General features: G+C 38.7%; 1 non-coding gene across 1 annotated transcript; it reads right to left on the reverse strand.

Annotated features, from left to right (window-relative positions):
• Nucleotides 1-131,861: 131,861 nt before the first annotated feature.
• Nucleotides 131,862-131,969, reverse strand: LOC112799022 (small nucleolar RNA R71). The gene has a single exon (XR_003200612.1). It is a non-coding gene; the product is annotated as a small nucleolar RNA R71 (small nucleolar RNA).
• Nucleotides 131,970-144,179: the final 12,210 nt, after the last annotated feature.

The raw sequence follows: 144,179 nt of genomic DNA on the forward strand, positions 1-144,179 counted from the left end.
CATTTTCTACTATGGGCTTACAGAAAAAGCTCAGATGTCTTTAGACCACTCAGCTGGTGGATCTATACACATGAGAAAGACAATCGAAGAAGCTCAAGAGCTTATAGACACTGTTGCTAGAAACCAATATTTGTACTCTGGCAATGAGTTCTCTCCAAAAAAGGAAGTCATGGCTGTAGTTACTGACCCTAGTCCTCAAGAACAGATAATTGAGCTTAATCAACAATTGCTCTTGATGACAGAACAGTTAGCAGACTTTAAAGAGATGCTCTATGAAACTAAAGTTGCTAACAAGAGCATAGAACTGCAGTTGAATCAAGTAAAACAGCAAATATCTAAACAGATAACAGAGGAATGTCAAGCAGTTCAATTGAGGAGTGGGAAGACCCTGAATAACACTGCTCAAAAAGTAAAAAGCCAAACAAGGAACAATTGACAGAGGACAACCAAACTACTGTTCAAAATCCCTCTGAGGACAGTAAAAGCCCAGAGAGGAATGTTGTTGGCGTTCAAACGCCAGAAAGGGAAGGAAAGCTGGCGTTAAACGCCCATTCCTTGCTCAGTTCTGGCGTTCAAACGCCAGAAAAGGGAGAAAAGTTGGCGTTAAACGCCCAATTTCCTCCCAATCCTGGAGTTCAGACGCCTAGGGAGAATCAGACACCTGAGAGTGCTGACAGTAATCCCTCTAACAAGGCTTCTTCAACCACTTCTGTAAGGAATAAACCTGCAGCATCTAAGGTTGAAGAATATAAAGCCAAGATGCCTTATCCTCAAAAACTCCGCCAAGCGGAACAGGATAAGCAATTTGCCCGCTTTGCAGACTATCTAAGGACTCTTGAAATAAAGATTCCGTTTGCAGAGGCACTTGAGCAAATACCTTCTTATGCTAAGTTCATGAAAGAAATCTTAAGTCATAAGAAGGATTGGAGAGAAACTAAAAAAGTGTTTCTCACTGAAGAATGCAGTGCAGTCATATTAAAGAGCTTACCAGAAAAGCTTCAAGATCCAGGGAGCTTTATGATACCATGCACATTAGAAGGTGCTTGCACCAAGACAGCTCTATGTGATCTTGGAGCAAGCATCAATCTAATACCTGCATCCACTATCGGAAAGCTTGGGTTGACTGGAGAAGTCAAACCAACCCGGATATGCCTCCAACTTGCTGATGGTTCCATTAAATACCCATCAGGCATAATTGAGGACATGATTGTCAAGGTTGGGCCATTTGCCTTCCCAACTGACTTTGTGGTGCTGGAAATGGAGGAGCACAAGAGTGCAACTCTCATTCTAGGAAGACCCTTCCTAGCAACTGGACGAACTCTCATTGATGTACAAAAGGGGAAGTAACCTTGAGAGTCAATGAGGATGAGTTCAAGTTGAATGCTGTAAAAGCCATGCAGCATCCAGACACACCAAATGACTGCATGGGCGCTGACATTATTGACTCTCTGGTAGAAGAGATCAATATGGCTGAGAGCCTAGAATCAGAGCTTGAGGACATCTTCAAAGATGCTCAACCTGATCAAGAAGAACTAGAGGAGGCAAAGGAATTTTCGAAAATTCCTCAGGAGGAGGATAAGCCTCCCAAGCCTGAACTCAAACCACTACCACCATCCCTGAAATATGCATTTTTGGGAGAGGGTGACACTTTTCCAGTGATTATAAGCTCTGCTCTAAATTCACAGGAAGAGGAAGCACTGATTCAAGTGCTAAGGACACACAAGACAGCTCTTGGGTGGTCCATAAGTGATATTAAGGGTATTAGCCCAGCTAGATGCATGCACAAGATCCTATTGGAGGATAATGCCAAACCAGTGGTCCAACCACAGAGGAGGCTAAATCCTGCCATGAAGGAGGTGGTGCAGAAAGAGGTCACTAAATTACTAGAGGCTGGGATTATTTATCCTATTTCTGATAGCCCCTCGGTGAGCCCTGTCCAAGTTGTTCCCAAAAAGGGGGGCATGACAGTGGTTCATAATGAAAAAAATGAACTGGTTCCTACAAGGACAGTCACAGGGTGGCGCATGTGTATTGACTACAGAAGGCTCAATACAGCCACCAGAAAGGATCATTTTCCTTTACCATTCATAGACCAAATGCTAGAAAGACTAGCTGGTCATGACTATTACTGCTTTTTGGATGGCTATTCAGGCTACAACCAAATTGCAGTAGATCCTCAGGACCAAGAGAAAACAGCATTCACCTGCCCTTCTGGCGTGTTTGCCTACAGGAGAATGCCTTTTGGTCTGTGCAATGCACCTGCAACCTTTCAGAGGTGCATGCTCTCTATCTTTTCAGATATGGTAGAGAAATTTCTGGAAGTCTTCATGGATGACTTTTCAGTATATGGAGACTCATTTAGCTCTTGTCTTAATCACCTAGCACTTGTTCTGAAAAGGTGCCAAGAGACTAACCTGGTTTTAAACTGGGAGAAATGTCACTTTATGGTGACTGAAGGAATTGTCCTTGGACACAAAATTTCAAGCAAGGGAATAGAGGTGGATAAGGCAAAGGTAGAGGTAATTGAAAAATTACCACCACCTGCCAATGTTAAGGCAATCAGAAGCTTTCTGGGGCATGCAGGATTCTACAGAAGGTTTATAAAGGATTTTTCGAAAATTGCAAAACCTCTGAGTAACCTGTTAGCTGCTGACACACCATTTGTGTTTGACACACAGTGTCTGCAGGCATTTGAGACCCTGAAAGCTAAGCTGGTCACAGCACTAGTCATCTCTGCACCAGATTGGACATTGCCATTTGAACTAATGTGTGATGCCAGTGACCATGTCATTGGTGCAGTGTTGGGACAGAGGCATAACAAGCTTCTGCACGTCATTTACTATGCCAGCCGTGTTCTAAATGACGCACAGAAGAACTACACAACCACAGAAAAAGAGTTACTTGCAGTGGTCTATGCCATTGACAAGTTTAGATCCTATCTAGTGGGATCCAAAGTGGTTGTGTACACTGACCATGCTGCTCTTAAATATCTACTCACAAAGCAGGATTCAAAACCCAGGCTCATCAGATGAGTGTTGCTTCTGCAAGAGTTTGATATAGAAATAAGAGACAGAAAAGGGACAGAGAACCAAGTAGCTGATCATCTGTCCCGAATAGAACCAGTAGCTGGGGCGTCCCTCCCTTCTACTGAGATTTCTGAGACTTTCCCAGATGAGCAACTATTTGCCATTCAGGAAGCTCCATGGTTTGCAGATATTGCAAATTTTAAAGCTGTGAGGTTCATACCCAAGGAGTACAGTAGCGTGCAGAGAAAGAAATTAATTTCAGATGCCAAGTACTACCTCTGGGATGAACCATATCTCTTTAAGAGATGTGCTGACGGAGTGATCCGCAGGTGTGTACCCAGAGAAGAAGCACAAAGGATCCTATGGCACTGCCATGGATCACAGTATGGAGGACATTTTGGAAGTGAGCGAACAGCCACTAAAGTCCTCCAATGTGGCTTCTACTGGCCTACTCTCTATAAAGATTCCCGAGAGTTTGTGCGTAACTGTGACAGTTGCCAAAGAGCTGGTAACCTGCCTCATGGATATGCCATGCCTCAACAAGGGATATTAGAGATAGAATTGTTTGATGTATGGGGAATTGACTTCATGGGGCCATTCCCACCATCATACTCAAACACTTACATTCTGGTGGCAGTGGACTATGTATCTAAGTGGGTAGAAGCAATTGCTACACCCACTAATGATACCAAGACCGTACTGAAATTCCTCCAGAAAAACATTTTCAGCAGGTTTGGCGTTCCCAGAGTGCTAATCAGTGACGGGGGCACTCATTTCTGCAATAAACAGCTACACCTTGCTATGGTTAGATATGGAATTAGCCACAAAGTGGCAACTCCGTATCATCCACAGACAAATGGGCAAGCTGAAGTCTCTAACAGAGAACTAAAGAGAATCCTGGAAAGGACTGTGATAGCCCGAAGAAAGGATTGGGCAAGGAGCTTGGATGATGCTCTGTGGGCATACAAAACAGCATTCAAGACTCCTATAGGAACCTCTCCATACCAACTGGTGTATGGGAAGGCCTGTCATTTGCCTGTGGAACTGGAACATAAAGCCTACTGGGCAACCAGATTCCTAAACATGGATGCACAGTTAGCTGGTGAAAAAAGATTGCTCCAGTTAAATGAGCTAGAGGAGTTCAGACTCAATGCCTTTGAAAATGCAAAAATTTATAAGGAAAAGGCAAAGAAATGGCATGACAAGAAGTTGTCAACCAGAGTCTTTGAGCCAGGACAAAAAGTTCTGCTCTTCAACTCTAGGCTCAGACTGTTTCCAGGAAAACTCAAATCCCGTTGGAGGGGTCCGTATGTGATTACAGGAGTGTCACCATATGGATATGTTGAGCTTCAGGATATTGATTCTGACAAAAAGTTCATTGTTAATGGACAGAGAATCAAACATTATCTTGAAGGGAATTTTGAGCAGGAATGCTCAAAACTGAGACTTGAGTGATTCTCAGTGAAGGTCCAGCTAAAGACAGTAAAGAAGCGCTTGCTGGGAGGCAACCCAGTCATTAGGAAGTTGTATGAATTGTTCTTACAGAGGCAAGTATCAAAAATGAAGGAATTCACAGAGTTACAGAAGGATTCAGCTCAAAAAGCAGAGAAAAAGGGCTTACTGGCGAAAAAACGCCAGTAAGGGGCATTTTGGGCGTTAAACGCCAGAATGGGTACCATTCTGGGCGTTTAACGCCAGGAATGGTGCCATTTTGGGCGTTAAACGCCAGAATGGGCACCATTCTGGGCGTTTAACGCCAGGTGTGCAGCATCGTGGGCGTTCAGAAAAACGCCCAGTGCTAAAGGATTTCTGGCATTTAACGCCAGCCAGGGCACCTGGCTGGGCGTTAAACGCCCAAAAGGGGTGCCAATTGGGCGTTAAACGCCAGAATGGGTACCATTCTGGGCGTTTAACGCCAGAAAGGTGGGGGGACCACAATTTTGTTTTCAAATTAGATTTTTTCAAACTTTCCTTTTCTCACCCATATTTTTCTACAAAAATACATTTCAATCTCTCATTATTCACTTTCAAATTTTCAAAAATTTAAAATCATTCTTCAAATCATTCCCAAATTTTGTTCAAAAACTCACCCTTCTTTCAATTTCTTTCCATATCTCCTCAAATCCCCTTTCAAATTTTTCTTTTTTTTCGAAAATCTCTCCCCCACTCTATAAATAAACGTTTGCCACCCCTCATTCCCACACCATTCGAATTTCCTCTTCCTCTCTCTCTCTCTTCTCTTCTTTCTTTTCTTTTTGCTTGAGGACAAGCAAACCTCTAAGTTTGGTGTGCTTTTCCGTGATCACTAAGCCAAGATTCATCAAGATCATGGCTCCCAAGGGAAAACAAACCAATTTAAGAGGAAAGAAAGAGACTAATCCAAAGAATCTTTGGAATCAAGAGAAGTTCTTAACCAAAGAACATGAAGACCATTATCACAAAATAATGGGTCTGAGGTCAGTGATCCCGGAAGTTAAATTTGATCTGAAAGAAGATGAATATCCGGGGATCCAAGAGCAAATTCGAAACAGAGGATGGGAAGTTCTGACCAATCCTGAAATAAAGGTTGGAAGGAACATGGTTCAGGAATTCTACTCTAATCTGTGGCTAACAGATAAGCAAAGAATGACTGGAACTGCTTACCATACCTACAGAACCATGGTCAGAGGGAAAGTTATGTACTTCCATCTGGACAAAATAAGAGAAATCTTCAAACTACCTCAACTGCAAGACGATCCTGATTCCTTCAATAGGAGGATGGTGAGAGTAGATAAAGGGTTGGATCAAGTTCTAGAGGACATATGCCTCCCTGGGACTAAGTGGATAACCAATTCAAAAGGTGTCCCAAACCAACTCAAGAGGGGAGACCTCAAACCAATTGCAAGAGGTTGGCTAGACTTTGTTGGGCGTTCCATATTGCCCACTAGCAACCGTTCTGAGGTCACCATCAAGAGAGCAGTGATGATTCATTGCATTATGCTTGGAAAAGAAGTGGAGGTCCATCATGTGATTGCTTGTGAGATCTACACAATTGCAAATAAGAATTCCACTGAAGCCAAATTGGCTTACCCAAGCCTGATCTCCTTGCTCTGTAAAGAGGCTGGGGTGAAGATGGGAGTAGATGAGTTCATACCCATTGAACACCCAATCACCAAGAAGTCAATGGAAGGCCAAATGCAAGACAACTCTATCAAGAGGAGGGCGCAGGAATTCCTCCCTGAATTCCCAAGAATTGACTACTGGACCAGCCTAGAAGCATCTATCACCAAGTTGCAAGAGACTATGGAGCAACTGAAGGAAGAACAGCAGAATCAGAACTGCATGCTCTGCAAATTGCTGAAGGAACAAGAGAAGCAGGGGCGTGAACTCCAAGAGTTGAAACGCCAAAAGCTCTCCTCTCAAGCTGAGGGAGCATCCACTTCTCAAAATCAAGGTTGTTGAGTCCTAACTCTGTGAAAACCTCTATCATTAGGAGCCTATGTTTTTGCGTTTTCTTTTTCTTTTGTTTTGTTTTCTATTTTTATTTTTTTTAGTCTTATATCTATCTTTGAGTCTTTTTCTTAATTCATAGTTAATAAAATTGAAATTTTATGCCTTAAAGCTATGAATGTCCTATGAATCCATCACCTCTCTTAAATGAAAAATGCTTTAATCACAAAAGAACAAGAAGTACAGGATTTCGAAATTTATCATTGAAACTAGTTGAATTAGTTTGATGTGGTGACAATACTTTTTGCTCTCTGAATGAATGCTTGAACAGTGCATATGTCTCTTGAATTTGTTGTTTTGAGAATGTTAAAAAAATTTGTTGGCTCTTGAAAGAAGGAAGAAAAAGAGAACTGTTATTGAGGATCTAAAAATCATTAGATTGATTCTTGAAGCAAGAAAAAGCAGTGAAAAAAAAATTTTCGAAAAAAAAAAAGAAAAGAGAAGAAGAAAAGAAAAAAAAAAGAGAAAGAAAGAAATAAAAGTTGTGATCCAAGGCAACAAGAGTGTGCTTAAGAACCCTGGACACCTCTAATTGGGGACTTTAGCAAAGCTGAGTCACAATCTGAAAAGGTTCACCCAATTATGTGTCTGTGGCATGTATGTATCCGGTGGTAATACTGGAAGACAGAGTGCTTTGGGCCACAGCCAAGACTCATACACTAGCTATGTTCAAGAATCATTATGCTCAACTAAGAGAATCAATAACACTATCTGAGTTCTGAGTTCTTATAGATGCCAATCATTCTGAACTTCAAGGGATAGAGTGAGATGCCAAAACTGTTCGGAGGCAAAAAGCTAATAGTCCCGCTCATCTAATTGGGGCTATGTTTCCTTGGTATTTTGGAGTCTATAGTATGTTCTCTTCTTTTTATCCTATTTTGATTTTCAGTTGCTTGGGGACAAGCAACAATTTAAGTTTGGTGTTGTGATGAGCGGATAATTTGTATGCTTTTTGGCATTGTTTTTAGTATGTTTTTAGTGTAATCTAGTTAGTTTTTAGTATATTTTTATTAGTTTTTAGCTAAAATTCACTTTTCTGGACTTTACTATGAGTTTGTGTGTTTTTCTGTGATTTCAGGTATTTTCTGGCTGAAATTGAGGGTCCTGAGCAAAAATCTGATTCAGAGACTGAAAAGGACTGCAAATGCTGTTGGATTCTGACCTCCCTGCACTCGAAGTGGATTTTCTGGAGCTACAGAAGCTCAAATGGCGCGCTCTCAACGGCATTGGAAAGTAGACATCCTGGGCTTTCCAGCAATATATGATAGTTCATACGTTGCCCAAGATTTGATGGCCCAAACCGGCGTGGCAAATCAGCTTCACAAATTCCAGCGTTAAACGCCGGAACTGGCATAAAACTTGGAGTTAAACGCCCAAACTGGCATGAAAGCTGGCGTTTAACTCCAGAAAAGGTCTCTACACGAAAATGCTTCAATGCTCAGCCCAAGCACACACCAAGTGGACCCAGAAGTGGATTTTTACGTCATTTACTCATTTCTGTACACCCTAGGCTACTAGTTTACTATTAATAGGATCTTTTGACATTGTATCAGTACCTTATGACCTGATGACATTTTTACACGTTTCTCATTGTATCTTCCACGGCATGAGTCTCTAAACCCCATGGTTGGGGGTGAGGAGCTCTGCTGTGTCCTGATGGATTAATGCAATTACTACTGTTTCTCATTCAATCATGCTTGCTTCCATTCTAAGATAATACTTGTTCTTAATCCGGATGAATGTGATGATCCGTGACAATCATCATCATTCTCAACTATGAACGTGTGCCTGACAACCACCTCCGTTCTACCTTCGATTAAGTAGTTATCTCTTGGGTTCTTTAACCGGAATCTTCGTGGTATAAGCTAGAATTGATGGCGGCATTCAAGAGAATCCGGAAGGTCTAAACCTTGTCTGTGGTATTCTGAGTAGGATTCAATGATTGAATGACTGTGACATGCTTCAAACTCCTGAAGGCGGGGCGTTAGTGACAGACGCAAAAGAATCACTGGATTCTATTCCGGCCTGATTGAGAACCGACAGATGAATTCCGCTATGCTGTGACAGAGCATATGCAATCGCTTTCACTGAGAGGATGGGAGGTAGCCATTGACAACGGTGAAACCCTACATATAGTTTGCCATGGAAGGAGACTTGCGTGTTTGAAGAAGAAGACAGTAGGAAAGCAGAGATTCAGAAGATGGAGCATCTCCAAACCTCAACCTATTCTCCATTACTGCAAAACAAGTAATCATTTCATGTTCTTTTGCTTTTCACAATCAATCCTGATAATTTCTGATATCCTGACTAAGATTTACAAGATAACCATAGCTTGCTTCAAGCCGACAATCTCTGTGGGATCGACCCTTGCTCACGCAAGGTATTACTTGGACGACCCAGTACACTTGCTGGTTAGTTGTGCGGGATTGCAAAAGTGTGATTGCAATTTCGTGCACCACTCCCAACAAGCGCTTTTTTAATGTCTTTAGCTAGACTTCACTGTACTTAACTTAGTAACAGTGTTGAGCCTTCTAGCTCTATATCTCCTTCAAGGTAATGTTTGACCCTCTATCCGTTGATAGTGAACCTTTTTTCTTTTCCTTGAAGCTCTATGTGCCCGTAAGGTGATACACTAGTAATCACAAACGGTTCTGTCCAATGGGATTTGAGTTTTCCAGGGAACAGTTTGAGTCTTGAGTTGAAGAGCAGGACTTTCTGTCTTTGTTCAAAGACTCTAGAAGCTAACTTCCTGTCATGCCACCTTTTTGCTTTTTCATTATAGATTTTTGCATTTTCAAATGCATTTAAACGGAATTCGTCCAACTCATTCAGTTGGAGAAGCTGTTTCTCTCCTGCTGCCTTAGCATCAAGGTTGAGGAGTGATGAGCGGATAATTTGTATACTTTTTGGCATTGTTTTTAGTATGTTTTTGATATGATCTAGTTAGTTTTTAGTATATTTTTATTAGTTTTTAGTTAAAATTCACTTTTCTGGACTTTACTATGAGTTTGTGTGTTTTTCTGTGATTTCAGGTATTTTCTGGCTGAAATTGAGGGACCTGAGCAAAAATCTGATTCAGAGACTGAAAAGGACTGCAGATGCTGTTGGATTCTGACCTCCCTGCACTCGAAGTGGATTTTCTGGAGCTACAGAAGCCCAATTGGCGCGCTCTTAACGGCGTTGGAAAGTAGACATCTTGGGCTTTCCATCAATATATGATAGTCCATACTTTGCCCAAGATTTGATGGCCCAAACCGGCGTTCAAAGTCACCTCAAGAAATCCCAGCGTTAAACGCTGGAACTGGCACCCAAATGGGAGTTAAACGCCCAAACTGGCATGAAAGCTAGCGTTTAACTCCAAGAAGAGTCTCTGCACGAAAAATGCTTCAATGCTCAGCCCAAGCACACACCAAGTGGGCCCGGAAGTGGATTTTTATGTCATTTACTCATTTCTGTACACCTTAGGCTACTAGTTCTTATAAGTAGGACCTTTTGCTATTGTATTAGAGGACTTTGGTAGCTATCTTCATTTTTATGCTATCTTAGATCATTGGGAGGCTGGCCATTCGGCCATGCCTAGACCTTATGCTTATGTATTTTCAACGGTGGAGCTCTGCTGTACCTCGAGTATTAATGCAATAACTATTGTTCTTCCATTCAATTCCGCTTGTTCTTGTTCTAAGATATCACTTGTTCTTCAACTTGATGAATGTGATGATCTGTGACACTCATCATCATTCTCACCCATGAACAAAGTGACTGACAACCACTCTTGTTCTACAAGCAACTAAGGCCATAGTGAATGTCTCTTGGATTCCTGATTGCACGATGCATGGTTGATCGCCTGACAACCGAGTGCTCGCCTGACAAACGAGCCAACCATTCCGTGAGATCAGAGTCTTCGTGGTATAGGCGAGAACTGATGGCAGCATTCAAGAGAATCCGGAAGGTCTAACCTTGTCTGTGGTATTCTGAGTAGGATTCAATGACTGAATGACTGTGACGTGCTTCAAACTCCTGAGGGCGGGGCGTTAGTGACAGACGCAAAAGAATCACTGGATTCTATTCCGGCCTGATTGAGAACCGACAGATGAATTCCGCTATGCTGTGACAGAGCATATGCAATCGCTTTCACTGAGAGGATGGGAGGTAGCCACTGACAACGGTGAAACCCTTGCTTAAGCTTGCCATGGAAAGGAGTAAGAAGGATTGGATGAAGGCAGTAGGAAAGCAGAGAGACGGAAGGGAAGGCATCTTCATACGCTTATCTGAAGTTCCTACCAATGAATTACATAAGTATCACTATCTTTATCTTTTATGTTATTTTCGTTCATCACCATATACATTTGAGTTTGCCTGACTAAGATTTACAAGATGACCATAGCTTGCTTCAATACTAACAATCTCCGTGGGATCGACCCTTACTCACGTAAGGTTTATTACTTGGACGACCCAGTGCACTTGCTGGTTAGTTGTGCGAAGTTGTGTAATGCCATGGTATTGAGCTACTACGTTTTTGGAGCCATTACCGGGGATTATGAGAGTTGTGAAAAAGTATTGTTCACAATTTCGCGCACCAAGGAGTCTAGTAGCCCAATAGGCTTTGTGTTCTAGTTCCACTGGCAAATGACAGGACTTTCCATATACTAAGTGATAAGGTGAAGTTCCAATGGTGGTTTTGAAAGCTGTTCTATATGCCCACAGAGCATCATCAAGCTTTCTAGCACAATTCTTTCTAAAGGAACTTACTGTCCTCTCTAGTATTCACTTTAGTTATCTGTTTGAGACTTCAGCTTACCCATTCATTTGCGGATGATACGGTGTTGCTACTTTATGGCAAATTCCGTATTAGCTTAAGACAAAATCCAGCTGTTTGTTGCAAAAATGTGTTCCTCCATCACTAATTAGTGTCCTAGGGACACCAAATCTGCTGAAGATGTTCTTTTGGAGGAACTTCATTACTACACTGGTGTCATTATTGGGTGTTGCTATTGCTTCAACCCATTTAGATATATAATCTACTGCCACAAGGATGCAAATGTTTGAGTATGAATGCGAGAATGGTTCCTTGAAATCTATGCCCCAAACGTCAGTGCCAAGATCCGGCAACAACACCAAGTTTTTGGCGTTATTGCCAGGGATTGTTCAGGCTGGACAACTGACGGTTCATCTTGTTGCTTAGATTAGGTATTTATTTTTTTCGAAATTCTTGAAGATGAATTCTAGAGTTTCATGATGATTTGTTGAAATCTGGCTGGCTGAGAAGCCATGTCTAATTTCATTGGACCGAGGTTTCAACTTATCATCACAAGAGCTTGTTGATTTCTTATCAATCTTGCTTTTGGAGTAGTGATCTGCTAAGGCTTGGCTGGCCTTTGGCCATGTCTAGTGTTTTGGACCGAAGCTTCCTCTGAAAGCTTGGCTGGCTGTGAAGCCATGTCTAATTCCTGGACCGGAGTCTTAGACTAACATTGCACTGATTCCTGGAATTCTCATTAAGAATTTTGATATCTTTTTCCATTTAATTTTCGAAAAAACACAAAAAAATTTTACAAAATCATAAAAACCAAAAATATTGTTGTTTCTTATTGAGACACTAGTCTCATCATAAGTTTGGTGTCAATTGCATGCATTCATATGTCTTAGTGATCTTCAAGATGTTCTTGATGATTTACTTGCTCTGATCTTTAAATTCTATTGACTTGAGTGTTTTGAGTGTCTCATATGCATTTTCATTTTGTTAGTGTCAGTAGTATACAAACTGCTAAGTTTGGTGTCTTGCATGCATTGTTATTTGATTCTTGTTGCATTTTGGTTTGTCCTTATTATTAAAAATCCAAAAATATTTTTAATTTGTGTCTTTTCAAGTCAATAATACAGAGAATTGAAGGTTCAGAACATACAGCAGAGGAATTGCACAGAAAAAGCTGGGCGTTCAAAACGCCCAGTGAAGAAGGACAGACTGGCGTTTAAATTCCAGCCAAGGTACCTGGTTGGGCGTTTAACGCCTAAAAGGGTAGCATTTTGGGCGTTAAACGCCAGAATGTGCACCATTCTGGGCGTTTAACGCCAGGATGGCTAAAGGGGGAAGATTTTGTTTTCAAATCAATTTTTTTTTAAGTTTTCAACATCTTTTCAAAATCAAATCTTTTTCAAATCAATTTTTCAATCAAATCTTTTTCAAAATTAACTTCTTCCCTTTTTCAAGGATACTTACTATCAATTAATGATCTGATTCAACATTTCAAGTATGTTGCCTTTTCTGTTGAGAAAGGTTTAATGATTGAATCATATCTTTTCTTGTTAGTCAAGTTTTTAATTTTCAAATCAAATCTTTTTAAAATGTTTTCAAATCATATCTTTTAAAATTGTTTTCAAATCATATCTTCTTAACCACATCTTCTTCAAAATAGTTTTCAATCAAATCTTTCTAATTTCTAATTTCAAAATCTTTTTCAAAAATCATTTGATTTCTTTTCCCTTTTCATTTTCGAAAATTAATTAGTGTTTTTCAAAATGTTTTCAAAATTTTTCACTTAATTTTCGAAAATGACTTCCCTCCTTCTCACATCCTTCTATTTATGGACTAACACTATCCCTTAATGCAAAATTCGAACTCCATTCTCTCTGATAAGTTCGAATTTTCCACTTCTGTCTTCTACTCTTCTTTTCCTCTGAAACCTAAAGGAATCTCTATACTGTGACATAGAGGATTCCACATTTTCTTGTTCTCTTCTCTTTCTTATGAGCAGGAGCAAAGACAAAGGCATTCTTGTTGAGGCTGATCCTGAACCTGAAAGGACCTTGAAGAGAAAGCTCAGAGAAGCCAAAGCACAACTCTCTTTAGAGCACCTAACCGAATTCTTCAAAGAAGAAGAACACATGGCAGCCGAAAACAACAACAATGCCAACAATGCAAGGAAGGTGCTGGGTGACTTTACTGCACCTACTCCCGACTTCTATGGGAGAAGCATCTCTATCCCTGCCATTGGAGCAAACAACTTTGAGCTTAAGCCTCAATTAGTTTCTCTAATGCAACAGAATTGCAAGTTCCATGGACTTCCATTGGAAGATCCTCATCAGTTCTTAACTGAGTTCTTGCAAATCTGTGACACTGTCAAGACTAATGGGGTTGACCCTGAGGTCTACAGACTTATGCTATTCCCTTTTGCTGTAAGAGACAGAGCTAGGACATGGTTGGACTCTCAACCTAAAGAAAGCCTGGACTCTTGGGAAAAGCTAGTCAATGCCTTCTTGGCAAAGTTCTTTCCACCTCAAAAATTGAGTAAGCCTAGAGTGGAAGTCCAAACCTTCAGACAGAAGGAAGGAGAATCCCTCTATGAAGCTTGGGAAAGATACAAACAATTGATCAGAAAATGTCCCACTGACATGCTTTCTGAATAGAGCATCATAGGTATTTTCTATGATGGTCTCTCTGAACTGTCCAAGATGTCCTTGGATAGCTCTTCTGGAGGATCTCTTCATTTGAAGAAGACGCCTACTGAGGCTCAAGAGCTGATTGAAATGGTTGCAAATAACCAATTCATGTATACTTCTGAAAGAAATCCTGTGAGCAATGGGACTAGTCAGAAGAAAGGAGTTCTTGAGATTGACACTCTGAATGCCATTTTGGCTTAGAACAAAATATTGACTCAACAAGTCAATATGATTTCTCAAAGTCTGTCTGGAATGCAGAATGCACCAAGCAGTACTAAGGAAGCTTCATCTGAGGAAGAAGCTTATGATCCTGAGAACCCTTCAATAGAAGAGGTGAATTACATGGGAGAACCCTATGGAAACACCTACAATCCTTCATGGAGGAATCATCCAAATCTTTCATGAAAGGATCAACAGAGACCTCAACAAGGTTTCAATAATAATAATGGTGGAAGAAACAGGTTTAGCAATAGCAAGCCTTTTCCATCATCATCTCAGCAACAGACAGAGAGTCCTAAGCAGAATACCTCTGACTTAGCAACTATGGTCTCTGATCTGATCAAAACCACTCAAAGTTTCATGACTGAAACAAGGTCCTCCATCAGAAATTTGGAAGGACAAGTGGGTCAGCTGAGCAAGAAAATTCTTGAACTCCCTCCAAGTACTCTCCCAAGCAATACTGAGGAAAATCCAAAAGGAGAGTGCAAGGCCATCAACATGGCCAAATTCTGGGAGGAAGAAGAGGCAGTGAACGCCACTGAGGAAGACCTCACTGGACGTCCACTAGCCTCCAATGAGTTCCCCAATGAGGAACCATGGAAATCTGAGGCTCAAAATGAGACCATAGAGATTCCACTAGACTTACTTCTGCCATTCATGAGCTCTGATGAGTATTCTTCCTCTGAAGAGGATGAGTATGTCACTGAAGAGCAAGTTGCTAAATACCTTGGAGCAATCATGAAGTTAAATGACAAGTTATTTGGAAATGAGACTTTGGAGGATGAATCCACTTTGCTCACCAAAGAACTGGATGACTTGTCTAGGCAGAAACTGCCTCAAAAGAGACAGGATCCTGGGAAGTTTTCAATACCTTGTACCATAGGCACCATGACCTTCAAGAAGGCCTTGTGTGACTTAGGGTCAAGTGTAAACCTCATGCCCCTCTCTGTAATGGAGAAGTTAGGGATCTTTGAGGTGCAAGCTGCAAAAATCTCACTAGAGATGGCAGACAACTCAAGAAAACAAGCCTATGGACTTGTAGAGGACGTTCTGGTAAAGGTTGAAAACCATTACATCCCTACTGATTTCATAGTCCTAGAGACTGGGAAGTGCATGGATGAATCCATCATCCTTGGCAGACCCTTCCTAGCCACAGCAAGGGCTGTGATTGATGTTGATAGAGGAGAGTTGATCATTCAAGTGAATGAAGAATCCTTGGTGTTTAAGGCCCAAGGATATCCCTCTGTCATCATGGAGAGGAAGCATGAAGAGCTTCTCTCAAAACAGAGCCAAACTGAGCCCCCACAGTCAAACTCTAAGTTTGGTGTTGGGAGGCCACAACCAAACTCTAAGTTTGGTGTTGAACCCCCACATTCAAACTCTAAGTTTGGTGTTGGGAGGTTCCAACACGGTTCTGAGTATTTCTGAGGCTCCATGAGAAGCCCTCTGTCAAGCTAATGACATTAAAGAAGCGCTTGTTGGGAGGCAACCCAATGTTTTATACTTAATTATTTTCTTTTGTTATTTTATCTTTTTTGTAGGTTGATGATCATAAGAAGTCACAAAAACAATGAAAAAAGCAAAAACAGAATGAAAAACAGGAAGAAAAATAGCACACCCTGGAGGAAGATGCTGCTGGCGTTCAAACGCCAGTAAGCCTAGCAGTTGGGCGTTTAACGCCCAGTCTGGCACCATTCTGGGCGTTTAACGCCAGAAAGGGGCACCAGACTGGCGTTAAACGCCAGAAAAGAGCAAGAACCTGGCGTTAAACGCCAGGAATGGGCACCAGCCCGGCGTTTAACGCCAGAAATGGCTCAAAACGTGAATTTTGATGCCATTTGGTGCAGGGATGACTTTTCCTTGACACCACAGGATCTGTGGACCCCACAGGATCCCCACCTACCCTACCATCACTCTCTCTCTTCTTCCCCCATTCACCAATCACCTCAACACCTCTTCCCCAAAACCCCTTCACCTATCAAATCCCATCTTTCTCTTCACCACTCACATCCATCCTTCATAAATCCCCACCAACCTCACCCTTCAAATTCAAACCACTTTCCCTCCCAAACCCACCCATAATGGCCGAACCTTTACCCCCCTCTCTCCTATATATACCCTTCTTCAACCCTTCATTTTCACACAACCTAAACACCACCATCTCCCTCTTCCTCATTTCTTCTTCTTCTACTCTCTTCTTTCTTCTTTTGCTCGAGGACAAGCAAACATTTTAAGTTTGGTGTGGTAAAAGCGTTGCTTTTTTCGTTTTTCCATAACCATTATGGCATCCAAGGCCGGAGAAACCTCTAGAAAGAGGAAAGGGAAGGCAAAAGCTTCCACCTCCGAGTCATGGGAGATGGATAGATTCCTCTCAAGGGTGCATCAAGACCACTTCTATGAAGTTGTGGCCTTGAAGAAGGTGATCCCCGAGGTCCCCTTTTCACTCAAAAAGGGGTGAATATCCGGAGATCCGACATGAGATCCGAAGAAGAGGTTGGGAAGTTCTTACCAACCCCATTCAACAAGTCGGAATCTTGATGGTTCAAGAGTTCTATGCCAATGCATGGATCACCAAGAACCATGACCAAAGTGTGAACCCGAATCCAAAGAACTATCTCACTATGGTTCGGGGGAAATACTTGGATTTTAGTCCGGAGAGTGTGAGGGTGGCGTTCAACTTGCCTATGATGCAAGGAGATGAGCATCCTTACACTAGAAGGGTCAACTTTGATCAAAGGTTGGACCAAGTCCTCACAGTCATATGTGAAGAGGGCGCACAATGGAAGCAAGATTCAAGGGGAAAGCCGGTCCAATTGAGAAGGCATGACCTCAAGCCCGTGGCTAGAGGATGGTTAGAGTTCATACAACGCTCAATCATTCCCACTAGCAACCGGTCCGAAGTTACCATAGATCGGGCTATCATGATCCATAGCATCATGATTGGAGAAGAAATAGAGGTTCATGAGGTTATAGCCCAAGAACTCTATAAGGTGGCGGACAAGACCTCCACCTTGGCAAGGTTAGCCTTTCCTCATCTCATTTGTCACCTCTGTTATTCAGTTGGAGTTGACATAGATGGAGACATTCCCATTGAGGACAAACCCATCACCAAGAAAAGGATGGAGTACACAAGAGACCCCACTCATCATGAGATCCCTGAGATTCCTCAAGGGATGCACTTTCCTCCACAAGACTATTGGGAGCAACTAAATACCTCCCTAGGAGAGTTGAGTTCCAACATGGGACAACTAAGGGTGGAGCATCAAGAACACTCCATCATCCTTCATGAAATTAGAGAAGATCAAAGAATCATGAGGGAGGAGCGACAAAGACAAGGAAGAGACATTGAGGAGCTCAAGCACTCCATAGGATCTTCAAGAGCAAGAAAGAGCCGCCATCACTAAGGTGGACCTGTTCTTTGATTTCCTTGTTATTTGTTCTTCTGATTTTCGAATTTTTAGTGCTTATGTTTATCCATGTTTGTGTCTTGTGATCATTAGTGTCTTAGTGTCTATGCCTTAAAGTTATGAATGTCCTATGAATCCATCACCTTTCTTAAATAAAAATGTGCTTAATTTATAAAAGAAAGAATTGCATGAATTTTGAATTTTATAACAGTTTAATTATTTTGATGTGGTGGTAATATTTTTGTTCTCTGAATGTATGCTTAAACAGTGCATATGTATCTTGAATTTGTGGTTTATGAATGTTGGCTCTTGAAAGAATGATGAAAAAGGAGACATGTTACTGAGGATATGAAAAATCATTAAAATGATTCTTGAAGCAAGAAAAAGCATTTCTATTCAAAAAAAAACCGAAAAAAAAAGAGAGAAAAATCGAAAAAAAAAAGAGAGAAATAAGAGTTGTGATCCAAGGCAAATAAGAGTGTGCTTATGAACTCTGGACACCTCTAATTGGGGACTTTAGCAAAGCTGAGTCACAATCTGAAAAGGTTCACCCAATTATGTGTCTGTGGCATGTATGTATCCGGTGGTAATACTGGAAGACAGAGTGCTTTGGGCCACAGCCAAGACTCAATAAGTAGCTTTGTTCAAAGAATCATCATACTTTACTAGGAGAATCATTAACACTATCTGGACTCTGAGTTCCTAAAGAAGCCAACCATTCTGAATTTCAAAGGATAGAGTGAGATGCCAAAACTATTCAGAGGCAAAAAGTAAAAGCCCCGCTCATCTAATTAATACTGATCCTCACAGATGTTTTTGGAATTCATTGCATATTCTCTTCTTTTTATCTTGTTTGATTTTCAGTTGCTTGGGGACAAGCAACAATTTAAGTTTGGTGTTGTGATGAGCGGATAATTTGTATACTTTTTGGCATTGTTTTTAGTATGTTTTTGATATGATCTAGTTAGTTTTTAGTATATTTTTATTAGTTTTTAGTTAAAATTCACTTTTCTGGACTTTACTATGAATTTGTGTGTTTTTCTGTGATTTCAGGTATTTTCTGGCTGAAATTGAGGGACCTGAGCAAAAATCTGATTCAGAGACTGAAAAGGACTGCAGATGCTGTTGGATTCTGACCTCCCTGCACTCGAAGTGGATTTTCTGGAGCTACAGAAGCCCAATTGGCGCGCTCTTAACGGCGTTGGAAAGTAGACATCTTGGGCTTTCCATCAATATATGATAGTCCATACTTTGCCCAAGATTTGATGGCCCAAACCGGCGTTCAAAGTCACCTCAAGAAATCCCAGCGTTAAACGCTGGAACTGGCACCCAAATGGGAGTTAAACGCCCAAACTGGCATGAAAGCTAGCGTTTAACTCCAAGAAGAGTCTCTGCACGAAAAATGCTTCAATGCTCAGCCCAAGCACACACCAAGTGGGCCCGGAAGTGGATTTTTATGTCATTTACTCATTTCTGTACACCTTAGGCTACTAGTTCTTATAAGTAGGACCTTTTGCTATTGTATTAGAGGACTTTGGTAGCTATCTTCATTTTTATGCTATCTTAGATCATTGGGAGGGTGGCCATTCGGCCATGCCTAGACCTTATGCTTATGTATTTTCAACGGTGGAGCTCTGCTGTACCTCGAGTATTAATGCAATAACTATTGTTCTTCCATTCAATTCCGCTTGTTCTTGTTCTAAGATATCACTTGTTCTTCAACTTGATGAATGTGATGATCTGTGACACTCATCATCATTCTCACCCATGAACAAAGTGACTGACAACCACTCTTGTTCTACAAGCAACTAAGGCCATAGTGAATGTCTCTTGGATTCCTGATTGCACGATGCATGGTTGATCGCCTGACAACCGAGTGCTCGCCTGACAAACGAGCCAACCATTCCGTGAGATCAGAGTCTTCGTGGTATAGGCGAGAACTGATGGCAGCATTCAAGAGAATCCGGAAGGTCTAACCTTGTCTGTGGTATTCTGAGTAGGATTCATTGACTGAATGACTGTGACATGCTTCAAACTCCTGAGGGCGGGGCGTTAGTGACAGATGCAAAAGAATCACTGGATTCTATTCCGGCCTGATTGAGAACCGACAGATGAATTCCGCTATGCTGTGACAGAGCATATGCAATCGCTTTCACTGAGAGGATGGGAGGTAGCCACTGACAACGGTGAAACCCTTGCTTAAGCTTGCCATGGAAAGGAGTAAGAAGGATTGGATGAAGGTAGTAGGAAAGCAGAGAGACGGAAGGGAAGGCATCTTCATACGCTTATCTGAAGTTCCTACCAATGAATTACATAAGTATCACTATCTTTATCTTTTATGTTATTTTCGTTCATCACCATATACATTTGAGTTTGCCTGACTAAGATTTACAAGATGACCATAGCTTGCTTCAATACTAACAATCTCCGTGGGATCGACCCTTACTCACGTAAGGTTTATTACTTGGACGACCCAGTGCACTTGCTGGTTAGTTGTGCGAAGTTGTGTAATGCCATGGTATTGAGCTACTACGTTTTTGGAGCCATTACCGGGGATTATGAGAGTTGTGAAAAAGTATTGTTCACAATTTCGCGCACCAAGGAGTCTAGTAGCCCAATAGGCTTTGTGTTCTAGTTCCACTGGCAAATGACAGGACTTTCCATATACTAAGTGATAAGGTGAAGTTCCAATGGTGGTTTTGAAAGCTGTTCTATATGCCCACAGAGCATCATCAAGCTTTCTAGCACAATTCTTTCTAAAGGAACTTACTGTCCTCTCTAGTATTCACTTTAGTTATCTGTTTGAGACTTCAGCTTACCCATTCATTTGCGGATGATACGGTGTTGCTACTTTATGGCAAATTCCGTATTAGCTTAAGACAAAATCCAGCTGTTTGTTGCAAAAATGTGTTCCTCCATCACTAATTAGTGTCCTAGGGACACCAAATCTGCTGAAGATGTTCTTTTGGAGGAACTTCATTACTACACTGGTGTCATTATTGGGTGTTGCTATTGCTTCAACCCATTTAGATATATAATCTACTGCCACAAGGATGCAAATGTTTGAGTATGAATGCGAGAATGGTTCCTTGAAATCTATGCCCCAAACGTCAAACAACTCAATCTCTAGGATTCCTTCCTGAGGAATGCTGTGACCATGAGGAAGATTGCCAACTCTTTTGCAACTATCACAGTTATGGACGAACTTTCTACAATCCTTAAATAGAGTAGGCCAGTAAAAGCCACTTTGGAGTACCTTAGTGGCTGTCCGCTGGTGTGCGTGTACACAAAACTCCCACACCTTTTCGTACAACAGGAGTACCAGTAAGTGCACTGGGTCATCCAAGTAACACCTGAGCAAGTCAGGCTCGATCCCACAAGGATTGTGGGTTGAAGCAAGCTATGGTTGTCTTGCAGGTCTTAGTCAGGCGGAATCAGAAGGAGTTGGAATATTATGTAAACCTTGGATGATTATATGTCATAAATGCTTGGATAAAAACAATTCGATTAAATAATAGGAATTATATGATGGGAAAACTTTCTGAAAGTTCTCTTTCGGAGTGTTGTGCTTTAGCTTGTTGTAAACGCCTCCTCAGAGTCTTTTTAGGTTCAGGATTAGGAGTCAAAAGGAGTTCTTTTCTCGTGTTTCTGGTCAAAAACAAGAGGAAATGAAAGAAAGAATAAGAGACCACGCCAATAGGCAAGAAGCTCCTTAAAGTCAGAAGTAAAGGAAGAAGAAGAAGAAGATAAAAATAAAAATAGAAATAATTAAAAGAAGTAGAAGAAGATTACCTTGAAAAGAAAAGATAGAAGTAAATAAAGAAATGAAATCACATGAAAGCTTTCTGTGCCAATTGGCAAGAAGCACCAAGTGAGATGTTAAGAAGAAAGGAAAGAAGACAAAGAATTGTAGGTAAAGAGTCGAAGGAAGTATAGTTGAATGAACAGAGATGAGAAGAGAAGAAGTATAAATAGAAAAAGTAAATAAAAATTAAAATATTTTTATTTTTATTTTATTTATTATTTAGTTTTCAAAAATTAAATTAATTAATAATTTGAATTTTAATTATTAAATTTTTGAAAATATAAGAGGGAAGAGAAGAAGAAGTTTTTGAAAATTAAGAGAAAAGAAAGTTAGTTAGATGGTTTTGAAAAAGAAGAGATAGAAGAAGAGAGATGATTTTCGTAAATTAAGAAGAGAAGAGAGTTAGTTAGGTGGTTTTAAAAAAGAAGAGAGAGAGGAGAAGATATTATTTTTGAAAATTAAGGAAGAGAAAAGTTAGTTATGAAGTTTTGAAAAATAAGAGAGAGAAGATGGAGAGATATTTTCAAAAATTTGAGAGGGAAAAATTAGTTAGGAGGTTTTGAAAAATAAGAGAAAGAAGATAAGATATTAATTAAGAAATATTTTTAATTTAAAAAAATAAAATAGAAGATAAGGTAAGAAAAGATTTGAAATTGAAATTTGAAATTAGAAAAAGATATGATAATATTTTAAAAAGTTTTGAAAAAGATATGATTTAAAAATTAGAAGTTAGAAAAGATAAGATAAGAAACAAAAAAGATAAGATTAGAAAATTGATTTTAAAAATATTTAATTTTAAAAATTTAAAATTTGTAAAAGATAAGATAAGATTTTTGAATTTTGAAAAAGATAGGATATTTGAAAAAGATATGATTTTTATTTTTGAAAAATTTTAATTTTTGAAAACTTGACAACTAAGACATGATAAGATAAAAATTTAAAATTGAAAATCTGAATTTTATTTAAAAAAAATTCGAAAATTATGCAAAAGTAAAGTCAAAAAAGATATTTTTTTTTAATTTATGATGAAAGAGAAGAGCACAAGAACAAAATTTAAAGACTCAAAGAACTCAAGAACATAAAAAAAAGAACACCAAATTTAAAAAATTTTAGAAAACCAAAAGTAAATTTTCGAAAAACTCCAAGAAAAATAACAAGAAAACACTAAACTTAGAAATTGAAACAATATTTAAACAAAGAAAATTTATTTTTGAAAAGTTTTTTGGAAAAAGGACTTAAAGACAATTCTGAAGATGCCAAAAATAAACTATACGAAAAAGGTTTTTGAAAAGTTTTAAAATTTTTGTAATTGAAGAGCATGAACATGCAAGACTCAAACCAGGAACATGAATTAAACAAAGAAACTATTTTTCAAAATTTTAGAAAATAGGACTCAAGAAAAACATGTAACTCAACAGGAACAAACATAAAAAACTCAAACCAACAACAAAAATTAAACAAAGAAAAGAAAAATATTTTTGAAAAAGCCTTTGAAATTTTCGAAAGTTTGAGGAAGAAGAAAATAAAAATAAAACACTTTAATCAAAGTTATACTCTTGAAAAAATCAAAGACCCAACAAGAACATGAGTTGAACAAAGAAAAGAAAAATATTTTTGAAAAGGTTTTTGTTTTTTTCGAAAAAAATAAGAAGAAAAAACGAAAAAATTAAAGGACTCAAACAAAAAATAAAATTACCTGATCTAGGGAGCAAGACAATCCGGCAGTTTGTCCAAACTCAACAATCTCCGGCAACGGCGCCAAAAACTTAGTGCGCTTGTACGCAAAACCCCCACACCTTTTCGTACAGCAGCAGTACCAGCAAGTGCACTGGGTAGTCCAAGTAATACCTGAGCGAGTCAGGGTCGATCCCACGAGGATTGTGGCTTGAAGCAAGCTATGGTTGTCTTACAGGTCTTAGTCAGGCAGAATCAGAAGGAGTTGGAATATTATGTAAACCTTGAATAATTATATGTCATAAATGCTTGGATAAAAACAATTGGATTAAATAATAGGAATTATATGATGGGAATAGAGTTGAGAGTCAGAGTTGCTTTGTCTTTCTGAATTAACTCTGGTACTACTGTCTTCCTTGCTTGTGAGTGATTTTTTCAATGGCAGACTGTATGTGATTGACACTGATTTGAACAGCTGCCAATACTCCTCCGGATTTGAACCCCAGGGTTAGTGTGGATCCATTTCTACTTGAGGGTGAAGTTCCTGCAGGCTATTCTCCTTAATGATCCTACTCAAAACGCCATAGACAAGGTCAGATCTTCCGGATCAGAGAATGCTGCATCTTTGGGTTCTAGCCTCTACCACAGAGACCCTAATCTTGTCGGAAATTTGCTGGACTGATGTCTCGAGAAGTCCCCAATGAAGTTGTGGATTAGCTGTTTGAGAGATGTATATTCAAACTGTTGGTCGTCCTTGTCCGGTGAAAGACGCATTCTGACCTAAATAGATGCGGGTGTTTGTCAGGAACGTTCGTCTGAATGTGATGAACAGAGCTAATTGGTTAGATCATCCTATTCACCACGATGAAAAACGAATATACATCTTAGAATTGATCAAACATGAATCGAAGAAGAAACAATAGTAATTTTATTAATTCATGGGACTCAGCAGGGCTCCTCCCATCAACCTAGGAGGTTTAGAAACCCATACTAAAAGTAAAAACACAATGTAAATGAAAATATGGCATATCTCTCTCTCCAGGATTCCGGTAAAATGTGTAAAAAGTCTGTAAATACTAAACAGATGACTAGTAAGGGTAAAATAGTCTATTTAGTGCTAAAATTAACTTCTGGGGCCAACTTGGTGAGTGTGGGCTGAGCTTTGATGAGATACATGTGCTATGAGACTCCTTGGGCATGGAACGCCAGCTAGGGGGTCCTCTCTGGGCCTTTCGACGCTGGGCTCTGCTCTTTGGGCACTGGACGCCTAGAAGGGGGCAAGAAGCTGGCGTTGGACGCCAGTTATGGGCCTTTTAATCTAAAGCAAAGTATGGACTATTATATATTTCTGGAAAGCTCTAGACATCGGCTTTCCGTAGCAGTTGAGAGCGCTCCATTTGGACTTCTGTAGCTCAAGAAAAGCTCTTCCGAATGCAGGCAGGTTAGATCCGGATAGCATTTGCAGTGCTTTCTCTATCTCTAAATCAGACTTCTGCTTCAACTCCTCAATTTCAGCCAGAAAATATCTGAAATTGTAAAAAAACACAAAAACTCATAGTAGAATCCAAAAATGTGATTTTAACACTAAAACCTATAAAAAATCAATAAAACTAAATAAAAATTACTAAAAACTATATGAAAGTGATGTCAAAAAGCGTATAAAATATCCACTCATCATCCGCTCACCTCCAAAGTGTCCTCCATAGTCAGAGCTATGGCAATGCCATAGAATTCTCTATTCATCTTCTTCAGACACACAGCGTCGGATTATTCTATCTGAGCATCTCTTAAAGAGATATGGCTCATCCCATAGGTAATATTTTGCATCATGCATGTGTTTTCGGGCTTGCTGCCTTGTAAACTCCTTGGGAATGAACCTTATAGCCTTGTAATTTGGAATGTCTTCAAACCAAGGTACTGCCCGGATGGCATAGAGTTGCTCATCTGGAAAAGATTCGGATATGTCAGTGGAGGGAGAAGAAGTCCCTGCTTCTGGCTCAATCTGGGACAAGTGATCAGCCACCTGATTTTCTGTCCCTTTTTTGTCTCTAATTTCTATATCAAACTCTTGTAGTGTAATACCCATCTTATAAGTCTGGGTTCGAAATCCTGCTTAGTGAGTACATACTTTAGAGCATCATGGTCAGTATAAATAATGACCTTAGATCCTACTAGGTAGAATCTGAACTTGTCAATGGCATAAACCATTGCAAGTAGCTCCTTTTCTGTAGTAGTGTAGTTTTTCTACACATCATTTAATACATGACTAGCGTAATAAATGACATACAGAAGCTTGTCATGTCTCTGTCCTAGGACTGCGCCAATTGCATGATCACTTCCATCACACATAAGCTCAAATGGTAAGTCCCGGTTGGGTGCAAAGATGATAGGAGCAGTGACAAGCTTGGCTTTCAGGATTTCAAAGGCATGCATGCATTCTTGGTCAAAGAGGAATGGAACGTCAATGGCCAAGAGATTGCACAGGGGATTTTGCGATTTTAGAAAAATCTTTTATGAACCGCTTGTAAAATTCTGCATGTCCTAGGAAACTTCTGATTTCCTTGACTTTAGTAGGAGGGGGCAAGCGTTCGATCACTTCCACCTTGGCTTGATCCACTTCTATCCCCTTATTTGAGATCCGATGTCCAAGAACAATGCCTTTAGTTACCATGAAGTGGCATTTCTCCTAGTTTAGAACTAGGTTTGTCTCTTGGCATCTTTTCAGGACCAGGGTCAGATGATCAAAACAAGAGTCAAATTAGTCTCGATAAACAGAGATGTCATCCATGAATACTTCAAGGAACTTCTCTGCCATATCAGAGAAGATGGATAATATGCATCTCTAAAAGGTGGCAGGCACATTGCACAGGCCAAATGGCATTCGTCTATAGGCGAACACGCTACATGGACATGTGAATGCTGTCTTCTCTTTATGGTTGTACCTGGAATATCCATCTAGGAAATAATAAAAAGCATGACATGCTAGTCTTTCTAGCATTTGGTCAATGATAGGTAAAGGAAAGTGATCTTTCCTAGTGGCGTCATTGAGTCTTCTGTAGTCAATACACATACGCCACCCTGTAACTATCCTTTTAGGGATCATCTCATTCTTTTCATTGTGAACCAATGTCATGCCTCCCTTCTTAGGAACTACTTGGACAGGGCTCACCCAAAAGCTATCAGAAATGGGATAAATGATCCCATCCTCATAGAGTTTAGTGACTTCTGATGAGCAGATATTTTATACGCTTTTTGGGGGTAATTTCATGTAGTTTTTAGTATGTTTTAGTTAGTTTTTAGTATATTTTTATTAGTTTTTAGGCAAAATTCATATTTCTGGACTTTACTATGACTTTGTATATTTTTCTATGATTTCAGGTATTTTCTGGCTGAAATTGAGGGAGCTGAGCAAAAATCTTATTCAGGCTGAAAAAGAACTGCTGATGTTATTGGATTCTGACCTCCCTGCACTCGGAATGGATTTTTTGGAGCTACAAGAGTCCAATTGGCGCGCTCTTAATTGGGTTGGAAAGTAGACATCCAGGGCTTTCCTGCAATATATAATAGTCCATTCTGGCGTTAAACACCAGAAACAGGTTGCAAATTGGAGTTAAACGCCCAAAACAGGTTACAACCTGACGTTTAACTCCAGAAACAGCCCAGGAAAACGTGAAAAGCTCAAGTCTCAGCCCCAGCACACACCAAGTGGGCCCCAGAAGTGGATTTCTGCACTATCTATCTTAGTTTACTCATTTTCTGTAAACCTAGGTTACTAGTTTAGTATTTAAATAAATTTTAGAGATTTATTCTGTATCTCTTGACATTTTAGATCTAAACTTTGTACTTTTTGACGGCATGAGTCTCTAAACTCCATTGTTGGGGGTGAGGAGCTCTGCAGCGTCTCGATGAATTAATGCAATTATTTCTGTTTTCTATTCAAACATGCTTGTTTCTATCTAAGATGTTCATTCTCACTTCAATATGATGAATGTGATGATCCATGACACTCATCACCATTCTCAATCTATGAATGCGTGCGTGACAACCACCTCCGTTCTACCTTCAATTGAATGAGTATCTCTTGGATTCCTTAATCAGAATCTTCGTGGTATAAGCTAGAATCCATTGGCAGCATTCTTGAGAATCCGGAAGGTCTAAACCTTGTCTGTGGTATTCCGAGTAGGATTTAAGGATTGAATGACTGTGACAAGCTTCAAACTCACAAAGGTTGGGCGTAATGACAGACGCAAAAGGATCAATGGATCCTATTCCAGCATGAGTGAGAACCAACAAATGATTAGTCATGCGGTGACAGCGCACCTGGACCATTTTCACTGAGAGGATGGATGGTAGCCATTGACAACGGTGATCCACCAACCCACAGCTTGCCATAGGAGGAACCTTGCGTGCGTGAAGAAGAAGACAGGGGGAAAGCAGAGATTCAGAAGACAAAGCGTCTCCAAAATTCCAACATATTCTCCATTACTGCATAACAAGTATTATTTAATCCATGCTCTCTTGTTCATTTGCAAGTCAATTGATAATTATTATTGATATCCTGACTAAGAATTACAAGATAACCATAGCTTGCTTCAAGCCAACAATCTCTGTGGGATCGACCCTCACTCACGTAAGGTATTACTTGGACGACCCAGTGCACTTGCTGGTTAGTGGTACGAATTGTGAAAAGTGTGATTTACAATTTCGTGCACTAACTTCCTTCTGTAGTAATTCCTTCATAGCTGGATTTAATCGCCTCTGTGGTTGTACCACTGGTTTGGCATTATCCTCCAACAGGATTTTATGCATGCATTGGGCTGGGCTAATGCCCTTAAGGTCACCTATAGTCCACCCATGGGCAGTCCTATGTGTTTTAAGCACTTGAATTAGTGCTTCTTCTTCCTGTGGCTCTAAGGCAGAGCTTATGATCACAGGATAAGTATCTCCCTCTCTCAGAAACGCATATTTCAGAGAGGAAGGTAATGGCTTAAACTCAAGCTTTGGAGGGTTCTCCTTTTCCTCAGAGGTTTCTAGAGGTTCCTTTTTATCGGGCTGAGTATCATCAAGGATATCATCTAGTCCTTCCTTGAGGCTTTTGGCCATGTTGATCTCTTCCACCAGGGAATCAATGAGGTCAATGCTCATGCATTCCTTAGGACTATCTGGATGTTCCATAGCCTTGACAGCATTCAGTACGAACTTTGGCTCCTTGACTCTCAGGGTTACTTTCCCTTTTTCAACATCAATGAGGGTTCATCCAGTAACTAGGAAGGGTCTCCCTAGAATAAGGGATGCACTCTTGTGCCCTTCCATGTCCAACACCACAAAGTCAATGGAAAAGGCAAAGGATCCCACCCTGACAATCATGTCTTCGATTACTCCTGATGGTATCTTAATAGACCCATCAGCAAGTTGAAGGCATATGCAGGTTGGTTTGACTTTATCAGTCAAACAGAGCCTCTTTATTAAAGAACTAGGTATTATGTTCTCTGGTAAGCTGTTTTGAATGATTGCACTGCACTCTTCAGTGAAAAGGACTGTTTGTGTCTCTCTCCAATCCTTCTTATAACTTAGAATGTCCTTCATGAACTTTGCATAAGAGGGTATCTGTTCAAGGGCCTCTGCAAAAAGGATCTTTATCTCTAATGTTCTAAGATACTCCGCAAATCGAGCAAACAATTTATCCATTTCCTATTGACAGAGTTTCTGAAAAAATGGCATCTTAGTCTTATAATCATCAACCTTGGTTGATGGAGGCCGAATGCCATGTATGCTGGGATGGGGGTTACTAGCTTGCTTAGGAGGATTGTTATCAGTGAGTGGCTGACCTCCCTTGCTTGGGCGTTCAACGCCCATGCTGCTGCCCCCTTGGGCGTTTGAACGCCCAATCTCTGCCCTTTCCTGGTGTTCAACGCCAAGAAGGGTACCTTTCCTGGCATTCAACACCAAGAGGGGTACCTTTCTGGGCGTTTGAACGCCCAATCTCTGCCCTTTCCTAGTGTTCAACGCCAGGCGTGATACCTTTCTGGGCGTTTGAATGCCCAGTCTCTGCCCTTTCCTGGCGTTCAATGCCAAGAGTGATACCTCTCTGGGCATTTGAATGCCCAGAATTATATTGTGCAGAGACCTGGTTATCCTCTATGGGCTTTTCGTTCTTATTGTACTGATGTTGGGTGCTTAAGGTTTTCCCACTCCTCAGTTGAATAGCCTGACATTCATCTGTTATCTGCTTAGATAACTGCTGCCTTGTTTGACTCAACTGGGCTTCTACATTTTTGTTAGAGGCCTGAGTTTCTCGCAAAGCCTCTTGTAATTCCAGTATTTGCTGAGCAAGGGTGTATAGTTGCTGAGTCAGTGGACTATCTTGCTTTGGAGGGTTAGCTTCAGTAGATACTGCCTTAACCTCTCCTTCTATGGAGGTCTCAATGGCTGAGTACAGATTTTGATTAGTGGCAACTATCTCTATAAGCTCTTGAGCCTCTCCAATGGTCTTTCTCATGTGTATAGAACAACCAGCAAAGTGGTTCGAAGACATTTTAGCCATGTCTGAAAGTCCATACTAGAAGATGTCGAATTGTACCCATTCTGAAAATATTTCAGTGGGATATTTCTTTAGCATCCTCTTATACCTTCCCCAAGCATCATAAAGAGATTCACTATCTCTTTGTTTGAAGCCTTGGATGTCTAGTCTCAACTGGGTCATCTTCCTTAGGGGAAAATAATGATTTAAAAACTTGTCTAATAACTGTGTCCATATTTTCAAACTAGATCTGAGCTGGTTATCCAACCACCTCTTTGCTTGATCCTTTACAGCAAAAGAAAAGAACAATAATCTATAGACATCTTGGTCTATTCCCTCATGGTGTATAGTGTCAGCAATTTTTAAGAAATCTGCTAAGAATTCTGTAGGCTCTTCCTGTAGAAGTCCAGAAAACTAACAGTTTTGCTGTACTATGGTAATGATTTGAGGTTTAATTCAAAGCTACTTGCTCTAATTTGAGGCATGCTAATACTTCTTCCATAGAAGTCAGCATGGGATTTGTATAGGATCCCAGAGTTCATCTGAACTCTTCACTCCTACTTAGGTTCATAATGAGGAAAGGTAGAAGAAAAGGAAGAAGAGATAGGGATAGGAGAGATGAATAAGAATTAAAATATTTTTATTTTTATTTTATTAATTAATTAATTTTTGAAAATTAAGCTAATTAATTTAAAAAGATTTTAATTTTAATTATTATTTTTCGAAAAAGAGGGAAGAGAGATAAAAGGGAATTTTCGAAAATTGAGAGAGAAAAAAGTTAGTTAGGTAGTTTTGAAGAAGAGAGAGAAGAAGGAGAGAGTTTTTGAAAATTAAGAAAGAGAAGAGTTAGTTAGGAAGATTTGAAAAAGAAGGGAGAGAAGATAGTCAATTAATTAAGAAAATATTTGAATAAGATAAAAGATAAGATAAGAAAAGATTTAAAATTAGAAAAGAGAAAAGAAAAGATAAAATAAGAAATTAAAAAGATTTGATTTTAAAAATTGAAATTTAAAAAGATAAGATTTTTAGTTTTGAAATTTGAAATTTGAATTCTTAAATTTTGAAAATTGAAAAAGATAATATAAGATTTTTGAAAAAATAAGATTTTTTAAAAAGATATGATTTTTATTTTTGAAAAGATTTGATTTTTAAAAACTTGACAACTAAGATATGATAAGATAAAAATTTAAAATTGAAATCTGAATTTTTATTTAAAAATTTCGAAAATATATTGAAAATGAAAATAGAAAAGATAATTTTTTTATTTTTGAATTTTATGATGAAAGAGGAAAACAAGTAAAAGACACAAGACTTAAAATTTTTAGATCTAGCACCCTTGATTTTCGAAAATTTTTGGAGGAAAACACAAAGGGACACCAAACTTAAAAATTTTAAGATCAAACATAAGAAAGACTCAAGAACACTTTGAAGACTAACAAGAACACAAAGAACAAAACTCAAAGAACACAAGAACATAAAGAGAACACCAAACTAAAAATTTTTAGAAAACCAAAAAGGAATATTCGAAAACTTAAAGAAAAACAACAAGAAAATGCCAAATTTAAAAATTGAAACAAGCTTCAAACAAAAAGACACTAAATTTAAAAATTAAAAAAAGACTCAGAATTTTCAAAAATTTTAACCAAGAACATAAACACAAGACTCTAACCAAGAATAAAGATTGAACAAAAAAAAGAAAAATATTTTTGAAAAAGATTTTTGATTTTTTTGAAAATTGAAGAAGAAGAAAACAAAATTAAAAGACTCAAATAAAATAAAATAAAATAAATTACCTGATCTATGGAGCAAGATAATCCGTCAGTTTGTCCAAACTCAACAATCTCCAGCAACGGCGCTAAAAACCTGGTAGCACGAATCCCCACACCTTCGTACTGTTGTACCAGCAAGTGCACTGGGTTGTCCAAGTAATACCTGAGCGAGTCAGGGTCGATCCCACGAGGATTGTGGTTTGAAGCAAGCTATGGTTATCTTGCAGGTCTTAGTCAGGCAGATCAGAAGGTTGTTGATTTTAAGTCATATATGGAGTTGTAAGAGTAATGTATGAAAGGAATAAAGCAAATGGGGTAGAAAATACTAATAGGAATAGGGTTAATGATTGGAGTTGCTTTGTCTTTCTGAATTAACTCTGGTACTACTGTCTTCTTTGCTTGTGAATGATTTTCTTCTATGGAAGGCTGTATGTGATCAACGCCATGGTATGTGGTCATTGATCTCCTCTGCTACAGATTGAACACCTTTGGCCGTGGTCATCTAATCTGACAAAGGGTGAAGCGCTTAGCAGTTCATTCTCTTGGCGATCCTACTTAAAATGACACAGACAAGGTCGAATCTTCCGGATCATAGGATGCTACTTTTTAGGATTATAGCCTATACCACGGAGACCCTAATCTCCCCAAAAATTGGCTGAACTGGTGTCTCGAGAAGTCTCCAACGAAGTCGTGGATTGACCGTCTGAGAGATGTATAAGCATAGCTATTGGCTCATGCTTTCCAGTCACGTATTCACATGAACCCAAGTAGACACGGGTGTTTGTATGACACGTTCGTCATAGTGTGCTGAATAGAGCTGATTGTTCGAGCATCCTATTCACCACGTTGAAGAGTGGATATACATCTTAGAAATAGATCAAACACGGATCGAAGAAGAATCAGTAATGCTTATATTAATTCAGAGGACTCAGCAAGGCTCCTTCCCCCAACCTAGGAGGTTTAGAAACTCATGCTGAAGTAAAATATAATGATGAATTTGAATATGGTGTGTAAAGTGTTAAAAAAATCTCTGAATAACATAAATAAGATCCTTAAATACTAAACTAATGACTAGTAAAGGTAAAATAGTCTTTTAGTGCTAAAATCCACTTCTGGGGCCCACTTAGTGAGTGTTTGGGCTGAACTTTGATGAGATCCACGTACTATGAGGTCTCTTGGGCATGGAATGCCAGCTAGGGGGTCTTCTCTGGGCGTTTGGATGCCGGTCTCTACTCTTTGGGCGCTGGACGCCTGGAAAGGGGCAGGATGCTGGTGTTGGACACCAGTTTTGGGCCATTTAATCCGAAGCAAAGTATGAGCTATTATATATTAATAGAAAGCTCTAGAAGTCCGCTTTCTATAGCCATTGGGAATGCTCCATTTGGACTTCTGTAGCTCCAGAAAATCTCTTCCAAGTGCAAGGAGGTCAGTTCTGGACAGCATTTGCAGTGCTTTCTCTGTCTCTGAATTAGACTTTTACTCCAGCTCCTTAATTTCAGCCAGAAAATACCTGGAATGTTACAAAAATGTGCACACTCAAAGTAGAATCCAAAAACTGTGAATTTAATACTAAAACCTATAAAAACTTAATAAAAACTAAATAAAACATATTAAAACTACATGAAAACTATGCCAAAAAGCGTATAAAACATCTGCTCATCAACCACCTACTCATACTCGTTCATATCACCTTGTCAGTCATCATTAACTCATCACTTAGAATCCTATTTTCATCATAAACAATAATCACCAAACAAATAATCAATGCACATCAACAATTATCATCAAAGCTGTTACTCATTAACCTTCTTACCATATTAACTATATTCATACCACCAAAAAGAATAAATTTATCATGCCTCATCAAATCACACACATACATGGTCAACTAACTATCAATCAAATTCATGAACACTCCATCACCTATACATATTCATTATTATCATTTTGACAATTAAACCGTTATTTAGCATTCAATTTCCATTGCCAACACAAATCACCAAGCCAATACTCAACATATTTCAACAATTATCAATTATCATCTAGGGTACTAAGCACCTAACATCTTCATGCATTCACACCAAACCTATGGTCATCTAGCCTAAGCTTTCATAAGACATTATATGTTAAATATAAGAAACCAAAACCATACCTTGGTTGATTTCCTCGTATAACCCAAAGAAAACTCAATAAGGCAAGGTCCAAGTCTCCACCACCTAAAGGCACAAAACTCAATAAGGCGAGTGTCCCTGGCTAAAGTACCATGGCTTGCCACCACATGTTCCAGGTTAAGACTTGATACTCTGTTGACCCTACGTCATAAGGGTGACCAGGTACGTATAAATTCCCGGGAAGGATACCCCCAAAGAGCAAATTTTAAATGAGAAAAAACTATACATAGACTCTTCGGGATGCGCAATTGGGGGACAGTCCAGGGTTTAGCAGCCGGACTTGTCGAGTTGGCTTGATAACCGACAGTTGAGACTCATTAATCATAGGACAGGTGATAGGCAAAATTGTGATTTACACTTTTTATAACTCGAATAATCCTTAGTAATGGCTCTAGAGACTTGGTGCACACTACTATGGTTCACTCACATTCCTCACAACTTCGCACAACTAACCAACAAGTGCACTAGGTCGTCCAAGTAATAAACCTTACGTGAATAAGGGTCGATCCCACGGAGATTGTTGGTATGAAGCAAGCTATGGTCATCTTATAAATCTCAGTTAGGCTGATTCAAATGATTATAATGGTTTCGAAAATAATAATAAATAAAGCATAAAATAAAGATAGAGATACTTATGTAAATCATAGGTGGGAATTTCAGATAAGTGTATGGAGATGCTTTGTTCCTGTTGAATCTCTGCTTTCCTACTGCTTTTATCCAATCCTTCTTATTCCTTTCCTTGGCAAGCTGTATGTAGGGCATCACCGTTGTCAATGGCTACTTTCCATTCTCTCAGTGAAAATGGTCCAAATGCTCTTGTCACAGCACGGCTAATCATCTGTCGGTTCTCGATCATGTCGGAATAGAATCCATTGATTCTTTTGCGTCTGTCACTACGCCCAACAATCGCAAGTTTGAAGCTCGTCACAGTCATTCAATCCTTGAATCCTACTCGGAATACCACAGACAAGGTTTAGACTTTCCGGATTCTCAAGAATGGCTGTCAGTAATTCTAGCTTATACCACGAAGACTCTGATTAAGGAATCCAAGAGATACTCGCTCGTTCTAAGGTAGAACGGAAGTGGTTGTCAGTGACGCGTTCATAGCTGAGAATAATGATGAGTGTCAGGATCATCACATTCATCATGTTGAAGTGTAACGAATATCTTAGAACAAGAATAAGCTGAATTTAATAGAAAATAGTAGTAATTGCATTAAAACTCGAGGTACGGCAGAGCTCCACACCTTTAATCTATGGTGTGTAGAAACTCCACCGTTGAAAATACATAAGTGATGGTGGTCCGAGCATGGCCGAATGGGCAGCCCTCCTGGTCTAAGAACTAAACATCTAGAGATATCCAAATACAATAGTAAAAAGTCCTATTTATATTAGACTAGCTACTAGGGTTTACAGAAATAAGTAATTGATGCAGAAATCCACTTCCGGGGCCCACTTTGGTGTGTTCTTGGGCTGAGCTTGAGCTTGACACATGCAGAGGCTTTCTTTAGAGTTAAACGCCAAGTTGTAACGTGTTTTTGGCGTTTAACTCTGGTTTGTGACGTGTTTCTGGCGTTTTACTCCAGAATGCAGCATGGAACTGGCATTGAACGCCAGTTTGCGTCATCTAATCTCGAACAAAGTATGAACTATTATATATTGATGGAAAGCTCTGGATGTCTACTTTCCAACGCCATTAAGAGCGCGCCATTTGGAGTTCTGTAGCTCCAGAAAGTCTATTTCGAGTACAGGGAGGTCAGAATCCAACAGCATCAGCAGTCCTTTTTCAGCCAGAAAATACCTAAAATCACAGAAAAACACACAAACTCATAGTAAAGTCCAGAAATGTGAATTTTGCATAAAACTAATGAAAACATCCCTAAAAGTAGCTAGATCTTACTAAAAACTACCTAAAAACAATGCCAAAAAGCGTATAAATTATCCGGTCATCACAACACCAAACTTAAATTGTTGCTTGTCCCCAAGCAACTGAAAATCAAATAAGATAAAAAGAAGAGAATATACTATAAATCTCAAAATATCAATGAATATTAGTTCTAACTAGATGAGCGGGACTTGTAACTTTTTACTTCTGAACAGTTTTGGCATCTCGCTTTATCCTTTGAAGTTTAGAATGATTGGCATCTATAGGAACTCAGAGTTCAGATAGTGTTATTGATTCTCCTAGTTAAGTATGTTGTTTCTTGAACACAACAACTTTTATGAGTCTTGGCTGTGGCCCTAAGCACTTTGTTTTCCAATATTACCACCGGATACATAAATGCCACAGACACATGACTGGGTGAACCTTTTCAGATTATGACTCAGCTTTGCTAAAGTCCCCAGTTAGAGGTGTCCAGAGCTTTTAAGCACACTCTTTTTACTTTGGATCACGACTTTAACCCCTCAGTCTCAAGCTTTTCACTTGGATCTGCATGCCACAAGCACATGGTTAGGGACATCTTGATTTAGCCGCTTAGGCCTGGATTTATTTCCTTGGGCCCTCCTATCCACTGATGCTCAAAGCCTTGGATCCTTTTTACCCTTGTCTTTTGGTTTTAAGGGCTATTGGCTTTTTCTGCTTGCTTTTTCTTTTTCTTTTATATTTTTTTCGCCACTTTTTTTTCGCAAGCTTTTTCTTTTTCACCGCTTTTTCTTGTTTCAAGAATCAATTTTATGATTTTTCAGATCATCAACAACATTTCTCTTTTTCATAATTCTTTCAAGAGCCAACAATTTTAACATTCATAAACAACAAGATAAAAAATATGCACTGTTCAAACATTCATTCAGAAAACAAAAAGTATTGTCACCACATCAATATAATTAAACTAATTTCAAGGATGAATTCGAAACTCATGTACTTCTTGTTCTTTTATATTAAAAACATTTTTTCATTTAAGAAAGGTGAAGGATTCATGGAATTATTCATAGCCTTAAGACATAGTTACAAAATACTAATGATCATGTAGTATAGACACAAACATAGGCAAACATGAAGCTCAAAATCGAAAAACAGAGAGATAAGAACAAGGAAGTTAAGGAATGAGTGCACCTTAGTGATGGTGGCGTCTTCTTCTTGAAGGACCAATGATGTCCTTGAGCTCCTCTATGTCTCTTCCTTGCCTTTGTTGCTCCTCCCTCATAGCTCTTTGATCTTCTCTAATCTCATTGAGAATGATGGAGTGCTCTTGGTGTTCTACCCTTAATTGATTCATATCATGACTCAATCCTTCTAGAGAAGTGTTGAGTTGTTCCCAATAGTTGTTTAGAGGAAAATACATCCCTTGAGGCATATCAGGGATCTCTTGATGATGAGCTTCCTCATGCGTCTCTTGAGATCCATAGATGGCTTCTCTTGTTTGCTCCATCCTCTTCTTAGTGATGGGCTTGTCCTCTTCAATGAGGATGTCTCCTTTTGTGACAACTCCAGCTGAGTAGCATAGATGGCAAATGAGATGAGGAAAAGCTAGCCTTGCCAAAGTGGAGGGCTTTTCGACTACTTTGTAGAGTTCTAGAGAGATGACTTCATGAACTTCTACTTCCTCTCCAATCATGATGCTATGGATCATGATGGTCTGATCCACAGTAACTTCGAATCGATTGCTAGTGGGGATGATGGACCATTGGATGAACTCCAACCATCCTCTAGCCACAGGCTTAAGGTCCAGTCTTCTTAATTGAACCGGCTTGCCTTTAGAGTCTCTTTTCCATTGAGCTCCTTCCATACATATGTCCATGAGGACTTGGTCTAACCTTTGATCAAAGTTGACCCTTCTAGTGTAGGGGTGTGCGTCTTCTTGCATCATAGGCAAGTTGAATGCCAACCTTACATGAACATGTACCCAATTCTCAATGTTTTCAATAACAGTACAAAACTAACCTTTTATTCCCCCAATGTCCCAAGGTTCCCACACTTGAATGATACACACACTTTAGCCTAAGCTAATCAAAGATCCAAATAAGGACTTTTATTATTTTTCTCTTTAAGGCTTGTAATGTGCTAAAATAAGAATAAAGTGGGTTAATCGTAGGCTCAAATTTGGTTAACAAAGGAAGATAAAAGGTAAGGCCTTTTGGGTAAGTGAGCTAATGAAATGATGGCTTCAATCATATAAATGCATTAATACACAAAATAATGGACATAAAGAATCAAACAAATCAAAGATTACAATCATAGAAAGAGAATAATGCACACAAGAAGGAAAATAAGTGGTTATAAGATGTAACCACACCATTAGGCTCAAATCTCACTTGCCTGTGTTCTTAGCTCAAAAACATGATCCATAATATATATAATTCAAGCAAGTTCTATGAAAAGTTTTTTTTACTCAAATCAATTGAGATGCCCTATAGATAGAAATCCTTGAAAAATTTCATTATTTTGACTAAGCTTAGTGTGTATACATATGCAAAAATAAGAAAAAATGCAACAAAAATCCTAAAAACCTAAAACGAAATGCAAAAGTGTTGGAATTAGAAATTTGTCACCCAAAATTGACGACCGGTCAGACGACCTCCCCACACTTAAAAGTCTGCACCGTCCTCGGTGCATTCAAAGATGAGCAAGGGGATACGGCGAATCTCCGGATTGCTACCTTCAGCTAGTAGATCAACCAGTGCTGCGTGTTTCTTAGTCTTGCTTCCGTTATTGCTTGTGGTGCATCATATAATGAAAAATAGAAAATAACACCGTAAGATGAGAATATATAAAAGCAAGGAAGCATACATTATTGGAATGAGGTAAATCACTAGAATTGAGTGAGTGAATTGGTGTGACAGTTATGAAAATGGGGATGTGAGTTCTAAATTAGGCGCCTTTTAGAACACACATTAGCATAAAAGGCAATGTCACAAAAGAAGCATACACTTCACTTATTCTAGTGTGCTTGAGATGCTTTAAGTGAACTTGTAAGGTAAAACAAGCATTGAAGAAGCATGAAAGCATTCAAGTCAAACACATATGGATGCATATGAACAAGAAATACAATGCAATAAGGTAAATGCCCAACATCATCCATCAAGAGGTTGCCTAATCACAGAATATGGCTCAAATCACATGGTGGCCAAATCATGTAATTCATGAAGAGTTACAAGTTCGAAGGCAATTCTTATCACTTGGTATTTTTCAAAAGGTAAGCATGAAAATCTCAAAACCAAGTAGCAAAATATAACCTCAATAATAGAATCCAACAAAGATTATCTAAAAACATTCATGCTAAAATAGCATTTAGGCAATAAAGGGACAGCAATGCATAGTAAACAAAGTCAACAATCCAACACTCATAATGAAAAAGAGAGAAAATAAAATGAAAACTAAACTAAAACTAATGAATTAAATGGTTATAAGTGGTGTTTGGAAGTGTTAGATGAAGGGCAGAAGAAGGGAAGAAGAAAGGAGAAGTGAAGAAACGGAAAGAGGAGAAGAAAAGAAATGTAGTGGAGGAAGGACATCAACGCGTACGTGCACACGGCGCGCGCACGCGGATGGTGGTGCAATGGATGCGACGCGTACGCGTACAGAGTGCGTCCGCGTCGATGGATTATTCCGAGAGTGGTGCGTACGCGGCAGGTGTGCGTACGCGTGAATTGGTTTGTGCCTTAGGCCCGATTTCCGCACAGTGCAGGCCTAACTCTCGGGTTTTTGGATGGAAGGTGGAACTTCTCAATCCACGCGCGCGCGTCATGTGTGCGGCCGCGTGGGTAGGCAAAAATGCTTGATGCACACGTACGCGTATAGTGCGCATACACGTGAATGGTGCTCTATTTTTCAAAATTTGTCTATGTTTTTGCACCAATCCAAGCATTCCAAACCTCCAAACAGCTACCAAAACACCCTAAAACCTTATTTAACATGCTATACTACTAATTAAACTAAACAAATTAATCAAAATAGGAGTTTAAACTAATTACCAATATGTACAAAAAGAGAAAATGAAAAGAAGTTACCATGGTGGGGTGTCTCCCACCTAGCACTTTTGTTTATTGTCCTTAAGTTGGACTTATGGGGAGCTCCTCTCAAGGTGGCTTGTGCTTGTATTCATCTTGAAACACCCACCAATGCTTGGTTCTCCATTGTGCCCCAAGATTCCCTATGGATTGAGCCAAGTGTTGATGGAGTTCTTCATAAGCTTGGGGCTCCCAAAGTTAATCCTCTTCTTGTAATCTGGGATCCCACACTTTATTTTCACACCCGACTTGAAGTTGATCATTATTATTAGTCCATCCGGGTGGTAGGCATGATGAATTCTCAATATGATACCAAACTCTCCTTTTAGACCCATTCAATTGAGCACTTGCCCAACCCTTGCATCTAAGCCTTGAAGTATCAACCAAAATGAGCCTTGATTTACAACGCCATCCATTAAACATTATTCTCTTACGCTTTATCCCACAAATCATCCTAAGTTGACCATCTGTTTCAAGCAAACCATACTCAAGTGGGACAATGAAGCTAATAGAAATGAGTTTTACCCACTCAAGTGAAGGAATAGATGACAACCTAGGCAAAGAAGCTTCCAGAGATCTTGACAAAGCGCACTCAACTTCCGTTCTTCTTTTAATAAGGACTTCCACCTCTTCACAAGATTTTTCAAATCCAATCCTTTGTTTGTCAATTTCATCTAACTCTTCTCCATCATTTAAATCATAAATGGGAGGTTGGGAGAAATCTACCTCCACATCGCTCTCTTCTTCATCGGGAAAAGGTTCTTCAAGTTCAAAGGATTCACCACCACTAAGATTTGATGCTTGATCTTCATCACCAAGGGAACTCAATTCTCGCTCCATTCCTTCCAAGTCTTCATATGGAATATACCTTGGAGGTTGTGCACATCCCTCCTCAACATCAACTTCAATCTTCTTGGAGGGGTTTTCTATAACTCTAGGTTCCCATGGAGGTTCCGCATCTCCTAAGTCTTCAACCACTTCCTCCTTTTCTTCAATAGTCATAGGTTCCTCCAATTGTTCTAATAGAAAGTGGCATTCCTTCTTTTCCACCGGAGTTTCTAATCTCTCATTCATGCTATGTTCTTCTTTTGATTCTCCACATGCAGCCATGGGAGTTCCTTGAGTGTCCAAAAGTTAGGATGCTAGCCGGTTTACCACTTCGTCCAAGGCAGTCATGAATTGTTGCACATCCCTTGTCATCTCCTCTTGTCCTTGCATAAGGACATCAAGGATGTCATCCATTGGAGGTTGGGATGGATGGGAGGGTTCATTATTTTGGAGGAGGAGTTCATAGTAAGAGGGTGGTTCATCATAATTAGGGTGTGGTGGTTCAACATTCTCCACTTTTTCTATTTGTTGCATAATATGCTCCATGGTTGCTTGAAATTGATCCAATGCTTCCTTGAGACGATCCCTTGACTCTTGTTCTGCTTGGATATCATAATTAGGATTATATGGCTCTTAGATCGATGGACATGAATATTCTTCCATGTGAGGTTGTGGTAGAAGGTAGAATTCATCTTATGGTTGAAAATTTTCATACATTGGAGGTGGTTCATCTTGGTCATGGTATAGAGTTGGCTCTTGAAAGTGGTGATGTTGGGATGGTTCCATGTATGGTTCATATGGCTTAAAAGGTGGTTGGTATGAAGGATATGGATTAGGGTCATATGGAGGTGGTTGGTAAGAAGGGGCTTGTGAGTATGGTTGAGGGTTATGTTGAGGATATAGCTCATAGGCAAATGGTGGTGGTTCTTGAAAATCACAAGGAGATTCACCATAGCCATTGGATTGATATGCATCAAAAAATGGCTCTTCTTCATAGTGCATTGGTGGAGGTTGTTGCCATGAAGATTGATCATATGCATATGGCTCCTCCTACCTTTGATTGTCCCATTCTTGATACACATTCTCATTAAAGTTCCCATTACCTACAACATAATTGTAACTACACTCATAGCCAAAGTGAGAATTCATGATAGCAAGAGAAGGCAAAAACAAAAAAATAGAACAAATAAAGAGGACAAAATAAAAACTAACAAAGAAGCAAAAAGCAAACATATTCACAATATTCACATATATACAATAACCAATAACACAACACCATTGCAATTCCCCGGCAACAGCACCATTTTGATGATTGGATTTTTGATAGTTTAGAATTTCACAAATGAATTCTCGTTGCAAGTATAGTTCCTAAACCAAACAATAATCCTTTCATACAAAAAGTTGCTTGTCACAAGTAACAAACCCCTAAATTTATAAACTTAAGTATTGGAACCTCGGGTCGTTCTCCCTAGGAATTACAATAAAGTATCTTGTTATTGGTTATGAGTTATTTTTGGTGTTTTGATAAGAAACATGAAAGATAAATGGCAAAAAGTAAACTAACAACTAACAAAGCTCTTGGCGAGATATGAGAACTAGAAGTCCTATCCTAGTTATCCTCCTCAATTATGACAACAAATTGTCTATTGCTACCACTTAGTTAACCTCTAACCATGGAGGAAAGTCAAGTGGATGAATCAATTTGATTCCTCAAGTCCTAATCAACTCCTAAAGGAAAGACTAGCTTTAAAGGCATTCAAATCAATTAGCAACTTCTAATTATCAATCAACAAAGGAATTAGATAACTCAAGAGTCACTAATTACTCTACCAAAGCCAAGAGGAACAAAACCTACACTAAAACCCAACCAAGCATTTCATCAAACACTTGGAAGGTACAAAAAAATCAAAGCAAATTGACAACAAGAATAGAATCTAACAACAATTATTGAAAGGAATTAACAACAACAATCAAAAGAAACACAACTATTATGAATTACCTTGAATTGAATTGAAAGAAAATGGAAGGACAAAAGTAGATCTACAACAAAGTACAAGAACAACATAAAGAAAATTACAACAAAAGAATAGAAGAAGAATGATTGTAACAAAAAGGAATTGAAAGATAGAAGTAGAAGAAGATGAATGAAAACCTAGATCTAAGAACTAAACCTAAACCTAATCCTAATTCTAGAGTGAAGAGAGAGCTTCTCTCTCTAAAACTAACTCTAAACTAATCCTAATGAGTGTGAATGATGGAATCCCCATTTGCTCTTCAATCCTTGGCTTTAAATAGCATCTTTGGCGCCAAAGTTTGGTTGGGTTTGGGCCCCACAACCCTTCTGAATTTGCTGGCCATGTTTTCATTAAAAAATTATATTCCAGCACCAACGCGTAAGCACACAGCACGCGTACGCTTCCATGGGGTAATTCGCAAGGTGCGCGTAAGTGTCTGGTGCGCGCGTGCATCCATGGGCGAGTTCAATTCTTTGGCTTTTCATGATCTTCTCCACTTTGCATGCTTTCCTCTCCACTCCTTTGATCCATTCCTAGCCTTTTCAATCTGAAATCACTAACAACCACATCAAGGCATCTAGTGGAATCAAAGGGAGATTAAAATCATCAAGTTAAAGGCCTAAAAAGCATGTTTTCATACTTAAGCACAAATTAAGGAAGAGTAACAAAACCATGCTAATTCATTGAATAAATGTGGGTAAAAGGTCATAAAATCTCTTAAAATCAATACAAGATAAACCCCACTTGTGGGGTTTATCACAGCTGCAAAACCAAAGCCAAAGATACCAACCACCTCACCAAAGGCAAGCTCAAGCTCCTCAACTCAACCAACCACAAGCCCCCCAATTTATATACCCTTCTTCTTCCTCCAATGATGAGATGCTTCGCTCTCTTATGCAAGGACAAAAAGAGCTTCAAGCCACAGTTGCCTCTAGCATCACCGGTCTTACCTCTACCATCCAAGCGCTTCTATCCCATATGGACCCACCCTCTACCTCCAGTACTCAACCTTCAAGCTCTAGTGCACTTTTCTCTACACCTTTACCTAACCTGAAGGGTGAAATCAATACCATCCATCACTTTGAGGTCTAGTACTACATTGCAAGAGAGAAGTCCTAAGGAGCCAAGCTCAAGAGAAGACATTCAAGATGAAGAAGTTGTTGAGGTAGAAGATATTGAAGACGAGGATGAGGTACAAGAGGCGGTTGAAGAAGAAGTTGCTCAACCAAGGGATGGAGTATCTAAGGAAGACAATGTTTTGAAATGAGCCATTCCCATTCCTTTTCCACACCTTACTAGGAGGACTAAAAAGCAAGTGGATTTAGATCCCAAGATGGTGAATATCTTTAAAAAGGTTGAGGTAACTATTCCCCTTTTTTATGCTATTCGTCAAGTTCCTAAGTATGCTAAGTTTCTAAAGGATTTGTGCATAATTAAGGAAAAGATCTATGATTTAGAAACTATTCCTTTAGGTAGCTCGATTTCTGCTTTGATGGGTGCTATACCAGAGAAATGTGGTGATCCCAGTCCTTGTATGGTTACTTACACTACAGGGGGTGTATAATTTATTGATTGCATGTGTGACTTAGGTGCCTGTTTTAGTATTATGCCATTATCTGTGTATGATGCTTTGAAGCTTCCACCATTGAGAAGGTCGGCAGCCCATTTTATTTTGGCAGATAAGAGCATAATCTCAATAGTTGACATTGCAGAAGACGTCTTGGTGAGCATTAAGGGTTTAATTTTTCTTATTGATTTCTACATTCTAGAGATGCTCCCTAATGACTCAAGAAGACTATCATCCATCTTACTTGGAATGCCGTTTTTGAAGACCTCTCGGTTTAAATTGGATGCCTTCTCGGGTACATATTCCTTTGAGATAGATGGAAAAGCAGTGAGTTTCAACCTTGATGAAGGTATGAAGCATCCACCGGAAGACCAATCTATCTTCCAGTGTGATATTATTGATGAAACTGTGGCTGAAGTTCACCAAGAGATAGTTGATGAGAAGAACATGGTTCAAGGTTCAAGTGTTGGGAAGCTCTTTGAGTATACTGAAGATACCTTGCCACCTCCAGTAATCCCAGATGATCAAGTGACAAGCCATGAGTTGAACAAGGAGTTGAAGCCCCTTCCACCTCACCTAAAGTATGCTTATCTTGAAGATAATCAAAAGCTCCCAGTTATCATTGCAAAGGAACTTACTCCCCAACAAGAGGAGCGACTGCTTAATATACTGAGAAGAAACAAGAAAGCTATTGGGTGGAGTTTGGCAGACATAGTAGGTATAAGCCCTCAAGTTTGTGAGCACCGTATTTTTCTAGAGGAGTGAGCCAAGCCTATCCATTAACCTCAGAGGTGGTTGAACCCTACAATTCTAAAAGTTGTGAAGAAGGAAGTGACCCGACTGCTTGAAGCCGATATTATCTATCCAATCTCGGATAGTGAGTGGGTTAGTCTAGTACAAGTAGTTCCAAAGAAGTCCGGTGTCACAATAGTGAAGAATGAGAATGGGGAACTCATGGCTACAAGAGTACAGAATTCTTGGAGAGTGTGCATTGACTACATGTGCTTGAATTTGGCCACTCGCAAGGATCACTATCCACTACCTTTCATCAACCAAATGCTTGATCGCCTGTCAGGTAAATCACACTATTGTTTTTTAGATGGTTATACTGGTTATTTCAGATCCATATTTCTCTAGAAGATCAGGAGAAAATAACTTTTACATGCCCTTTTGGAACGTATGGATATAAAAGAATGGCTTTTGGTTTATGTAATGCACCGGCTACGTTTCAAAGGTGCATGATGAGTATCTTCTCAGATCTTCTTGAGCATTGTATGGAAGTCTTTATGGATAATTTTAGTGTCTATGGTGATTCCTTTGACCTTTGTTTGGATAATCTTGCTACAGTAATAAAAAGATGTGTTAGTTCAAACTTTGTGCTTAATTTTGAAAAATGTCATTTTATGGTAAAGCAAGGGATTGGTCTAGGCCATGTTGTTTCTAATACAGGTATATCTGTTGATCCTGCAAAGGTTGATGTTATTTCTGGTTTACCTTACCCCTCCTCTGTGAGCAAAGTCCATTCTTTTCTTGGTCATGCAGGTTTTTACCAGTGTTTTATCAAGGACATCAATAAGGTTGCACTACTCCTGTCCCGTCTGCTGCAGAAAGTCATAGAGTTTGACTTGAGTGAGGACTGCATGGAAGAATTTGACAAGCTGAAGATTACCTTGACCCAAGCTCCTATCGAGAGAGGGCCTGACTGGAGTAGGCCATTCGAGATCATGTGCGATGCATCTAACTATGCGGTAGGCGCGGCGCTAACTCAGCACGAAGGTAAGGATCCCTATATTATATGCTTCTAAAACTTTAGATGGCACCCAGTCCAGTTATACTACCACTGAAAAGGAACTTTTAGCCATTATTTTTACTTTGGATAAATTTCGGGCTTATTTACTTGGAACAAAAGTGGTAGTATATTCAGACCATGCGGCTTTGAAATATTTGCTAGCTAAGAAAGAGTCTAAACCAAGGTTAATCCGTTGGATATTGTTATTGCAAGAGTTTGATTTAGAGATCAAAGATCGGAGTGGTTTCAAAAATTTGGTGGCGGACAACTAGAGTCACCTAGAACATATTGAAAGTGACTCCACTCCTATCAATAATGCATTTCCACTTGATAGCTTGCAAGCAATATCTGAGGTGGTTCCTTGGTAAGCACCCATAGCTAATTATTTGGTTAGTCGTACATTTCCTCTAAACTTTTCTAAGCATCAAAAGGACATGTTTAAGAGCGAGTCCAAGTATTACATATGGGATGACCCATATTTGTGGAGATGTGGTGCTGACCAAAAAATTAGAAGGTGTGTTCCACAATCCAAAATCCAGTCTATTTCAGAGGCATGCCACTCTTCTGAGAGTGGTGGACACTTTGGTCCTCAAAGAACTGCAAAAAAATTTTTAGACTGCGGATTTTGGTGGCCTACACTTTTTAAGGATGCTAATATTTTCTGTGACTCTTGCCACCAATGCCAAAGGTTTGGAAACATATCAAAGAGGGATGAGATGCCCCAACAACTCATGTTGTTTTGTGAAATTTTTTTTGTTTAGGGTATTGACTTCATGGGTCTATTTCCAAACTCGAATGGTTTCTTATATATTCTGTTAGCTATTGATTATGTTTTTAAGTGGGTGGAAGCAATCCCTACCAATACTGATGATGCTAACGTGGTTGTTTCTTTTGTTAAGAGTAATATTATTTGTCGCTTTGGATCATCATGAGCAATCGTGAGTGATCAGGGCTCTCACTTTTGTAACAGAAGAATGACATGTATGATGAAGAAACATGGCATCATTCACAAGGTGGCGATGGCTTACCATCCCTAAACGAATGGCCAAGCCGAGGTGTCTAATAGAGAGATCAAGCACATATTGAAAAAGATTGTTAAACCTCATAGAAAGGACTGGAGCGCTAGGCTTGGAGATGCGCTATGGGCTTATCGCACTGCTTACAAGACACCCATCTGCATGAGTCCGTTCCGCCAAGTCTACGGAAGGGCTTGTTACCTTCTGGTAGAGGTGGAACACAAAGCTTACTACGCTGTGAAGGAATGCGACTCAAGAATGGGAGGAGCCGAAATTGAAAGAAAGTTACAACTGGAGGAATTGGAGTGCCTTCGGCTAGAAGCGTATGAGAACTCAAGGTTCTACAAAGAAAAGGTGAAGGCGGTACATGACAAGAACATCAAGAAAAGAGAGTTTAGATCTGGGGATCAATTCCTTCTCTACAACTCAAGATTGAGGTTAATTCTGAGCAAACTGAGGTCAAGATGGGATGAACCCTACGTGGTGGAGAAGGTGAAACCATATGGAGTTGTCCACCTAAGTCACCCTCAAGCCCTACCTTCTTCAAAGTCCATGGCCACCGTTTGAAGCTGTATCATGGTGCAAAGGTGAAGAACAACAAAGAGCTGGAGATCTTCCTCTTGAAGGATCCAACAAAGGAAGAGGACTGAGCCTATTGACCGTCCAACTTAAGGACATTAAAGAAAAGTGCAAGGTGGGAGAACCCCCACCATGGTATGATCTTCCCTTTTTCTAGTTCTATTTTATTTATTTTCGTATATTTATTCCATTATCTGTCCTTGTTAATTTTCACATAAGCATGTTTTTCTCTTATTCTGAGTTAAAAAAAAGAGTGCATCCCACACGTAAGCGTCATCGACGCGCATGCGTCGTAGGGCTACTGGCACTCCTTGGTACATTTTCCTGAGAGTTGTGCTGGAACTGTGCGGGCGGGGTGCCTGGCGCATAACCCACCCCATGAGTACGCGTGATCCACGCGTACGCGTCACCAGCAATTTCGTCACCTCACGCGTGTACGTGAACGACGCGTACATGTCGTATGGCATTTCGGTGCACTCTCGTACAAAAACCCGAGAGTTGTGCCGGTACTGTGCTGGAATCGTGCGTCAGGCACGACGAGTAGTCACACATATGTGTGACCGACACTAACACGTCACTGAGATTTCTTCTTACCCACGCGTACGCGTGGGCGACGCGCACGCGTCACAGCGCGAATCCCATTAAACCAGCGCGCCGCCCATAGCCCCTTCTTCTTTAATCCCTCTTTTCTTTTTCTAATCCTAATTCTTTTATTTTCTTTCTTTTTTTTTACTTCTTCCTTATTTCTTTCCCCCCTCCACCACCACCGTTGGATCGCCAACTCCGACAACCATAATTTCCTTTCCTTTTCATTTTCTCTTCCTACCCCTCTTATCTCATTCCTTCTCCCATTTATCCCCCTCTCTTCATCTTCTTTTCAAGTTTTTTTTCTTACTTTCTTCTACTCTTTAATTTTTTTGTTTTTTAAATTCAAATATTTTAATTATTTTTAATTGCATCTTAATTTTGTTCTTTGTAATTCCTTTTTAATTCTTTTTTTTCTTTTTACATTTTTATTTTGGTGTTAGAATTTTATTTGGTAGATTGTTTTGATATTTCTTAACATGTTTGTGTTATGAGGTGTCGTTTGACAATTGGCATTCTATTTTGGGTCTACTATACACTTGGATTGATTACCTTACTTCTTGTTTTTAATATTGATGCTTGAGCTATTCTTCTCATGCTTGTTACTTGCATGCTTTTATCCCTCTTGCATCTAGTTATTATGATATGCCTTCATGATTTTAATTGATGTCTTACTTGCATGTTGTAGCTACCATATATTTAAGACACTTTCTTTTTCTCTGGCATTCATTATCACTTGCACTTTTTTACTTCCGGTGTTTATTTTTCTAAGTTTAATAGTCCTTCTTTTTCTTCTTTTTTCAGGATGGCCATCAAGAGAGAAAAACAGAAGGCTTCTAATAAGACACGGGCAAAGAAAAGAACTAAAAGAGCACCGGCTAAGGCGCAACCACCCTCAAGGGTCAAGCCACCTACTAAGCAAGTGAAGAGGACCATTTGAGTTGAGGAAGTGGAAAAGGAATTTCTCGTATGGGACACCGCACGATTCACTAACCACTATTGTAAGCGGATGCCCCGTCATAGCAGAGAGAAACTACCACAACGAACACCTCCTCATTCTTCCAGCGCACTTTGTTGAATTTGTGGTGCCTCGCCTTGAAAGGAGACAATGGGAATTCTTAAGGAGGCATCCGCGAGAAGCTAATCTTTCTTGGGTAGTTTAATTCTACGCCAACTTTCACTCGCTTACCCTTCAGTCAGTCTTTGTGCGTCAAAAGCATGTCCCTATCTCAAAAGGTGCCATTCAGAAAGTACTTGATTTTTACCTAGTCTGGAGGGGATGGATGCCTATCAAGAGGCACAGCTTAAGTGCCAGACATTCTAGTTTAACTGGAACCTCGTCCACAGAGTCATCGCCCAACCAAGAAGTGAGTGGAATTATGGACAATACCGGACTAGACCCAAGAGCATCTCCGCCCAGGACCTCACTTTGGAGGCTCGAGTGGGGGCACAGATCATGTCCCACTACATATTTCTGAGAACTCATGAGTCTACTTTTACTGCTGACATGGCCGTTCTCGTCTAATGCATTCTTACAGAGAAGCCTCTCAACTTGCCACGACTCATCCGACAAGCTATAGGCCGAGTGCAAATAGCAGGCTACCTACTTTTTCCCGCATTGGTCACGAACTTGGTGTCTGCGGTGAGAGTTTCATCTCGGGTTAAGGATGTGAATACCATGATTCCTAGGCTGACGAATTTGTCTCGAATGGGAAATATATCAGGCCTCCAGCGCCACCTATAAGCCGGAATGAAGACTCGTCCTTTGACGTCCCTTCATCCTCTGCTCCACCATCGTCCACACCACATGCACTACCACCCACCCATCAGTTGCTACTTGAGATCCTTGGAAAGTTAGACCGGCAAGGCCGGCAGATTGAGCAAATTAAGCACCGTAATAAGCACCGATACAACTACTTGAAGGGGCTCGTTAGTTGTACTCACCCACCTCCGAAAGTTCCCGATACTCCGGAATCCACTTCTAATAACAGCATGAAGAGCCATGACAAATCGGACAGTGGGAGTGATGATTCTAACCCCACTTTGCTCATCACTGATGGCACGGAAGACCGTGCCAAATATTAAGTGTGGGGAGGTCGGTAACTAACTTTCGAAGGTAACAACTCTCTCTCTCAACACCAATATTTTTAATTTTCTTTTGTTAGATAAGGTAACTTCCATGAGTATTTAGTTGCTTGCATTTAGGTACTACTTGGTTGAAGTGATAATTTCTTTTTCAAGACACTGCTTTAAAGCATTTCACTAATTTGAATTAAAACCTTTTGAACTTGCTTGAAGAATTTTATTTTAGAACATGATTTTAGAGCTCGAACATACAAAAAAACCAGTGAGATTTTGAACCTATTTGATTGGTTGCATCTTATCAACCAATGTTTTATTTTAGTGTGTGTTATTCTCTTTAAAATTGTGATCTTTGTCTTGCTTGATTCTATATTTTCATTGTTTGATGTATGCATGCACTTACGTGATTGAGGCCTTGTTTCACTATAGCTCACATACCCATATGGCCTTACCCTTTCATTTTCCTTTGCAACCCAATATTGAGCCTATTTTACCCCATTTATTCTTTATAAAAGCACATCATTAACTCAAAGCGGAAAATAATAAATGTCCCTAATTTGAATCCTTGGTTAGCTTAGACTAGTAAGATGTACGTGAATTAAGTGTGTGAAAATTGGGTTTGGGGAATACTTGGTTAGGGAATTGAGTATTTTACATTCTTATATGAAAATGTGAAAACAGTTTAGGCACTTGTTCATGCATCCAGCACATTAGTCATATGCATTAACTCACTGAAAAAAAAAACAAAAAAACAAATAAAAAAAGAGAAAAATATATATGAATAATAAGCAAAGGAAAACTAATAAGTGAAAGCAATAAAAAAGGGCACAGATTGCCCCCAAGGCTAATAAGTGAACTAGTGCATATGATTTATACTCAAAAGATATCAAGGTGCATGGATTTGTGAAAAAATAGTTAATGGGTGGCTAGGCTTTGCATTCTGATAACATGGAATGTCCTAAGTTAGGTGGAAAGTTTGGGTTAATCAAGGATTTGAATTTTAGTCCAGTTAACCAAATACATTCCTACCTTGACCCTAACCCCATTACAACCCCTGCAAAGACCCATTGATATGTGTATTTATGCATCAAAATTTTGTTGATTGGCAGAAGAAGAGCAAACCTTAGAAAGCAAGATTAGTAGAAAACCCAGAGAATTGGCCCTTAAATACTAGAGTGATTAGAGTCTATACACTTCCAGTGAGTGTTCGATGCTCGATTCTTTGTTCCCAGTTTTCATGAGCTTTCTTCTTGCAAGTTTACTTGTACTTTATTGTGTGATTTGAATTAGTGAAATCCAGCTATGTTTGTCTTGGAGAATTTGTTTACTTTTAACCAAGTAGGTAAAAGCATTTAGCATGTTGTTGCATTCTTATAGATAAATTGCATTGCATAAGTCTCACCATTTTCCCTCCACTCCTTTGCCTCACCTGAGCTTAGCATGAAGACATGCTAATGTTTAAGTGTGGGAAGATTTGATATACTACTATTTTATGATATATTTTGAACTGAATTGAGTGGGTTTTGTCAACTATTCTCACACTTATTCATGTAAATTGCATGTTTTTAAGTTCCCTTCCTAATTTTGTGCTATGACTGAAAACTTGCTTCCTAGGCCTTAAAATTGTTAATTTTTAATTCTCTTTTATTACCATTCGATGTCGTGATGTGTTTGTTAAGTGTTTTTAGGTTTATAGGGCATGAATGGCTTAAAGGATGAAGATGAAGCATGTTAAAATAAAAGGAACACAAGAAACTAAAGAGTTGAGAAGCAAGGAGCGACGCGCATGCATGGTTGACGTGTGCGCGTGACTAGGAGTGTCGTTCAGTGAGGCGTACGCATGGCCGACGCGTACGCATGACAGAGCGTCACGTGCTACACTTAACAGAACTCGCTGGGGGCAATTTCTAGGCTGATTTGGACCCAGATTCAAGCCCGAAAATACAGACTAGATGCAAGGATGGAGCTGAGACTAAACACACTTCACTTTTCATTTTAGTTTTAGATTAGTTTTGAATTCTAGAGAGAAAAACACCTACTTTTCTCTAGGATTTTTGATGTTCTTAGTTTTGTTTGGATTTGGATCTTGAGAGAGTTGCTGATATCTTCAATCGGAGTCATTTTTCTTATAACTTTCCTCTTTAATTTCATTCCCTTAATACTCTTTTCCATTTGGTTATTCAATTTATGTTTGGATATTGTTACTCCTGAATTTCATTAATGCATTGAACTGTTTTTATGTTTATTTTTATTTCCTGTCTAGTTATTGTTAATCATTGTTAGTGGTAATTTTGATTTAATTACTTCTTTATAATTATCATGTCTGTTATTTACACCCACCATGTCTTAATGAAAATGGCATGCATGTTAATGGAGTAGATCTTCCAACTTGGCAGCTCACTATAGTTGTAGGAGCGGGCCAACGAAGCTCTGTCTCAAAGAAAGGAAGTAGCGCAGAAAGCTCAAATAAAGGAGGGGAAAGCTTTCTATCGCTTTACATCTATCATAGATAGGAGATCCATGGATCTATGTAAAGCTCAGTACTGAGTTCAAGGGATGATAGAATTTTGTGACCTATGTTAGGTCCATAAAATACCACCGCTTTTGGTGTTCTATGATTCACCTCCGAATAATGAGTAGGTAGTTCAATCCTTTTTATTCTTCTCTTCATAGTAAACTTATGGGGGGGTGCGGACCAATAGGTCGAATTACTATATAAAGAAGAGTTTTTTTTGGGGGGGGGGGGGGGAGGAGCCCGTCTGAATACAGGGTCCCCCACTGACTTGGCCCAGGCCTAAGTGAAAGTGAAGTGGTGGGCCTACCCATCCCAACCAGGGGTATGCTGGGATTCGCGAAGAGCAGCACCTTACGATGTTCATGTGGGTTGATTAATTGGGATCCCTTGAGTTATGATACTCAAGTATTGATCTGTAATTGGAAATCGCTGGCTAACTCAACTCTCACTCACTCTAGTCCTTCCTGATGAAATGATTAGGACTTGCGGGATAGAGTTAGTGATACCCACTTGACTTTCCTTCAATTGCTAGAGGATAACTAAGTAGAAGCAATGAACATTTATTGTTATCCTTGGGAAAGACAACAAGGATAGAAACCCCAATTCTCTCCCCTGACTGAGGCCTTTTATTTTAAATACATATCACCTTTTATTATTATTCATTGCTTTAATTCCTAGCCATTTATTTTTCTGTTATCAATTTCAAAAATACTCAAAAAATTCTAACCAATAATTCGCATCTTGTGTCAACTCTTAGGGAAACGACCCGGGATTCTACTCCCAGTTATTTATTATTAATTGTGACACAATTTAAATTGATAGTTGAAATTTTTTCGGTCAACGCTGTTTTGGAAAATATTTTTCAGGAATTCTTAACCGGCATTTTTCCACCCATCAACGTGTTTCACGTGTCACATCTTCGAAAGTATATTCCTGAAGCAAGTCATGTTTTGAAACTAGAATCAGTTCAAGTAAGAGAAGATCTGACGCTTCCAGTAGTCTCGATTAGGGTTGACGACACTAGTATCAAACGTTTATGCGGGAAGGAAGTATCATTGGTGAAAGTAGCTTGGAGTCAGGCTGGTATCGAAGAACATACTAGGGAGCTCGAATCGGATATGCAGAAGGACTACACATACCTCTTTTCAAGTAACTAAATCTGAATTTTGAGGACAAAATTCTTAATTAGGTGGGTAGGATGTAAATCCCGTAAAATTAGCGAATAATTAATCAATAAATTAAGTTTTAATAAAAGAAATTATAAATGTAAATTTTATAGTAAAATAAGATAGAGCTAATTAAAATAAAAATTTTGACACTAATTTCAAAGAATTTGGCCCAAGATTGGGCTAAACGGGTCGAACCAAGCAAACCGGGCCCGTATTGGGGCCAAACCCAACCCAACTCCACTTAATCAAATGAGCATAGCCCATTCTCTCTCCCCATACATGTAAGGAATGCTGAAACATTTCAGCAAGGGGAGGAGGAACATCTTCCATTGCAAAACCCTCACTCAATCTTTGATTCCATACAACTTCCTCGCTTTGAGCTCCGATCGTCGCACCGTTTGCGGCCACGCTTCCGTGGCATCGAGCTCTTCAAAGCCTAGTGCACAATTCAGTAAGAAACTTCCATTTTCATTCTCAGTCTCTCTTTCTCCAAATTTTCAAAAATTTGATAGAGTGGTGTTGAGATTTTGGTGGTTTTGATGTTATAGAGTCCGATTAGCTTGAGAAAAACATTCACTATCTTTCTTATTTGGCACTTGGGTAAGGTGAGAATTTTAGAACCCTAGAAAATTCCTTAATTGAGTATGTTAGGTATTGAATTTTGGGTATATATATGTTATGAAATGTGTTGGGTGTGTATGTATATGTGATATGAAGTAATTGAAAATGATGGGAGATTAATTGGTAGCTTGGAGTTGGTGCTAGTTGCGAAATTGTGGTATTGAAGGCTTGCAAACTAGCCTAAGTGGGTTGTCTTGGGATATACGAGGAAATTGGCCCAAGGTATGGTTTAGGTTTCTCGTATTTATTATATAATGTCTTGTGAAAACTTAGGCTAGAGGACCTTAGGATATGTTGGAATGATTAAGTTTGTTGAATGTTTAGTACTTGTGATAATGATTAATTATATGAGTTCAGCATGTGTTGGTGATCATGGTTATAGTGGAAATAGAATGCTATATGGTGATTGAATAATGATTGATAAGTTGATTGATTATGCATATATGATGGATTGTGGATAATCTTGTTGATTAAAATGAGAAATTTAGGTGCGAAATTGTATAATATTGAGGTAGGATTGATTGTCGCATGATGTGGAGATTTTAGTACTATGTTAGTATGCTATGGTATGTTGCTGTGCTGAATATATGTATAGGAGGTTGGATTTGAGTTTATTTTGAATGAAAATAGAGGTTGAAGGTTTTTGTGTAAATTTGATTTTTGACCGAATTTTGGTGAGCCATAACTCAGCTTTTAAACCCCTAAATTATTTCAAACTTGTTTCATAGGAAAATTGGGTTCGTAAAGTTTATGCCATTTGAAGAACGGATGAAAAATGTTTCAAAACGAAAAAAGTTATGGCCGTCGAAAGTTCGGAGTGCAAAACTGAAAATTCTACAACATTCAGCATTTTTGCCATTCTGCAAAGCTTGCGTACGCGACCACTGCACGTGACACGACCAACCTATTTGGGTTAGGCATCTTGCGTACGCAAGCAGGGTGCTTGCATATGCGAGCAGTGGTTTTTGAGGGGTTGCGTACGTGACCACCTGCACGCAATGTGAGCAACCTATTCGGGTTGGGTATCTTGCGTATGCAAGCATGGTGCTTGCGTACGCGAGCATGGCAAAACGCACGCCCATGCGTACGCATGGCCCACACGTACGCCTGGCCCCTATTTTAGCAAACATGAATTTTGTGTTTTAAAGCTCAATTTTGAATCTCTAAACCTCTATTTTCGTTCTTTTAGCCCTAGATCTTAATAGTATGTCTAGTAATGAGATGAAGCTAGGAAAATGTGATATCTTGGGGGTGAAGTAAGATTGAAAAATGGTGAATTATGTATGAAAAACGCAGAGAACTAAAGTATATGTGATGCTATGGCTATGAAGAATGATTATGCGATGATTATAAATGACTATGAATGTTTGTTGGCTTATGCACTAAATTATCTGAGATACGAGTGTCCCTAGATAAATTATTGTGGTTTGCAACCACGTGTTCCAAGTTGAGACTTGATACTCTACTGACCCTACATCGTAAAGGTGATTGGGTACGTATAAATTCCCGAGAAGGATACCCCCAAAGAGAAAATTTTATATGAGTAAAAGCTATGCATAGACTCTTGGGGATGCAGAACGGGGGACAATACAGGGTTTAACAGCCTGACTTGATACTTTACTTTTGATCTTTTGTTATATATGTATAGACTCTCCTCATATATAAACTTGTTTTACTTTTGTACCTCTTAGAGGTGTATAGAGAACTAGGAATTTATGTATGTATTTTGGATTGTGGGTTATGTATATATGTATGTAAATATTCTCCAGCCAGCGTTAGCTTTGCAGGCTGAGTTAGGAGCTTGTTATTTTGTACTCTTGACCCTCTACTCTTACTTTATATATATATATATATATATATATATATATATATATATATATATATATATATATATATATATATATATATTTTATGAACTCTAGCTTTCTTCGTACGCAAGATATGTTATTTCTGAGCGTTGCACTTTTGATTTTTCACATTTTTGTTTTACCTATTCTTCAAGGCTCCTAGTATATTACTTCCTTTCAGTTATTATACGGATATATATTTTATTATAGAGGTCGTAATACCATACCACCTATGTTTTATTACTTAAGTGTAAAGCTCTGTGTGGTAGGATGTTACACTGGTGACTTAGGCTTTGGAAGGTTTGTGGACGAGATTAGTGAATGTGGTGTGGTGAGGTATTTTCTTTGACGGGACTTTGAGATTTGGAATGATTATGTCGTAGTTGAGGAACTTGAGGATTGGTGATGGTGATGATGAGATTGAAACTTGAGAACTTGGAAAAGGATGATGAATTGGTTTAAAAATTAGAATGTGCAGGGCACTATATCCCTAGCGTAGCAGATTCTCTTCTGCAAGAGTGAGTCGGGTACTATATCCCTGGGGTGCAGTTATAATTAACAATCTTTCTGTCGCATAAGTGAGCAGGGCACTATATCCTTGGCGTAGCAGATCTTCTGCTGCAGGAGTGAGCCGGGCACTATATCCCTGGGGTGCAATTATAATTGACAACTTTTCTACCACATGAGTGAGCAGGGCACTATATCCCTGGCATACAGATCTTTTGCTACAAGAGTGAACCGGGCACTATATCTCTGGGATGCGCATTATATGATAGTGTGTAGGGCACTATATCCCTGGTGTGGCAAGAAAGGCGACATCTTCGGAGGTGTGTCGGGTTGGCATTTTGAACCGACAAGTGATATCACGAGCCAAATAGGATAGACATTCATCATATGCATCTTTTACATGCTTCTTTGCTTTGATTACTTGAGTTATGCCTATTTGTATAACATGCCTAAATGCTAGTTGATTTACCTACTATATATGTATACTACTTGTGTTTTACTTGCTTGTACTATCTGTGATTGTCTGGTGCTGAGAAGGTTAGGTGGGTGATGGCGATGAAAATCGCATAGAGGGTAGGTTGGTGAAGGCTATGAGATATAGCGGTGTGACTAGTTTTAGTTAGAAATCCCTTAAGTTTAGATGACCCTATTTATGGATTATGGATTAAGTTATTTATTTTTGTTAAGCTTTAATATTTGTTTCAATGTGAAGTTCTAGGATTGCCTTTGGCGTCCTGGAACCTTATATCTTATATATTGGGCATTGTTACCATACTGAGAACTTGCGGTTTTCATACCATATGTTGTTTTTGTTTTTCAGATGCAGGTCGTAACCTACCACGGTGAGTTTACGGATATAGTGATAGAGCGGAGGATGATTTTTCTTATGTTTTATTTCAGTTTACTTTTGTTGTAATTATTCTCTCACCCTTTTGTATTCTATATTTTATGGCCTTAGAGGCTTGATTGTAGAGATAAGTTATATAAGCTGTTTTAAACTTCCAAAACTCTTTTGTTTTTAAGTTTGACAAGCTAGCCTAAACTCCACAGGCTGTGACTAGTCCTCTTTTTAGTATATATATATATCTTGTTAATTTAATTATTACCTTGTGTATTTTGGAACTATCTACAAGGTTTTATATGTATTATGTCTTGTTCTATTCGTATTTATGCATTTAGTTACCGTGTGAAAACGCTTCGCATTTGGTAATTCCGCTTTATGCGACTTTGAGCTTTCATTCCTTCATCGAGCTTCTAGTTATATAAATTCTTGGATATATATTATATATTATAACCTTTAGAACTGTCGTGGTACTTTGTTATTCTTTACTTTATGGTTAGAGGTAAAGTTTAAGGTAATACATCAGTAGTTGAGGCTTCAATTGGTGAATTTGTTTTAGAGGTTGAATCTACTTTAGCTGCAGCTTGAGGTTTTCTTATTGGTTTAAATTAAGTAGGAGCATTTGTCTAGTCAAGATCGATGAGTTTGCATAGAGAGACTCTGGATGATAAGCCAGACATGATGCTTCCTGTGTTGAAGTTTGAATCTTCCAGCTTCTCAGCAATAGAAAGTAAAGGTTGTTTAGTAGAAGATGAAGTTGAAAGAATGAAGGCTATGATCAAGATCTTGATTCTTTGACTCTAGATACCATAACACGTTTTGAGTAAACTAAGAAAAATAAAGAATTGAATATCAATTATTGCATTAGATACAAAAAATCAATAATGTGTTTACAAAGGCTAAATACTTCTGCATTATTATATAAATGCAAAATCATGTACGATAATAATGTGTACTTAAATTAACGACCTTAACAAATATTTTTTTATCTTAGTTTTCTAAGTACTGTTATCCTACTTCACTTATGTTATCACTTACACTCTTCGCTAGGGGTGAACAGATCCGATCCAGCTCGAAGGCCCGACCCAATCCCGAACACTTTAAGAACTAATTTGGAGTGATTTAATCGGGTTTAGGGTCGGGTACGGGTCTTAAAAATAGATCCGGTCATTATTTCGGGTCGGGTCCGGGCCATAGCTCGGGTCACCCGAAGTCGGCCCGGTGGCCCGGTCATCATACACAATTAATATTTTGTGTTATTAGTGATGGATCATGACTATTCTTACGTGGAATTTAAGTATTGTAAACTTTAATATTTTGTGTTATTAGTCATTATAAGACTATAAGTTAATGTTTTATGTTTAGAATGCATAAGATTTTAGACTAATACATAAGATTGTGTTATTTGTATTGATTTAAATATTTGGTATTATTAGACAATATTAGTATTGATTGTGGTTATGCTTTAATATTGATTGTGGTTATGCTTTAATTTTGAAGAATGGTTGGTTCTTGTTATATTTTTCTAAGTGAATTTTACCATGTTAACTATTGGTTGGAGCCTTGGAAATTTGGATATTTTTACATGCTAGTTTACAAGAAGGTATCAACGTAATGTAATGTTAACGGCCCGGTTTTCACCCGGTATAATTGTGGCCCGAAAGTATATTGGTTTCATCGGGTCTAGGGCCGGGTTCGAATCTAATAAATAGACCCGGTGTATATTTCGAGTCGAATCTGGATCACATCAAACCCGGCTTTACCCGGCCCATGTGCATCCCTACTCATCGCATATGGCACGAGTGTTAGTCTAATTAGCTTAATGTCTAGAATAGATAAAACCAAAAGTGAAATGACCAAGTCCTATTTTACCTCTAAACTGGAGAAATTATTTTTATGCTTGTGTAATGTTATAACCTAAGATTTCAAGTTATTTTTCTATTCAACATGACATCGCGATTATAAATTTATGTATTTAATTTTTTAATAAATTCTACTAGAGAAATAAACTTAATGCTGAGGACTATTAGAGTTAAAATATAAAATTATTAACAGCATTAATGTTTTCAAATATAATTAAAATCAATTATGTTACTTATATATATATATAGATATATATATATATATATCCTCTAAAGTTTGAATTTTATTTTAGAAAATAAAGTGTAATCTCTCACCATTAATTTCATAGGTAGGATCAAAAATAAATATAAAAGAGAAACTATTCAAGAATAGAAAATCACACTTTATTCTCTAAAGTGAAATTCAAACTTTAGAGAATCCAAATTTTATATATATATACCAAAAATCAGTCACTCTGTAAAAAAAATATATATTTAACATTTTATAAAATATTTTTTATTATATTACTGTAAATAAATTTGATTATTGTGCTACTATAAATTTAATTGTTCTGGTACTAATCATTTAATTTAAAAGATATGTAAACTAATATGTATAATTAATATACAAATATATAATTATAATTTATTGACTATTATGCAATATTATAAAAAAATAAAACAAATTAAATAAGACGAGGGATCTTAAAATCATACGCGTGCACGCATATAAATAGTAGCAAACCTAGTAGGCGATTGCATAACAACCTGTGAGCTGTCGGCAAGAATAATGGACGTGGGTGTTGGTGGTACTTCTAAAACTGAAAAAGACCAAAATGACCGAAAGAGATATGGGGATGATACTGATGAGGGTCGAAGAAGTAAAATGCAAAGGAATGAACCACCTAATTCCCCATTGAGGTACAACAAGTTGAGAACAACAACCTCTCCTGCAAAACCCCCTTCTACTCCTCCTCCTCTTCCTCCTCCTCCTTCCGTTAATGTTACTACCAATTCTGTTATCGTTCCCTACGCTGGACCAACAACGCAAAACCGCAACATGCCACAAAAACACCACGAGGACTGGTTAAGTGATTTGTTTGCCACCACCAGTAGGGCGATCAAAGTAGACTACGGGATGAAGGACGGAGTGTACAATCTCAGCATCAGAAACGTCTCGGCTTCCGATGAAGCCGAGAGGGAGAAGCTCTTGACTCAGAGTGGAGCCATGCTGCTTCTTCAAGGTGAGGCGCTTAGCAGTTTGGGACAACAACTCAGCTCTCTCTTCCAGAAATCGCTTCAATCCACACTTGCAAACTTTCCATTAGTTCCTATTGAAAAACCACAAGATAATATTGTTTCTCATCAAGATTTAAAATAAAATTGACGATAATAATAATAGTAGTAATAAATTTGTTCTCTAAATCATGTAATTCAACAAAGTACTGTGTATGAGATTATGTCACACAATATATAATAACTTAGAATTATTTCCCATTATTAACAATATGACGCAAATATTATCATTATTGTTGTTGTTGCATAGTAAACTAAGCACTTTGAGTTAGATCTTCTTTCGGGAAGGAATAGATCGAATATCCAACAAGTAGTTATATATCATCATTCGCATTCCAGTTCAAAATTAGATTGTCAATATTTTCATCAAGCCTCTCTCAATCACTCTTTTTCAGATTTGGAAGCAAACTCAGAGTGATCACAGTTCCTATGCTGATCAGTTTAAGGGGACATGTAAAGACAAGACCAACATACATTTACACACCAATAGAAATCTCAAATTCAGTTAGTTACTAGTTCTTATTATTCTTACAATAGCAGCCCAAGAGGGTACCAAACCATACCGGACCACAATCACTACAAAATAAAATCACCAATTTTGCTACCCTTAAAAAATGTGGTTATATTAAAAATGAAAAAAAATGATACATTTACCAAAAGTTATGCGTATTTGACTATGGAGATCATCTTAGTTCAATATAAATTTTCAAATGTTTGGCTCATTTCATACCAACAAAAGAAAAAAAGTATTGGCGAAAAAAATCTTTATGTTTATGCACAGCGACGCCAATTTTATTTCACCATGAATTATTCTTTACAATAGAAAAATATATATAGTTGATGCAAAAACCATATTCATGAATAGTATCATATAGACAAACAGTACCGTATATGTATACTAGTATAATAACCATAATCAATAAGGTCTTAGCCAACAATAAATCAACAAATATTTTTTAAATTGTATTTTATTTTTTTAATTATTATTAATTAATAATTATTTAAATTTTATATTTTAAAAAATATAAAATTAATAATTATTAATTATAATTATTTAAACTTAACTGATTAAAAATTATTTACTTATATTTTTCCTGACCCCAATTCTCGTATATATACGTCAACAGTGGCATACTGTCCATTAACTATTACTTATTGCTTCCGAGAGCTATGGATTGTCTTTGTTTGTTGAAGTCAATTATATATTCTTAACAATTTCCTCCGAGTATCATGCTCATATATATTAAAAATAAAAATAAATTAGAGTTAAGTATAATTTTAGTTTTTAATATAGAGGTTAAAAATTTATTTTGTTTTTGGTTTTTTTTATTATAAAATAGTCTCAAAAGTTTTAATTTGTTTAAAAATCGTCATACGAATAAAAATATTCTTCTCCCATCTTCTCCAAAATGCAAAAACAAAAGCAAATGCAGAAGTAGCATGCAGAAGCAGAAAACAAAAACAATAAAACAACATCAACAATAAAACAATAACAACTAGAAGAACAATACCAACAACAAAAATGATAATGAAATCAAAACAACAACAAAAGTAAAACTAGAAACAGAAGCAAAAATAAAAAAAATTAGAAAAAAGGGCAGCGACGGTGGTGAAGGAGAAAGGGTTGCGACGGTGAACTGCGAATCGCGAGGGGAGGAGAGATGCGGTGGTGGTAGTGGATCGCATGAAAAGAGCTGCGGCAGTAGTAGCGACGCCGCGAATTACGACGAAAACGACGAGAAAGCAGCAATAAGGAAACAGTGGCGGCGGCGGCGTAGAAATTTTTCACTCTCCATCACAAGTAACAGCACGGGCGCTACCTCGCCCCCCGACTCTCTTTCTTCCCCCGACTCTTTTTCTCCTACTACTCTTTTTCTTTTTTTTTTTTATTTTGTAGCGAAAAAATATCAGAGACAAAATAAATTTTTGCCCTCTACATTAGGAACCAAAATCGTACTTAACCCAATAAATTACATATTTTATATAATTTAAAATTTTGTCATCATAAATTAGTTAAAACTTAAAACAGAAAAGTACTCGATGTTCTTTAATTAATTATTAGGACTTTGAAAAAATTAAAATGGTTTTCTCACGCAAAAATTGAATACCTATTTGTGCTGACGTTTTGACAGCAATACAAACATAATAAATCTATTGGGTGTGTACCGAGATAATTCAATTACTGTTCACTAAATAATATTATCATTTTTCGTAAGAGCTTTATTTGTTTAAGTTTGGATTGAAGTATGAGTTTTTTGTATGTATAAGCGTTTTTTTTTGTTTTATTTTATACTGGAACTTTTATTTGTTTTAAGTATAATAATAATAATTTAATTCTAGATCTTTTAGTTATAAAAACTTTGGTGTCATATTGTATATTATTTATCCAAAAAAATTTAAGATAATAAAAAATATAAAAATAATTATCTTTATCATAAATTATAAATATTTATTTATAAAATTAGATTGAGCAATATTAATGTTTTTTGACTAATAATTCTATTAAATAAAGGTAGTACAATATAATTCGGTAAGAAAAAGTTGAAGGAGTCAGCAATTTTTGTATTTTGTGACTAACATTTAATCATAAAAAGAAAAGTGAATAATTTCTAACTATTGGATATAATTTTACCATTAAAAATATTATTGATGACCAATAATAATTACAATACACAAAAGTTGTTGGCCCCTAATACTCTTTATTCTGTAAAATAAAAGGAGATCAGAAAGCCTAAACAAGAATAAAAAGAAAGAATAATATTTTACAGAATATAATATTCTAAAATGTTCCTAAATACTTTTACAACGGAGATTATGGATTTCAGTATATATTTTATTGGAGTAAATTAATTTGAATAAAAAATTATGAGTTGAGTATTATACGTCCAGGGATAGTTGGTTGTTTTAAAAAGAGGAATTTTATCACACAGTTGTTTCGCATGGTAAGAATTTAATCTTCATTGCGTACAGGATCTACAAGAGTGCGACGAAATTCATGATTTATCTTTCAGACTCGTGTGATCCAACCTGATCTTATAGACCAGATCAGACTCGTATGACTTTGACTCATTCTGAGCTCTCCTTATTGCAAATTAAATATAAATTCATTTAAGACATGTTAACTTAACGCCAAGTAGCAGTTTTGTTAGGTTGATTTGGATTTAAGCATCTTTAAAATTAAGTAAGACATATTAAAAATGTTTTTTTATGACTGAAATAAACTAAACAAAGAAAAAATAAACAAAATAAAGATCTGTTTAAATAGAGAGACAGTCTTGTTTAACACTACTCTTAAACTCCTTTCAAAGTGAAAGAAGTTTCACATACGAAAGTTGTAACTTCATCGTTATCTTTGTCATAGTATCTGCCACAGTGTTTGCATCTCTCATAATCAAACGAAAGTTAACATGCCAATTTCAATGCATGATATCTCTTATTTTGAGCACCAATGGATCAATAAACCCAAAACCATCTTGAGTAACAAGATTAAATACTTCCACACAATCCGTCTCACAAATAACATCTCGTTAACCCACATCCCAAACTAAGAGATATTCTCTCCAAATAGCAAACAATTCTCCTTAAAGAATACTATTACTCTCAATTATTCCCAAACACCCCTTTTGCCAACTCCCATTACAATCTCTAATAACACAAGCAAAACCAACACTATCACCCGAACCAAAATAACTAGCATCACAATTAATCTTAAAAGTACCAATAGATGGGGGATTCCAAAAACCATTTAGAGTAGAGGAAAGGGACATATGTTATAATTCAAAAATATTCCTAAACTCCTTTTCTGAAGTTAATGCCAGACAAATCACTTTTTTCAGAGGCCAAGTTTCATGAGGATTAAAGATGTCATTATTCCTTACTCGCCATATCCACCAAAGTCCTGAAAAGAACTTGAACGGATGCTCTCTGCTATGATACAAGAACCAGTTCTTCAAATTCAAAGGATGACAAGAAATATCCAACTTATGCCAGACAAGCTGAGCTTTTGGACAATCTCAAATACAATGTAAAACCGATTCCTGGCTAAAAAGACATTTTGAACACCTATCCGATGACGACATCCCTCTTCTAAAGCAAAAACTTGCAGTAGGAAGAGCCTCCTTAAGACACAACCAAGCCAAAAACTCATGCTTTTCTGAAACAAGATGACGCCAAAGCCAAAGCCAATTCTCCCGCTCTTCTCAACCAAACAGCTGCTTACACAACCACAAGTAACTATTGTGTGAGTCATAAACTTTGGCAGCAGACCTACACCAATACCAACCCACTTCCGGACCAACTTGTTCATCAACCGACCAAAAAGGTTATTAAAAAGGTTATTTAACGCTTTTAGTATTACTTTACTTTTTGAGTTCTGCTAGGGAACCAAGAGGGGGTTCAGCCAACTCTTGCCAACTTTTTAATGGGTTGGATCTCGAAACTCATCTTAATAAAAATAAGTTAATATATATGGATGTTTCTTTTACTAAGTATCAGAATGTTTCTTTTTTATACTAAATGGATGTTCTTTTGTATTGCAAATGTGAATGTCTCTATTTCTTTAAGAATTTCATAATTTTTTAATTTTATAAGTATTTAATTATTTTTGCTAAAATATAATTGGATATTTTTTTTGTTAAGTATTAGGATATTTTTTTCATATTAAATGAATGTTTTTTTTTTATATTTCTGTAATTGTTTAAGGACAATTCGTGCTCCACCACTCCTTTTGGTTAAGATCAAATGTATAGTTTGCAGTCTCATAAATGGCGAAAGAACTTGAGAACAAAGTCAAAGAGGCATTATTGGATGACAATTTTGCCCTCGCTGTCGATTACTACTCTCCGCCAATTTTTCCCATACTCTTGTCTCTGGCTCTCTTTATTCTCATATTATCTCTTCTTTACATCTTAAAGTGCTTGCTTTTCTTTAAGATGATAAAGTTCGAGTTCTTGCACCATGTAGGGGTTAACTATCTCTTCGCACTATGGATCTCGTGGCTCTTGCTTCTTGAATCGTCACCCTTCATGGCACTCAAATCGTCCCTTACCTGGCGCTGTGGTGGTTGTTCGTGGTCCCTGTGGTGATGCTTGACGTGAAGATCTACGGACAGTGGTTCACGAAAGGAAAGAGGTTTTTGCTAACGGTGACGAATCCGACGAGCCAGATATCCGTGATAGAAGAGGAGTGGGTCGTAGTGGGAAGGCGAAGAGGACCTGAAGGTGAGAAAGAGAGGTCTGTGCGTGTGATTGTTGGAAGTTGATAGGTTAATGTGAGAGAGAAGATGAAAATTTTTATAGGTTTTAATTATGTTTACTTAATCAATTTTAAATTTTTTAAATTTTAAATTTAAAAAATTTAAAATTAATTATTAATATAATTATAATTAATTAAGTTGTTTCATTCTTGACTGATTAGGAATTGTTCCATATACTTTTCCTTATTTTTTTTATTTACGCGTTGGATTACCTCATGTTGTTATATCGCTTAATATATAGCCTAAAGAACATTAATAAAGTTATGGCAATCCACAAAAAATAATAATAATAATAATAATAATAAAATAAAAAGCTTATTAAAGATTATTAACACGTGATTCACGGTCCGTTATAATATGCTACCGTGGTGATGACTTACCAAAAGAACGTATATTTTGAAATGTCAAGAATAAGGATAATAACTAAACTAATTTATGTGCATACACTAGTAAAATTAATTAGCATTTGCTCTTAATATATAGTCAATCAAGCAAGTACATATTTAAAGACTTGGAAGCTCACTAATTCATAAACAAAGACTTTATATAATTGTCCAAGTCATTTGTGTAAAATTGACTAAGTAAACAATGCAAATGTTTAACGAAAATGAAAGAAGAAAAAGATATTAAGATAAAAAGTTCCTAAGCTTATATTGTACATTATAATTAGATACTTAATTGAAATAGAAAATATAAATTTAAGGACTTTGAGAATATTTTATATTTTCAAACAAATACTAGCCAGCTACTTGCGTAATAGTGACATAACACTACAAGAAAAAAAGTCTATGACTGATAAACCACTATTTTATGGTTTACAATGTGTTTAATTATGTGGTTTTATCATGGTCTTTACCCACTTATTCATATAATTAACATGCATTTATATTTCCTTCCAAAAATTATTACATGATTGAAAACATGCTTCTTTGGTCTTAATTTAGCTAATCTTAATCCTCTCTTATTACCATTCCATGCATTGATTTGTGTGTTAAGTGTTTCAGGCTTTATAGGGCATGAATGAGTGAGAGATTGGGAAGGAAGCTTGCAAAAATGGAAGGAACACAAGAAATTGAGAAGATGAGCAGCGAGAAGTGACGCGTACGCGTCAGCGACACGACCGCGCGGAAGAAAGGAATTCACAGTGACGCGGCCGCATGGCTCACGTGACCACGCGGATTGGAAAAGCACAAGTGACGCGGAAGCGTGGACGACGCGAACGCGTGGCAGGGAAAAACGCGAATGACGCGTCTGCATGGATGACGCGATCGCGTGACGTGCGCGATCTGCAGAATTACAAAAGTCGCTAGCAGAGATTCTGGGCCGCATTTCAACCCAGTTTTTGGCCCAGAAATACAGATTAAAGTCAGGGAACTTACAGAAATTCATTATGCTCTGATAATTCACAATCTTTAGTTTAGATGTAGTTTTAGAGAGAGAGGCTATCTCCTCTCTCTCAAGATTTAGGATTAGGATTTTTAGGAATTAGGAATTTGTCTCATATTCACATCAGGTTCAATATTTCTTTATTTTGACTACTCTTCTACTTTGAGATACTTAATGCTTTCATTTGTATTTGATTTATGTTGCCCAATTGAATTTTTCCATGTTAGATTTTATTGCTTTGAATGTATTGTCATTTTAGGTATTCCAGATATTGGTGATTTTAATTTAGCTTTCTACATCTTTGGTTTTGGTTAAGAAATCAGTAACTCAGAAGTTACCTTAATTCAATATAATGATAATTGTTATCTTTGCTAATTGAATTGAACTTCAATAATCCCAACCTTTTCTTAGGAAATAAATAGGATTCGAAGATCAAACTAATTAATCGCTTGACTTTCCTTTGCTTTAGTAAAGGTCAACTAAGTGGAATTAAGATTCAACTTTCATTATTATTGATAAGGATAACTAAGTCTGGACTTCCAATTTCTTATACCTTGCCAAAAGTTTATTTTATAGTTATTTATTTATTTTAATTGTCATTTGAATTACTTGTCATACTTCTTCCTTATTTCCAAAACCACCAATTTTACCTTTTTCATAGCCAATAATAAGAACATACTTCCCTGCAATTCCTTGAGAAGACGACCCAAGGTTTAAATACTTCGGTTATCAATTTATTTAGGGGTTTGTTACTTGTGACAACCAAAACGTTTGTACAAAGGGATTTCTATTGGTTTAGAATCTATATCTACAACGCGACTATTTTTATAAAATTCTTCACTAGCAAAAATCCCAACGTCAAAATGGCGCCGTTGCCGGGGAATTGCAAACGTGTGTCTTATTATTGGTTATTGTAAATATTTTTCAAAAAAAATATTTTTCTTTTACTTGTTTATTTGTTTCTCCTTTTTCCCCCTTATTTCTGATAACTACTATGAATTCTCACCCCTCTCGCTTTGAGTTTGGTTCTAACTTTGTTGAAGGAAATAGAAACCACAACATGAATATGCATCAAGGTCAGACCATTCAAGGATGCATGGAGCCAAGAGGATCTAATCAACCCTTTAGGCAACAACACCCTTCAAGATATCATGGACAACGACCATTCTACAATGCATACCCAGCTGAAAGATATGGTGGACAACCTTGTAACTACCAACAAGCCCCACCCTGTGCCTATAGGCCATCCTCACAACATAACTTTGAACCACCACACTCACAAGCCCCTTTCCACCATTCACCTCCATATGACCCCAATCCTTATTCACCACACCAACCACCATATGAACCATACCCAGAACCACCACCTCAATATATACCATCTCCTTATCATTATCTAGATGAACCACATTCCTACCATGAACCCCTTCTCCCAACAAATGAACCCTCCTATACACCCCAAACCTCCATGGAGAAAGAATTTACCGATCTAAACTCTACTATAGAAGCTCTCGTCACCCAAATCGAACCACTGAATGCCTTCAACAATCAACCCTCAAGCTCTAGTGCACTTCCTTTTCAACCATATAATAATCCACCCATCCCATCACCACCATCCATGGAAGAGCACCCACATCTATCAATCCAAGAGCAAGATGATCCCAATTATGCTATTGATATGGAACAAGAGAGAGAGGATTGTCTTCGCAAATCCATACGTCATAAGGAGCTAGAGGAGGCACTAAAGGTGAAGGTAGAAGAGACCCTTGGAGGTGAAGGAGTAATTGAAGGGAGTTGTCATGGAAAGGTAATCATCAAGGAGGAGCAAGAGTCAAGGGATCATTTCAAGGAAACAGTAGATCAATTTCATGCAACCCTTCATCAATTGGAGCAAGCAATAAGTCAATTACCTTCCGGACGTTCGGATACTCAAGGGACCCCCATGGCTTCATGTGGAGAATCTAATGAAGAACGTAACATGAAGGAGACACTAGAGACTCCAGTGGACAATAAGGAGCATGACTTTGTACTGGAACAAGTGGAAAAATCCATAATATTTGCAGAGAAAGAAGTGGTTGAAGACTTAGGAGATGTAGAACCTCCAGGAGAAATTCAAGTCATAAAGCCTCCTTTCAAGGTATTTGAAATTGATGTTGAGGAGGGTGTACAACCTCCAAGGCATGTCATAATAGAAGACTTGGAAGAGGTTAATCAAGATATGGAGATTCAAGAAGAAGAGGCACAACCTCCCATGCCTTTGGTGTGCAATAAAGAAGAGATTAAATTGGAAGCAAGCTACCAAGAGGAAGATGTTGAAATTGAAGAAGCTTGCAAAGAGGTGGAAGATGTCAAAGAAGAGCACAAGGGAGTAGAGCTTGCACGTTCATTAAAATCACCTCCCCCTAAGTTGCCATCATCCTTCACAACATTCAAGTGGGTGAAATTCATATCCCATAGCTTTCTAATTCCACTTGAATATGGGCTACTGGAGACGGATGGTCAACTTAGAGCTCTTTGTAACATTAAGAGTAAAAGGAAGATGGCCAGGGGTAAGAATTGTCCTGCAAGGTTCAACATGATTGTGTGCTCAACATTTAAACGCAAAGGTTGGTGTAGAGTTCAACTGAATGGGTCTAGGAAGTTGTCTGGCTGCTTCAGTGAGAATTTAGACTATTTGCCACCTGGCTGGAACAATATTGCTCAACAAGAAGACGGGTGCAAAAGCAAGATTTGGGACCCCAGAATTCACTCTAGAAATCAACACTCTTGGGACCTTGTCACTTGCTTTAACTTGCTTGAAGGCTTTCTGCGCCTTGTTTGGGACCCCGGAGGCTACTGGAACTCCAAACATTGGTGGAGATTTTTGGATGAGTTCAAGCACGAGCCGCCATAACAGGAAGCTCCTCAAATGTCCAACTTAAGGACTTTAAAGCAAAGTGCTAGGTGGGAGATAACCCACCATGGTATGATCGTTTCTTTTTTATTTTTATTTAGTTTTATTTGTTTTCGAGTTTTATTTTATTTTATTGTATTGAACCTGGAATTTTTCATAACATTCATATTAGCATTGCATTCTGCATACTGCATTATTAAAAAAAAAGCATGCACGCGACGCGGCAGCGTCGCTGACGCGTCCGCGTCACATGTGCGTTGTGAAAAAAAGAAATCGAATAGAGAGTCATGCGAGAGCGTGGCTGGAGGCGTGCCCGTGGCATAAATCGTCCCACACGACTGCGTCGCTGACGCGTCCGCGTCGAGTAGGAACACTGGCCTCCCACGCGACCGCGTCACTCACGCGGCCGCGTGCCTTGGAATTCGACGTAGAAAAGGTGCGCGACCAAAAGTTGTGCTAGAGTGGTGTTGGATTGGTGCTAAACGCACAATTCTTCCCACGCGACCGTGTGACCGACACGACCGCGTCATATCCTCATAATGGCCACTCATGCGACCGCGTGCCCCACGCGATCGCGTCACCCAATTTTTGGCAATTAATGATTTTGAACAGAGAGTTGTGCAAGCGCGAGGCTACCCTCGCGCCAGTGGCATAAAACGGGTCACGCGACCGCGTGACGACCACGTCAATCTGTATAAGCGCAAGTCACGCGACCGCGTGCCCCACGCGTCTGCGTCGCTTGCGCCGCATAGCTTATCCTAATTTGCCAAATATCTTATCTTTTCTTCACCAATCCTAATTTTTCCTCCCTCCTTTCTTACTCACTTCTTTCCCTTCTCATTCTTCTTATCTTTCATTTTCTTTTACTTAATTGCATACTTTCATTCATTGCATTATTTTCATTGGTGTTGGAATTTTATTTGGGTCATTATTTTTTCTATATTTTTGTGGATTATTTGACAATTATATATTACTTTTTAAAGGGTTGCTTGCATGTTCAATTTAATACTTTCAAACAGCTTATTTACCATGCATGCTATGTGCTTGTGAAAACGCCCGTATGGGATTGTGCACTATTTTTAAGATTTCTTTTAATCTTCTACTATAAATGCTTGCTTTTCACAAAACCCTTTTTATATTTTATTAATTAAATATAATTGTCAATACAAATGTTATTGTTAGTTTCTTACGACTAACAATACATTAAAGCTTTTGATGCTTGATCTATGCTACTCATGCCCTTGCCGGCATGCTAATAGACATCTTGCATCCAATACTCCCCATGCCTTGCTATATTTCCATTGATGAACTGATCACATGGAATCGCGACAATGTCTTCCATTCACTATTTTTCTTACTTGGCATGATATTCACTCGTACCGCCCTCCTCTTTGCTCTACACCTTTGACTTCATATCCCTTTCTCTTCTCCCTTTTTCAGGCTGGCCACCAGAACGGGTAAGGAGAAAGCTTCTACAACGAGCAACAGTTGAGGAACCACAACACCCGCCCACCTGTACTTCTCAGCATGCACCGAGGACGGTGCAATATTTAAGTGTGGGGAGGTTGATACCGATCTCCATGGGTTAGTTAGCCCCTTCTCAACACCATTTTTTATTTTTCATTATTGCATTTGCATGTTTGATTGCATGTTTATTTTTTGTGCATATTTTACCACTTGGTTAAAAGCAATATTTTCTTTTTCAAGAAATTTTTATAGTATTTCATTAATTTGAATAAAACTTTTTGAAAAACTTGTTTGAAGAAATATTATTTTGGAACATAGTTTAGAGCTCGAACACACAAAACCAGTGAGATTTTGAGCATATTTGATTGGTTATATTTTATCAACCAATATTTTATTTTTGGTGTGTGTTTCTCTCTCTAAAATTGTGATCTTTGTCTTGCTTAATTCTATATTTCCATTATTTGATGTATGCATGCACTTATATGATTGAGGCCTTGTTTCACTGAGCTTACATACCCTTATGGCCTTACCTTTTATTATCCTTTGCAAACCCATGTTGAGCCTATTTTACCCCTTGTTCTTTACTTTAGCTCATCACTAACTCTAATCGAAAAACAATAATGTCCCTAATTTGAACCCTTGATTAGCTTAGACTAGTGAGAATGCTCATGAATTAAGTGTGGGGAAAAGTGGGTTTGGAAACATTTGGTTTGGGAATTGAGTATGTTAGACTTTGTGTGAAAATATGAAAAATGTTAAGAACATGTTTATGCATTCAAAACCTTAATCATATGCATTAAAAAAAAAGCAAGTAATAAAAGGGGACAAAATGCCCCAAAGTAAGTGTTGATATCAATGCATATGTACTAAACTCAAATTTAGGATGCATGAACATGTAATAAACACAATTAATGGGATGTTAGATTTTGTATTTTAATTAAATGAATTGTCTTAAGTTAGGTGGAAAGTTTATGTTAATTAAGGATTCAGATTTTAGTCCACTTGGCCAAATAGAATCCTACCTTGACCCTAACCCCATTACAACCCTTAAAAGACCTCTTGATTTGTGTATTGGTGCATTAAATTTTTGTTGATTGTTAGATGAAGAGCAAGCTATATAAAGCAAGATTAGTAGAGAATTGAGAGAATTGACCCTAGACACTTGAGAGTTAGAATGATATACACTACTAGTAAGGGTTCAGTGCTTAATTCTATGTTCCCTACTTTTATGAGCTATCTTCTTCTTGAAAGTTATTTATATTGTATTTTGTGATTTGAATTAGTGAAATCCAGTTCATATTTATTCTTGAAAGATTTATTTACTTTTTCACCAAGTAGGTAGAACCATTTTAGCATGTAGTTGCATTCACATTTCATAGGTTGTATTGCATGAGTCTTGCCTTTCCCTACTAATTTATTTGGTCTCCTTGAGTTTAGCATGAGGACATGCTAATGTTTAAGTGTGGGGAGGTTGATAAACCGCTATTTTATGGTTTACAATGTGTTTAATTGTGTGGTTTTATCATGGTCTTTACCCACTTATTCATATAATTAGCATGCATTTATATTTCCTTCCTAAAATTATTACATGATTGAAAACATGCTTCTTTGGTCTTAATTTAGCTAATCTTAATCCTCTCTTATTACCATTCGATGCCTTGATCTGTGTGTTAAGTGTTTCAGGCTTTATAGGGCATGAATGAGTGAGAGATTGGGAAGGAAGCTTGCAAAAATGGAAGGAACCCAAGAAATTGAGGAGATGACCAGCGAGAAGTGACGCGTACACGTCAGCGATGCGACCGCGCGGAAGAAAGGAATTTGCAGTGACGCGGTCGCATGGCTCACGCGACCGCGCGGATTGGAAAAGCACAAGTGACACGGAAGCGTGGACGACGCGAACGCGTGGCAGGGAAAAACGCGAATGACGCGTCCGCATGGATGACTTGATCGCGTGACGTGCGCGATCTGCAGAATTACAAAAGTCGCTGGTAGAGATTCTGTGCCGCATTTCAACCCAGTTTTTGGCCCAGAAACACAGATTAAAGTCAGGGAACTTGCAGAAACTCATTATGCTTTGATAATTCACAATCTTTAGTTTAGATGTAGTTTTAGAGGGAGATGCTCTCTCCTCTCTCTCAGGATTTAGGATTAGGATTTTTAGGAATTAGGAATTTGTCTCATATTCACATCAGGTTCAATATTTCTTTATTTTGACTACTCTTCTACTTTGAGATACTTAAATGCTTTCATTTGTATTTGATTTATGTTGCCCAATTGGCTTATGAATTTTTCCATGTTAGATTTTATTGCTTTGAATGTATTGTTATTTGAGGTATTCCAGATATTGATGATTTTAATTTAGCTTTCTACATTTTTGGTTTTGGTTAAGAAATCAGTAACTCAGGAGTTACCTCAACTCAATACAATTGATAATTGTTATCTTTGCTAATTGAATTGAACTTCAATAATCCCAACCTTTTCTTAGGAAATAAATAGGATTCGAAGATCAAACTAATTAATCGCTTGACTTTCCTTTGCTTTAGTAAAGGTCAACTAAGTGGAATTAAGATTCAACTTTCATTATTATTGATAAGGATAACTAAGTCTAGACTTCCAATTTCTTATACCTTGCCAAAAGTTTATTTTATAGTTATTTATTTATTTTAATTGTCATTTGAATTACTTGTCATACTTCTTCCTTATTTCCAAAACCCCCAATTTTACTTTTTTCATAGCCAATAATAAGAAGATACCTCCCTACAATTCTTTGAGAAGACGACCCAAGGTTTAAATACTTCGGTTATCAATTTATTTAGGGTTTGTTACTTGTGGCAACCAAAACGTTTGTACGAAGGGATTTCTGTTGGTTTAGAATCTATATCTACAACGTGACTATTTTTATAAAATTCTTCACTAGCAAAAATTCCAACGTCAATGACCACGCTTTTTTCTTGCTATGTTTTAAAAGCGTGACAAAAAGTAGTCAATGGCCACGCTTTTATGAGGGTAGCGATTGAATAGAGATTTGGCTGTTTTTTTTCTTACTATTCTTTAAAAGCGTGGCAAAAATGGTCAATGGCCACACTTTTATAAGAGTGGCAATTGATTCGAGATTTGGCCACGCTTTTTTTGCTACGCTCAAAAAGCATAACCATAGAGAAAAATAGGCACGCTTTTAAAGTGTGGCGACAAAATCTTGTTATAGGGTCATTTTAAAAGCATGGCAGTTTCTTCCAACTCTTTTGGCACGCTTAAAAAACGTTGCCAAAAGGTTCCTCAAAGAAAAAAAATTACAGAGAACTCCCTTCGAAATTACTAAGTTACAATTGCAATGCAACATCTACTTTTCCAAACTTTAGCTTTCCCCTTCTTTGAATTGCTCTAGCTCATTCAGATCAAAGAACTCAAAGCCCTCTACGCACGAAGTGACGATTGCTCCTAACCCTAACCTTGTCTTTATTGTGCCTCAACCCAACCCACACTTCATTGTGCCTCAGGAAGAACCCCCTAATCGCGATGAAGAACATCATATCGAAGAACCCTAACCTCTCTTCATTGTGCACTCCGCGAAGAACGTCACTGGTGCGCGTGATGCTTCTATCGTCAATCCCTCTTCTGGCACCCGTAACCCTCCTTTGAATTTCTTCTCTCTTCTCTCGACACTCTTTCCCTCAAGCTCACTGTGGCTCACCTCTCTCATGGCTGGTCTCACCGTCGACCTCTCTCTCTCTCTCTCTCTCTCTCTCTCCGGTTTCACGCTTCTCTCGCGGCTGTCTCGGATTCTAGTTCGTCACAAGCTCTATCACCACTGTCGCAAGCTCTCTCGCGCTCTGTCACCATCGCAAGCTCGTCTTTTTGCTTAGGCTGTCAACGCTTCCTTCGTCGTGAGTTGGTCCTTGGGTAGGGGAGTTTCACCTTCCTTCGGCCCTGTTATTTCTTTTTCAGTTTCATTGTTGTAAGTCATCAGTATATCTTGAATTTGTTGTCGAAAGTTGAGATTGTTGCTGAAATAATGATTCAGCTAATTTTGTTTTGCTGTAAATCATATTCCGAGAATTTGAATTTAAGTTTTTGTTACTGAAAGTTATTCTACTTAAATTTGTTGTTAAAAATGATCAATGAGCTGAATTTGTTGCTGCTAAGTTGAATTGTTGCTGAACATATTACTGAGCAATTTTTTTGTTGTTGGATAACATAACTGTTCTTTTAAGTAGCAAGTAGGTTTAAACTCTGTAATGAAACCAATGGGATTTATTTTAAAAATTATGGTTTTTAATATATGAATGTTTTAAAAGTGCATGAGTTGGTTATGGCTGTGTTGTGTTGAATGTGTTTGTGAAATTGATTTTTATTGTTAAAAAATGAACTAGGTTGCTGTCTTCTTGTTAAGGTTGGTAAATCAAGAACTGGGAGGATCAAATTGAGTTAGATGGAGAAGTGATTGAATTGAATTACCGCGGCTTGTAGGGGTTCTATTCCCTGGTGGCAATCGCTGAGAGGAAGCGTAGAGAGAAGCTCAGCAAGCGCTTAATTGCTTTATCTGCCCTTGTTTTTGGTATAATGTTTCATTTCAATTAAATAAGCATGACTAATAATTTTATTATTTTCAAAGATTTTTTTTAGTTTATATGTTTTTTGTTAGATTAGAATTTCCAATATTTATCTTTTTTCTTTTGTAATCTCCATCTGATTACTTGTGTCATTTATTTCTGGACCTTAGTTTCTTACTCGTATTATGTAGTGTTAATTGCTACTGTTCTCTCTTCCATTATATTCAACTTGAATTTTTCAATTTAGATATCTGAATTATGTACTATTTTTTTAAATATTTTATACTATGTGAATCATTGTTTATTATTTTGTTGTGTTCAATTTCTTTTACTATTCACTGCAACCTGTGAAAGTTTCAAAAGAAAGCAGTTATAGTTCAGATGACAGTTATAGGGAAGAAGAATAACCTTCTAAAACTCCTAAGAAAAGTGTAAGCATCTCGCTTTGTATTTTAATATCGTTGTTTGAAGGCTTGTTTTGCTTTGTCTTGTGATTGTGCACTAAATGTATTTTCCTCTTGTGAAACAGGCTAAGGATGTCGAGATGGTTGATGCTGACTCAGCAAAGAAAGTTGTTTGTTACTGGTCTCACTTTTTATTCTTTTTAAATGTTCTAATATCTTTGATGGTAATATATCTGTGCTTTGCAGTCTAAAACCCCTTCTACACCTAGTGCTGCAACAGGTGGATCAAAGACACTATTTGTTGGAAACCTGTCATTTAGTTTGCAACAATCTGACTTGTAAGTATTGTATATCTTATATTTCCTTGTTTATAATGTATTTTTTTTCTTATGATGTCATGTTATTGTTGTTCAGTGAGGAGTTTTTCAAAGATTGTGGAGAAGTTGTTGATGTTCGTTTTTCTGTTGACGATACTAGGAGGTTTAAACGCTTTGGACATGTTGAGTTTGCTATTGCAGAGGCAGCACAAAGTGTAAGCTATTGCTCCTCAATATCTATAGAATAATAAGTTATTTGTGGTGGTTGCATAACTTTTGCTAGCTACTTTTCTAGAACCAATCAAATATATTAAGTGTTAAAATTAAATACTTTCTTTTTGAGTACTTGTGCTGTTGGAAGTTTTTGGCTGCGTTAAATAATTATCATGTTTTTTTATATGAAGTAAATTTAATTGTTGTAATATCATTCATTTTTAAGCTAATTTTTTTTCCAACTACTGCCTTGCTATTTCTATGTTGTTAACTAATTGCTATGGGTGATCTTCCACCTATGGGTTTATCCCTATTTATATACTACTGGTGGTAGGTGTGACTAGAGTATTTTAAAGAAGGAAGTTGGAGTGGTGGTTATACTCTTATCCATAAACTTTAAAATTCTAAATCTATCTTCTAATTGGTTTTTAAATTTCAAATTGGGAGAGAGGCGGTTATTACATTACTATCCCCATAAGAAAAAGAATTTGTTCCGAAATTCCACGTCCCTAATTGGTCGATAAGGATTATTAGGTAACCTAGGTGTTACGTTGGTAAATTTCTATCACTGGAAAGGAAAAAATTTTATCATGATCATTACCTATGAATAAATCTGGAAACTTTTGTTGACTTTGAGCGGTACGTATTGTTTCCCTAATCTTCCTAATATCCTCTGTGGTGTGTCTTATTAATTCTAGTCCTAAGTATCCTCTTTCTTCTAGCCCATATCAAAATAAAGAAAATTGACATTTTCATCCATAAAGGGCCTCATATGTTACCATCCCGATACTAGCATGATAACTGTTGTTAAATACAAACTCGATAAGTGGTGTGTTCATACCCTGGGTCGAGGTGTCCGACCCGAGATGTTCCACAGACAAAGCGACCGACCTCTTCAGGTCAGGATGACCCGACCTCTTCTCAAAGAGCTCAGCCACATCACAGGAAAGCCCTATAAAGGGCCCAAATAGAGGAACACGATCCCAATCTAAAGGCAGCCCAAGCCTATAGAGATAAGGGCGGTTCCCATGAAAGATAAAGATAAAGATAAGATAAGATAACTATCTTATCTCCAAAAAGATCACTCCACACCATTATAAATACACTGGAGCACCCAGGTATAACTCATACTCTAATTCTACTCAATACTTTCTTAATACCCTTGCTAACTTAAGCATCGGAGTCCCTTGCAGGTACCCCCCACCCTCCGGGAATGAAGGAATCAGTATCACCATCAAGCTCAACAAATCGGATACAACCGTTCTTACTAGCGCAGAAGATCTCGTCCGAGATCGACCTACAGTTTTAGGTAACACGCGGAACATTGGCACTGTTGTCGGGGACCTGGAAGTCATCCTATTACCATGGCGGACGACCATGACAACGATCACACCTCAGATTTAGAAGAAAGAATGCCGCATAAAAATGTGGACACTACACCAAAAGATACTCCCCAAATCAACAATAAGAAGAACTCCCCAAACGAGGAGCCCTGGATGCATTTCAAGATCGGTTAAAACAACTTGAGGAAGATGCTCTACGTCAACGAGAGGCTGAGAAGGATCTATGGTGCACGAAATTGTGATCATCAATGGCGCCATCAACATGATACGCTCAATTACAATCTCAACTCTTTATCACAACTTCGCACAACTAACCAGCAAGTGCACTGGGTTGTCCAAGTAATAGACCTTACGCGAGTAAGGGTCGATCCCACGGAGATTTTTGGTATGAAGCAAGCTATGGTCATCTTGTAAATCTCAGTCAGGTGGATTCAAATGGTTATGGAGGATTAATGATTAAAAGATAAATAAAACATAAAGTAAAGATAGAGATACTTATGAAATTCATTGGTGAGAATTTCAGATAAGCGTATGGAGATGTTTTGTCCCTTCCGTTTCTCTGCTTTCCTACTGTCTTCATCCAATCCTTCTTACTCCTTTCCATGGCAAGCTGTATGTTGGGCATCACTGTTGTCAATGGCTACAATCCTGTCCTTTCAGTGAAAATGTTCAACGCGCTCTGTCACAGCACGGCTATTTATCTGTCGGTTCTCGATCATGTTAGAATAGAATCCAGTGATTCTTTTGCGTCTGTCACTAACGCCCCACAATCGCGAGTTTGAAGCTCGTCACAGTCATTCAATCCTTGAATCCTACTCAGAATACCACAGACAAGGTTTAGACCTTCCGGATTCTCAAGAATGCCGCCATCAATTCTAGCTTATACCACGAAGATTCTGATTAAGGAATCCAAAAGATATCCACTCAAGCCTTTTTTGCATGTAGAACGGAAGTGGTTGTCAGGCACGCGTTCATAAAGTGAGAATGATGATGAGCGTCACATAATCATCACATTCATCATGTTCTTGGGTGCAAATGAATATCTTAGAACAAGAATAAGCTGAATTGAATAGAAGAACAATAGTAATTGCATTAATACTCGAGGTACAGCAGAGTTCCACACCTTAATCTATGGTGTGTAGAAACTCCACCGTTGAAAATACATAAGAACAAGGTCTAGGCATGGCCGAATGGCCAGCCTCCCATAATCTAAGAACTAGACGTCCAAAGATGATCCTAAGATCTAAAGTGATCAAAAGATTAAAATACAATAGCAAAAGGTCCTATTTATAGAGAACTAGTAGCTTAGGGTTTACAAAAATGAGTAAATGACATAAAAATCCACTTCCGGGCCCACTTGGTGTGTGCTTGGGCTGAGCATTGAAGCTTCTATGTGTAGAGACTTTTCTTGGAGTTAAACGCCAACTTTTGTGCCAGTTTGGGCGTTTAACTCCCACTTCTGTGCCAGTTCCGGCGTTAAACGCCGGGCAATCTTGAGCTGATTTCGAACGCCAGTTTGGGCCATCAAATCTCGGGTAAAGTATAGACTATTATATATTGCTGGAAAGCCCAGGGTGTCTACTTTCCAACGCAATTGAGAGCGCACCAATTGGGCTTCTGTAGCTTTAGAAAATCCACTTCGAGTGCAGGGAGGTCAGAATCCAACAGCATATGCAGTCCTTTTCAGCCTCGGAATCAGATTTTTGCTCAGGTCCCTCAATTTTAGCCAAAAAATACCTGAAATCACAGAAAAACACACAAACTCATAGTAAAGTCTAGAAAAGTGATTTTTAAATAAAAACTAATAAAAATATAATAAAAACTAACTAAAACATACTGAAAACATACTAAAAACAATGCCAAAAAGCGTATAAATTATCCGCTCATCAATCTACAAAGAGAAAAAAGGCAACACCGTGAATTGGAAAGTAAACTCCTAAAATTTGAAGCCAATGTCATGACCAAAGCCAGCCGATCCACTCTCGAAGATAACGCACGAAAGGAGCAAGACCCATTCACCAAAGAGATCATGAAGAGGAAAATCCCAAAGGACTTTAAACTCCCAGACATGACCTTATACGATGGCACTACAGATCCCAGCCATTATCTCAGTAACTTCAGAAGCAGAATGTATCTCACCGACGCCTCAGATGCAGTTCGTTGCATAGTCTTTGCAACTACTTTAACAAAAATAGCAATTACATGGTTCGACAATCTCCCTCTTAGGTCCATCTTAAGTTTCGACGACATGGCTAAGAAATTTCTGGCCAGATTCTCCCTCTAAAAGGATAAAGCCAAACATGCTAAGAGCTTATTAGGAATCAGGCAAGGAGAATGGGAAACCCTGCGTAACTACATGGAAAGATTCAACAAGACATGTATGGATATACAGAACTTACCAACTGAAGCCGCTATTATGGGCCTCATTAATGGCTTGCGAGAAGGGCCCTTTAGTCAATCTATATCAAAAAAGTATCCCACATATCTGAACGAGGTGTAAGAATGAGTGGAAAAATACATCAACATGGAGGAAAACTCCCGGTTAGGAGAAACCTCGAAGGCCGGGTTCACCCCCCGGGATAAAGACAAAGAATCCAGGAAGAAGGAAGATCGACATGGAGAAAAAATAAAAAAATACCACAATTACCCCCCTCTTCGGGTGTCTCTTGTGGATGTATACAGAGAGGTTTGCAACACAGAAAAATACCACCAGCTCGACCACTCAAAAGCAAAAAAGGAAGAGGAAACCGGGCTGAATATTGTGAATACCATCGAATCCGCGGCCACTCCACCAATGAGTGTTTCGACTTAAAAAATGTCATAGAAAAACTCGTACGAGAAGGAAAGCTAGATCGATATCTGGCCACCCATGATGATGAACAAAAGAAAAAGAAGAAGAGCAAAAGATGTCAGACCAACCGCGCGATCATCTCGAACGCCAGAAAGACATGTCCACATGATACACGGTGGATTCGCCGGGGGAGGAATCTCCAAATCATCTCGTAAAAGACATCTCAAAGACGTATATCACGTCGCAGAAAAGGAGGAAGAACCCGACATCCCGGTGATCACTTTTACCAAGGAAGACGCATCCGACGTCGTATCAGGGCAAGACGATCCCATGGTCATCACTATTATACTGGCAAACGCAAATCTTCACTGCACGTTGATTGACCAGGAGAGCTCTGCCGATATCTTATTCAAAACTGCCTTCGACAAACTCGGCTTGGAAGAAAAAGAACTCAGAGCATATTCGGACAGCCTGTTTGGGCTAGGAGATACCCCAGTTCAACCGATGGGATACATGTCGCTCCACACAACTTTCAGAAAAGGAAGTCAGTCAAGAACACTCAAAATAGATTACATCATAGTCGACATAAGCTCAGCCTACAATGCCCTAATAGGTCGGACAACGTTAAATCAGATCGGCACAATAGTCTCGACTCCGCATCTATGCATGGAGTTTCCAACTACAGGAGGAATAGCCAAGATAAAAGCATATCAGAAGATGACACGCCACTGTTACAATGAAAGTCTAAACCTCAGATACAGAGGAGAAGAATTCCACACAATTGAGCTCGGTGGAGTTCAGAGGAGGGAGGAACTCCGCCCACAACCTGAAGGAGAAATAGGGAAAATCCAGATCGGGGACACCCCGGACCAAACAACCAACATCGGCACACTCCTAAAAGGAGACATAAAAGAATCGCTCATACGGTCTCTATGAGACAACGCCAACCTCTTTGCATGGAAGGTCGCAGACATGGCAGGCATAGAACCCAAACTAATGTGCAACAAGCTAGCAGTCTACCTAGGATCCCGGTTGGTACAACAGAGACGTAGAAAGCTAGGACAAGAATGCTCTCAAGCTGTGGAAGAACAAGTACGAGCTCTATTGGAGGCAGGTTTCATAAGAGAAGTCAAATACCTGCTCTGGCTCGCTAATGTCGTATTAGTAAAGTCAAATGAGAAGTGGCGAATGTGCACTGACTATACCGACCTCAACAAAGCATGCCCAAAGGATCCTTATCCACTCCCAAGTATCGACGCACTGGTAGATGCCTCCTCCGAATACAAATACCTCTCCTTTATGGACGCATACTCGGGATATAACCAAATCCCAATGTACCCACCCGACCAAGAAAAAACCTCTTTCTTAACCCCAAAGGCAAATTACTGCTACGTTGTTATGCCCTTCGGTCTTAAAAACGCGGGAGCCACTTACCAAATATTAATGAACAAAGTTTTTTTGGATCACATCGGAAAGATTATGGAGGTCTACGTAGACGACATGCTAGTGAAGACACAAAATGAAGAGATGTTATTATCCGACCTAACACAAGTATTCAACACTATAAGACGACACGGCATGCGACTCAATCCCGCGAAATGTATCTTTGCAGTAGAAGCTGGTAAATTCTTGGGTTTTATGATCACACAGAGAGGAATTGAGGCAAACCCAGACAAGTGCAGGGCTGTACTCGACATGAAAAGTCTGACTTGTATCAAAGAGGTACAACAACTCAACGGGAGGTTGGCAGCCTTGTCCAGATTCCTGGCTGGATCAGCAATAAGATCTCTCCCCTTTTACGCCACTCTAAGGAAGGGAAAGGTGTTTGAATGGACAGCAGAATGTGAGTAAGCCTTCCAAGACTTCAAAAAATTTTTGGGACGGCCACCTATATTAAGTCGGCCACGGGAAGGAGAACCACTCATATTGTACCTCGTGGTGGGAAATCGGGCAATAGCCTCAGCACTAGTCCGAGAAGACAACAGTGGGCAACAACCCAAATACTTTATCAGCAAAGAATTACAAGGATCCGAGCTGAACTACCAGAAAATAGAAAAGTTCGCATACGCTCTCATAATAACATCCCGACGACTTCACCCATATTTCCAGTCTCACACCATTAAAGTTCAGACCAACCAGCCCATAAAAGGGATCTTATAGAAAACAGACTTGGTAGGCAGAATCTTGCAATGGGCAGTCGAGTTGTCCGAATTTGACCTTCAATACGAAGCTCGGACGGCCATCAAATCTCAATATCTGGCCGACTTCATTGCGGAATTTACGGACACACCGGAAATCCCCATAGAATGGAATCTATATATGGATGGCTCCTCAAATAAAACGGGAAGTGGCGCAGGCGTAATAATTGAAAGCAATCAGGGAACCCAAGTCGAACTCTCCCTCAAATTCGGGTTCCCTGTCTCAAACAATCAAGCGGAATATGAGGCACTACTAGCTGGTTTAAAGCTGGCTAGAGAGGTTGGAGCTCAAAAACTTATCATCTTTAGTGATTCACAGGTAGTCACTTCACAAATAATAGGAAGCTACCAAGCCAAATATCCCACTATGAAAAAGTACTTGGACAAAACCAGGGAACAGCTTGGACAACTCGGAGAATATGAGATTCGTCACATACCCTGAGAAGAAAATGCCGGGGCCGATGCACTCTCAAAACTAGCCAGCACCAAACCAGGAGGCAACAATAGAAGCCTCATACAAGAAATTCTACAGAATCCAACAATCTCAGAAGAAGAAAAAGTCCTCGCCATAACAGGTCGCGACCAGGGATGTATGACTCCCATAATTAACTACCTCAGAACAGAAGATCTCCCCACAGATGAGAAAGAGGCAAAGAGGTTAAAACGAGAAGCACAATACTACACCATCATAAATAATACTCTATACAAAAGAGGGATTTCAATACCACTACTAAAATGCGTGCCGACTTCCAACACAAAAGATGTCCTAGAAGAAGTACACAGTGGCATTTGTGGCATTCACCTCGGAGCACAGGCACTCGCCAAAAAGTAATTCAGGCATGATTTTATTGGCCAACTCTACAAAAAGAAGCCACAGAATTTGTAAGGACATGCTCACCATGTCAGAAGCATGCCAACTTCCACACCGCTCCACCAGAGGAACTCATTAGCATAACCTCACCTTGACCATTCACAAAATGGGGACTCGATCTCCTCGGACCTTTTCCTCAAGGATCAGGACAAGTCAAATTCCTCATAGTAGGAATAGACTACTTCACAAAATGGATCGAGGTAGAACCCCTAACCAACGCCACAGCTCAAAGAAGTCGGAAATTCCTATATAGAAATATCGTCACAAGGTTCGGAGTTCCATACTCCATCACTACAGACAATGGTACCCAGTTCACAGACGCAGGCTTCAGAAAACTAGCGGCCAACCTGAATATAAAATAACAATTCACCTCTGTTGAGCACCCTCAAGCCAATGGGCAAGCTGAAGCTGCTAACAAAGTCATATTAGCAGGGTTAAAATGGAGATTACAGGATGCAAAGGGAGCCTGGGCTGCGGAACTCCCACAGATTCTATGGGCATATCGAACGACGCCACACTTCAATACAAAGGAATCACCCTTCCGATTAGCATATGGAATGGAGGCGATGATCCCAGTAGAGGTCGAAGAAGGGTCACCCAAAGTGATCCACTTTAGTGAGAAAGCCAATTCCCAACTTCAAAGGGAAGAGCTCGACTTACTTCCAGAAATCCGAGAAAGAGCTCGGATAAGGGAAGAGGCGTTAAAATGACGAATGGCCTCCAGGTATAACCAAAAGGTAATACGATGGACCTTCACTGAGGATGACCTCATCCTAATACGAAACGACATCGGAATAACTCGACTGGGAGAAGAAAAGCTGGCAGCAAACTAGAAAGGACCCTGCCGAGTCATAGAAGTGCTGGGAAAGGGCTATTACAGGCTTTCCGAACTCGACGGGTGAGAGCTTACTAGGTCATGGCACGCCTGCAACCTAAGAAGGTACTACAGCTAGGGGTGATAAAAGATCTTGGACAAGGCGCACTCTTTTTTCTGAAAAAAGGTTTTTTAATGAGGCGTCAAGCCAAGACCTACAAATCACCCGACTTAGAAAAATTAACCATGTATATTTGCATTTTCTTTTAATAAAACTTGTTCAGATTTTCTACAATCGCTCAAGTCGTATTATTCTGAAACATTCATCGCCCGATTATAAAGCTACAGATCGACAGAAAGTGAAAACCAAAAATTCACTGCGCGATCACAATAAAAACGAGGGTTAAATCCCAAATTCTACAAAATCGACAAAGATGAAAATAGAATAATGCAAGATGTTATAGAAAGTGATCCATAGAAAGGACCTGACGAGGTCCTAATAAAATGGATTGCTATAAAATAACTTAAAAGACTGGCCGGCACAATAAGCTGGACCAGCCACAACAACCCAAGTTATAAGTAAAGCCCTGGAAAGAGGTCTGGCCAACCCTATAAAAGAGGATTACTATAACTTCAATGAGCCCGACATGATGAAGTCAGACTCCTACAAAAGTTACAAAAGATAAATCCCTGAAAGAGACCTGAGCTAGGTCCAAGAAAGAGGATTATCAAGTAACTCGACAGGGCCCGACATGACGAAGTCAGCCCAGAAAGATAAAGTTACAAAGATAAATCCCTAAAAGAGACCTGAACTAGGTCCAAGAAAGAGGATTATCAAGTAACTCGACAGGGCTTGACATGACGAAGTCAGCCCAGAAAGACAAAGTTACAAAAGATAAATCCCTGAAAGAGACTTGAACTAGGTCCAAGAAAGAGGATTATCAAGTAACTCAACAGGGCCCGACATGACAAAGTCGGCCCAGAAAGATAAAAGTTACAAAAGGTAAATCCCCAAAAGAGATCTGAACAAAGATCCAAGAAAAAGGATTACCTAGTAACGGAACAGGGACCGACATGAAGAAATCGGACTAAAGCTACACAAAGTTATAAAAAGTAAACCCAAGGGGTTACTAAAAATAGCTCAAGAAAAGATCAACTAAGAGAATCAACCAACAGAAGGCACGCGCCAAAAGGGAGATAACTCGACCCGAAAGACCACGACCTCGCCAAAATCAATCTACAAAGTATTCTATCAAAGAATACTCAAACCGACAACTAGCCTTAAAAGGGACACTTCAACTAAGGCAAGAAATAAAAAGGCAATCAAAAGAGGTCAGACAAAAACACTCTGAAGATTCCCGGTAAATGCTAAAGAAAGCTGCAGGCAAGCATATTTCAAAGAAACAACGCAGTGATGCATGAGAACTTGTCTCGCAACAAATTTCCCTTCGGCAAGTATACCGAATTGTCGTCAAGTAAAACTCACAATAGAGTGAGGTCGAATCCCACAAGGATTGATTGGTCAAGCAACTTTAGTTAGAAGAATATGCTAGTTGAGCTAAACGGAATTTAGATTTGAGATGCAAAAATTTAAATGACTGGAAAGTAAATAACAGAAATTAAAGTGCAGAATCTTAAATGGGGATTTGGGGTAATGAGCATAAAATTAAATAGCAGAAAGTAAAGAGAATGGGTAAGATCAGAAATGGGGAAATCATTGGGTTCACTAGATGTTGCATTCTCCGGATCAAGTTCATTCTCATCTCTTCCTCAATTAATGCATTCATTGATCTCCTTGGCAATCTTAAGTGATTGGATCCTAATTCCTTGGCAATCCAATCTCTCTAAGCTTGAACAATTGCCCAATTCCTTGATTTAATTGCTCATGGGAAGAGATAAAGTGTGGTCACTGATTATACCACATGTATTTCCAAATCAAAGTGTTGGGAGGATTACATGTCACTATATCCGCCCAGACCCCAATTTGGTCCAACATGAGAAAGCATTTCTAGCATAATCTCCTCATCCCTTTTTCAAGGCTCAAAGGAGATCCAATTATGGAGAGTTTCTTTTCCAAGACAACTAACCAATTGAGTTAAGATCGAAAGCTTTCTAGTAAGATCAAGAGAAAAGAAAGAAGAAGAAGAATGAAAACTATAATTGATCCATCAAATTACAACAGAGCTCCCTAACCCAATGAAAAGGGTTTAGTTGTTCATAGCTCTAAAAATGGAAAATGGCAGAAAAGAAGAATCCATGCTAAAAGTGCAGAAAAGTAAATCTATAGAGAGTAGTTCCCAAAAGTGCCAAGCTTCTCTATAGTTTAAAACTACTCCTATATATACTACTCCTCTTGATCTTCTAGTGAGTTCTTCAAGTCTTAGATGTGGGCTTTTTCTTGAGTTGAAGCAGTTTTCATCTTTAGTGGGCCCAACTTGCAGAGAAATATGAATTAGGCCTTGGATATTTAGTAAGATTTAACGTTGATTGCCATTGTGGGTTCGAGAACGTTAGTGGCATTCACTTTTTCTACTAACGTTCCAACCTCATATATCCATGTTAAATCCAACGTTAGTGGTCTTAACGTGACCACTAACGTTGCTTTCTCAAAACTTGGCTAGCGTTATTGGGACTCACTTTTCCCAAAAACGTTGGCTTATACCCCTTCGCAAACATTAATGGGAATCACTTTTCCCATTAACGTTGCTTAGTGCCCTTATGTTCCTACATTAGAGTCCACATTAGTATAGCTAACATGACTCTTAACGTAGGTGTGATCCACCTTCGAGAGCGTTAGTGACACTCACCTTTGTCACTAATGCTCTAAATGCCCAAATTCTCTACGTTAGAACTCACGTTAACTAAGTTAACGTGGCTCTTAACGTAGTAGTGAAGCCACCTTCCAATGTTAGTGACAAAAGTGAGTGTCACTAACGTTGGCTCTTTGATTTCAACTCCATGTTAACTTTTACGTTAATAGTCTTAACGTGAAAGTTAACGTAGGCAATGATAGATGATCCAACGTTAGTGACAAAAGTGAGTGTCACTAACGTTGGCTTTTGTTTCCTCTTCCACGTTAGAGTACACGTTAACTAAGTTAACGTGACTCATAACGCATGGATCATTGCCAAGTTCTCCAACGTTAGTGGTGTTCACTTTTACCATTAACGTTGGAGTTCCTTTTTCTTCTACGTTAACTACCACGTTAACTTAGTTAACATGGCAAGGAACGTGAACTTTGGATGGCTTTGCAGGCGTTATTGGTGATCACTTTTCTCATTAACGTTGCAAGCTTTACCATTCCACGTTAGTGTTCACGTTAACTAGGTTAACATGAATACTAACGTGGTTCTTCCTTGCTTCCTTTGCCCTAAAAACAAGCAATTAAAGTGCATCAAAGCTCTAGCCAAAGTCATGAGATTATGCATCATCAATTTATCATGCAATTCTAGAAAAATACTCATGAAATTATGCAAAGTTCACAAAAGTTGCTTGAATCAAGGTGTAAGTGTAATTTCATCCAAAACTTGCCTTATTTACTAAGAAAATGCATGAAACTACCCTAAAACAGTAAAGAAAAGGTCAGTAAAACTGGCTGAGATGCCCTGGCATCACGCAGTTACCATAAAACAAGACCCAAGAGGCCGCTTGAAGCCGACCCCAAGAGCAAGAGAAACTATCTTGTTTTTCAAAACAAAGTTGCTAAAGTAGCAACTGGAGTATCCAAGGTCAGAGATCACAAACTTACAAAATAAAGAGTTCAAAAGCCCACAAAAATCGGGCTATACACAAACATATCAGAAAAATTATAGAGGATCCAAAGGCTTCCCAGTAGCAGCATCTTGGGGAGAAGGAGGGCGAGTCTAAAGGGGAACTGCGTCCACTGTCCCGTCATCCTGGTTCAAAATTTGGACGTCTGGAGGAGTAGCTTCAACTGCTGAGGTTGAGGAAGGCGGGACAACAGAGGCTTTGGCAGAAGTAACCGGAGGAGGGACGACATCATCATCATCATCGGGATTGTCAGGGACAATCTTACCATCCTTCACAACATTGTCCAGGCTAAATAAAGCAAGATCAGCTCCTGGGGTGATAACCTGAACCTGCTCCTTCAGGTTCTCATAAGCAGTAGTTATGCTACCCACAAGATGACCCTGGAGCTCAGAATAATCAACCCGGACCGACTCTAGCTCCTCTCGAAGACGCATTACTTCTCGGTAGGACGTGACGTAGCTTTCTTTGTGCTTCAAAGCCATATCCTCAGCCAATCTCACAGAGGCCGCCAGGGCAAGAGAGCTGGCCTTCTCCCCCGCCAGCTCCTTCTTTAGTTTAGCCATCTCTGCTTTAAACTCCTCCTTTAGACCCTTCATCCGATCAAATTCCTGCTTAGCTTACTCCATGAAAGCTTTGGTAGCATGCAGAGGCAAATTTTGGGCAGTGCGATACAAAGTAGCCCCCATATGAGCCATCTTAACATTACTACGAGTTATAAAATCCAAGTGATGAAGGAGAGATATATCATCCATTGAAAGAGCACCATAAGGAGCGATCTGCTGGTCCACAAAACCAATAGGATCAAAATTCGGGGCATCTAGATTGAAAGGTTCAACAGTTCGAGGTCTTTTTGGAGGAAGGGCTGCCGAAGAAGAAACCACAACAACAGTAGAAGATTGAGGGGTATCCACTAAATAGACCCAAGGTGTAGGGATCATTCTCCTCGGGCCAGGAGAGCTCGGCACGGGTGGCTTTGAAGGAGCTTGGGAAGTTCCCTCTCCATCGGCCCAGGCCGAGATGTTTTGAGCTGCATTAGCTTTCCTCGCCTTCTTGAAAGCCTTCATTGCATCATTATTTTTTGCCATCTCTGAAAAATGAAAAACAACAATTTATCAAACCGGGAGAAAATAGGAAGGAATCAACAAAACAAAATATATCAAGGCAATACCCAAAGCAGTTCGAATAAGGGACGGATCTCCCAAAGACTTTTTAGTATCCAAATGAGGAGGTTCTCCCCAAATATCCTCCAAAACATTCACAAAGGCCTGCTCGACCTCGCTCAACATCTCCCAAGTATATCGGGATACCACTACGTTCCTCTGCCACTCTAAGGGAAAGCAGGGCTCATTATTTTCATCCAAAAAGAAAGGTCGGGCTCCTTCAACAGCCTAGACCTTAAAGAAGTAGTTTTTAAAATCCCGGAAAGATTCGTCATACATGAAAAAAACCTTGTGCCCCTAGGCAGACCTAAAAGAAATCCAAGAAGCTTTCTTCTTGGTAGTCCCAGGTTTGGTCAACACAAAAAGATACAGAAAAAGAGTTTGAGAAGGCGTAACACCAAATTCTTGACAAACAAGCTGAAAAATCTTGATGAAACCCCACGAATTCGGATGGAGCTGCGAAGGGGCTACGTTACAAGACCATAGTAGGTCAGTTTCAAAAGAGGTAAAAGGAAAGGTGATGTTCATTTGGCCAAAAAGAAATCATAAGCATAGAAGAAGGGACACTCCCCCTGGGTCAGGACCGGGAAGCAAACTCTATCACCAGAATCTGGTGCCACTAACTCGTAATTACTCTCCTAATCCTCACTGCTATAGACACGATGATGCCTTCTAAGCGTCACACAAAATTCGGAATCGGCTAAAGAAACACACAACAAGACAAGAGAGTCCAGCCAATCGGACATCCCTTCAGGAACCATAGGAGATGCCTCGACAATATTTCGGGAAGACATGGCCAACTAGTCCTACAAACAAGAAAAAAGATTGGGTTACTAAAAAGGTAAAAACATCCCAGATCAAATCAAAACAACTCGAACAACACAACCCAGCGCCAGTATAACAGATAAAAAGGAAAACCCCTGAACACAACCCAAGGTCCAGGGGCATCCTTTGGAGGCAATCGGGGAATAAAACTTTCAAGAAAATCTATAAGGCTAGTGTCTCAACAGAAACCCTTTTCCAAGAAAAACAAACGGAAAGAAGATCATACGAACCACCAAAAGAAAAAATGCTATAACAGTTCAGAAATCAGCAAAATGGCAGACAAAACCCTAAAGAGCCAAACCAGGGAGATACACTCAGAAGCATACGAATGGACAAAAAAGGAAGCATACATCACAGTAACAAAACAAGGTGCGATAAAAATCCAAGCTTCCCAACATGCACTCAGTCAAAATCAAAGCTTCAAAACCAACACGACACAGCAGAACAGTAAGCAAAAAAGAGAAGACAAACCAACCTAAAAAAGGAGAAACATGCGGAGAGCGAAGACGAAAGAGATCAATAGTTGCCATCGAAAGCAAAAAGAGCACCTATGATCGTCAAAGCAATGTCACAAAAAAATGCGAAGGGGCAGACGATAGCAACAGAAGTGAGAAAGAAAAGGGGAAGTTACAAAGAGGAGATAAAACCGTTTCTGTGTGTAATTCAAAATAAAAAAAAGCAAAAGAAACGGGGTATTGAAAACCAATTAATGGGGGCATTAAAAACCCTCGCGCATTCCCAAGGCAAAAACACTAAATGCAAAAGCGCGCGCTTTCAGAAGAAATGAAACAGAAATGCTCCGCATTCAAAAAGGAAATCTACGAAGACAAGATTGACAAAATGCTCGAGTTTGGCTTCACCCAAGAAAGTTCGAAGTCCTAAAACTAAGACTCGACTTCCAAGCAAAAGCCGAGCTCGAGCAGGAGCACTGTTCATACCCTGGGTCGAGGTGTCCGACCCGGGATGTTCTATAGACAAAGCGACCGACCTCTTCAGGTCAGGATGACCCGACCTCTTCTCAAAGAGCTCGGCTAAATCATAGGAAAGCCTTATAAAGGGCCCAAATAGAGTAACACGACCCCAATCCAAAGGCAGCCCAAGCCTATAGAGATAAGGGCGGTTCCCATGAAAGATAAAGATAAAGATAAGATAGGATAACTATCTTATCTCCAGAAAGGTCACTCCACACCATTATAAATACACTGAAGCACCCAGGTATAACTCATACTCTAATTCTACTCAATATCTGCTTAATATCCTTGCTAAATTAAGCATCGGAGTCCCTTGCAGGTACCTCCCACCCTCCAGGGATGAAGGAATCAATATCACCATCAAGCTCAACAAATCGAATACAACCGTTCCGACTAGCGCAGAAGATCTCGTCTGAGATCGACCTACAGTTTCAGGTAACCTTCGGAACATAGTGGGTGATATGACTTGCCTAAGCATAGTCTTATTCTGAATGCCTTCTTCAATGCATTTCAAAAACCTAGATGTGAACCTCGGATCTTTGTCAAAGATTATGGTTGATGGCACCCCATGTAACCTCACGATCCCTTTGATATACAACATGGCTAGTTTTTCCAATGAGTCAATTGTCTTGATTAGCAAATCTACAACAAACGATATGGTGTCACGTCCAGTTTGAGTATGAAGCAGTCCCATGACAAAGTCCATCAATATGCCCTCCCACTTCCATTCTGGAATGCTAAGGGGTTGTGATACTCTTGAGATTTCTGGTGCTCAAAATTTACTTCTGACAGAACAGACAGTTATTCACTATTGTAACCAAATACTTTTTCATCCATAGCCACCAGAACATCTTTTTCAAATCATGGTACGTTTTTGTCATGCCAGGATGAATGGTAAAATCTCCTTTATGGCCTTCTTCCGCAATCTTTTTCTGAACATCGCCTTCCCTTGGAACACAAATTCGACCTTGGTATCTCCACACCTTGTCTTCCCATTTGGAAAGTCTTTCAGCTTCCCTTCCTTGACAAGGCATAGGGTTTCCTACACCTTGGTTATTTGCTCCTTAATTGACTTGTCACTTTCCGGTAGCTCAACCGTATGCTTTTTGGGGTGAAGGTGACTTGTTAGTTCATGTCTCTGAAGCTCTTTTACTAACTCTGCTTCCTTTATCATCAGCCATGATGCCTTGAGTATCTTTCAACTCAGAGCGTCAGCTACCATGTTAGCTTTCCTTAGGTGATAGTTTAAAACAAAGTTATAGCCTTTAAGGAACTTCATTCATCTTCTCTGCCGCATGTTGAGTTCCTTCTGATCGACAAGTACTATAAACTTTTATGGTCAGGGAACACCTGAAACCCAACTCCATATAAGTGATGCCTCCATGTCTTCAGTGCCAATACTATCACAGCTAGCTCAAGGTCGTGGGTTGGATAATTGACTTCATGGGTCTTTAGTTACCTTGATGCATATGCCATTACCCTTTTGTCTTGCATTAAAATGCAAGACAGTCCCTATCCTGAGGCATCACAGTAAACCTCAAAAACTATGTCAGGGTTAGGTAACATCAACACTGGCGCCATCCGATAAGGGGCAATGGAGATTGGCCCTGTACCAGGTACCAATTATATGAAAAACTTGACTTCTCATTTAGGGGGGGAAAGGTGAGTATATCTTCAGGAAAGATATCTGAAAAGTATCATGCCACTGGTATCTCACACAGTTTCTGACTAGAGTCCACTCTTATCAAAGTAAGTAAGGCACATCCTTGCACTATATCTGCACCAAGGTATTGAAAAAGCAACAAGGAGATCATTTGTGTTTTGTAGGGATCGTAGGAGTGGGAGGGAGATGACTTTTCTCTCAAGACAATGAGCCAATCCATTCCTAAGATGATGTCTAGCCCTACTAAAGGAAGGAACACAAGGTTAGCAAGGTATGACCTATTTGAAATGAAAATACAAGTGCTCAGACAGACTTGTTGAGTCTTGATACTCTTACCGACTGGGGTGGTCACTAATAAGACGTATGGTAATTTGGTCATGGGTAAACTAATCTAATTAGTAGCAGAGAGAGATATGAATGAATGAGAAGCACCAGTACATATAGAATAGCTAAAGATACCCCATTAATTGTGCACTTACCCTCGAAGCAAACATTTTTCCCAGTGAATCACCTTTTCCTATGTCGCGTCCCGCACAAAGCACACTCCTCGAGCTCGGTGGTCCTCTGTGAGGCATTGGTGAAAGTTTTTTGGTGATTCATGTTTTCTTGAGTTTGTCTTCCTGTAGGTCTTCCAAGAAAGGCCTTCTTCTACAGTGGTTGTTGAGAGGGTCCTTGGTTCAGCTACCTTTTCTTAAAAGCTTCGCTCTTTTTCAATGCTAGTTTCTTGGTGCACTATTCGATCACTTGAAACTTGCTAACAAGGGAAGAAAACTCTTGGATCTCCAGTGGGGCTATTGTGGTTAGGACCTCTTCTCTGAGCTCTCCTTAATACTTCATATATTTCCACTTTTTATCCATATTAGCCTTATACATGGAGAAAAACTTGCAAAGTCTCTCCAATTTCTATATACTCAGTAATACTCATCATATCTTGCCTCAGTTGTAAAAACTCTATCTCTGTATATTTTGGAATAGAAAGAGGAAAGTACTTCTTATAGAAAGCTTCTTTGAAAGTCCCCAACTGATGTCTGTCCCAACATCCTCCAATAACCAATTTGCTCCATCCCACCAGAATTCAGCATCAACTTTGAGCACGACGATAGCGTAGCTCACTTTCTACTCCTCAGTGCATGGAAAAATTGTAAACAATTTTTTCATGTATGTCAACCATTCTTCTACCTTATCAGGATCGACGGCTCCACGAAACTCAAACGGGCCAATTTTTTTGAAGTCGGCGAAGGCTATACGATCTTGTCTTCCATCCAATCTGTGAGTACTGAAATCCCTATTCACATTGGATAGTTATTGGGCCATCAGAGCGGTGGCTTGGGCATGCTATTTCATTGCCTTTGCCATATCCTTCATGTGCTTTGCTAGGTTTGAGGAGCTCGATCTTGAGCCACGTGGGCATCCACGTCTTGCCATAAATTTCTTGTTCATGGATAGCCCTATGGAGAAATCTTATTAGTCATACTTCCTATAATAGGGTCCCTAAGATTGACTTTGATTTGATACCAATAATCTAACACCCTAATTTAAATCCTATCCTCGAAGGCCTTGGGGTGTAGGGTGTCACTCTTTTGGGAAGTAAATATCCTTCAAACATCAGGTAAATAAGAGAATGAATACACAAGAAGACTTGAGTAAACTACATGATGATTAAAAGAAGGAAAATGAACACACGTAAGCAATTTGAGAAAAAGAAAAATGACAAAACAACAAAGTTTCCATGAGTACTATTTCTAGTAAATAAGAGATGCTTAACGAGAAGTAACTATGAAGAAAACTCAATGCGTCCTAACTAAGGGGAGATGAAATATAGGTACTTACTAAGAAGTACAGTATCCTAATTTAGAATGAGCTGCCAAGGAAGATGCCAGATCCAGGGAGCTTTCAGATCTTATGAACTACTGGAAAGATCACTTTTAACAAAGTCCTGTATGATCTTGGCTTGAGTTTAAATCTGATACCTTTATCTGTGATGAAGAAGCTAGAAATCCAAGAGGCACAAGAAACAAGGATTACCTTGCATAAGGACTAGATGGTGTTCAAGGTTCTTGACCCTCCATTACCCCCTGACAAAGGAGGCACTTGCATAAAGGATTTAGCATCCAAGCCTCCTCCCTTGGATGAAACCAATTTAATCCCTTCTAACACCAAACGTAAGTTTGGTGTTGAATGTACACTATCCACAAAAGAGGAAGTGGCAAAAAGGGACATCAGCATGGAAGAATGAAGTATTCACTTATCTCATCATGGTATTCACCATGGAAGAAGGAAGTGGCAAAAAGGGACACCAGCATATTACTGCAAGCCCAACCCTGCCTCAGGCAGTGAATAAGATCCTGTATCTTGAGCGTATTACGCTATTCCATGAGAGCACAAGAAGGACACTCCCAGTAAGGAGTAAGAATTTATTCCTCTATGACTATCTTCCTCCTTGAAAGGAGTTGTCCGTCAAGCTAATGACATTAAAGAAGTGCTTGTTGGGAGGTAACCCAACCATGAGTAGAGTATCTTTGTTCTTATTTCTTTTGTTTGTTTTCATTTGAGTTTATTTTAGTTTATTTTTAGAGTTTTTCCTTGCTTTTTAATGTTTGTGATCATGTGCAGTAGTAGAATAGAAACATAAACAATCAAAGCTGGAAACAGAATACCTTGGAGGAAGGACCTTGCTGGCGTTGAATGCCAGACAAAGGGCAAGAGTGGGCATCCAACACCCACTAGGGGCAGCAATGCTAGGCGTTCAACGCCCAAAATGGTAGCATAGCTAGTGTTGAATGCCAGCCAAGGGCAGAAGCTGGGCGTTCAACGCCCAAGGAAGCAGAAGACCTGGCATTAAACACCAGGAAGGAGGTCTCTCCTGGGCGTTCAGCACCACAAAAGGGAGGCTAGCTGGCATTGAACGCCAGCTATGGAGCATGAGCTGGGCGTTTAACACCCATAAGAAAGGCAGGGAATTTGAATTCCCTAACCTCTCAGGACCAGTAGGTGCCACAGAAACTCTACCTTCTTCTACTCTATTCTTCTCCATTGCTCATATTTGCTCGAGGATGAGCAAAACCCTTAAGTTTGGTGTTGCAAAAGCTTTACTTTTTTACTTCTACCACTCCTAAGTATGGCCCCAAAGACTGGTGAAACCTCAAGGAAGAGGAAGGGAAAGTTACTTGCCCCTACTTTTCTCACCTCATTTGTCACATATGCAATTCAACTGGAATTGTCATAGAAGAGGACAAGCCCATTGATGTGGTATTTTACAACCCACACTACTAACCGGCAAGTGCACCGGATTGTACCAAGTAATACCTTACGTGAGTAAGGGTCGATCCCACGAGGATTGATGGATCAAGCAACAATAGCGTTGATAGGATTAGTTAGGCAAGCAGAAAAGAGTGTTTTGGTATTCAAAGAGCATTAAACACAGACAAGTAAATAAGTTGGGAATAAAATATTAAGAAGGCAGTTAAGGTTTCAGAGTTATCTATTTTTCTAGATTAACTTTTATTACTAATTAATTTAATCATGCAATATTTAATTTCATGGCAAACTATATGTGACTAGACCCTAATTCCTTAGACCTTCCTAGTCTCCTCTAAAATTTATCAACTGCCAATTCCTTGGTCAATTAATTCCAATTAGAGGGTGATGATCAATTTCTAGTTTATATGCCAAAAGAATCCTAATTATCCAAAAATAAAGGGATTATATGTCACGTATCCCGTTAAATACAAACAATTAGAAATTTAGTATAATATGTTTTCAAGCTATTATTCAAGTAAAGAGCTTTTCCAAGTTTTACAAGAACTCAATTAGAATATGGGTCATACTTCCGTTCCACCCATATTCATAAAGTAAAGAACGAAAACAATTATTGAAATATAAATCAAGGCATGAATTAAATTAAAAAGATCAAACAAATTAATCCATGAAAATAGACAGAGCTCCTAACCTTAACAATGGAGGATTAGTAGCTCATGGTTCCGAGAAGAAAAATAAAGGTTCTAGTAAAATAATCTGTCCTTGTCTAAATGTACAGAGTTCCTATTTATTACTAATCCTAATAGGTTTAAAATCTAAAATTAAAAATAATATCTTTTCCTAAAAGATAAGATTTGAATTTAAATCCAAAACGACGCGTACGCGTACGGCACGCGTACGCGTGGGTCGCGCATTCTTCATAATGACGCGTTAGCATCAGGCACGCGTCTGCGTGCCCTGGATTTTGTGCAATTCGCCCAAAGCCAGTTGCGCCCGTGCAACTCTCTCATCATAGTGCTTGGGAATCAACTATTCATACGACACGTTCGCGTCGTGTGGGCGTTCGCGTACATGGCCATATGTGGAACTGACGCAAACGCGTCAGTCACGCGTTCGCGTGATCTAATTTGTACTTTTAGCACACTTTCTGCCCCAAGCCAGCACAACTCTCTGTCCAATACTCTCTTATGTCGAATTTGCTGGTCACGCGTTCGCGTCAGGGACGCGCCCGCGTGAACGGCGAAAATCACAAGTGAAGCGAATGCGTGAGGTACGCATTCGCATGGGATTGTTTGTGTGAAAGGCAGGAGTCTAGCACCATTCCCGTGCAACTCTCTGTTCAAATTTTTTTTTCACGCACACCCATCTGACACGTCCGCGTCAGCGACGCTTGCGCGTCGGGTGCTCTTCTCTCTCTTCTTCTTTTTTTTTCAAATATAGAGCTTAAGGTGTTCGGTTCCTGTGATAAAATAGCTGTATGATCAGAAAATTAGTAAGAACTCAGTAGAAATCAAACAAGTAAGAAAACTACTACTACGAAAAATAGCCAAGGATACGAATTTATCGGGTTGCCTCCCGACAAGCGCTTCTTTAACGTCACTAGCTTGACGTTCAGCTCTGCTAGTTCAGCAGATGAGTGGACCTCTGGCGATCAATCTCGCCTCAAAGATAGTGCTTCAACCTCTGGCCATTCACTGCAAATTTTCTGTCAGAGTTCTCTCCTTGTATTTCCACATGACCATACGGTGAAGCTCTGGTAACGACAAACGGCCCTGACCATCGGGATTTCAGCTTTCCGGGAAAGAATTTGAGCCTTGAATTATATAGAAGCACTCTTTGTCCTGGCTCAAAGACTCTGATGGCAATCTTTTCATCATGCAGGAGCTTGGTTCTTTCCTTATACAGCTTGGCATTCTCACAGGCTGAATATCTGAATTCATCAAGCTCATTTAACTGAAGCATTCGCTTGATTCCTGCAGCTTCCGAATCAAGATTCAGATACCTGATTGCACAGTAAGCTTTATGCTCTAGCTCAACTGGCAAGTGACAGGCTTTGCCATAGACCAATTGATAAGGGGACATGCCAATGGGAGTCTTGTATGCTGTCCGGTAAGCCCAGAGAGCTTCATCAAGCTTCCTAGACCAGTCCTTTCTGGAAATACTGACGGTCTTCTCTAGAATCCTCTTAAGTTCCCTGTTGGAAACTTTAACCTGAGCACTTGTCTGAGGGTGATAGGGGGTTGCCACTTTATGACGGACTCCATATCTCTACAGAAGAGAGTCCAACTGTCTGTTGCAGAAATGGCTTCCTCCATCACTAATAAGTGTCCTTGGAACACCAAACCGGCTAAAAATATATCTCTGAAGAAAGCTCATTACCACTTTGGCATCATTGGTGGGCAAAGCTACAACTTCCACCCATTTGGACACATAGTTAACTGTGGTGGATGAAATTGTGATCCATACTTCTTGTACTTGTATGAAATTTAATAATTGGCTCTATTTGAAGTCACAACTCCGTTCAACTAACCAGCAAGTGCACTGGGTCGTCCAAGTAATACCTTACGTGAGTAAGGGTCGATCCCACGGAGATTGTTGGTATGAAGCAAGCTATGGTCATCTTGTAAATCTCAGTTAAGTGGACTCATAAAGTCAAATGTGATTAGATTGGATAAATAAAAATAAATAAAATAAAAAGGGATAGAAATACTTATGTAAATCAGTAGTGGAAATTTCAGATAGGCGTATGGAGATGCTGTTCTCCTCTTGAATCTCTACTTTCTTATTACATTCATCCAATCCTTCTTACTCCTTTCCATGGCAAGTTGTATGTAGGGCATCACCGTCGTCAATGGCTACTTTTAATCCTCTCGGGAAAATGGTCCTATGCGCTGCACTGCATGGCTAATCGTCTGGAGGCATCACCCTTGCCGATGGCTACATCCCATCCTCTCAGTGAAAATGGTCCAAATGCTCTGTCACAGCATGGCTAATCATCTGTCGGTTCTCAATCAGGTTGGAATAGAATCCATTCATTCTTTTACGTCTGTCACTAACGCCCAGCCTTCAGGAGTTTGAAGCTCGTCACAGTCATTCAATACCGGAATCTTACTCGGAATACCACAGACAAGGTTAGACTTTCTAGATTTCCGGAATCCTACTCAGAATACCACAGACAAGGTTAGACTTTCTGGATTCCCATGAATGTCACCATCTATCTAGCTTATACCACGAAGATTCTGTTGGGGAATCTAAGAGATATGCGCCCGGCCTAAGGTAGAACGGAAGTGGTTGTCAATCACGCGCGTTCATAGGTGAGAATGATGATGAGTGTCACGGATCATCACATTCATCAAGTTGAAGTACAACGTATATCTTGGAATAAGAATAAAAGAGAATTGAATAGAAAATAATAGTAATTGAAACTTGAGGTACAGCAGAGCTCCACACCCTTAATCTATGGTGTGTAGAAACTCCACCGTTGAAAATACATAAGTGAAAGGTTCAGGCATTGCCGAATGGCCAGCCCCCTTAATGATCAAAGGACCGAATGATCAAAGACTAAAACAGTAAAAGATTAAACTGTCAAAAGATGTCTAATACAGTAGTAACTTATCCTATTTATACTAGACTAGCTACTAGGGTTTACATGAGTAAGTAATTGATGCATAAATCCACTTCCGGGGCCCACTTGGTGTATGCTTGGGCTGAGCTTGATCTATCCACGAGCTGAGGCTTTTCTTGGAGTTGAACTCCAAGTTATAGCGTGTTTTGGGCGTTCAACTCCGGATCATGACGTGTTTCTGGCGTTTAACTCCAGACAGCAGCATGTACTTGGCGTTCAACGCCAGATTACATCGTCAATTTCCGAATGAAGTATTGACTATTATATATTGCTGGAAAGCTCTGGATGTCTACTTTCCAACGCCGTTAAGAGCACGCCAATTAAACTTCTGTAGCTCCAGAAAATCCATTTCGAGTGCAGGGAGGTCAGATTCCAACAACATCAGCCGTCCTTTTGTCAGCCTTTTTCAGAGTTTTGCTCAAGTCCCTCAATTTCAGCCAGAAATTACCTGAAATCACAGAAAAACACAAACTCATAGTAAAGTCCAGAAATGTGAATTTAACATAAAAAACTAATGAAAACATCCCTAAAAGTAGCTTGAACTTACTAAAAACTACCTAAAAACAATGCCAAAAAGCGTATAAATTATCCGCTCATCACAACACCAAACTTAAATTGTTGCTTGTCCCCAAGCAACTGAAAATCAATTAGGATAAAAAGAAGAGAATATACTATAAATTTCAAAATATCAATGAATATTAATTCTAATTAGATGAGCGGGACTTGTAGCTTTTTGCTTCTGAACAGTTTTGGCATCTCACTTTTTCCTTGAAGTTTAGAATGATTGGCTTTCTCTAGGAGCTTAGAATTTCGGATAGTGTTATTGACTTTCCTAGTTAAGTATGTTGATTCTTGAACACAGCTACTTATGAGTCTTGGCCGTGGCCTTAAGCGTTTTGTTTTCCAGTATTACCACCGGATACACAAATGCCACAGACACATGACTGGGTGAACCTTTTCAGATTGTGACTAAGCTTTGCTAGAGTCCCCAGTTAGAGGTGTCCAGAGCTCTTAAGCACACTCTTTTGCTTTGGATCACGACTTTAACCACTCAGTCTCAAGCTTTTCACTTGGACCTTCATGACACAAGCACATGGTTAGGGACAGCTTGATTTAGCCGCTTAGGCCTAGATTTTATTTCCTTGGGCCCTCCTATCCATTGATGCTCAAAGCCTTGAATCCTTTTTACCCTTGCCTTTTGGTTTTAAGGGCTATTGGCTTTTTCTGCTTGCTTTTTCTTTTTCTTTCTATTTTTTCACCATTTTTTCTTTTTTTTTCGCAAGCTTTTTACTTTTCACTGCTTTTTCTTGCTTCAAGAATCAATTTCATGATTTTTTAGATCATCAATAACATTTTTCCTTATTCATCATTCTTTCAAGAGCCAACAATTTTAACATTCATAAACAACAAGATCAAAAATATGCACTGTTCAAGCATTCATTCAGAAAACAAAAAGTATTGTCACCACATCAATATAATTAAATTAAATTCAAGGACAATTTTCGAAATTCATGTATTTCTTGTTCTTTTGAATTAAAACATTTTTCATTTAAGAGAGGTGAAGGATTAATGGGATTATTCATAACTTTAAGACATAGTTACTAAACACTAATGATCATGAAATAAAGACACAAAACATAAATAAACATGAAGCATAAAAATCAAAAAACAGAGAAATAAGAACAAGGAATGAGTCCACCTTAGTGAGGGTGGCGCCTTCTTGAAGAACCAATGGTGCTCTTTGAGCTCCTCTATGTCTCTTCCTTGCTTCTGTTGAATGATCCCTAGTGATTTTGGTGCTCCTATCCTTAGTTGCTCCCAATAATTGTGTGGAGGACAATTTATCCCCTGGGGTATCTCAGGGATCTCTTGATTTGCAGTCAAATGTTCTACCATTGAGCTATAAACCCTTTAGATGAGTCTTTCCATCTCCCATGACTTAGAGGTGGAAGCTTTTTGTTTTCCCTTTTCTCTTTTTTTTTTCCTTTTTTTTTGAGGTTTCTCTAAATTGTTGATTTTTAGTCTCTCTTGACTTCCTCTTCAGAGTCCTTTCAGGTTCAAGATTAGCTTCATCAAGAGTGCCTTTTTCCTTGTTCCTGCTCATATAAAAGAGAAGAGGAAAAGAAAAGGAAGAGGAATCCTCTATGTCACAGTAAAGAGGATCCTTATTATTAGTAGAAGAAGAAAGGGGATAATGGAAGGAGAGGGATGAATAGTCTGTATAAAGAGTAAAGATAGGGGAGGTGATAAGAGATGAAGAGAAGTGTTAGTAAATAAATAAATAAATAGAAGAAGATGAGAGAGGGATTTTCGAAAATATTTTTGAAAAGGAGTTAGTAGTTTCGAAAATTAAAAATGAATTAAAATTAAAATTAAAATTTGAAACAATTAGTTAATTAAAAAGAATTTTTTGAAAAAGAGGGAGGTATTTTCGAAAATTAGAGAGGGAAAAGTAGTTAGGTGGTTTTGAAAAAGATAAGAAACAAACAAAAAGTTAATTAGTTAGTTGAAAAAGATATTAAAATCAAATTTGAAAAGATAAGAAGATAAGAAGTTAGATAAGATATTTTAAAATCAAATTTTTTGAAAAAGATAAAATTTTGAAAAAGATATGATAAAGAGATAAGATAAGAAGATGTGATAAAAAGATATGTTTGAAAAAGATTTAATTTTTAAAATTAAAATTAATTACTTAACTAACAAGTAACTACAAGATATGATTCTAGAATTTAAAGATTGATCCTTTCTTAACAAGAAAGTAACAAACTTCAAATTTTTGAATCATTCACATTAATTGTTAGCTAATTTTCGAAAATTTGATATAAAGATAAGAAAAAGATTTTGAAAATATTTTGAAAAATATTTTTGAAATTTTCGAGAAAGAGGAAAAATTGGAGAAGATATGATTTTTGAAAAAGATTTTGAAAAGATAAGATTTTTAAATTTTGAAAATTTGACTTGACTTGTAAGAAATAACTAATTTTAAAATTTTTTGACTAAGTCAACTCAAATTTTTGAAAATTATGAGAAAAATAAGGAAAAGATATTTTTTTGATTTTTTGAATTTTTAATTATGAGAGAGAAAAACACAAACATGAAAATTTTGGATCAAAACACTTAATGCATGCAAGAACACTATGAATGTCAAGATGAACACCAAGAACACTTTGAAGATCATGATGAACATCAAGAACATATTTTTGAAAAAATTTTTGATGCAAAGAAAACATGGAAGACACCAAACTTAGAAATCTTTAATGCATGGACTCTAACAAACAAAAACTGCATATGAAAAACAAGAAAACATCAAGATCAAACAAGAGGACTTACCAAGAACAACTTGAAGATCATGAAGAACACTATGAATGCATGAATTTTTCGAAAAAAATGCAAGAAAAATTTTTAAAGCATGCAATTGACATCAAACTTAAAAATTGACTCAAGACTCAAACAAGAACACAAAATATTTTTGGTTTTTATGATTTTATGAATTTTTTTTGTATTTTTATTAATTTTTTCGAAAAACATTATTAGAAAAACGAAAAATAAATAAAAAAATTTTGAAAGATTTTTTTGAAAACTTTTTGAAAAGAAAATTACCTAATCTGAGCAACAAGATAAACTGTCAATTGTTCAAACTCAACAATCCCCGGCAACGGCGCCAAAAACTTGGTGGACGAAATTGTGATCCATACTTATTGTACTTGTATGAAATTTAATAATTGGCTCTATTTGAAGTCACAACTCCGTTCAACTAACCAGCAAGTGCACTGGGTCGTCCAAGTAATACCTTACGTGAGTAAGGGTCGATCCCACGGAGATTGTTGGTATGAAGCAAGCTATGGTTATCTTGTAAATCTCAGTTAAGTGGACTCATAAAGTCAAATGTGATTAGATTGGATAAATAAAAATAAATAAAATAAAAAGGGATAGAAATACTTATGTAAATCAATAGTGGGAATTTCAGATAGGCGTATGGAGATGCTGTGCTCCTCTTGAATCTCTACTTTCTTATTACATTCATCCAATCCTTCTTACTCCTTTCCATGGCAAGTTGTATGTAGGGCATCACCGTCGTCAATGGCTACTTTTAATCCTCTCGGGAAAATGGTCCTATGCGCTGTCACTGCATGGCTAATCGTCTGGAGGCATCACCCTTGCCGATGGCTACATCCCATCCTCTAAGTGAAAATGGTCCAAATGCTCTGTCACAGCACGGCTAATCATCTGTTGGTTCTCAATCAGGTTGGAATAGAATCCATTGATTCTTTTGCGTCTGTCACTAACGCCCAGCCTTCAGGAGTTTGAAGCTCGTCACAGTCATTCAATATCGGAATCTTACTCGGAATACCACAAACAAGGTTAGACTTTCCAGATTCCCGGAATCCTATTCGAAATACCACAGACAAGGTTAGACTTTCCGGATTCCCATGAATGCCGCCATCTATCTAGCTTATACCACGAAGATTCTGTTGGGGAATCTAAGAGATATGCGCCCGGCCTAAGGTAGAACGGAAGTGGTTGTCAATCACGCGCGTTCATAGGTGAGAATGATGATGAGTGTCACGGATCATCACATTCATCAAGTTGAAGTACAACGTATATCTTGGAATAAGAATAAAAGAGAATTGAATAAAAAATAATAGTAATTGTATTGAAACTTGAGGTACAGCAGAGCTCCACACCCTTAATCTATGGTGTGTAGAAACTCCACCGTTGAAAATACATAAGTGAAAGGTTCAGGCATGGCCGAATAGCCAGCCCCCTGAATGATCAAAGGACCGAATGATCAAAGACTAAAACAGTCAAAGATTAAACTGTCAAAAGATGTCTAATACAGTAGTAACTTATCCTATTTATACTAGACTAGCTACTAGGGTTTACATGAGTAAGTAATTGATGCATAAATCCACTTCCGGGGCCCACTTGGTGTATGCTTGGGCTGAGCTTGATCTATCCACGAGCTGAGGCTTTTCTTGGAGTTGAACTCCAAGTTATAGCGTGTTTTGGGCGTTCAACTCCGGATCATGACGTGTTTCTGGCGTTTAACTCCAGACAGCAGCATGTACTTGGCGTTCAATGCCAGGTTACGTCGTCAATTTCCGAATAAAGTATAGACTATTATATATTGCTGGAAAGCTCTGAATGTCTACTTTCCAACGCCGTTAAAAGCGCGCCAATTGGAGTTCTGTAGCTCCAGAAAATTTATTTCGAGTGCAGGGAAGTCAGATTCCAATAGCATCAGCAGTCCTTTTGTCAGCCTTTTTCAGAGTCTTGCTCAAGTCCCTCAATTTCAGCCAGAAATTACCTGAAATCACAGAAAAACACACAGACTCATAGTAAAGTCTAGAAATGTGAATTTAACATAAAAACTAATGAAAACATCCCTAAAAGTAGCTTGAACTTACTAAAAACTACCTAAAAACAATGCCAAAAAGCGTATAAATTATCCGCTCATCAAACTGCCACTAGAATATAGTTGTTTGAATGTGAGGGTGGAAAAGGTCCCATGAAATCAATACCCCACACATCAAACAACTCAACCTCAAGAATTCCCTGCTGTGGCATTTCATGGTTGGCAGGGAGATTTACAGCTTTTTCACATTTGCCACAGTGCTTCAAATGCCCTTGAGTCCCTGAAAAGAGTCGGCCAGTAAAACCCGCTCTGAATGACTTTTGTAGCTGTCCTTTCACCACCAACGTGGCCTTCATAATCAGACCCATGACAGTGCCAAAGAATCTGCTGCTTTTCCTCATCCGGGACACATCTCTGGATTATTCCATCTGAGCACCTTTTAAAAAGGTACGGTTCTTTCCAAATGTAGTACTTTGCATCAGTTAGTAGCTTCTTCACCTGTTGCCTACTGTACTCCCTTGGGATAAAATTCATGGCCATATAATTTGCAATGTCTGCAAACCATGGTGCCTGCTGAATGAGGAACAATTGCTCATCTGGGAATGTCTTAATCACAGCTGTGGGTGGTTGTACTCCTGCTTCCGGCTTAATTCTGGAGAGATGGTCAGCTACTTGATTCTCTGACCCTTTTCTGTCTTTTATCTCAATATCAAACTCCTGAAGGAGCAACACCCATCTGATTAATCTTGGTTTAGAATCCTGTTTGGTTAGAAGGTACTTCAAAGCAGCATGATTAGTATAAATAATAACCTTAGAACCAAGTAAATAGGACCTAAACTTATCAACAGCGTACACAACAACTAATAATTCCTTTTCTGTAGTTGTGTAATTCTTTTGGGCATCATTTAACACACGATTGGCATAGTAAATGACATGTACAAGCTTACCATGCCTCTGTCCTAAAACAGCTCCTATAGCAAAATCACTAGCAACCTCTACTTAACATTAGTTGGTGGTGGTAATTTTTCAATTACCTCTACTTTTGCTCTATCAACCTCAATTCCTTTACTTGAAATCCGATGTCCAAGAACAATACCTTCTGTAACCATAAAATGGCATTTTTCCCAATTTAAAACAAGGTTTGATTCTTGACACCGTTTCAAGACAAGAGATAAATGTTTAAGGCAGGATTCAAAAGAATTACCAAAAATAGAAAAGTCATCGATAAATACCTGAATAAACTTTTCAACCATATCAGAAAAAATTGAAAGCATACACCTCTGAAAAGTTGCTGGAGCATTGCAAAGTCCAAAAGGCATTATTTTGTAGGCAAATACTCAAAAGGGGCATGTGAATGCTGTCTTCTCCTGATCTTGAGGGTCCACTGCAATTTGATTATATCCAGAATATCCATCTAAAAAAATAATAAAATGCATGACCAGCTAACCTTTCAAGCATCTGATAAATGAAAGGCAGGGGGAAATGATCTTTTCTTGTAGCAGTGTTGAGCTTCCTGTAGTCTATACACATTCTCCATCCTGTGGCTGTTCTTGTGGGGATAAGCTCATTCTTTTCGTTCTTGATCACTGTCATCCCTCTTTTCTTGGGAACTACCTGTACAGGACTTACCCAAGGACTGTCAGAAATACGATAAATAATTCCTGCTTCCCATAGTTTCATTACCTCTTTTTGGACCACCTCTTTCATGGTTGGATTGAGTCTCATTTGTGGTTGCACAACTGGTTTAGCATCATCTTCAAGGAGAATCTTGTGCATACACTTGGTTGGACTAATCCCCTTTAAGTCACTAATGGTCCACCCAAGAGCTGTTTTATGGCTCTTGAGCACTAAAATAAGCGCCTCTTCCTCTTCAGGCTTCAGAGAAGAGCTAATAATCACTGGATATGAGTCATTCTCACCCAAGAATACATATTTCAGAGAAGGTGGTACGGATTTGAGCTCGAGCTTGGGGACTTCCTCCTCTGCTTTAGGCGTGTGGACCATAGCCTTCTGGGGTGGTGAATAATCAATTTCAACTAATTCATACTCAGAGATAGGATCCAGAATGTCATCAAGTACCTAAGCTTTCAGTACCTCTTGAACAAGTGGTTCAATAACATCTATTTTCATACACCCTTCAGAATCATTAGGGTGCTTAAGAGCTTCAAAAATATGAAGGACCACCTGTTCTTCATTGACCCTCAGGGTTAATTCACCATTTTGTACATCAATCAGAGCTCTACCTGTAGCTAAAAAGGGTCTACCAAGTATGATAGAGGATTTTACTTCCTTTTCCATGTCTAATACAACAAAATCAATAGGAAAGATGAATGGTCCTACTTTAACTAGTAAATCCTCAACAACACCCACAGGTAATTTAATAGAAAGGTCAGCAAGTTGAAGAGAAATACGAGTGGGTTTTACCTCCTCAATTTGAAGCTTTTTCATCACTAAAAGTGGGATGAGATTGATGCTGGCTCCAAGGTCACATAAAGCTCTCTGAATGGTGACATCTCCAATGGTGCAAGGAATGACAAAGCTCCCTGGGTCTGGCATCTTCTCAGGAAGGTTGTGTTGAATAATGGCACTGCATTCCTTGGTTAACACCACTATTTCTTGTTCCTTCTAGTACCTCTTGTGGGTCAACAATTCTTTCATAAATTTAGCATAGAGAGGCATTTGCTCCAGAGCCTCTACAAAGGGAATGTTGATCTGTAGCTTCTTGAAGACATTTAAAAATTTAGAGAACTATTTTTCTTTGGAAGCCTTCTGAAGCCTCTGAGGGTATGGCATTTTTTTCTTGTATTCAGGAGCCTTTGGCAAGGTAGGATAAGTGTCAAGAGAATCAAGGAAAGGATTGTCTGCACGCTTAGGAGGTGTGTGCTCGACTTCTTCCTTCTTCTCCTCTGGGGCTTCTTTTCCAACTAATTCTTCATTGGCCTTGGTCTCAGAACCAGTTACTTTACCACTTCTCAACTGAATAACCTTGCAGTCTTCTCTTGGGTTCACCACTGTATCACTTGGAAATGTGCTTGCAAACCTCTCAGGTAATTGCTTGCTTATTTGGCCCATTTGCATTTCTAAGTTTCTAATGGAGGCTTTGGTTTCCTGCATGAAACTCATCATCATCTCCCAATTAGAATCTTCTTTGGATTTAGAGTTTGCCTGATGAGGTGGTTGTTGCTGTTGAGCCTGAAATTGGCAGTTATTGTAATTATTCTGTTGGAAGCCGCCCTGAGAATTATTGTTAAAATTCTGAGGTCTCTGAGATTGGTCTCTCCACCCAAAATTTGGGTGATTCCTCCATCATTAATTGTAAGTCTTAGAATAAGGATCATTGTTGGGATTTCTAGTAGCACTCCCCATGTAATTGACCTGTTCAGAAGAAGCTTGAGCATAATCATAGTTATTATTCTGCACAAAATTACTTGTCATGTCATACGAGGCTTCTTGAGGGGGATTTTTGGGTGTTGATAGCTGAGACTTGCATGCCACCCATCTGTTGAGTAAGAAGATTTATTTGCTGAGACATAAGCTTGTTCTGAGCAAGAATAGCATTAAGAGTTTTCACTTCCATGACAGCCTTCTTCTGAGGAACCTCAGAGTTCACAGGATTCCTGTTAGAGGAGTATAAATATTGGTTGATAGAAACCAATTCAATAAGCTCAATAGTCTCCTCCAGTGTCTTCTTCTTGTGCAATGAACCTCCTGCAGAATTATCTAAGCACATTTTGGACATTTCACCCAAGCCTTCATAAAATATGTCTATTTGTGTCCATTTGGAGAACATTTCTGGAGGGCATTGCCTAATCAGTAGCTTGTATCTCTCCCAAGCTTCATACAGAGTCTCACCAACCTTCTGTCTGAAGGTCTAAACCTCCATCCTAAGCTTAGTCAGCTTCTTTGGTGGGAAAAATTTTGTGAGAAACTCAGTAACAACCTTGTTCCAAGTATCCAAACTGTCCTTGGGTTGAGAATCTAGCCATAGTTTTACTCCATCCCTCAGAGCAAACGGGAAGAGCATTAGTTTGTACACATCTGGGTTCACTCTATTTGTCTTCACAGTATCACAAATCTGCAGAAAACTTGAAATGAATTGATTTGGGTCTTCGTGGGGAAGACCATGATACTAGCAATTTTGTTGCACCAGGGTGACCAGTTGAGGCTTCAACTCAAAGTTGTTTGCAGCAATATGAGGCACCACGATGCTTTTTCCATAAAGATCTGCAGTAGGAGAAGAGTAAGAGCCAAGTACTCTCCTTTGTTGCTCATTCACATTAGGATTTGCCACATTGGCATTATCAGCATTGTTAGCATCCATAGTGGATTCTGCAGCCTTGTACAATCTTGCCTGTTGTAAACGTCGCCTGAAAGTCCTTTCAGGTTCAGGATCAAAGTCTAAGAGATGTTCTTTATCTCTGTTCCTGCGCATAAACAAACAGAAAACAAGAAAAGATGGGAATCTCTACGTCAGAGTGTAGAGAATTCCCAGTGAGGTAACCTGTGTAAAAAAAATACTAAATAGAAAAGAAATAATGAATAGATAACACCAAACTTAATTTCAGAAAATAAAAAAAATATTGGTGCTATTTATTTAAAAAAAAAATTTTGAAATTCAAAGAATTTTTTTAAATAAAATTAAAACTAAAATGCCTAATCTAAGCAATCAAACAACTAACAGTTGTTAATCACTATCAATCCCTGGCAACGGCGCCAAAAACTTGATGTGGTATTTTACAATCCACACTACTAACCGGCAAGTGCACCGGGTCGTACCAAGTAATACCTTACGTGAGTAAGGGTTGATCCCACGAGGATTGATGCATCAAGCAACAATAGCGTTGATAGGATTAGTTAGGCAAGCAAAAAAGAGTGTTTTGGTATTCAAAGAGCATTAAACACAGACAAGTAAATAAGTTGGGAATAAAATATTAAGAAGGCAGTTAAGGTTTCAGAGTTATCTATTTTTCCAGATTAACTTTTATTACTAATTAATTTAATCATGCAAGATTTAATTTCATGGCAAACTATATGTGACTAGACCCTAATTCCTTAGACCTTCCTAGTCTCCTCTAAAATTTATCAACTGCCAATTCCTTGGTCAATTAATTCCAATTAGAGGGTGATGATCAATTTCTAGTTTATATGCCAAAAGAATCCTAATTATCCAAAAATAAAGGGATTATATGTCACGTATCCCGTTAAATACAAACAATTAGAAATTTAGTATAATATGTTTTCAAGCTATTGTTCAAGTAAAGAGCTTTTCCAAGTTTTACAAGAACTCAATTAGAACATGGGTCATACTTCCGTTCCACCCATATTCATAAAGTAAAGAACGAAAATAATTATTGAAATATAAATCATAAATCAAAGCATGAATTAAATTAAAAAGATCAAACGAATCAATCCATGAAAATAGATAGAGCTCCTAACCTTAACAATGGAGGATTAGTTGCTCATGGTTCCGAGAAGAAAAATAAGGGTTCTAGTAAAATAATCTATGTCCTTGTCTAAATGTACAAAGTTCCTATTTATTACTAATCCTAATAGGTTTAAAATCTAAAATTAAAAATAATATCTTTTCCTAAAAGATAAGATTTGAATTTAAATTCGAATTAATTAACAGATCTTCAGTTGATGGGTGGTAACCACTTGATTTGTCCATTCTGCAGCTTCAAATCTGTGTTTTCTGGGCATGAAACTGGGTCAAAAACAGCCCAGAAATCGTAAACAACATTTTCTGTATTATTGCAGATCGCGCATGTGGCGCGTCCGCGTCGTCCACGCGCTCGCGTCATTTGTTCAGACTCTAGTCCACGCATTCGCGTCAGGCACGCGATCGCGTCATTGCAATTTCTCCATTCGGCGCGGTCGCGTGAGCCATGCGTCCGCGTCGGTCTTCACTGGTCATCTCTTTGGTTTCTTTCTTTTCTCTGCAGAAACTTCATCAAATCCCTCCGAATGCTACCTAAAATAAATAAAATTGTACAAAACTCAAAATAGCATCCATGGTGGCTAAAATATAATTAATTCTTAATTAAATTCAACAAATTAGATATAAATTCACTAGGAAAAGATAGACAAGATGCTCACGCATCACCCATCACTAAGAAAAGGATGGAGCAAACTAGAAAGCATGCACATGAGCATGTGCAACTGCCTCAATAGAAATCCCTGAGATGCCTCAAGGGATGTATTTTCCTCCCCAAAATTTTTGGGATCAACTGAATACCTCTTTGTGAGAGTGGAGCTCAAACGTGGAGCAACTGAGGTTGGAACATCAAGAGCACTCCACCATCCTCCATGAAATAGAGAAGATCTGAATATATGAGGGAAGAACAACAGAGACAAGGGCGTGACATTGAAGAGATCAAGCACTACATTGAATCCTCAAGGAGGAGTAATAGCCACCATCACTAAGGTGGATTCATTCTCTTAATTCCCTTTTCGCATGTTACTTTTTTCTATTTTCTATTATGTTTTATTGTCTGTTCTCTTGTTCTTATTGCATGATCATCTATGTCTTAAGGCTATAAAATATTCCATATATCTCTCACCTTGCTTAAAAGAAAATCTTATTTTAAAAGAATTGAGAGATACATGAACTTTGAGTTATATAATAAGAATAGTCAATTATCTTGATGTGGTGACGTTGATTTTTTCTGAATGTATAAATGAACAATGCTTTATTTGAAATTGGAATTAAGAATGTTGGCTCTTGAAAGAATGATGATGAAAGTTAAAATTGAAAGTGAAATATATATATATATATATATATATATATATATATATATATATATATATATGCGAAAAAACCAAAAGAAATAAAAAGTAGAAAAAGCCAATAGCTCTTTAAACCAAAAAGCAAGAGCAAAAATCCAATAACCCTTTAAAACAAAAGGCAAGGGTAAAAGGATCCAAGACTTTGAGCATCAATGGTTAGGAGGGCCTAAATAAAACAAAATTCTGGCCTAAGCGGCTTAACCAAGATGTCCCTAACCATGTGCTTATGGTGTGAAGGTGTCAAGTGAAGAAATTGAGACTGAGCAGTTAAAGTCGTGATCCAAAGCAAAAAGAGTGTGCTTAAGAACTTTGGACACCTCTATCTGGGGATTCTAGTAAAGCTGAATCACAATCCGAAAGGGTTCACCCAATTAAGTGTCTGTGGCATTTATGTATCCAGTGGTAATACTGAAAAACAAAGTGCTTAAGGCCCCGGCCAAGATTCTAAAAAGCTGTCTTCAAGAATAAAAAAGAACTAAACTAGGAGAGTCAATAATATCATCTGGATTCTAAGTTCCTTAAGAAATCAACACTTCTGAGTTTCAATGGATAGTAAGATGCCAAAACTATTCAGAAGCAAAAATCTACTAAGTCCTGCTCATCTAATTGAACTGAGCTTCATTGAAAGCTCTGAGATTTATTGTATCTTACTCTTTTATCCTACTTTGTTTTTCGTTGCTTGGGGACAAGCAACAGTTTAATTTTGGTGTTTTGATGAGTGACGCGTGAGCATCTTCTCTATCTTTTCCTAGTTAATTTGCATTTGAATTATTAAGTTTAATCAAGATATAATTACTTTTAGCCATTATGAATGCTACTTTGAGTTGTTTGCAATTTCTGTATATTTCAGGTAGCATTCAGATGGATTTGACGGAGTTTTGTAGCAGAAAAAGAAGAAACGAATGATGCTGTCAACCCCAACCTTCTTGCACTCAAACAAGAATAACTTGAGCTACAGAGGTCCCATTGATGTAATTCTTACATCATTGGAAAGCTAACTTTCAGATCTTTCTAACGATATATAATAGTGTACCCTTTTCTTCCATTTCGTACGGACTATTCCATGCTAAACTTGATCATTGTCAAGTTCGGCGCCAGCATCAAGAGTTCCAAGAAAGCACACGTTGCCATCTCCACGCCGAACTTGAGTTTACTCAAGTTCGGCGCCAACTCAAAGGATCCAAGGAATGTATATGCACACCACTCCACGCCAAACTTGATCATTGTCAGGTTTGGCGCCACAACCTTTGGTACAAAAGTGGTCCCATTCTCTCATACAAGGCTGCACGTAGATTTTAATTTATTTTGATTAAATTTTATTTTATTTTTTAAATATGAAAAGATATTATTTAATTTTAGGAAATATAATTTAAATTAATTAGTATTAGATATAAAAGGAAAAAGAATCATCCCTTCGGGCTTCTCTCTTCTCTTCTACCTCATTCTGTAATTAACAGTTTTTTTGAATCTTAGTTTTTTCTCTGAACAATGGGCAACTAAACCTCTACTGTTAAAGTTAGGAGCTCTGTCTATTGTATGGATTGATACTATTATTTTCCTATTTTAATTCATGTACTAATTTATAATTCAAGAATTGTTTTCGTTCTTTATTTTATGAATCTAGGTGGAACAGAAGTATGACCTTGGTTCTAATTGAGTTCTTGTATAACTTAGAAAAGCTCTTTACTTAAACAACAGCTTGAAAACAATTTCTCCTAAATTTCTAATTATCTGGACTTAACGGGATACATGACATATAATCCTCTTATATTTGGGTAATTAGGGTTTTTGTGGCATATAAACTAGAATTGAACTTCATCCTCTAATTGGAATTAAGTGACCAAGGAATTGGCGATTGATGAAGGTTAGAGGAGACTAAAAAGGTCTAAGGAATTAGGGTTTAGTCACTTATAGTTTGCCATGAATTAAATCTTGCACGATTAAAATAGTTAGTAAGAAAAGTCAATCCAAAAAATAGATAACTCTAAAGGCTTAACTATTTCTCCATATATTATTCACAACTCATTTACTGCTGCTTTCTGATATTCTGAATTTACTATTAATGCTTTTGAAACTTCAAACACCATTTTTTGTTTGTCTGACTAAGCCAATCACTCAATCATTGTTGCTTGATCCATCAATCCTCGTGGGATCGACCCTCATTCACTTGAGGTACTACTTGGTACGACCCGGTGCACTTGCCGGTTAGTTTGTGGTTATAAATTTCGCACCATGTTTTTGGCGCCGTTGCCGGGGATTGACTGTGATTACCAACTATTAGTTGTTTGATTGTTTAGATTTGGCATTTTAGTTTTAATTTTATTTAATTGTTGCTTTATTATTTTCGAAAATTAGTACTAGTATTTTTTCTTAATTTCTGAAATTAAGTTTGGTTACCTAGTTAATTTTATTTTAATTTTTCCATTTAATTTTCATGAAAATTTCAAATTTTTGTAGCTTTCTTTTTATCATTATTTTTGAATTTTTACTGTTTTATTTTTATTTTATTTCTTTACACAAGTTACCTCACTAGAAATTCTCTACACTCTGACGTAGAGAATCCCATATTTTCTTGTCTTCTGTCTGTTTATGAGCAGGAACAGGGACAAGGAACCTCTTCTTGATTTTGATTCTGAACCCAAAAGGACTTTGAGGCGGCGCTTGCAACAAGCTAGACTTTACAAGGTTGTAGAGTCCACCATGGATCATAATCATGCTGCTAATGCTAATGTGGTAAATCCAGTTGAGAATGGACAACCCAGAAGAGTACTTGGCTCATACTACTCCCAATGCAGATCTTTATGGAAAAAGAATTGTGGTGCCTCCTATAGCTGCAAAGAACTTTGAGTTGAAACTACAGCTAGTCAATCTTGTGCAACAAAACTGTCAGTATCATGGACTCCCTCAGGAAGATCCAAATCAGTTTATTTCTATTTTTTTGCAGATTTGTGACACTATAAAAACTAATGGAGTGAACCTTAAAGTGTACAAACTCATACTCTTCCCATTTGCTCTGAGGGATAGAGCAAATCTGTGGTTAGATTCTCAACCCAAGGAGAGTCTGGATACTTGGGATAAGGTTGTCACTGGGTTTCTGACTAAATTTTTTCCACCTAAAAAGCTGACTATAAGCTTAGGGTGGAGGTTCAAACCTTCAGGCAGAAGGATGGTGAGACCTTCTATGAAGCCTAAGAGAGATACAACCTGCTGACTAGGCAATGCTCTCCAGATATGTTTTCTAAATGGACTTAGCTAGATATCTTTTATGAAGGCTTGGGTAAAATGTCCAAGATGTGTTTAGATAATTCTGCAGGTGGTTCATTGTATATGAAGAAGACACCGGAGAAAACTACTGAGCTTATTGAATTGGTTGCTAGCAACCAATATTTATACTCATCTAATAGGAATCTTGTGAACCCTGAAACCTCTCAGAAGAAAGGCGTGCTGGAAGTAGAAGCTTTTGATGCTCTTCTTGCTCAGAACAAAATTTTGACTCAGCAAATGAATCTGATTACTCAACAACTGAGTGGGATGTAGGTTTCAGCTATTAATACTCAGATTGCACCTCAAGAGGCTCCTTATGACATGACTGGTAGCTTTATGCAAGGTGAGAATTATGGTTATGCTCAATTTCCTTCTGAACAGGTAAACTATATGAGGAATGCTCCTAGAAACCCCAATAATGATCCATATGCTAAGACCTATAATTAGGGGTGGAGAAATTACCCAAATTTGGGGTGGAGAGAGCAACCTCAGAGGCCACATAATTTTAACAATAATTCTCAGGGTGATTTTCAACAGAATAATTTTAATAACCACCAGTTTCAGTCATCTCAGCAAGCAACTCCTCAGTCTCAAAAATACTACTGATTTGGAAGCAATATTGGCAAGCTTTATACAAGAAACCAAAGCATCAATCAAGAGCTTGGGGGTTCAAATGAGTCAATTAGCCACAAAAGTTAATGAAATTGATCAGAGGATCACTAATAGCCTTCCTGGTAACACAATTCCAAATCCAAGAGAGGAATGCAAGGCTATCACCTTGATAAGTGGACAAGTGGCAAGTACGAAAACACAAGTTAATGCAGAGCCAGTTGAAAAAGAAGCTCCAGATGAAAAGAAGGAAGAAGTAGATCACGTCCCTCCAAAGCGTGCATATAACCCATTCCCAGACTCTCTTGACATTTATCCTACATTGCCAAAGGCTCCTGAGTATAAGCCTAAAATGCCATATCCTTAGAGACTTCAAAAGGAGACCAAGGGCAAGAAGTTTTCAAAGTTCTTGGAAGTCTTCAGAAAGTTGCAAATCAATATTCCTTTTACTGAGGTTTTGGAGTAAATGCCTCTCTATGTCAAATTTAGAAGGAGTTGTTGTCAAAGAAGAAGCCTTTAAAGGGAGATGAGATAGTGGTCCTGACTAAGGAATGCAGTGCCATTATTCAGAATAACTTACCAAGGAAGATGCCAGATCCAAGGAGCTTTCAAATTCCATGCACCATTGGGAGCACAACCTTTGAGAAAGCGTTATGTGATTTGGGAGCAAGCATTAATTTAATGCCCTTGTCTGTGATGAAAAAGTTGCAAATCTAAGAGGCACAACCCATAAGGATAGCATTACAGATGGCAGACAAATCTATAAAGCCAGCATATGGATTAATGGAGAATATCTTGGTCAAAGTGGGTAAGTTCTTCCTCCTAGCAGATTTTGTGATTCTTGACACGGGGGAGGATGAGAATGCCTCTATAATCCTAGGAAGACCTTTCCTAGCCACTGGGAGAGCTCTAATTGATGTAGAAATGGGTGCATTAGTGCTTAGAATGCATAATGAGCAACTGGTCTTTCATGTCTTCAAAGATATGCATTCAACAGGTAAAGAAGAGAGGTGCATGCAGACTGAGCTTATTACTCCAAACCTTCAAGAACTCCCTGATGATGCACAACAGAATCTGTAACTCAAACCTCCTTTGGTGACAATCAATGAAATTCCTCATAACATCAAACCTAAGTTTGGTGTCGGGAATGCATCATCGGCCAAGGAGGAGGTTATCAAAAAGAAGAAAGTACCCAGGGGATGGAGAAACAAAAAGATTTCCACTGAAGACTTCTCCTCAGGAATAAAGGTGGTATTCACTGCATGCCCAATCCTACCTCATACAGTGAACAGGATCCTGTCTCTTGAGTATATAGAGTTGATCAATGGGAGCATAGGAAAAAAGTTCACAGTGAGGGGTGAAGAGCTGAGCCCCTATAATCCTCCTTCTTAGAAGAGCTAACCGTCAAGCTAGTGACGGTAAAGAAGCGTTTGTCGGGAGGCAACCTGATGTTTTCGTATCCTTTATTTTGAATTCTGTTGTTTTGTTTTTTTATTTATTGTGTTGATTTTGTTTTGTCTGAGTTTTTACTATTTTTCTTTTGTTTTACGTGTGTTTTGATCGTGTAAAAAATTTAAAACAGGAACCCAGACACTTAAAAAAATTTTTGCCCACCCTGTAAAGGATTGACTCAGTCTGGTTAGCGCCAAACTTGGGATTCCCAAGTTTGGTGCTGAGTGCTACGTGAATAAGGGAAATTGGTTCTGCCAGGCCCAAGCCAAACATGGAAAATTCCAAGTTTGGCGTGGAGAACGGCGTAAGAATGAGCAAAACCAGCAAAAATTGATGCCAAACTTGAATTTTTCATATTTGGCGTGGGATTGGCGCACACAAAGAGATAAGTTCTCTGCCAGGGGACGCCGAACTTGGCTCCCCTGGGGTCTTTTTTTTTAAAAAAAAAGGGGTGGTGACGTTGAACTTCATCCACACTAAGTTTGGTGCCAGACTTGGCACATACATTCGGGGCCTCCAGCGCCAAACTTGATTCTAACCAAGTTTGTAGTCAACTTCCAAATATTAAGCCATATCAATCACAATCAACCAAATTTTATTACCAAATCCCATGACATTGGTCCCACCCCCTTCCTGATTCCCTTCCCTTTTTCCATCCTTTCCTTATATTCCCACCAACCCTTTTCTTTTTCCAAATCCCCACTTCCCTTTATCCCATCCCCATTCCCAAGTTCCTGCACCCTTGCCCACAACCCCACACTTGTGACATATATATAGACGTTTCCCTCCGCCCCCTCTTCTATACATTTATATATAACAAAATAAATAAATAAATAAATAACTATATATATATATAAACAAAAAAATATATTTATATTTTAATTATTTTAACCTCTCTTGTCTTTTTATCATTTTATTCTTCTTTTGCAATAATATTTATTTTTACTCCTCCGTATGTCTTTTTATGTCCCTCCCTGTTTTTAGTTTTTCTTTACTTGAGGACAATCAAACTTTTAAATTTGGTGTTGTCGCTTCACTTGTGAATTTTCTATCTATTTTAATGACACCAAATGGAGGCGAATTATCTTCACGAAAGAGCACAGCCTGAAGAATGATATGGCCATTAGGATAACTGAGGTGGTTGAGTTCCTTTCATTCTATATTCCCTCCCGTTCTTACTATGTTATGTCCTTGTTTTCTGCTATTTTGTCTTAGTTATTGCATGATCCTTTGTTATTTCAATTTATAGGTTCTAGTTTAATTTACTATTTTTATTCTATTATTTACTTTTAATTCCAAAAAGTGTCTCATGTATTGCTCACTGAGCTTGAATTCAAAAGAAAAAGAAAAAGATGTAGTGCATGAGAAATAGAGTTTATAAAAAAAAAAGAATGATCTTATTTACTTAAATGTGGTGGTGTTCTTTGTGATTCTGAATGTGACGAGCGGATAATTTATACGCTTTTTGGCATTGTTTTTAGTATGTTTTTAGTATGCTTTAGTTAGTTTTTATTATATTTTTATTAGTTTTTAGTTAAAATTCACTTTTCTGGACTTTACTATGAGTTTGTGTGTTTTTCTGTGATTTTAGGTATTTTCTGGCAGAAATTGAGGGACCTGAGCAAAAATCTGATTCAGAGGCTGAAAAGGACTGCAGATGCTGTTAGATTCTGACCTCCCTGCACTCGAAGTGGATTTTCTGGAGCTACAGAAGCCCAATTGGCGCGCTCTCAATTGCGTTGGAAAGTAGACATCCTGGGCTTTCCAGCAATATATAATAGTTCATACTTTGCCCGAGATTTAATGGCCCAAACCGGCGTTCCAAATCAGCTCAAGACTGCCCGGCGTTAAACGCCGGAACTGGCACAAGAATGGGATTTAAACGCCCAAACTGGCACAAAAGCTGGCGTTTAACTCCAAGAAAAGTCTCTACACATGAAAGCTTCAATGCTCAGCCCAAGCACACACCAAGTGGGCCCCGGAAGTGGATTTTAGAACTAAAAGACTGTGTTACCCTTGCTTTGTAATCTTTAGTCATTAGTCTAGTATTTATTTGAGAATTTTTACACTATTCAGAACCTCTTGACAGTCTACACGTTTTTCATATTGTATTCTCTATCAGTATGAGTTTCTAAACCTCCTAGGTTATGGGGAGGAGCTTTGCTGAGTTTTATGGATCAATAAAGTACTACCATTCTTTCTCAATTCGTGTTTGATTCTCTATTCTAAGATGTATCTTCGTTCTTAATTCTATGACTGCGTGCCTGACAATTATCCGTGTTCTTCTTGGGTTTGTGTGAATACGTAACTGGAAAGTATTGAACCACTAGCTTGATTATACATCTCTTAGATGGCTAATCGACGACTTCATTGGGGACTTCTCGAGACACCAGTTCAGCCGAGGTTTGGGGATATTAGAGTCTTTGTGGTAGAGACTAGAACCCAAAGGCACAACATTCTCTGATCCAAAAGATTCGACCTTGTCTGTGGCATTTTGAGTAGGATCATTAAGGAGAATGAACTATAGAAGCTTCACCCTCAATCAGAATGGATCCACACTAACCCTGGGGTTCAGATCTGGAGGAGCATTGGCGACCTCTCAACCGGCATCAACCACATACAGCCTGCCATAAAAGAAATCATTCACAGTTAAAAAAGAGAATAATACCAGAGTTAATCCATAAGGATAAAGCATCTCCAAACTTTAACCATCTTCTTATCATTACAAATAGGTCAACCTAGTTAAGATCTCTTTATTCTCTTTTATGCATTTAAAAAAATCCAACAACTTTTCTATCTGCCTAACTAAGATCTACAAGATAAACATAGCTTGCTTCAACCCACAATCCTCGTGGGATCGACCCTGACTCGGTCAGGTATTACTTGGACGACCCAGTACAATTGTTGGTTCAGTTGTACGAAGTGTGGGAATTTGTGCACAAAGGGTTTCCTTATCCCTGTTCCTGCTCACGATCAAGAAGCAAAGAAAGAAAAAGTAGGGGTCTCTTCTGTCAAATTATAGAGGACTCCAATAAAGATATCAAATGGAATAAAGTAATAAATAAAAAAAAGAAGAATTGGAAATAAGGATGGGGGGTTTACTTCAAAGAGTTTTCAAAAATAAAGAAAAAAAAGAGAAAGAAAAAGAAAGAAAAAAAATTAAAGAGTCACCAAACTTAAAAATAAAATAAGATAAGACAAACAATTAACTAACAAGATTTGAAATTAGAGATGGAATATTTGATTTTTAAAGATTTTTAAAATTTAAAAAGAAAAAGTCAAATAAAGACTTTGAAATTCTATTTGAAAGAAAGAAAAACTAAAGAAACTCTAAACTTAAAATTTGAATTAAAAATAAAGATGAGATAAGATAAAATTTTAAAAATTAAGGGAAAAGAAAAGATCAAAGATCAAGGGGATAAACAAGATGTGATTAAAGAAAATTAAATTTTAAAAACAAAAAGATTACTAACAGGACACCAAACTTAAAATTTTAAACTAAGACAAGAAAAAGGCTCAAGAATTTTTGAAAATTTAAAAGAAAAGGGTTTTTTCTTTGAAAATTTAAGAAAGAAAAGATAAACACTAAAAAGATAGCAAACTTAAAATTTGAAATTCAGTAAAAAAAAGGCAGAAAAATTTTCAAAAATCAAAGGAAAAAAATAAACAAGAAAGAAATAGAAATTTTCAAGAAAGCAAACAAGATCAAATTCGAAAATCAAGAAAAATAATTAACCAAAACTACTAAGAATACCAAACTTAAAATTTGAAACAAAATTCAAAAAAGAGATAAAGATGACTAAGATGAATTTTCGAAAAAAATTTTAAGAGAGTAAACAAAAGATGGTTCGAAAATTTAAAAAGGAAAACTAAAAAGTACCTAATCTAAGCAATAAGACAACTGGTAGTTGTCAATCACGAACAATCTCCGGAAACGGTGCCAAAAACTTGGTGCACGAAATTAGAACTCGCTCGACTTCACTGGCACTGGGTTGTCCAAGTAATACCTCAAGTGAGTGAGGGTCGATGATGATCGGATATTTTATACGCTTTTTGGCATTGTTTTCATATAGTTTTTAGTATGTTTTATTTAAGTTTTATTAACTTTTCCTAGGTTTTAGTGTAAAATTCACATTTTTGGATTCTACTTTGAGTTTATGTGTTTTTATGCAATTTCAGGTATTTTCCGGCTGAAATTGAGGAGTTGGAGCAAAAGTCATTTCAGAGGCAGAGAAAGCACTCCAGATATTGTCCGGATCTGACCTCCTTGCACTCGAAAGAGCTTTTCTGGAGCCACAGACATTCAAATAAAGTGTTCTCAACGACTATGGAAAGTTAACATCTAGGACCTTCAAGAAATATATAATAGTCCATACTTTGCTTCAGAATAGAAGGCCCAAAATTGGCATTCAACACCAGCTATCTACCCTAGTCCAGGCATCCAGCGCCCACCAAGGGAAGACCAGCATCCAAACACCCAAAGAGGTATCCCTAGCCAGAGTTAAATGCCCTAGAGCACTCCTAGCACGTGGATCTCAATCAAGCTCATCCCAAACACTCACCAAGTGGGTCCCAGAAGTGAATTTTAGAACTGAAAGACTGTTTCACCCTTCTTTTGTAATCTTTAGTCATTAGTTTAGTATTTAAGGGATATTTTACATGACCTTTTGACACTTTACACCATTTTTTCATTTATCATTATCTTTCCTATCAGTATGAGTTTATAAACCTCTTAGGTTGAGAAGAGGAGCCCTACTGAGTTTTATGGATTAATAAAAGTATTACTATTTCTCTTCAATCCGTGTTTGATTCAATTTTAAGATGTATCTTCGTTCTTCAACCTGATGAATGGGATGACCCTTGACAATCATCTTCATTCTTCAATCTAAGACCACGTGCCTGACAACCACCCATGTTCTTCTTGGGTTCGTGTGAATACATGACTGGAAAGTATTGAACCACTAACTTGATTATACATCTCTTAGATGGCTAATCCATGACTTTTTGGAGACTTCTTGAAACATCAGTTCAGTCGAGGTATGGGGAGATTAGAGTCTTTGTGGTAGAGGCTAGAACCCAAAGGTGCAATATTCTCTGATCTGGAAGATTCGACCTTGTCTGTGGCATTTTGAGTAGGATCACTAAGGAGAATGAACTGCAGGAGCTTTACCCTCAATCAGAATGGATCCACACTAACCTTGGGGTTCAAATCTGAAAGAGCATTGGCGACCTCTGAACCAGCGTCGATCACATACAACCTGCCATAGAAGAAATCATTCACAGTTGAAGAAGACAGTAAGATCAGAGTTAACCTAGAAGGATAAAACATCTCCTAGCCTTTACCATCTTCTTATCATTACAAACAGGCAACCTAGTTCAAATCTCTTTATTCTCTTTTATGAATTTAAACAAATCCAACAACTCTTCTATCCACCTGACTAAGATCTACAAGATAACCATAGCTTGCTTCAAACCACAATCCATGTAGGATCGACCCTGACTCGCTCAAGTATTACTTGGACCCCAGTGCACTTGCTGGTTCAGTTGTAAGAAGCATGGGAATTCGTGCACCAGTCGATCCCACAAGAATTGTTGGATTATGTAAAACCTGGTCAAACCGTGATTAATTAAATAATAAATTAAATAGGAGGGAATATGTTTAAAATATTTAAAAATTATAATTTGATAATTTAAATATGATATTTAGACTCAGTGAATTTTTCTGAGTTAGAAAACATAGTTTCCTGCATAAAAACACACACTGAAATTTTGACCGGTAGTACCGACTGAGATCTATCTGGTACTGCAGCTGAGAAAATTAATTATAAGTAAATAAGGCTAAGAAATTAGGATTTATAATTAGAAAAGGTAGAAATATTTAAAATGCGATTTAAAACTCTAATCCTAAAAGTTTTGACCCAAAATTTGGCCAACGGACTAAAATAAGTGAATCGAGCCCAAGTGGGCCCAAGACCCAACATATATAAATATTATTTATGAGCATTTCAGCTCATTTAACCTAGGAAATGAGAGAGGAGAGAAGCTATGGAGAATGGAGGAAGAAGATAGAACATCCTATCTCCATCAAACTTCAAATCACCATAATTTTCTCTCCGAAACTTCGATTAACGAGCCATTTACGGCAACACGTCACTCTTCTCATCCTCTACAATTCTATCTAAGTTTTGTGGTGAGTAATTCACTGTCCTTTGCCCATTTTTCATTTTTCTCTTTAAATTCGAATTTGGTTTGTGTTTTGAAGAAATCTTGTGATTTTGGTTGTTTTAGAGTGCTCTAGTATGAGCCGTTGGTGATATTCATCACAAAATTTCGTGGGTTAAGGTAAGGAACCCTCCAACCCTTGTGATTTATCATTTTCATGAACCCTAGGTTAATGTATATATATGAAATTGGTTATGTTAGTGTATTTGATGATTTAGGTGCACAATTGGGAGGTTGGTGTTGCTTGAGGAGCTTTGGTGAGGCTTGGAGCTAAGGGTTAGTGGAGACTTCCAAGAAGAAGCTCAATTATTTTGGCTACAAGAGGTACGGTTTAAGTTTCATTTAAGTACCGTGTGGTGTAATGAGAATTCCTAGGCTAGATACCCCTAGGATTAAGTTTGGATTGTGCAAATGGTTAGTACTAATATGCATATTTGTTATGTAATGAGAATTGATGATTGAGTTGATAATTGTGTGAATTTGTATGTTAGTCTGTTGAGAATTTGATGAATTGAATGATGAATATTAGTTTGTGGAATAGCATTTAAATAGTGAATTTGGGCCGGAGGCCAGAAAGAGGTAAGAAAGGTAAGTTGATGTGTTTATTATGTGATGATATAAGAGATTGGATGAATTTTAGATATTGAATGTGTGAACAATTGGTTTGGTTATTGAATAATAAGGTTTTAGGAATTGAGGTGTGGAATTTGATAGTTTTGGGTGAAATTGTGTAGATGAGGTAGGTTTGGTTTTAGTTGAGTGTAATTAAGTGAATATGGTTGGGTTGTGGTCATTTGGATGAGTGGAAATGAATTTGTCTTGTGAACATTGGAAAAATTGCTGATTTATATTTTTGGATAAAAACTTATTTTTGACCAACTTTGGCGGTCCATAACTCGGTCCACTGAGTTTGGAATTCTTTAAATTTGGATTTTTATGAAAGTTTATTCAACGATCTTTCCAAAAGGTTCAAAAATGGTTGAAAAATGAATTTTGTAGAAGAATTTATGTGTATTAAAATTTTGGGGTTTGAAAATATAATTCTGCAGCTTCTTAACATAGTAAAATTTTTGGCAGATCGTACTCCCACTCGTACACGTGGCCGACGCGCATGCGTCACTTTCAAATTTTCACTCCACCACGCGTGCGCCTAGCCGACGCGTACGCGACGATGTACTGATTCAAGTGCCCAGCCAAAGTTTCCGAGAGTTGTGCGTGTATTGTGCTTGTTTTGTACGAGGGGCACAAAACGTACCCACGCGTACGCATTGTTGACGCGTACGCGTAACTTTACTTTTCTCCCATCCACGCGTACGTGGTGCACGAAATTACAATCACACATGAAATTCCACACAACTAACCAGCAAGTGCACTGGGTCGTCCAAGTAATACCTTACGTGAGTAAGGGTCGATCCCATGGAGATTGTCGGCTTGAAGCAAGCTATGGTTACCTTGTAAATCTTAGTCAGGAGATTATCAATGAAAAGGGTTTTGTTTGCAATAAAATAAAAGAGCATGAAATAAAAGGTACTTGTGATTCAATAATGGAGAATTGGTTGGAGTTTTGGAGATGCTCTGTCATCTGAATCTTTGCTTTCCTACTGTCTTCTTCTTCACGCACGCAAGGCTCCTTCCATCGCAAGCTGTGTGTAGGGTGTCACTGTTGTCAATGGCTACTTCCCATTCTCTCAGTGAAAATGGTCCATGTGCGTTGTCACCGCACGGCTAATCATCTGTCGGTTCTCGATCATGTTGGAATAGAATCCAGTGATCCTTTTGCGTCTGTCACTACGCCCAACACTCGCGAGTTTGAAGCTCATCACAATTATCCCTTCCCAGATCCTACTCGGAATACCACAGACAAGGTTTAGACTTTTCGGATCCCAGGAATGGCCACCAATAATCCTAGCTTATACCACAAAGACTCCGATCTTTCAGAATGGAGGCTAAGAGATACGCATTCAATCTAAGATAGAATGGAAGTGGTTGTCAGGCACGTGTTCATAAGTTGAGAATGGTGATGAGTGTCACGGATCATCACATTCATCATGTTTAAGTGCGAATGAATATATTAGAACGGAAGCAAGCGTGATTGAATAGAAAATAGTGGTAATTGCATTAATCCATCGAGACACAGCAGAGCTCCTCACCCCCAACCATGGGGTTTAGAGACTTATTCTATAGAAGATACAAAGTCAGATGTAAAATGTCATGAGGTACAAAATAAGTCTCTAAAAGTACTATTTATAATGAAACTAGCTACTAGGGTTTACAGAAATAGGTAAATGATGCAGAAATCCATTTCTGGGCCCACTTGGTGTGTGCTTGGGCTGAGCATTGAGCTTTACACGTGTTGAGGTCTTCCTTGGAGTTAAACACCAGCTTTGGTGCCAGTTTAGGCGTTTAACTCCAATTTTTATGCCAGTTCTGGCGTTTTGATGCCAGAAAAGGGCAGAGAGCTGGCGTTTTGATGCCATTTTACATCATCAAACCTCACGCAAAATATGGACTATTATATATTTCTGGAAAGTCCTGGATGTCTACTTTCCAACGCAATTAAGAGCGCGCCATTTGAAATTTTGTAGCTCTAGAAAATCTACTTCGAGTGCAGGAAGGTCAGAATCCAACAGCATCTGCAGTCCTTTGTCAGCCTCTGAATTAGATTTTTGCTCAGATCCCTCAATTTCAGCTAGAAAATACCTGAAATCACAGAAAAACACACAATCTCATAGTAAAGTCCAGAAATATGAATTTTTTATAAAAACGAATAAAAACATCCCAAAAAGTAGCTAGATCCTACTAAAAACTACCTAAAAATAATGCCGAAAAGCATATAAATTATCCGCTCATCACAACACCAAACTTAAATTGTTGCTTGTCCCCAAGCAACTGAAAATAAAATAGGATAAAAAGAAGAGAATATACAATGAATCCCACAATATCAATGAAACTTAGTCCCAATCATATGAGCGGGACTTGTAGCTTTTTGCTTTTGAACAGTTTTGGCATCTCACTTTTTCCTTTGAAGTTCAGAATGATTAGCATCTATAGGAACTCAGAATTTTAGATAGTGTTATTGATTCTCCTATTTAAGTCTGTTGATTCTTGAATACAGCTACTTTATGAGTCTTGGCCGTGGCCCTAAGCACTTTGTTTTCCAGTATTACCACCGGATACATAAATGCCACAGACACATAACTGGGTGAACCTTTTTAGATTGTGACTCAGCTTTGCTAAAGTCCCCAATTAGAGGTGTCCAGAGTTCTTAAGCACACTCTTTTGCTTTGGATCACGACTTTAACCACTCAGTCTCAAGTTTTTCACTTGGACCTGCATGCCACAAGCACATGGTTAGGGACAGCTTGATTTAACCGCTTAGGCCTGGATTTTATTTCCTTGGGCCCTCCTATCCATTAATGCTCAAAGCCTTGGATCCTCTTTACCCTTGCCTTTTGGTTTTAAGGGCCATTGGCTTTTCTGCTTGCTTTTTCTTTTTCTTTTCTCTCTTTTTTTTGCCATTTTTTCGCTAAATTTTTCTCTTTTTTCTTTCTTTTTTTTCGCTGCTTTTTCTTGCTTCAAGAACCAATTTCATGATTTTTCAGATTATCAATAACATTTCTCTTTGTTCATCATTCTTTCAAGAGCCAACAATTTTAACAGTCATAAGCAACAAGATAAAAAATATGCACTATTCAAGCATTCATTTAGAGAGAAAAAAGTATTACCACCACATCAAAATAATTGAACTAGTTTCAAGATAAGTTTTAAAATCCAAGTACTTCTTGTTCTTTTGTAATTAAGCACATTTTTCATTTAAGAGAGGTGAAGTGATGAGCGGATAATTTGTATACTTTTTGGCATTGTTTTTAGTATGTTTTTGTTATGATATAGTTAGTTTTTAGTATATTTTTATTAGTTTTTAGTTAAAATTCACTTTTCTGGACTTTACTATGAGTTTGTGTGTTTTTCTGTGATTTCAGGTATTTTCTGGCTGAAATTGAGGGACCTGAGCAGAAATCTGATTCAGAGACCAAAAAGGACTGCGGATGCTGTTGGATTCTGACCTCCCTGCACTCGAAGTGGATTTTCTGGAGCTACAGAAGCCCAATTGACGCGCTCTCAACGGAGTTGGAAAGTAGACATCCTGGGCTTTCCAGCAATATATGATAGTCCATACTTTGCCCAAGATTTGATGGCCCAAACCGGCGTTCAAAGTCACCTCAAGAAATCCCAGCGTTAAACGCTGGAACTGGCACCCAAATGGGAGTTAAACGCCCAAACTGGCACTAAAGCTGGCGTTTAACTCCAAGAAGAGTCTCTGCACGAAAAATGCTTCATTGCTCAGCCCAAGCACACACCAAGTGGGCCCGGAAGTGGATTTTTATGTCATTTACTCATTTCTGTACACCTTAGGTTACTAGTTTTCTATAAGTAGGACCTTTGACTATTGTATTAGAAGTCTTTGGATCTTTATATCTTTTGATCACTTTAGATCTTAGATCATTGGGAGGCTGGCCATTCGGCCATGCCTAGACCTTATGCTTATGTATTTTCAACGGTGGAGTTTCTACACACCATAGATTAAGGTGTGGAGCTCTGCTGTACCTCGAGTATTAATGCAATTACTATTGTTCTTCCATTCAATTCCGCTTGTTCTTATTCCAAGATATCACTTGTTCTTCAACTTGATGGAGGTGATGATTGACGCCCATCACCATTCTCACCCATGAACAAAGTGACTGACAACCACTCTTGTTCTACAAGCATTTGAGGCTTGGTGAATATCTCTTGGATTCCTGATTGCACGATGCATGGTTGATCGCCTGACAACCGAGTGCTCGCCTGACAAACGAGCCAGCCATTCCGTGAGGTCAGAGTCTTCGTGGTATAGGCAAGAATTGATGGCAGCATTCAAGAGAATCCGGAAGGTCTAACCTTGTCTGTGGTATTCTGAGTAGGATTCAATGACTGAATGACTGTGACGTGCTTCAAACCTGTAACCTACTGGGCGTTAGTGACAGACGCAAAAGAATCACTGGATTCTATTCCGGTAGGGGAGGGAACCACACCGGTGATTGGCAGCACTGTGACAGAGTGTGTGCATTAGCTTTCACTGCGAGGATGGGAGGTAGCTGCTGACAACAGTGAAACCCTACACGAGCTTGCCATGGAAAGGAGGAAGAAGGATTGGATGAAGGCAGTAGGAAAGCAGAGAGACGGAAGGGAAGGCATCTTCATGCGCTTATCTGAAGTTCCTACCAATGAATTACATAAGTATCTCTATCTTTATCTTTATGTTATTTTCGTTCATCACCATTATCATTTGAGTTTGCCTGACTAAGATTTACAAGATGACCATAGCTTGCTTCAATACTAACAATCTCCGTGGGATCGACCCTTACTCACGTAAGGTTTATTACTTGGACAACCCAGTGCACTTGCTGGTTAGTTGTGCGAAGTTGTGTAATGCCATGGTATTGAGCTACCACGTTTTTGGAGCCATTGCCGGGGATTATGAGAGTTGTGAAAAAGTATAGTTCACAATTTCGCGCACCAAGTTTTTGGCGCCGTTGCCGGGGATTGTTCAAGTTTTGAGCAAGCTTTGGTAACATCAGTGCCAAGATCTGGCAACAACATCAAGTTTTGGTGTTATTGCCCGGGATTGTTTAGGCTGGACAACTGACGGTTCATCTTGTTGCTTAGATTAGGTATTTATTTTCTTCGAAATTCTTGAAGATGAGTTCTAGAGTTTCATGATGATTTGTTGAAATCTGGCTGGCTGAGAAGCCATGTCTAATCTCATTGGACCGAGGTTTCAACTTATCACCACAAGAGCTTGATGATTTCTATCAATCTTGCTCTTGGAGCAATGATCTGCTAAGGCTTGGCTGGCCTTTGGCCATGTCTAGTGTTTTGGACCGAAGCTTTCTTTGAAAGCTTGGCTGGCTGTGAAGCCATGTCTAATTCCTGGACCGAAGTCTTAGACTAGCATTGCACTGATTCCTGGAATTCTCATTAAGAATTTTGATACCTTTTCCATTTCATTTTCGAAAAACACAAAAAAAAAAAAATTAAAAAAATCATAAAATCCAAAAATATTTCTTGTTTGAGTCTAGAGTCTCATCATAAGTTTGGTGTCAATTGCATGCATTCATGTATCTTGGTGATCTTCAAGATGTTCTTGATGATTTACTTGCTCTGATCTTTGAATTCTATTGACTTGAATGTCTAGTGTGTCTCATTTGCATTTTCATCTTGTTAGTGTCAGTAGCATACAAACTGCTAAGTTTGGTGTCTTGCATGCATTGTTATTTGATTCTAGTTGCATTTTGATTTTTCCTTATTATCAAAAATCCAAAAATATTTTTAATTGGTGTCTTTTCAAGTCAATTATACAGAGAATTGAAGATTCAGAACACACAGCAGAGGAATTGCACAGAAAAAGCTGGGCGTTCAAAACGCCCAGTGAAGAAGGACAGACTGGCGTTTAAACGCCAGCCAGGGTACCTGGTTGGGCGTTTAACGCCCAAAAGGGTAGCATTTTGGGCGTTAAACGCCAGAATGGATACCATTCTGGGCGTTTAACGCCAGGATGGCTAAGGGAGGAAGATTTTGTTTCCAAATCAGATTTTTTTTAAGTTTTCAAAATCTTTTCAAAATCAAATCTTTTTCAAATCAATTTTTCAATCAAATTTTTTTCAAAACCAATTTCTTTCCATTTTTAAAGATACTTGCTACCAATTAATGATTTGATTTAACATTTCAAGTATGTTGCCTTTTCTGTTAGAAAGGTTTTATGTTTGAATCATATCTTTTCTTGTTAGGCAAGTCATTAATTTTAAAATCATATCTTTTCTAATTGTTTTCAAAACATATCTTTTAAAATTGTTTTCAAATCATATCTTCTCAATCACATTTATTTTAAAATAAATCATATCTTTTTAATCACATCTTTTTCAAAACAGTTTTCAATCAAATCTTTTTGATTTCCAATTTCAAAATCTTTTTCAAAAATCACTTTATTTCTTTTTCATTTTCATTTTCGAAAATTAAGTATTGTTTTTCAAAAATGTTTTCAAATTTTCTACTTAATTTTCGAAAATCACTTCCCTCCTTCTCATATCCTTCTATTGACTAACACTATCCTTTAATGCAAAATTCGAACTCCATTCTCTCTGATAAGTTCGAATTTTCCACTTCTGTCTTCTACTCTTCTTTTCCTCTGACACCTAAAGGAATCTCTGTACTGTGACATAGAGGATTCCACATCTTCTTGTTCCCTTCTCTTTCTTATGAGCAGGAGCAAAGACAAGGGCATTCTTGTTGAGGCTGATCCTGAACCTGAAAGGACCTTGAAGAGAAAGCTAAGAGAAGCCAAGGCACAACTCTCTTTAGAGCACCTGGACGAATTCTTCAAGGAAGAAGAACAAATGGCAGCCGAAAACAACAACAATGCCAACAATGCAAGGAAGGTGCTTGGTGACTTTACTGCACCTACTCCCGACTTCTATGGGAGAAGCATCTCTATCCCTGCCATTGGAGCAAACAACTTTGAGCTTAAGCCTCAATTAGTTTCTCTAATGCAACAGAATTGCAAGTTCCATGGACTTCCAATGGAAGATCCTCATCAGTTTTTAGCTGAATTCTTGCAAATCTGTGACACAGTCAAGACTAATGGGGTAGACCCTGAGGTCTATAGACTGATGCTATTCCCTTTTTCTGTAAGAGACAGGGCTAGAACATGGTTGGACTCTCAACCTAAAGAAAGCCTGGACTCTTGGGAAAAGCTAGTCACTGCCTTCTTGGCAAAGTTCTTTCCACCTCAAAAATTGAGTAAGCTTAGAGTGGAAGTCCAAACCTTCAGACAGAAGGAAGGAGAATCCCTCTATGAAGCTTGGGAAAGATACAAACAATTGATCAGAAAGTGTCCCACTGATATGCTTTCTGAATGGAGCATCATAGGTATTTTCTATGATGGTCTCTCTGAACTGTCCAAGATGTCCTTGGATAGCTCTTCTGGAGGATCTCTTCATCTGAAGAAGACGCCTACTGAGGCTCAAGAACTGATTGAACTGGTTGCAAATAACCAATTCATGTACACTTCTGAAAGAAATCCTGTAAACAATGGGACTAGTCAGAAGAAAGGAGTTCTTGAGATTGACACTCTGAATGCCATTTTGGCTCAGAACAAAATATTGACTCAACAAGTCAATATTATTTCTCAAAGTCTGTCTGGAATGCAAAATGCACCAAGCAGTACTAAGGAAGCTTCATCTGAGGAAGAAGCTTATGATCCTGAGAACCCTTCAATGGAAGAGGTGAATTACATGGGAGAACCCTATGGAAACACCTACAACCCTTCATGGAGGAATCATCCAAATCTTTCATGGAAGGATCAACAGAGACCTCAACAAGGTTTCAATAACAATAATGGTGGAAGAAACAGGTTTAGCAATAGCAAGCCTTTCCCATCATCTTCTCAGCAACAGACAGAGAGTTCTAAGCAGAATACCTCTGACTTAGCAACCATGGTCTCTGATCTGATCAAAACCACTCAAAGTTTCATGACTGAAACTAGATCCTCCATTAGGAATTTGGAAGGACAAGTGGGTCAGCTGAGCAAGAAAATTACTGAACTTCCTCCAAGCACTCTCCCAAGCAATACTGAAGAAAATCCAAAAGGAGAGTGCAAGGCCATCAACATGGCCAAATTCTGGGAGGAAGAAGAGGCAGTGAACGCCACTGAGGAAGACCTCACTGGACGTCCACTAGCCTCCAATGAGTTCCTCAATGAGGAACCTTGGGAATCTGAGGCTCAAATTGAGACCATAGAGATTCCATTGGACTTACTTCTGCCATTCATGAACTCTGATGAGTATTCTTCCTCTGAAGAGGATGAGTATGTCACTGAGGAGCAAGTTGCTAAATACCTTGGAGCAATCATGAAGCTAAATGACAAGTTATTTGGAAATAAGACTTGGGAGGATGAACCCCCTTTGCTCACCAAAGAACTGGATGACTTGTCTAAGCAGAAACTGCCTCAAAAGAGGCAGGATCCTGGGAAGTTTTCTATACCTTGTACCATAGGTACCATGACCTTCAAGAAGGCCTTATGTGACTTAGGATCAAGTGTAAACCTCATGCCCCTCTCTGTAATGGAGAAATTAGGGATCTTTGAGGTGCAAGCTGCAAGGATCTCACTAGAGATGGCAGACAACTCAAGAAAACAAGCCTATGGACTTGTAGAGGATGTTCTAGTTAAAGTTGAAGACCATTACATCCCTACTGATTTCATAGTCCTGGAGACTGGGAAATGCATGGATGAATCCATCATCCTTGGCAGACCCTTCCTAGCCACAGCAAAGGCTGTGATTGATGTTGATAGAGGAGAGCTGACTATTCAAGTGAATGAAGAGTCCTTGGTGTTTAAGGCCCAAGGATATCCCTCTGTCATCATGGAGAGGAAGCATGAAGAGCTTCTCTCAAAACAGAGCCAAACAGTGCCCCCACAGTCAAACTTTAAGTTTGGTGTTGGGAGGCCACAACCAAATTCTAAGTTTGGTGTTGAACCCCCACATTCAAACTCTAAGTTTGGTGTTGGGAGGTTCCAACATGGCTCTAAGCATTTCTGAGGCTCCATGAGAGTCCTCTGTCAAGCTAATGACATTAAAGAAGCGCTTGTTGGGAGGCAACCCAATGTTTTATAATTAATTATTTTCTTTTGTTATTTTATCTTTTTTGTAGGTTGATGATCATAAGAAGTCACAAAAACAATGAAAAAAGCAGAAACAAACTGAAAAACAGGAAGAAAAACAGCACACCCTGGAGGAGGATGCTGCTGGCGTTTAAACGCCAGTAAGCCTAGCAGTTGGGCGTTTAACGCCCAGTCTGGCACCCTTCTGGGCGTTTAACGCCAGAAAGGGGCACCAGACTGGCGTTAAACGCCAGTAAAGGGCAAGAACCTGGCGTTAAACGCCAGGAATGGGCACCAGCCCGGCGTTTAACGCCAGAAATGGCTCAAAACGTGGATTTTGATGCCATTTGGTGCAGGGATGCCTTTTCCTTGACACTACAGGATCTGTGGACCCCACAGGACCCTACCATCACTCTCTCTCTTCTTCCCCCATTCACCAATCACCTCAACACCTCTTCCCCAAAAAACCCTTCACCTATCAAATCCCATCTTTCTCTTCACCACTCACATCCATCCTTCATAAATCCCCACCAACCTCACCCTTCAAATTCAAACCACTTTCCCTCCCAAACCCACCCATAATGGCCGAACCATTCATCCCCTCTCTCCTATATATACCCTTCTTCAACCCTTCATTTTCACACAACCTAAACACCACTTCTCTCCCTCTTTGGCCGAATACACCACCATCTCCCTCTTCCTCATTTTTTCTTCTCCTACTCTCTTCTTTCTTCTTTTGCTCGAGGACGAGCAAACATTTTAAGTTTGGTGTGGTAAAAGCGTTGCTTTTTCGTTTTTCCATAACCATTATGGCATCCAAGGCCGGAGAAACCTCTAGAAAGAGGAAAGGGAAGGCAAAGGCTTCCACCTCCGAGTCATGGGAGATGGATAGATTCCTCTCAAGGGTGCATCAAGTCCACTTCTATGAAGTTGTGGCCTTGAAGAAGGTGATCCCCGAGGTCCCTTTTTCACTCAAAAAGGGTGAATACCCGGAGATCCGATATGAGATTCAAAAAAGAGGTTGGGAAGTTCTTACCAACCCCATTCAACAAGTCGGAATCTTGATGGTTCAAGAGTTCTATGCCAATGCATGGATCACCAAGAACCATGACCAAAGTGTGAACCCGAATCCAAAGAACTACCTTACTATGGTTCGGGGGAAATACTTGGATTTTAGTCCGGAGAGTGTGAGGGTGGCGTTCAACTTGCCTATGATGCAAGGAGATGAACATCCTTACACTAGAAGGGTCAACTTTGATCAAAGGTTGGACCAAGTCCTCACAGTCATATGTGAAGAGGGCGCTCAATGGAAGCAAGATTCAAGGGGAAAGCCGGTCCAATTGAGAAGGCATGACCTCAAGCCTGTGGCTAGAGGATGGTTAGAGTTCATACAACGCTCAATCATTCCCACTAGCAACCGGTCCGAAGTTACCATAGACCGGGCCATCATGATCCATAGCATCATGATTGGAGAAGAAATAGAAGTTCATGAGGTTATAGCCCAAGAACTCTATAAGGTGGCGGACAAGACCTCCACCTTAGCAAGGTTAGCCTTTCCTCATCTCATTTGTCACCTCTGTTATTCAGTTGGAGTTGACATAGAGGGAGACATCCCCATTGATGAGGACAAACCCATCACCAAGAAAAGGATGGAGTACACAAGGGATCCCACTCATCATGAGATCCATGAGATTCCTCAAGGGATGAATTTTCCTCCACAAAACATTGAGGAGCTCAAACACTCCTTAGGATCTTCAAGAGCAAGAAAGAGCCGCCATCACTAAGGTGGACCCGTTCTTTGATTTCCTTGTTATTTGTTCTTCTGTTTTTCGAATTTTATGCTTATGTTTATCCATGTTTGTGTCTTATGATCATTAGTGTCTTAGTGTCTATGCCTTAAAGTTATGAATGTCCTATGAATCCATCACCTTTCTTGAATAAAAATGTGCTTAATTGAAAAGGAAGAATTGCATGAATTTTGAATTTTATAATAGTTTAATTATTTTGATGTGGTGGTAATATTTTTGTTCCCTGAATGTATGCTTAAACAGTGCATATGTATCTTGAATTTGTGGTTCATGAATGTTGGCTCTTGAAAGAATGATGAAAAAAGAGACATGTTACTGAGGATCTGAAAAATCAATAAAATGATTCTTGAAGCAAGAAAAAGCATTTCAAAAAAAAAAAAAAAACCGAAAAAAAAAGAGAAAAAGAAAACGAAAAAAAAAATAGAGAAATAAGAGTTGTGATCCAAGGCAAATAAGAGTGTGCTTAAGAACCCTGGACACCTCTAATTGGGGACTTTAGCAAAGCTGAGTCACAATCTGAAAAGGTTCACCCAATCATGTGTCTGTGGCATGTATGTATCCGGTGGTAATACTGGAAGACAGAGTGCTTTGGGCCACAGCCAAGACTCAATAAGTAGTCATGTTCAAGAATCATCATACTTCACTAAGAGAATCATTAACACTATCTGGACTCTGAGTTCCTAAAGAAGCCAACCATTCTGAATTTCAAGGGATAGATTGAGATGCCAAAACTGTTCAGAGGCAAAAAGTTAAAAACCCCGCTCATCTAATTAATACTGATCTTCATAGATGTTTTTGGAATTCATTGCATATTCTTTTCTTTTTATCTTATTTGATTTTCAGTTGCTTGAGGACAAGCAACAATTTAAGTTTGGTGTTGTGATGAGCGGATTATTTGTATACTTTTTGGCATTGTTTTTAGTATGTTTTTGTTATGATATAGTTAGTTTTTAGTATATTTTTATTAGTTTTTAGTTAAAATTCACTTTTCTGGACTTTACTATGAGTTTGTGTGTTTTTCTGTGATTTCAGGTATTTTCTGGCTGAAATTGAGGGACCTGAGCAGAAATCTGATTCAGAGACCAAAAAGGACTGCGGATGCTGTTGGATTCTGACCTCCCTGCACTCGAAGTGGATTTTCTGGAGCTACAGAAGCCCAATTGACGCGCTCTCAACGGCGTTGGAAAGTAGACATCCTGGGCTTTCCAGCAATATATGATAGTCCATACTTTGCCCAAGATTTGATGGCCCAAACCGGCGTTCAAAGTCACCTCAAGAAATCCCAGCGTTAAACGCTGGAACTGGCACCCAAATGGGAGTTAAACGCCCAAACTGGCACTAAAGCTGGCGTTTAACTCCAAGAAGAGTCTCTGCACGAAAAATGCTTCATTGCTCAGCCCAAGCACACACCAAGTGGGCCCGGAAGTGGATTTTTATGTCATTTACTCATTTCTGTACACCTTAGGTTACTAGTTTTCTATAAGTAGGACCTTTGACTATTGTATTAGAAGTCTTTGGATCTTTATATCTTTTGATCACTTTAGATCTTAGATCATTGGGAGGCTGGCCATTCGGCCATGCCTAGACCTTATGCTTATGTATTTTCAACGGTGGAGTTTCTACACACCATAGATTAAGGTGTGGAGCTCTGCTGTACCTCGAGTATTAATGCAATTACTATTGTTCTTCCATTCAATTCCGCTTGTTCTTATTCCAAGATATCACTTGTTCTTCAACTTGATGGAGGTGATGATTGACGCCCATCACCATTCTCACCCATGAACAAAGTGACTGACAACCACTCTTGTTCTACAAGCATTTGAGGCTTGGTGAATATCTCTTGGATTCCTGATTGCACGATGCATGGTTGATCGCCTGACAACCGAGTGCTCGCCTGACAAACGAGCCAGCCATTCCGTGAGGTCAGAGTCTTCGTGGTATAGGCAAGAATTGATGGCAGCATTCAAGAGAATCCGGAAGGTCTAACCTTGTCTGTGGTATTCTGAGTAGGATTCAATGACTGAATGACTGTGACGTGCTTCAAACCTGTAACCTACTGGGCGTTAGTGACAGACGCAAAAGAATCACTGGATTCTATTCCGGTAGGGGAGGGAACCACACCGGTGATTGGCAGCACTGTGACAGAGTGTGTGCATTAGCTTTCACTGCGAGGATGGGAGGTAGCTGCTGACAACAGTGAAACCCTACACGAGCTTGCCATGGAAAGGAGGAAGAAGGATTGGATGAAGGCAGTAGGAAAGCAGAGAGACGGAAGGGAAGGCATCTTCATGCGCTTATCTGAAGTTCCTACCAATGAATTACATAAGTATCTCTATCTTTATCTTTATGTTATTTTCGTTCATCACCATTATCATTTGAGTTTGCCTGACTAAGATTTACAAGATGACCATAGCTTGCTTCAATACTAACAATCTCCGTGGGATCGACCCTTACTCACGTAAGGTTTATTACTTGGACGACCCAGTGCACTTGCTGGTTAGTTGTGCGAAGTTGTGTAATGCCATGGTATTGAGCTACCACGTTTTTGGAGCCATTGCCGGGGATTATGAGAGTTGTGAAAAAGTATAGTTCACAATTTCGCGCACCATGAAGGATTCCTGCAATTATTCATAGCTTTAAGACACAGACACTAGACACTAATGATCATGTAGTGAGGACACAAACATAGATAGAACATACAACATAAAGCCAAAAAACAGAAAAATAAATAGACAAGGAGATTAAGGAATGAGTCCACCTTAGTGAGGGTGGCTTCTTCCTCCTCTTGAAGAACCAATGGTGCTCTTGAGCTCCTCTATGTCTCTTCCTTGCCTTTGTTACTCCTCCCTCATAGCTCTTTGATCTTCTCTAATCTCATGGAGAATGATGGAGTGCTCTTGGTGTTCTACCCTTAATTGGTTCCAATAGTTGTGTGGAGGAAAATGTATCCCTTGAGGTATCTCAGGGATTTCTTGATGAGGGAATTCCTCATGCTCTTGTTGAGGTCCATGAGTGGGCTCTCTTGTTGTGCAGTCAAATGCTCTACTACTGAGGTATGGACCCTTGAGATGAATCTCTCCATCTCCCATGACTTGGAGGTGAAAGCTTTTGTCTTCCCTTTCCTCTTTCTAGAGATTTCTCCGGCCTTAGGTGCTATAAATGATTATGGAAAAACAAAAAAGCAATGCTTTTACCACACCAAACTTAAAAGGTTTGCTCGTCCTCGAGCAAAAGAAGAAAGAAAGAAGGAAACGAAGAAAATGGAGGAGATGGAGGGTATTTGGGGAGGAGATATGGAGGTGATTGGTGAAGGGTATTTGGGAAAAAGTATTATAGAAAGGTGTGAAAAGGAGAGAGAGTGAGTTAAGGTTGGTGGGGATCCTGTGGGGTCCATAAATCTTGAAGGGTCAAGGAATTCTTCATTCTTGCTCCAATTGGGCATTCACAACGCCTTAGAGTGTAATTCTGGTGTTTAAACGCCAGTCTGCTGCCCTGTTCTGGTGTTTAAACGCCAGCTTTCCTTTCTGTTCTGGCATCTAAACGCCAGTTTGATGCCCTGTTTTGGCATTTAAATGGCAGTCTGGTGCCCTATTCTGGCGTTTAAACGCCCAGAAAGGTTCCAGATTGGGCGTTTAAATGCCCATTTTGCTACCCTTACTGGCGTTTAAACGCCAGTAAGTCTTTCCTCTAGGGTGTGCTATTTTTAATGCTGTTTTTGATTTTTTCCTTTATTTTTGTAATTGTCTTTGTGACTTCACATGATCATCAACCTAAAAGAAAACAAAATAATATAGATAAAATTAAAATAAAATTGGGTTGCCTCCCAATAAACGCTTCTTTATTGTCTTTAGCTGGACCTCATTGAATGTTATTCTAGTCACAATTTTGAGCACTCTTGCTCAATATTGCTTTCAAGATAGTGCTTGACTCTTTGCCCATTAACAATGAATCTCTTGTCAGAATCAATATCCTGAAGCTCCACATATCCATATGGTGACACACCTGTAATCACATACGGTCCCCTCCACCGGGATTTTAATTTCCCAGGGAATAGTTTGAGTCTAAAGTTGAATAGCAGGACCTTTTGTCCTGGTTCAAATACTCTGGATGACAATTTCTTGTCATGCCATCTTTTTGCTTTCTCCTTGTAAATTTTTGCATTTTTGAAAGCATTGAGCCTAAACTCCTCTAGCTCATTCAACTGGAGCAATCTTTTTTCTCCAGCTAATGTAGCATCAAGGTTTAGGAATCTGGTTGCCCAGTAGGCTTTGTGTTCTAGTTCCACGGGCAGATGACAGGCTTTGTCATACACAAGTTGGTATGGAGAAGTTCCTATAGGAGTCTTGAATGCTGTTCTGTATGACCACAGAGCATCATCCAAGCTTTTTGCCCAATCCTTTCTACGGGCCATTACAGTCCATTCTAGGATTCTTTTTAGTTCTCTATTCGAGACCTCAGCTTGCCCATTTGTTTGTGGATGGTATGGAGTTGCTACCTTGTGACTAATTCTATACCGGACCATAGCAGAGTAAAGCTGTTTATTATAGAAATGAGTGCCTCCAGCACTGATTATTGCTCTGGGCACACCAAATCTACTGAAGATGTGTTTCTGGAGGAACTTTATCACTGTTTTAGTATCACTAGTGGGTGTTGCAATTGCCTCTATCCATTTAGATACATAGTCTACTGCCACCAGAATATAAGTGTTTGAGTATGAAGGTGGGAAAGGCGCCATAAAGTCAATACCCCATACGTCAAACAATTCAATCTCTAAGATCCCTTTCTAAGGCATGGCGTAATCATGAGGCAGATTACCAGCTCTCTGGCAACTGTCACAGTTCCGTACAAACTCTCGGGAGTCTTTATAGAGAGTAGGTCAGTAGAAGCCACATTGGAGGACTTTTGTGGCTATTCGCTCACTTCCGAAATGTCCTCCATATTGTGATCCATGGCAGTGCCACAGGATCCTCTGCGCTTCTTCTCTAGGTATGCACCTACGGATTAATCTGTCTGCGCATCTCTTAAAGAGATATGGTTCATCCCACAAGTAGTACTTTGCATCAGAAATTAATTTTTTCGTTTGCTGCCTGCTGTACTCCTTGGGTATGAATCTTGCAGCCTTATAGTTTGCAATGTTTGCAAACCATGGTACTTCCTGAATGGCAAAGAGTTGCTCATCCGGAAAGGTTTCAGAGATCTCAGTGATGGGGAGGGACGCCCCTTCTACTGGTTCTATCTGGGACAGGTGATCTGCCACTTGGTTTTCTGTCCCTTTTCTGTCTCTTATTTCTATATTAAACTCTTGCAGAAGCAGCACCCACCTTATAAGCCTGGGCTTTGAATCCTTCTTTGTGAGTAGATATTTAAGAGCAGCATGGTCAGTGTACACAATCACCTTTGATCCTACCAAATAGGATCTGAACTTGTCAATGGCATAAACCACTACAAGCAACTCCTTTTCTGTGGTTGTGTAATTCTTCTGTGCATCATTTAGGACATGGCTAGCATAATAAATGACATGTAGAAGTTTGTCATGCCTCTGTCCCAATACTGCACCAATGGCATGATCACTGGCATCACACATCAGTTCGAATGGTAATGTCCAGTTTGGTGCAGAAATGACTGGTGCTGTAACCATCTTGGCTTTTAGGGTCTTAAATGCCTGCATACACTCTGTATCAAATATAAATGGTGTGTCAGCAGCTAGCAGATTAATTAGAGGTTTTGTGAATTTTGAAAAATCCTTTATAAACCTCCTATAGAATCCTGCATGCCCTAGAAAGCTTCTGATTGACTTAACATTGGCAGCTGGTGGTAATTTTTTAATCAACTCTACCTTGGCTTGATCTACCTCTATTCCTCTATTCGATATCTTGTGCTCAAGAACGATCCCTTCAGTCACCATAAAGTGATATTTTTTTCAGCTCAAAACCAGGTTAGTCTTGGCACCTTTTTAGAACAAGTGTCAGGTGATCAAGACAGGAGCTGAATGAGTCTCTATATACTGAGAAGTCATCCATGAAGACTTCCAGAAATTTCTCCACTATATCAGAGAAAATAGAGAGCATGCATATCTGAAAGGTTGCAGGTACATTACACAGCCCAAATGGCATCCTTCTGTAGACAAATACTCCAGATGGGCATGTGAATGCTATTTTCTCTTGATCCTGGAGATCTACTGCAATTTGGTTGTAGCCTGAATAGCCATCCAAAAAGCAGTAATAATCATGGCCTGCTAGTCTTTCTAGCATCTGGTCTATGAATGGTAAAGGAAAATGATCCTTTCTGGTGGTTATATTGAGTCTTCTGTAGTCAATACACATGCGCCACCCTGTAACTATTCTTGTGGGAACCAGTTTATTTTCTCATTATGAACCACTGTCATGCCTCCCTTCTTAGGGACGACTTGGACAAGACTCACCCAGGGGCTATCAGAAATTGGATAAATAATCCTAGCCTCTAGTAATTTAGTGACCTCTTTCTGCACCACTTCTTTCATGGCTGGATTCAGCCGCCTTTGTGGTTGAACCCTGGCTTAGCATTATCCTCCAAGAGAATCTTGTGAATGCATCTGGCTGGGCTAATGCCCTTAAGATCACTTATGGATCACCCAAGAGCTGTCTTGTGTGTCCTTAGCACTTGAATCAGCGCTTACTCTTCCTGTGGCTTTAAGGTGGAGCTTATGATCACAAGAAAAGTGTTGTCTTCTCCCAGAAATGCATATTTTAGGGATGGTGGCAGTGGTTTGAGCTCTGGTTTGGGGGACTTTTCCTCTAATTGAGGAGTTTTTAGAGGTTCTTCTAGTTCCTCTGGCCCTTCCAAATCAGGCTGAACATCTTTAAATATGTCCTCTAGCTCTGATTCAAGACTTTCAGTCATATTGACTTCTTCTACCAGAGTGTCAATAAGATCCACTTTCATGCAGTCTTTTGGTGTGTCTAGATACTGCATAGCTTTGACAGCATTCAACTTAAGCTCATCCTCATTGACTCTCAGGGTCACTTCCCTCTTTTGGACATCGATGAAGGTGCGTCCAGTTGCTAGGAAAGGTCTCCCTAGAATGAGTGTTGCACTCTTGTGCTCCTCCATTTCCAGCACTATAAAGTCAGTGAAAAAGGCAAATGGCCCAACCTTGACAATCATATCCCCGATTATGCCTGATGGGTATTTAATGGAGCCATCAGCAAGTTAAAGACAGATCCGGGTTGGTTTGATCTCTTCGGTCAAACCAAGCTTCCTGATAATGGATGCAGGGATTAGCTTGATGCTTGCCCCAAGATTACATAGAGCTATCTTGGTGTAAATTTCCTCTAATGTGCATGGTATCATAAAGCTTCCGGGATCCATAAGCTTTTCTGGTAAGCTTTTTAGAATGACTGCATTGCATTCCTCAGTGAGAAAAACTTTTTCAGTTTCTCTCCAATCCTTCTTATGGCTTAAGATTTCTTTCATGAACTTAGCATAAGAGGGCATTTGCTCAAGTGCTTCTGCAAACGGAATATTTATTTCAAGATCCTGAGATAGTCTGCAAAGCGGGCAAATTTCTTATCCTGTTTCACTTGGCAGAGTTTTTGAGGATAAGGTATTTTGGCTTTATATTCTTCAACCTTGGTTGCTGCAGGTTTATTTCCTACAGAAGCAGGGTGAGAGACCTTCTTGAGGGAGTTATTATAAGCACTTGCGGGTGTCTGATCCCTTATCGGCGTTTGAACGCTAGGATTGGGCGCTGGATTGGCATTTAACACCAGACTCCTACCCTGTTATGGTGTTTGAATGCCAGAATTGAACATGGAATTGGCGTTTGACGCCAACTTTTCACCCTTTTCTGGCGTCTGAATGCCAGAACTGGGCGTCCACTGGGCGTTTAATGCCAGTCTTCACCCTTTTCTGGTGTTTTGACGCCAGAATCATTCTTCTCTGGGCTCTTATTATCCTCAGAGGGATTTTGGGTAGTATTCTGTTCATCCTCTGTCAGCTGTTCTTTCCTCGGCTTTTTGTTGCTTTGAGTTGATGTATTTAATATTTTTCCACTCCTTAATTGAACAGCTTGACATTCTTCTGTTATTTGTTTAGATAACTGTTGTCTTGCTTGGTCAAGTTGTGCTTCCATATTCTTATTAGCATCCCGAGTATCTTGTAACATTTCTTTAAATTCTGCTAACTATTTTGTCAGAGTAAGTAATTGCTGATTGAGTTCAGCAACTTTTTCTGGAGGACTAAGGTCAGTAGATACTGTTTTAGCCTCTTCCTTCATGGATGACTCACTACTCAAGTACAGATGCTGATTTCTAGCAACAGTGTCTATAAGTTCTTGAGCTTCTTCAATTGTCTTTCTCATGTGTATAGATCCACCAGCTGAGTGATCTAGGGATATCTAAGCTTTTTCTGTAAGTCCATAGTAGAAGATGTCTAATTACACCCATTCTGAAAACATTTTAGAGGGGCATTTCCTCAGCATCTCTCTGTACCTCTCCCAGGCATTGTAAAGGGATTCATTATCCTCTTGTTTAAGGCCTTAGATGTCTAGCCTTAGCTATGTCATCCTCTTGGGAGGGAAATATTGATTCAGAAAATTTTCTGACAGCTGTTTCTATGTCCTTATGCTGGCGTTAGGTTGGTTATTTAACCACATCTTAGCTTGGTCATTTACA

Source organism: Arachis hypogaea, chromosome 4 (genome assembly GCF_003086295.3).
Source record: "Arachis hypogaea cultivar Tifrunner chromosome 4, arahy.Tifrunner.gnm2.J5K5, whole genome shotgun sequence".
Taxonomy (NCBI): domain Eukaryota; kingdom Viridiplantae; phylum Streptophyta; class Magnoliopsida; order Fabales; family Fabaceae; genus Arachis; species Arachis hypogaea.